General features: G+C 39.6%; 2 protein-coding genes across 10 annotated transcripts; both read left to right on the top strand.

The window, feature by feature from the left end:
- The first annotated feature begins 14710 nt into the window (after positions 1-14710).
- TTLL1 (TTL family tubulin polyglutamylase complex subunit L1) lies at positions 14711-39735 on the top strand. 7 transcript variants are annotated; one of them, XR_007508696.1, is made up of 13 exons: positions 14720-14806; positions 18646-18759; positions 20148-20280; positions 22001-22209; positions 24020-24200; positions 25289-25423; positions 25586-25694; positions 28969-29112; positions 30836-30922; positions 32085-32248; positions 33778-33933; positions 36516-36611; positions 37363-39732. XR_007508696.1 is itself a non-coding variant. In XM_049821771.1 (12 exons), the coding sequence occupies exons 3-11, from the start codon at positions 20168-20170 to the stop codon at positions 33905-33907; spliced, it is 1272 nt and encodes a 423-aa protein (XP_049677728.1). In that variant the 5' UTR covers positions 14720-14806; positions 18646-18759; positions 20148-20167; the 3' UTR covers positions 33908-33933; positions 36516-39735. The 7 variants fall into 7 exon arrangements, 6 of the variants coding, with proteins under 6 accessions (XP_049677726.1, XP_049677728.1, XP_049677729.1 ...); XM_049821771.1 differs by having other exon boundaries at positions 36516-39735; XM_049821772.1 differs by lacking the exons at positions 36516-36611; positions 37363-39732 and adding an exon at positions 35078-36228.
- Positions 39736-43596: 3861 nt separating this feature from the next.
- On the top strand, positions 43597-112824 carry PACSIN2 (protein kinase C and casein kinase substrate in neurons 2). Of its 3 annotated transcripts, none has more exons than XM_049821715.1 (11): positions 43597-43751; positions 77995-78105; positions 95915-96071; positions 96803-97038; positions 97753-97908; positions 99032-99207; positions 102035-102155; positions 104249-104373; positions 105055-105171; positions 106128-106324; positions 110695-112824. In XM_049821715.1, the coding sequence occupies exons 2-11, from the start codon at positions 78046-78048 to the stop codon at positions 110805-110807; spliced, it is 1458 nt and encodes a 485-aa protein (XP_049677672.1). In that variant the 5' UTR covers positions 43597-43751; positions 77995-78045; the 3' UTR covers positions 110808-112824. The 3 variants fall into 3 exon arrangements, with proteins under 3 accessions (XP_049677672.1, XP_049677674.1, XP_049677673.1); XM_049821716.1 differs by lacking the exon at positions 43597-43751 and adding an exon at positions 45313-45334; XM_049821717.1 differs by lacking the exon at positions 105055-105171.
- Positions 112825-114141: the final 1317 nt, after the last annotated feature.

Genomic DNA, 114141 nt, shown 5'->3' with positions numbered 1-114141 from the left:
CACGACAACCCTGTCGGCTCGCAGCAGAAAAAAGGCAATTCCAACCAGTCTAGCCACGTTTTCTTGTATGTGCATGGGTGGGTTATTTGACAGGCAGTAACACGTTAATCCTTGAAGCATCACACTTAGTAGGCTGCAGATCTCTCACCACTCAGTTGTGCTTAAAGACACTGTGTAACCTAGAAAACTACTGTGCTACTGTGAAATTTTAAATACCAAGGAACTATTTAAGTCTTTCGACTGTAAATGGCTGTAGTCTGTGGAAACTGTTTACGTTATAAAGCTCTTCCTTGTAAAACAAGCTGCAGTATCTGTTCTGGATTTTTAGGTTCTGTGTGAAGCAGTAGTAGTAGCAATACATCTTTTTACTTTGTGTACGGAAATGTTATCGTTTATCTAACAAACCGTTGCCATTTATCTATCTAACATGGCTTTTAAAAGGATCTGAAGACTGACAGTGCTGGTAAGGTAACTTACCCATGTGCCAGGTGAAGCAGTGTATCTTCAAGCTTTCTGTGGTATGTCCTGTTAAATTCGTCCCCGATCAGGGCCAGCTGATGGCCAACCTGGGTAGCTGAGCTGTAAGGCATTTGGGGTGTGCACATTAGAGGAAAATACTGCAATAATCCTCTAAAAAGCACTCTGCAAATGTCAGGCATAATTATTCACCTAACAGTTGGACTAAGCTGGGCATGTAAAAGTGAAATGTTAAGGGTTTGGGGTTTTTTTCCTTGTTATTTATGGTTTTATTGATTAGACATCTTACGCCCATATTTATATGCATACAGAAGTACTTTGATGTTTTCATAAAAAGCTGCATATTTGGCACTTTTGAAAAAACATGGTTTTTTAGGTGTCTCCTTTCTTTATACAAGGCAATGGAATTCTGGTTTGGGTTGGGTTGTTTTTTTTTTCCCCCCAAAGTCAAAATATTGAAACAGCCTTTACAGTGGACTTCTCAAAATAGTTAATCTTACACAACTGCTGGCTTTGTCATCCAACAGGTTTACTCCTATGACTTCCATGGTGCAGTGCAGGTCTGCAGCTAACAGGTGGTACCAGGATATGAACTGACTAAAACCTAAAGGCTGGGAGGGATGTCCTGGGGCATGCAGAACCTTGAACTACAACATCTGTAGAACATGTTGATGCCAAAACTGGTTATGCTTTCCTGATGAAAATTTCCAATTAGATTTAGCTTCTCTTAGACATTCATCCTTTTTTTTTTTTTTTGGTAGAAAAATAATATGACTACATTTTTATTTAACTTGTATTTCTGCTGAGATCTGTTTATGAGATCTGCTGAATAGTAAGTGGGCTTAACAGCTTAATTCTAGAGATCTGCTTAAAAAAACTTGGGCTCGGTTTGGTCAGCCCAACAACAACAAAAAAAACGCAGAAAGGAATTTTCACAGACGGGGGAAAGGCAGCCCCTGACTCTTGAACTGGAAAAAATGTATGTATGGGATTAAGAAAAACCCAAAGCAGCACCATCAGTTTGTTGTGAGAGGCGCCTAGAGAATTATGTAAAAATGGCTTCCTCAGCTGCTTGCTATAACAGGTGGGTTTCTAATGAAGAGGCACATCTGTGTCCCTGTGCAGAATAAAAACTTAGAGACATTTAATGCAGCATAATCTTGCGTGGTCAGTGTTAAGCACTAAAGGTTATCTACACTTGCATCTATTCCTTTTCCAGTAGTATCCACTATGATTATTTGGCTTAGCAAAGTCTTCTTGAAAGTCTGGGGGTTTGTATTTGGGGGGGGGGGGGGGGGCGGGGGAGGATGGGGAGGACAGAAGGAGTATTAATGCAGCATAATACCTGATATTAAACTCCATTTGCTCTGTGGTGTCTGGGATTGTTCGGAGGTTACTGTAGATTTCCTCTTCTGGTGCTCCATTAGGGTAGCTGGAGAGGACAAAGTGCCCGGGCATTCTCCTTGTTTGAGACATCTTATTCTGCAACGAGTCACGAAAGACAACCCTGTGGCTTCTTGTAACACATATCTTTTCAGTTTAGATGGAAATTGTTTAAAGCACTCTTGAAGTTACCCTTTTTACTTCTCCAGTCAGAACGCAAGCGTTGCTAAGATAACTATTTTGAGAGTAGTCAAAGGAAAGTTTCAGTGACCCCACAGATGTATAGCAATTCAAACGTGTAGCATTTAGATGGCTGCTGCTTCACGTTGGCTCAAAACAACCTAGAAATTGGAAAATCTAGATAAATATAGCTAGTGTAGATAAGTATAGTTTCTCAGTAGTTTCACTTAGCACAAGAAGCTTTCCTGTGCTGTTTGCAATGCCCTGCCTGGCATTAAATTGCTCCAACCAATGGAGGTCCCTAGGCAGCAAAGCACCTAAACCAGACAACTTGAACAGGTTTTCCTGGGTCTTTAATTTAGGTCTGAGTTCATGCATCTTCTTTAGCTGGAGTCCACCACCATGGAAATTACAAGCAGCTCACCACAGAAATAGAAAACAGTAAAGATTTAAATGGATTAATAGCTTTCCAAAGGGAAGAGCAGACAGTGGGAGCCACTAAAAATGGAGCTGCCTGCTCGTACAATGGGAAACTTATTCACAACCAGTAGCCAGGTTCTAGCACATAAGCATTATCACAGGAGGCGATCCTCTTCTCAGCAAAATAAATGGCAAAACTTAATGGGTTTCCGCATAAGTGGCGCGTCTCTAAGATTTCCAGTATTTTGGTGACACTTTCCTGAAAGCACTGAAAAGGTTCAGTTCGCTAGCAGCAAGAGCTCGGAGCTGAGCTGATGTTTTTGTAGTCTTTACAATTGTTTTTATTTGGCTTATCAAGAGAAATGACATCAGAGCTGTACAAGGAGATTATTTCAAACTACACACATGCCCTCGGGCAGGTAACACTCCTTCTGCCCCTTGGACATGTGCTGCGGCGGAAGGCTCTGCCCATTGTCTTGAGGGTGCCTGATGATGAAGTTAATGAGCGTCTTCTGGAGGTGCTCCGTTTTTATCTGGCATGGTTTTGGCCAGCTCTTTTATGATCTCTTTGCTTCCCAGCTCCATCGTTACAGAACTGCCCCCCTTTGTCGATGGAGTGATCTTAGACAGCAGTGAAGGGGGTTCCTCCCCAGCTGGATTCCTTTCTTCTTTAAAGCATGCTGTCTGCAGGTCAAATGAATAAAACTCACGTTTTATTTAGTATTCTCAGAGATGGAGCTAAACCAAGCAAAAGGTAGCTGTCATAATGCTGCTCGGTGGGGATCTGGTTTGCCACGTTTCTGCAATCCTGTAAACGCTTTTTGTTCAAGTTTTACACTTGGGATGAGGTTGGGGCCTTTGTGCCCTGAGGGAGCCTTGATCTTCTTTCAATATTTAGATGAAATTTACATTTTCCACAAAGCAAAAGTATTAATAATTAATGTGTATACATTATTGCATAAGCAAACAGACAGAAACGTGACACTAAATAATGAAAATATACTCAGTTCTGCAGAAGTGAAGGCTCCTCTTACTGATGTTTAATGCAGCTGTGGAGAAGCATGCTATGGACTAGTTTCTGCTGGGTAGATATTAACATGTGTCATACAGTTTAGTATTGTGGGGTTTTTTTTCCTTTTATTTGTAGCATTTCTGCTTTACTCGCATAGATGTTTATAATCTAGGATTTTAAATATACCCAAATTTCAGAAGAGCTGTGTAGTTTAGCAGTGACAAAGAGGAGCTGAATTTTATTGCAACCACTACCAGGGAGTTTTGTGACCTGACTCTGTTCCTGAGGGGAAATACCACCATCCTTTCTTCCAAGGGGGCACCTATGGATTTGTATGTAAGAAACAGCAGCAGAATCTGAACATATTTTACAGGTGAGTTAAAATGCTTCATTAAATAAGACCATCTTTCAAAAAAGAGAGAGGAATAGTAGTTTCAGGTACTGTATTTGCTTCAAGAGATGCCCTGTCCTGTTTTAAACACTTCCTTTATGCGTTGCTGTGTTTCTCTCCCCAGTCCAAGCAAAAATCATGAAAAAAGGGTAACGTCCATAGAGGGCCTTTGGGCATTCCAGCACCATACCCGATTTCCAGATACCCAGTCACCCCAAGGACTTTCTAGCTCTCAATCAGGTGCCAAGGCTCCACGCGTACCCCACAGTGAAGCTGTATCGCTTTAAATAAATCCATATTCACTGGAGCAGGTACTTGAACCAAGTCTTCCATTTCCCAGGGGAACATCTAGACCAGTGGGTTACTGGATGTAGTGGTAGTCAACAGCTGATCACATTCCCCCAAGTGCATCCCTGTCCATTTTTTGTGGAAGGTCCACTGCGATGCGTACACTATTGCAGTACGGACTGGAGGACCCCAGGCAGCCCCTGGTTTGAGAACTCCGCCAGAGCTCAGGCAGGAGCTCCAAGGGGTCCTGAAGATCCACAAATGGGAAACTGGGAATGGCTGAGCAAGGTTTGGAGCTGAAGTACATCCCAGGGATGCTGAAGTACTCGCTTGGACATCCAAAGTGTCAGTTCTCTGGGTGCAGCTAGTCTCAGTGGACCACACAGAGAACCAGTCAAAGCACACAGTATTGGATTTTTCAGGGTTAAACAACCCAAATGTTTGCTCACACATACAAAGTAAACATCTAGGTATGTAGTGATGTATTCCTGTAGCCTGTGCGTACCACAGGAAGATTCAAACAAATGGAAATGTGTTAATCATGTTTCTTCACAGCTTATAGAGTCATTAAACGTTTCTAGTAAAACGAGTACTATAGTGGATAAAATGTATTAAAACCCAGCATAAGAAGTCAGCTGTCTATTGCACATGTATACTAACTATTCTTGGCCTTTACAACCGTGCATTGTGGAAAAAAAAAAATCATCTAAAAAAAGGTATTTTCTTTTTCTCTCTTGGTGGTTTTGGGGTTTTTTTTTTCATTTCTAGACTAGATGCTAGTTTCACATTCACAGGGCCACACAATGGGAATGCCTGTATCTGTGAGACATGAAAACTGTGTTCTGAAAAAGACCTATAATGTCAGTGCACTACAGAACTCAGATGTGTAAACAAAGCATACAATACCATGACAAAAGCCCAAAGCGCAACATATGCTACCTCACACCTGTTATGATAATACCTTCCTCCCGCAGGCTAAAAAAGAAGCTGTCGTAGCTGTTGGGTCATGCTCTCCACAGCTCGGCTGCAGCCTGGTATGCTGGCTTTGCCCACCAGTTTGTCTCAATGTTCAAGTACGGGCAATCCAACAAATGAGGGGATTTAGAATGTATTTTATGGGACGGACGGTGTTGGGGGCAAAGGCAGTCTGGAAGGGCTACTGTCTCGAAGATGTACAAGATGGGTCTAATTTAGTTTCACGGCAAAGCTTAGCAATTGCCTTCTTGGCAAGGAAGGAACAAATTGAGGCCATTTACGGATTTCTGCCATCTTTTTTAAAATCTAGGTGTGCAGGTACATACAGACATGCAGGTGAAAACTAAATTAACATGGAGCTGTTTCGTTCCTCAAGTTTGGATCCGCACAGAGCCGGGCAAGAAGCGCCATAGGCCCTCCCGGTTCTCCAAAGCAGGACGTGCTGATGATCTTCCACCGCCCACCTTGCGCTTTCCTTCCTTCTCTCATTTATACAGAAAGAAAAGGCAAACTGAGTTTGGTTTACAGAAACCAAGAGGTCATATTTGTGCGTGAGGAATGGCTTGTCACTTAGAGCGCAGCCACCACGACCGAGTCCTCGCAGCGCCGCTCGGGAAGCGGCAGCAGGGTCCCGTGCCAGCCACAGGGATCGTTTCCAGACTAGCGACCGCACCGAAAAGCTCATCCTTCTCTGCAAGGCATGGACCGAGCACGCGAGAAGCTTAGCTTCAACGGTGAAATGCCTTCAGCAGAATAAATAATGTATTTCAAACTAAATACAGACAATGCTTTTCTGAAGAGAGGCCCAGATCCAAATTAAAAAAAAAAACAACCGTCTCAATGCCTAATTATATGATGGAAGTTACAGCTTTTTATGAAAACTGTTACGATTGAATAATGAAGCATCTTCGGTAGGAGTATGTTGATGCTGCCTTTACTTTGCATAGTCATTTTTTTTCTACTTGGGTCTTTTTTTACCTAGCAAAAGGGAACAGAAAATCTTGAAAAAGGAACATGTTGCTAAACCAAGTATGCTGGCAGGTGAGTTGGGGAAGAAAAAAAGATTCTGAAATGTACTTGTAGTCAGTTCAATTAGATTTGCTGTGGTAATATTTTTTAAAACAACAGGCACAATGATACCAGTATAATGCACTGAATGCATTAATTATAGTTTATGTATTATCTTGATGTATTTTATGACTTATCTATAGCACAATTTTTGTGCACTTTGTCTTATGCATACAGTCTTAGGTATTTTATGCAGACATGACATGGAAAAACTATTAATAATTCCAGTATGCAATTTAGTATGTTTTAAAGCTGGTTATGAAAGTAGAAAACTACTACCGATACTCTAATTCCAACGTTAGGGCTCAAAATTCCTAGCACCTACCTACATAAATATGGATTGCCAGACAGGACCCTCATCCTTTACCGCTGAGGTATGAAAGCATATCTCAAACTGTTTCAGATTCTGCCAGCTGCCCATGCAAACTAAATTTAAATGAAAAACAAATAGAGGCTTGGTTGTTTGCATATAGCCCTCCAATCCATAGCCAGCTCCTTCAAAACATGACATCATCCTCGCTGTTGCAAATACAAATCTCTATGCCATTTTACAAGGACAAGCCTTTGATAAGATGACCAACGATTAAGAGCTAGTTAAGGTTTCAGAGAAATGGGCATATTGGACGCCCAGGGTGCCGTAGCAAGGAAAAACACACTCTTCAAAATCCCAGGCGTTTTTTTGTTTTGTTTTCTTTCAGTCCCGGGCTCTCCTATGACGCCCGTCAGATTAGCAGGGGTTGCCTTCGGCTGTTGACCCTCCTCCCTTGCAAGTGAGAAGCCGTAAGCCACGGGCAGCACACGGGCAGACGTGGCTACAGGGGATCTCTGCCCCTTCCCTCATAGGGACGCCTGGGCTTCCACCTAAACCCCCACAGCTTGTGGCAAAGCATCGCAAGGTAGCCATCAGCAAGCTCAGTTTCTCCGAGAAAGATGAGAGGTTACGTCGTCGTTACTCATTTTGAATACTGCAGGTTAGTTAACCCCGGTCGCTGGATTAACTCTTAAATCAGTATCAGGTCAAGGAGCAAAGATCAATTAATTCTTTGTCTCGTACTGTGTTCCCAGTCAGCTTAACATCAATGACCTTGGAGACTGTTTACGCGTAAACACTTCTTAATATTGCCTCAAACAGCTATTAAAGGCACACGTCTGTAAATCTAAAAAATACAAGCTCTAGTTCTTACATTGTATTCCATTTAGGTTTTTATGCTCAGTAAGTCAGTATGAGAACATGCCTTCACTGGGAATTTAACACAGGCTCTCTTACCTCAAAACAGGATAGGAATGAAGTGTTCAAATATATTTAAAAATAAAAAAACTATTCCTTAAGCAAGTCCTGTGACCTCAGTAGTAAAAGAAATGCATGCAGGAGACTTCAAATGGAGGAAACCTTTTGAAGTAGCTTGCACAGGTATTTTCTACTTCAGTCTCTGCTGAAAGTGTTTAAGGTGCCCTGACTGAAATTCTGAGTCAAGACTTCAAGAATTTCTCAAGATTTTTATGCTGCATCAACATTTGCATGTTGTCTGTTAGAGCACTCAAAGAGCACCAGTCCTTACTGTGACATTTAATATGTGACTGTAGAGAACAACAAGAGGTTTCGGCGTTAAAAAGTAGGTGGCACAGTTATGTCTGCATTAAAAAGCCATGATTTGATAAGCCTACAAAGTGCCATTTTCCTTGAGGAGTCTACCAGTTCCTGCAGTGCTCACAATCCTGTTTCAACAGCTTCTAAACACTCAAGAGAAATGAGAGGGGGTCTGCTTTTATTAAAAGGAAAACATTAAATTCCCAAGAAGTTTTACGGGAAGAACTAAAAACATTGAAGAGAAAAATATGTTGATACCAAACTGAAACTAACCATTTATATTTAAAAAAAAAACAAATTTTTTTCTGCCACACTCAGGTTTTTGTTTTGTGACAGCACCATGTATCTCAGGGATGTCACCTTTGTTCTACTTGTTCACAAAGAGTTAAGGTTTAGATTAAGTCAGAAGGCTTCTGCTCTAACATTTACATTTCCTTTTCAAAACAACTTCTGCCCTTTGCACTTCTCAGTCTCACCAAAAGGTCAAGATTCTTTTATAATAAACAAGAATTTGTTTAAAATTGTTACTTGAATTGCATGGCCAAGTTATAGGAGGCAAGTACGACAATGTATATAGTTCAATAATCCATGAATGAACCATAAAGCCATGGAAAATGTTTCTTTGTTCACATTTATTCTAAGATTTTTTATCTTTGTTTTTTTATTTTTGAAAGCTCCTGAAATAAGCGATGCAGATAGAAAAGTTGTTATTGGTAGTCAGAAAAGTTCATGCAATGTTCATAATTATTAATACAGTTATATAATAAAATTGGAATACTTTAACATTAACATATGTTCAATCGAACTAAAAAAAAAAAAAAAAAAAAAAATCTGATGTACTTAGGAGACCTTGTTCTACCATCCCATCCACTTGAAGGGTGAAGTACCTGCAACGAGCCTGCTGGCATCCTCAGCAAGCAGATTACAGAATTCATGCCTTGATATTAAATTCAGGATTAAATATCCTGATCACCAAGGTCATAATTTGGAAAAATACCTAGGCAGATGCTTAGCTTCAGCGGACCAAATAATTTTAATGTTAATTTAAACATGGTCATTCATATTCTTAAAAAGCCGGCACATTTGGGCTAGCTGTGAGCTGCCGTTTCCCCTCACCTGGTCGCCCTTAGCACTGCGCAGCACGGCAGACGTGCTGTCACGTATTGCCAACTCGCACCTGCACCCTGTCCCGTTTAACAGGGGGACGTTATTGGACTTGTGGTCAGAAAACTCAGCATCTCCTGTGACCTTTGGTGGTCTTCTCCTACAGGTGCCTCTGAGATCCCACGTACTGCTACCAGGTTGGGAAGATGAGGGGAACTGTTGACTTGCAATTACAGTGAAACTAAGTCTAAGAACTCAAATTTAACTCACTATTGATGCCGCCTTTCTTGTTCTGCATGTCAGAATAAAGAATTAAAGTGCCACGCTGTTCTCAGTTTTACTTAGGCTTCCTGTATTGGTAAAATGCTGATAGTAACAGCGTTACAAACACCGCAATAAAATGACTTAGGACTTAAAATCTAGTTCAACTACAATATTTTAGTGGCATTTTTACATAATAAAATTACCAAGTTACCGCTGGTAAGGTATATTTCACACATCTTGCAGACAGTGTAACTGACAATAAAAATAGGGCATCTTATTAAATAGATCAAATGTATAAAACTGACTGTGAGGAGCAAATGAAGAAGGTTTTATGCACAGGAGTCATCCTGCCCTGATACAGCACTGTATTTTTTTCAAACGCAACGTGTTCTTCACTCATTTTCTTGTTGTAGATTTGTAGCCCTTACTCTCATAAATTTAGATTTCACTATTTGGCTTCCTAGTTTCATTTCAGATCCATACGGCATTAGGAGGAGTTTTACTACTCCCTTCGGTAACTGCAAGATCAAGCTCACAGTTAGTATCCGACTCCCACCAGCTCTTGCTTTGGCTAGCAGGCTGTCAACCTGCAGAAGCTGAGAGAACTCAGTTTTTCTTAGTCCTCTCTAAATGGTCTTACGGTCAATGGCCTGTTGATAGAAAAATCCTTAAAAAGAGCTACCACAGACACCTACCGACCAGGTGAAGCAGGCAATTTTCTTAAATTTCTCCTTTTGCGGGGACAGGGTCTCTACAGCGGTGACTTTTTGACATCAGAAGAGATCAAATGCCTTGAACAAACATTTATCTTCTTCTTCATTATACTCAGTCCTAACTCCCATTCAACTGATGTGCATTAAATGGCGGGGGGGGCAGAATAAAAATTACATACTCATCATACATTAACTCCGAATAATTTTGTCCACGTAACTGTGAGAGAAAGTGATAATGGAGACCGTTCCATCTTCTTGTCATACATCCATACGTCCTTCTGCTACGGCCTAGAGACGCAGACTCCGGCGAACGCTCACTTGGCGATTTAAGCGCCTAGAAATCTGCTTAATCACAGAACTTGCCGCGCTCCTGTAACCGCTCCTCGTGAAAGGACCTAAACGTTACTATTTGCTGCCGTTCGGGTTTCTTCACCCACCCCTGCTGCCGCACGTCGTGCCTGTGAACTGCAGCGCTGCTGTAAGCACACGCGGGTACAGCACACGGGCTGCTCGGAGCCCCTACCACCGCTCACCGGCGGCACGCTTTGCGACGGGTCTCGGACCTATTTCGAGGGCTTATTTCCTGCTCTGCCGAAGAGTGAAAGTACACGTACTCTGCTCCTCGTTTGCTTACAAGGCAGCCGCCGAGTACAAAGCGCGCCGGTCCCCGCGGCACCGTTCGGCCGGGGCTCGCCCGTCCCCCCCCGAGGCCGAGCAGCCGCCACGGGCCGCTCCCCCCCGCCGCCTCCCGCCCCGGCCGTGCCCGCCGCCCGCTCGGCTCCCGGCCTTCGCTCCCGCCCGGCGTGTTTCTGAAACCGCGTCCGTCCGTCCCCGTCCCCCCCCTTCCCCAGACCGAAGGCGTCGCGGCGCCAGACCCGGCGGAGGTGCCCGGGGGCGGGCTGCCCGTGGAAACGTGCCGGGACAACACACACACACACACACACACACACACAACCGCCGGGGTGTACCCCCGCCTCCCGCCCCCGGGCGCGCAGGTGAGGCGGGTCCCGGGACCGCAGCCCCCCGGGCTGCCCCGGGGCCGCGGTCTGGCTCTGCCCGGGACAGCCCGGCCGGCGTCCGTCGTCCCCCCCGCCCCCCACCGGAGGGAAAGGCGCCGCCGCGCCGCCCCTCTCCCGCCGGGACCGGGACCGGGACCGGGAGCGGGACCGGGACCGCGCCGCTCACCTCGGCTTGGCTGGGCTCGGCTCGGCTCGGCGGCCCGCGCTGGAAGGCACCGCCCCCCTGCGGGCACACAGGCGGCCGTCGGGAGAGGGGGGGGCCCCCGCGCCCCCGGCCCGGCCCCCACCGCGCCACCGCGCCGGCCACTCACCGCGGCGTCCCTCGCAGACCGCCCCTATCGTCCGCCCGCCGCCCCGCCCCGCCCTGCACCGCGCCCCGCACCGCGCCGCCCCGCCGGGGACACCCACCGCCCCCGCGGGGTCGGGCCCGCTGGCCCCGGGGCGGCCGCTGCCGGCGGGAGGGGGCCGGGGAGTGGGGGGGGGGCGCCGTCCGCGCACGAGGCGGAGCCCCGGTGGAGGGGCGACCCCGCGGCGGGACGGTGGCCCCCGCCGCGGCGGTGGGACTCCGGCCACCGGGACACGCGAGGCTGGCGCTCGCACCGGTGGGGGTTGCCGAGCGGCACGGCCGGGCCCCGCGGGCCCCGTGTGCCGGAGGACCCCTTTTCCGAAGGGCTTCGCTTGTCCGAAAGCGGGGCCACGTGCTTTCTTCAGCACCCGGGGTGCCCACGCTGGTTGTGGGCTTCAGCGTGGTTTTGGGTTTGGTGGCAGAGACCGGTGCCGCGGGAGAATCCCTTCGGGCTTCAATACGTACGTCGTAACTTCAAGAAGGTCTTTAAAACGTTGGAATCCCTTCGGGCTTCAATACGTACGTCGTAACTTCAAGAAGGTCTTTAAAACGTTGGAAATGTTGGGGTATTGTTCGCTTCTGAACGGGGAGGCGCAGGCTGCCCTCTGATTTTTTTCGGCTTAGCGGAAGCAACTGGGGGACGCGTACGTTCCCCACTGTCCCGAGGGCACCTGAGGAAGAAAGGTGTGGGGCAGAAAGCAGAAGCCCCGGCAGCACGGCTGGGGCAGAGTTACTGAGGGGTTAAAGAGAGGGACATCCACTGAAACCCTACTGACCTCTTGCCCAAAAGGTTTAGTGAGGTCATGGGACTTCCAGCGTTTTTCTTTTGTGCTGTTGATAACAGTGCGGTGACAGATTCGGTCAGGATCACCCATCACTAGAGAGCACAGTTTACCACCTAAGAGCTTTAAAGAACTAAACCCCTCTATTGCTCCACACTTTATTGTCATGTCAGACCGGAGACTTTACCGGCTAATGCTTGAGAGCGGACTTTGCCCTCTATTTATAGTATGATTTCACCTCTGCGGGAGCGAAGGTAAACACCAGGAGAAGCAGAACACTGGCGTAGCTACAGCACCCCGCCTGAAGCTGGGATGTCCGTAGACTTGCGCAGCTAAGTTTTGAAATGTAGAAAAGTGCTTGTGTGTGTGTGTGTGTGTGTACGTGCTTAAGGCAAACCACTTCTTTTTGTGCGATGTGCAATAATCCTCCTTGTAACATGGATGTTTTTCTCTCATCTTCTAAGCTCTGTACATGAGATTTACTCATCTGTAAAATGAATGTGACAATGCTTATCTTCCAACTCATACCAAGGACTGTGTTGCGAGGATGGTGTTTACATTTACACACGCAATACGCTAGATGAAAATTGCCTTGAAAGTACAACATAGTAAAAGGGAAATTAGCCTCAGTAGTATCACTTCTTGCCAAGACTTTGTCCTACTCACCGGTTCTGATATTTCAATTTTCGTATTTACTTTGCTTCAAATCACTAATAGTTCCCCTCCCGAAACCAGGCTTAATTTTGCACATACAGGTAATCTTGCTTAGTTCAGTGAACTGACTCAAGCTTAAAATAAAATACACGAATGTTATCGTAGGAGTGATTTCTGTCACAAAGATAGCACACCGATGCTGCTACGGTGCTTCCCAATACAATAAATTGTAAGCATTAGTGAGCTGCTCTCAGATTCTCCCCAGCTTCCCTTGTTGGGACGATAATGTTACACAGTGGAGACGCATTAATATCAAAAACCAGAGCGTCTAGTATTAGCTGTGATGCGATACTGTTGATGTAATTTTCAGAGAGACAGCAAAACAACAGCTTTTTATACCATGGAACTATAACTTTGATTAAGGACTGCTGAATTAAGTTAAAAGACTCTTAACGTAAAAAAAACTCAAACAACTGTTTCTGTCCTTAATGAATTGTTTAATAATACATTTTAAAAAGTGGTACTTTTTCAGCTTTGCCCTGAGGTATGGTGGATGCAGGGACGAAAAAAGGATTGATAGCAAGGAGAAGATTCAGGTTCACTTTACTTGCTGCCAGCTGTCACAGCAGACATACCTTCTTGGTTGAAAGAAGGCTGTGAAGGCTGCTCCATGCTCTCTTCTGCTGCCAAGAGGTATTGTGGTGCCAGGAAATTTCCACTCCATGTGACCAAAGGAAGATACGCTGCATTTTGTGGCTGCTGTCATAGTTAAACTAGAGAATGTTTAATAGCTCCGGTTATATTATTAAATTTAACTGTTTCTTCATAGTTGCACCCATGAAACTAAGCTGATTACCGTAGGATGATATGGTACATCATAGAGGATATTTATTATTTTCAGATTATTTGGGGAATTAAGGTTCTTGGGGAAGACAGATTCGTATCCGAGTTATTTGCTGTGCACCAACACACTGCAAACTGATTATTTCAGCTACTGTCTCAACAGATCCATTTTTTAATAAGTAATTTGTCTTACAGAATGAGTAATTTATTTCACCTTTATTTTTTCCTCAGCGACTCTTCGAATCTCTGGAGTTCATTATGTAATACCTTATTGTTTTGTATTGAGCCTATGACAAAATGTCAGTAACCTTAATATATGTCAGGTGCCTTAACATTCTCTCTCGTACTGGGAGGAATTTTGTATGTGTAAATCAGGCTTCTCTACACAGACACTAATACCGTAACTTCTTAGGCACTGCTTCTCTCACCCAGTTTTCACTGCAAAGTACAGTTGTTGGCAATTTGGAGGAAAATTCGTACGCTTCCTCAGAACAGTATCGATACAAAAAAAGATACTCCTACAGCCATATGGTGATGGACCTCTTACACCTGGTGTGCTCCAACAGGAACCTGAGCTTTGGTGTGAGCGCCCCGAGATTTTTTAGGTATTCTGGCAACATCTAGGCGTGTTTTGCCACGCTACAACCTTCCACAAACCTCCAATTACTCAGGATGTTTGCCAGGGACTTTTTTTTCCAGCAACGGGGCGGGCCCAGGCCACAGCAGCTTAAGACCAAAACGGCCCCGGGCACATCGGCTGATGGCGAGAGGGACGGGCAACTCTCAGGGCCCTCCTGTCAGGCTCGCAGCGTGTGAAGGGGGACGGAAAAGGGCGGGAGAGGCCACGGCCCGGCGCGGGGCCCGTAGGGAATACCACCCTTCGGGCCCTGCGCCGGGCCCCGGCCTCGCCAGGCACCTTCCGCACCACTCCTCCCTCGCAGCACGGCTACCGAGAGCCTGGGCCGCCGCGGCTGCCGGTCCCGAGCAGCGACCAACGCCCCAGCCGTCCCCGTCAGGCGGACAAGATGGCCGCCGACCCCTCCGGGCTGCGCAGACCCCCCCCCTTGACGCTCGCGGGGCGGGGCCGCCGCGCGTCTCCTTGGCAACCGAGCTCCACGCCCCCTCGCCGCTGCCTCCTCCCCGGAAGCCCCGCCCCCGGCGCGTCGCGGTTGCTAGGGAGCGGCGCCGGAAGGGGCGGGGCGCGGGGCCGGTCGCGGAGCCACCGGCGGGAGCGATGGGAGCGGCCGGCGGGGACGGCTGGGCCTGAGGGGGGGCCGCGGCCGCCCCTCCCGCCGGCAGGTGAGCGGGAGGCGCAGGTCCTGTCGTGGCCCCGTCCCCGTCCCCCCCCCCCCCACACACACGCACGCTGCGAGCTGCAACCGCCCGCCATCGGGGGAGGCGCTCGGCCCGGGGCTGTCGCGACAGCTAAAGATGCCTGCGGGATCGCGACGCTTCCCGAGAGACGGAGGGGGGAGGCGGTCGTCTCGCCCGGGCTCCCCGTGCGGGCCCGCTCTCGGAGGGTGCCTGGGACGGGCGGGGGCAAAGCCGGACGGGGTCAAGCCTATTCGTGCGGCTGTCGCGACACGGCGGGTGAGGCGTTGGTGGCGGCCCGAGCGCGGCGGCCTCCCCTGCGGTTCCCTGCGGGAGCGTGTGGCCTGCAGGCGTGTGCGTCCGGGGCCTTCGGTGACCTGCTCCCCCGGGCTCCTCGCTCCCCACAGGTCCGCGGCGCGGCTGTTGCAGTCCTCGGCTCCTCTTTTTTATCCCTGATGTTTCGGGAATTGCTCTGGCAGGCCCTCCCGGTCTCGTCTGATGGCACAGCCACATCAGCCAAACTGGATTTTCCAGTAATAAACTCAATAACGAACCACAGTTACCTTTTCCACAGTGAGAAGCAAACAGAGAGAGCTTGCTAGGTCAGGTGCCGCAGGCACCGGCGCCACTTACTTACGCTTATTTTGCAGTGTGGAAAGATGGTTTGCCATCAGCATGAGTAGCTTCTGTAGTGGCGGTAACGATGACTGGGATGCTTTCGGATCTCACCATCGCCTGGTGAATTCGTTCCCCGAGCAAGAGGCCCCCGCCTTGGATTAGGCTGCTGCCAGGATTCCTTACGCTTACTTGCTGCCCCTGGCACCAGCAAATTTTTCGGCAGTGTTTTGGGGAAGGGTCAGGCCTACTGGGCCTGTTGTCCTGGTTTCAGCTGGGATAGAGCTAGCTGTCTTCCTAGTAGCTGGTACAGTGCTATGTTTTGAGTTCAGTATGTGAAGAATGTTGACAACACTGATGGTTTCAGTTGGTGCTCAGTAGTGTTTAGACTATAGGATTTTTCAGCTTCTCATGCCCAGCCAGCGAGAAAGCTGGAGGGGCACAAGAAGTTGGCACAGGACGCAACCAGGGCACCTGACCCAAACTGGCCAACGGGGTATTCCATACCATGGGACGTCCCATCCAGTATAGGAACTGGGGAGTGGGGGGGGCAGGGAATCACCGCTCGGGGACTGGCGGGGTGTCGATCGGCGGGTGGTGAGCTATTGCCCTGCACATCATTTGTACATGCCAATCCTTTTATTACTACTGTTGTCATTTTATTAGTGTTATCATTATCATTATTAGTTTCTTCTCTTCTGTTCTATTAAACCGTTCTTATCTCAACCCAGGAGTTTTACTTTTTTCCCCGACTTCCTCCCCCATCCCACTGGATGGGGGGAAGTGAGTGAGCGGCTGTGTGGTACTTAGTTGCTGGCTGGGGTTAAACCACGACACCTGTGTGATATACTTTCTGTCTCCTGAGTAGGAGGCCTGGTGCTCTGCAAATGATTTGACTTACTGTACCGTTACCCTACTGTACGCAGGCTAGGGCTGTGCTATACAGCTCTTCTTTGACGTTTACCGAAGCAAAGAATCTCAGCTGACGAGAAGTTTGAATGCATGGCTATGTTGTGCAATCATATCGGGTTATCTAGAATACTTAATTGCAGATTAGAGGATTCCTGTAGAAAATGATATTGTATTAAAATTATATTATTGAAAACAAGAAAGTTTCTTATACAACTTAATAAAAGTTATTTTTTATGACTCCTTGTTTGTGGGTTTCAGTAATCAAATTACACAAAATCAGAAGGTTTTATTTACAGGCCAGTTAAACATCATCTGAGATGATCAAACTGTCACATAAACCAAGGACTGATTTTCAGTCTGCTGTTGTATGGCTATCCTTTCAATCCTCCTGTAGTGGGATGGATCTATAAGGCCTAAAGTTCCCAAAATATGAAAAGAATGACACTCTTGTAGTTTTTCTTTTTATTTGTGGTAAAAGTTATCTTAAATTTTTAGCTTCGGTTTAGTTTTAACTCGCCTTCCTGTGGGTGAGTCTTCGGTTGAATTGTCTCTGGCTTCTGAAATCAAACAGCGTGGTCTCTGGTAGTCAGATAGCATAACTAGTCGTGGAGCAGTCCCACCTGCTACCACAAAATTCACTTGCTGGATCAGTACATGCAATCTTTCAGGGTTCCTTGCCATAAGGTGTATAGCATGTGTTGAAATCTCTTCATGACGAGTCCTATAGAAAGGATGCTGTGACAGCTGTTGCATTCCAGGGTAGAAATGAGGTTGCAGCATCAGAAGTGTTGGCAAAGTAGCCCTGCTTGTGGCAGTGCACCCGCTCTCTTAATCTTTGCCAGGCGGCAGCTACCTGCTCCTGTAAAGACAGAGGCACAGGCACGTTTCTGGAAGAATAAGCCCTGAGGTCAGTTGTAGCTTAGGTACTAAGGCTGCTGGAGTGAGACACGCTTGGGAAGTAGAGAGCCAGATCAGGAAGTTGGGTGACAGAGAAAGGGGTATCGCGTTGGTGTTGGATGTTGGTAAACCTAATGGGGTAGCTTGGAGATGTGGAGGATATGTTTTAAGGCCCTTTGAAAATTTTACGTTGTGTTTGGTTAATGCTGTCATAGCATTTAACACATTTCCTTTTGAAGGGACAATTCTATTCCAAGTTGACTAATCCCTGAACTTTTAAAACCACAACAAGATGGTGTGCGGTACTAGTGAGTCACTGATTGTGAATCATACATGCTTCAGTACAAATAAATGAATCCCTTTGTTTCATTTATTTTTGTTTTGGTAGTGTCTGGAAGGCCCAGAGAAAGATCATGACCTTGTAGAACCTGGTGTTGTATAAGCATACACAAAAAGACAGATCCTGAGCCTTCATACACCCTTTTCTACCTGTCTATTTAAGCTTGATTTCAACTTGTTTTACCAACAGGAATAAAAATAAGTGTGTCTAAAACTCTCTAAAATCAGAGTCTAATAGTAAACATTTCTGCCTTGTGGAATTTGGTAGTTTAAATAGTCTAGGAAGGAAAAGGTGGCAGCACTATGTAATGGGCTATGCCTCCCAGGAAGAGAAACCATAGGTGTGTTAGCTTGCTGGCAAATGTACATCTCCATATCTAGTCCTGGAAACTGAAGACCCCTTGAATTCCAGTCCAATATCTTAGTTGCAGAAATTGTATTAACTACATTCATTACTTGCATTAATTACAGTACTACATTTGTAAAGGTGATTTGAAGTATTAATTGACTTTTAAATGGAAAATTATATGTAGAGGGAGCAGTAGCTGGTGTTAACATGTGTGTGTAACTCCGCTCTCTCCCACTCCCTTGTATGGCTGTTTTTGTTCTTGGGAGAGGTGTGTGCCAAAGAATCGGCTTTTGGCTTAAAGAGATTTTCTTCTGAATTAGCACTTCTCCACAGTTGATTTCTGTGAAACCTAACTATGAAAATTCACTAGGCTGCAATTGTAAAACTAATTTGCGGAATGAACTGCAGAAAGACTAAACAACAATATAGAAGCTGCTTATGAGAGCTGTCTACCCTTGACTTTATCAGTTGTCATCATTTGCTCATGAATACATGTTAGCTTGCTTAATAGTTGTATATTAATCAGGCCTAGATACTGGGAGGCTGGGCTTCATCACTTACCTAGAGACGGGTAAATACATTGTTCGTTGTGTTCTGTCCACATCAACTGGACTGTAGGCTTTTTGCTCTAGAGTATGTATGCATGAAGGACAACATGCTTCAATTAATGTTTCTTTGTCCCCATCTTCATTGGTATTACATTAATGCACGATAGGAGACACCATGTGAAGGGGATCTCACCAAACAGCCCTTGTAAAGGGGAGTGGAAGTGGGTGAGTGCCTGCTGCTGTTGGAAAACTTCAGCCTACACTTCAAAGAGGTAGTAATGGTGGGTGCTTGTCCTCACTCCTCCTTCAGTGCATTTGTTGTGCATTTCCACCTTGCTAGACATGGCTGTCTTTCTCAAACAAAAAGGGCAAGGAGGTAACACAATATATCAGAGGACTGACAAAAGTAAATTGAGCCCCCCCAGAACCAGACAGACATCCATAAGCTGGACTGCGTTGAGCAGAGGGTTACCGAGATGGTCAGCGGCCTGAAACACTTGTCTGGTGAGGAGAAGCTGGGGCAAGTGTGTTTCTTCAGCCTGGAGAAGAGGTGGCTCTGGCGTCACCTAATAGCAGCCTGCCTGTACCTATGAGGAGGTTGTCAAAAAGACAGACCCAGGCTCTTTAGCGTGGTGAAAGGTGAGAGACAACAGGCATAAGCCAAAAGAGTAGAGGTTCAGAATATATGGAAAAATACATGGAAAAAACCCTTTTTCCCATGGGGCCAGTCAAGCAGTGAGACAGGACGCCCAGAGAAGCTGTGCTGTTTCCATCTTTGGAGGTTTTCAAAACGTGGCTGGATAAAGCTCTGAGCAACCTGGTCTGACCTCACAGCTGACCCTGCATTGAGCAGGAGGCTGAACAAGAGACCTCCTGAGGTCGCTTCCAGCCAGAATGGTTGTGTGATGCTAACAGAAAAGGCTGATCTGGACAAGTGAGAGATCTAATGTAGAAAGTGACACCTAGGTGTCATGAATTGAAATGCAGCTTATAGATACTGTTGTAACAACCTTAGGTTTGGGGAAATCCTGCTGTCGAGGGTTTAAATGATATCAGCTTATCCATATCCCCCGCATCTAGAGCAGAAGGCAAAATCATGGCTGCGTGAGATATAGAGAAGACAACACAAAGCTGTTAATGTTACTTTGGTTCCCTTCCTTGCGGTATAGCAAATCATGATTCTCGATAGAGCATGTAATAGATTTCTCTTGGAATCGTTTTCTGTAGTCCCTGAGTGATCCATATGAACTCTTCTACTTCAAAATAAGGGAAAAAAGTATATGCATGTAAGTCTTGGTTAGAAATAATAAAATGTCTGTGCTCTACGCTTGGTTCTGTAAACATGAGCCAGTAAGTGTACGATAGGGATTTCTGTCATTAGTGTATTTAAGGGGAGACATGAGTTGTGTGCCCATTCATAAAAGGTGGATTGACTGGGCAGCGTGAAAGGTCCTTGTAACTGGTGTGCTTGTTTGCAGTTGTCCAGTTGACAAATGCAGGGTTTCAGTCTGAACCTAAGATGTTATTTTCCTTGATTTTTAAATTAATTTACTTCTTCTATCTCACTCACATTGAAGTGCTTTCTAGATGCCGCTTCCACTTTGGCTTTCCTAGTTTGTATTCTGCCCTGTTTTCAACTTCACATCTTTAAACTTTTCTTTACTAACAGGTTGATTCTGCATTAGGATAATGGCAGGAAAAGTAAAGTGGGTAACTGACATAGAAAAATCTGTTCTAATAAACAACTTTGAAAAAAGAGGCTGGATTCAAGTGGCAGAAAATGAAGACTGGAATTTTTATTGGTAGGTACATTAAAAATACTGATTTCTAAATTTGTGAAGCATTTTAATGTTAATACCATTAATAATATAACAAAATGCATATTGAAAAATGAAAGATGCAGAAATTATTGTTGATTTACTGCAGTGCTCCTAAGAGAGTAACATTGTTTCATTCCTTCTGTAATTTCTCAGGCTATTGCTGGTCTTCTGTTCAGATTTGCATTGGTAGATTCCTGTATCTGTGCAGGCCTGCTAAAGTCATTGGGATTCCTCAGGGTAGAAGGTCCCATCTGCATGGATCCATTCCCATGCTACTGATCACATGTATCTTTGCAGTTTGCCAAAGGTTTTGCCAGGGAGTGGAAAGTCGGTGGTTTTTGTTTTGAAATGTGATACCTGACTTTATTCAGGTTTTTTTGTATGCAGAAAGCAGAATTTTTCTCTTACTGTTGGAGGGGATTTGTGGCCTGAGGGGAATCTTTGAATGTATCTTTTCCCAAAATTTTCTGACAACACAACAAAAGCAAAATAATCCAAGAGTACACAGTTCCAATATATGATAAAATATTCTTTTATCAGTGTAATGGAGGCTTGCCCTGCTACCAGAGTCCAGGCTCCTGTAATAAAGGCCTTGAGAACCGTACTTTCCTTCTCCTTCATGATAATGATTTATATGCAGACTCATTATTCAACATTTCATTACTGAGAGTGAATGTGAAATTAAATCAAGATAATGGTGAAAGGAGAAGAGTAGATAATCTAACTTCTTATTTGGCATTTGTCTAATATAAGACCATGAAATGCTGCCCTAGAATGCAGTAATCTATTAATTGGCAGAAACAATACTCTAAGTAAGCCAAACAATTTATATTGTCCCTTTCAAATAGGACAGAATGGCAGTTTCTGCTGCCAAATGTACCCTTTGTGAACCACTTATTTAAATGGGTAGGAATCTAGTAATCTGCTCATGCTTTTGGAATGCAGTTGAGGGGGGAGTGGGGAAACAGGGCATTCATGGAAATTGTTGTGTGACTGGTTGTTTTGGTTTGGGGTTTTTTTTCTTCCTGAAATGATAATGTAGCAGATTGATGGCATTTGGGAAATTTTCTAAAATTTCCAATGTGAGACATCTAATACAGAAAATTCTTCATATCTATAGCCCTTCTCTTCTCCTCTGTGAAAAATGAAGTAGATAACTGATTTGATGACTTTGTCACTGCAGCTCTCTGATCTGGCATTTACGGGTGTTTTTAGCAAAATCTCTAAATCACTGTTTTCAATTCATATGCTTGAAGTCCTTTACAATCCAAATAGCAAGGTAGTCAGTAGGAGTTGCTTTTGTGGCTTTTTTTAAAAGGAAAGGTGAGTTGCCAGAGAGTAACAGATTTGGAAGGATGCTTCTGTAGCATTTGGGTGTGCCTCAGTCATTTTTAGGCCCTGCTGGGGGCTCACCTGACTATGAACAAGCCAGAATCCAGTAGGGCCAAGTTGTTGTCTTCCTTTACTCACTTTCTGCACCAGTTTCAGTGGTAGTAGAGGGATCAATAAAACATCTGGCAGTATTTAATTGGTTTTGCTAATAGAAGTTCAGGGTGTGTAGGATTGTCACTGCAGCAAAATATTATACTATAAAGAGGAATGAGAGAGAGAAAAGATGAAGTGAATGTAACAAAAAACTTTCAACTTTGTCCTGAATTGTGTTTCTTGGGAGAAACCATTTGGTATCTGTCTTTGCTTTCAGGATGAGCGTTCAAACAATCAGAAATGTTTTCAGTGTGGAAACTGGTTACCGCCTCTCTGATGACCAAATTGTCAATCATTTCCCAAACCATTATGAACTGACCAGAAAAGATTTGATGGTAAAGAATATCAAGCGATACAGGAAAGAACTTGAGAAAGAAGGAAGTCCTCTTGCAGAAAAGGATGAAAATGGGAAGTATATTTATTTGGGTATGTGGTTCTCATTATCAGCATTAATCTTTTTTCCTATGTAGTCAATAGCCTGGAATTGAGCCAGCTTCTCTGTGCATAAAGCACTGAACCTCTGAAGTGTTAGAACATTAAAGTGACTATCTTGAAATGCTCTCTGTCAATTAAATAAAGTGCACTTTATCCTAAAATTGTTTGCTGCATTCTGCAAACCTAACAGCCTTCTCTCTCTGTCTTCTTTTCCTTTTCCTTCCCCTCAAAGCTGCCATTAGAGCATAAGGAAACAGAAGAACAGGGAAAGTGATAAAAGCAGTAGTAGTGAATATTTCATATGAAATACTATCTTTTCAAAGCTTTGCACAAACCTTGCTTTGAAGGATAATGGCTAATATTTTACAAATTGAGAGGAATAGAGGGGATGCCACTCGTTCAGGGTCTTTGTTGAAATTAGAGGCAAAGCAGGAATAAAAGATTGAACATTTCTGTTTCCCTGTTGTATTACCACAGGAGTAAGTCCCTACTCGTTCACTGTGTACTTGCTCATATTCAGCAGTATTCAAGGAGGAGCACAAATCCAGTTTGAGTGCATGGAATTTGTATTTAGACTTAGCTTTGTAGGTAGTAAGGTCCTTAAAGAAGACTGAGCTTAACAGTGTAGCGTTAGCAGAAGCAATATTGGATGAAGTGATAATTAAATTATTATTTTTAAATGTAAGGGTACAGAAATAGATTTATAACTAGACCTTTTGTGGTTGGGGAGGGAGCCTGGGGGAGGGGTTAGTTGGTTGGAGTTTTGTTGGGTTTTTGTTTGGGGCTTTTTTAAGTTATTTTGAAGAGGGAACATTTTGGGATTAAGGTACTTTGCAATAAGATTAGTCATGAAACCAAAGGGCTCTGGAACTTCAAGAGAGGATTGGAGTTTCTTTAATTCAAAAGTGAAAAAACATTATTTGAAAATCTTATACTGGAGCAAAAACTGAAATAAAGTTTTGCAGAAAGTCTCTGGACAGAACTGAATGAATAAACTCCTCAGAGGAGAAATTTGGAGGAAGTTGGGAGCAAGTAATGACTGCTAGAAAATAAATTAAAAAAACAAACCAACAAACGTTCCCCTACGCCCCAAAACCAAACTAGCGATAGATCTGGAATGATGAGAGTAAAGTTGTTCTGGAGCTCAGAAAGCATTGGAGTGGAACAGAGGTGGGGATATGTTGAGTTGATTTACATCTTGAGAAAGTGAAATGAAAGCACTCTTCATCCATGTAAGGAAGAAGCAGTTCTGTATGGATGGAAGTGAAGATAATCTGACAAAAAGCAAGATTTTCTTTAGATTTCAGCAGGCATGGTAGTACCAATTGCGGGAGCAAATAAGAATTACTAATGGGAGTTACATGGAAATAAAAATTACCACATCCAAAGGGGAAGCAACATCAACATTCACATTTTTGCATGCACAGAGGATGATACAGTGGTTAGCGGAATGGTAAAAGCTGACATTAAGAAATTGAGAAAGTTTGCTAAAGTTAAGTTGGAATGGTGTATAATACTCTAATTTCACAGCATAAAAACAAGAAGAAAATTGATTCATGTGAATTAAAATCCATTAATCTGAAGTTAGCAGCATGCAGTATTTTGCAAGTGTTTGTTTAAGTAAAAACTAAAAACCAGAATTTAAATGAGATAAAAAGCAACATAAGTCTTGATGAAGGTGGGTCATGCCAGATTGGAAAACTGAAAAGACAGAAAGTTTTCTTAGTCTATATGTGTCAATAGCCTTATCAGATATAGTGTCCTTAATTGTGCACCTTTTTTTTTCCCCCCCTTAACTCAGATTTTGTTCCTGTTACTTTTATGCTTCCTGCCGATTATAATCTCTTTGTTGAAGAATTCAGAAAAAATCCCTCCAGCACTTGGATTATGAAACCTTGTGGCAAAGCTCAAGGAAAAGGAATATTTCTAATCAATAAACTCTCCCAAATTAAAAAATGGTCTCGAGATAGCAAAACATCTTCGTAAGTTCTTTAAACCCAAACCCTTTATTGTACTTTCTGTAATCAGGTGTACTACATCAACATGCTAATTGTCTGATGCATGGGAAAAGTATTCCATTATTATTGCTTTGTCGTTATATAGTTAGTTTTGCATTTAATCTCAGTTGTTATCTGACTTCCTCCTTCAAGCAGGTTTTATTACGATTTGTTTTGGTATGAGGAGGTACAAAGAACTGTTCAGTTAACTATTCTTTATAAAAATGCTTTCAATGTTGTTGGGGAAAAAATTGCACAAAAATAAATTGTTCTGCTTCATAGTATTAAATACCAGGAAGCAAGAGAAAAATATTTCCCTAAGCAATTTCAATCATTATTTTATTTAATATATATTAAATCACTTTTTAAATTATTAAAAAGGAAGAATGCATTTATAGGAAATAAATACATGATCTGTTTAGAGCACAAAATAATACACCTCATGTTGGCGATCTGCTTCCAAATGGATGAAACAGGTCAGCAATCTATGTTTTTCTCTGACTAGTAAAAATTTTGATCACACAACTAGTGTTAATTTTTTTCCTGTTATAATGTGACTGGCTGAATATCACTTGAGTGTTTCCCCCCCCTTCCTGTTTGACTTGGAATCTGAAGAATGTCACAATCTGAAAGTTATCTTAGCTTTTCACAGTGGTTTGCAATTGCACACAAAGCATAACTACAAATATTCTAGGAGGATAAGACCTTGACTAATGAAGGTAATGTAATACGTACTCTTGGCTTGTCTGAACCATGCCAAGCTCTAAACGCTCTCCAAGGAAGACTGGCTTGTAGAGCTGCTTTCTGAATGGCTTGGTCAGCCACCCTGTTCATTTCCAAACTGAGTTTAAATGGTTAATTGATCTTGGTCATCGTTTAGTTTAACTTTTTGGTATATAATGCCTGATGCCAAGTGTGTATTGTTAACCACTACAACTTTATACATTGTCTTGGCAAAAGATGCAAGATTTCAGTCAATCCAAAATTTATAGACTGCTTCTAAAGAAGATGACAATTTATCAGATTATATCGTTGCAATTGTCACATTCTGAAACGTGATTTGTGTTTTTCAGGTTTGTATCTCAGTCTTCCAAAGAAGCCTATGTGATTTCTCTCTATATCAACAATCCGTTACTTATTGGTGGAAAGAAATTTGATCTTCGTCTATATGTTTTAGTATCTACATATCGTCCACTGAGATGTTACATGTAAGATTGTATATATTTGTATTTTGTTTTGAGAGAATGTTTAATGTAGTGAAAATAATGTGCTTGTACAAAGAAGTTTAACATGTACATGGTATCCTAGGATGCTCTTTTCCTTATTTCTTATTGGGGTTTAACACATTTTAATGACTTTTTGCATTTAAGGTATAAACTTGGATTTTGCCGGTTTTGCACAGTAAAATATACACCAAGTACAAGTGAATTGGATAACATGTTTGTCCATCTTACAAATGTTGCCATTCAGAAACATGGGGTAAGTGTACTGAGTTCTTAGGTCCTCTTTTGTTGCAAGACTGATTTTCTTAAATTGTCCAAAAAACTTGGAATAAAAAGGTTTTATTTGTCATATTCTTTATCATCTTGCAATTAAAATACTTCAACTTGAATTTACAAGTAAATAAATTTTAGAAGACTGCAGATCAAAAGTATGCAAGATAATGAGTTGCAGCTCTGTACTAGACTGTGATATCTTCAGTATTGTCTTGCAGTAGTTGAAAGCAGGGGTTTTCTTTTTCAAGTCTCCTGTCATTCAAATGCTAATATGCTCACTTAGCAATTGATTCTGTGAGCAGTGGAATTAATGAAGCCTGGTTCCTGTGGATTTGTATTTTATAATAGCAGTTTAATATCACCTTCCTGATCTTTCCTTCCCTCTCTTTCTCTCCCATGCAGTTAATTCAGCTTTCCTATTTACAGCACTTGTTCATCACAGTACTTTCCAACTTCTTCCTATGTTTCCCTCCCCTCCCACCCCCACCTTCCTTCTCTGGGTAGGAAAGGGAATGTGCAGTTGTGAGCTTGGAGTTAAATGTTTGCTGCCTGGCCAGCTGGTGACTTCCTCTTGAGTAGACAAAGATGGAGTTCTGCCTGCAGAATGGTTCTGTCCTGTAATTTGCCATTGACATTTATAAAACATGTGGAAAATGGATAGCTTTGACAGCACTTCCCTATGTTAAAATAGGCTGAAATTCACCACTGGGACTAAAGGCTAGTGGGTCAAGGGTGACATGAGCAGATGGGCATACACAATCGTTGCCCAAGCCTTATTTCTTCAGGGAATCCACTTGATGATGATGACTGTCCCTTTTGCATTTTTAGCAGATGTCTGTGATTTATAAACCATGCCTCTGTTACAGTAATTAAAACTCTATTGTCGCACTTCCTAATTTCGTAGGTTTTATTTTAAGAGTATGGAAAATAAACGTGTATGTACATAGATACACTCACACACAAGATACATATGATGTATCTTAAATTACAACCTTGCTAAATGTGCCTTGTCTATTACTGTTCTGTAAGATGTGCAGCATAGCAGAACTGTTTTTATCTTGATATTCCTGTAACAACAATGTGGATTACAAATGTCACTTAGGGTGGTAGTTATAAACTAAGGTAAAGTGTCAAAATGTGGCATTTTTCAGTAATACAAACATTTTCTTGCTCAGCTGCTGGTTTGTGAAATGCTTCAAACACATTATGGTTTGACAGGGCACACTTGAGAATTAGTTGTGGTGAAAGCAGATCCCGTGCAACTTAGAGCACAAATCATGCTGTTGTTGCCAGTGGCAGTGGAGAGGTGAGGCATATGATATGTTGCCTATCCCATTATTATGCACCCTTTCATCTTCTCTTACCAGTTAAAGAATGGCCTTCAAGATCTCTCCCAAATAAAAGTAGAAGTAAAAATAGTGGTGAGGTCACTTTGAGAGAAGAAAGAACAACATAAATGGGTATAGAAGTAGCAGCTTAAAAATGTGGAGTCATTACTAGAGTATTTGAAAAACTTTTTATAAATTCTGAACCACTAATATCTGTTGAGTTTTGCAGAAAGAAGTGAGAGAAGTTTAATGTAAAGCCACTCTATCCATCCTATCTGTCCTTCTGTTTTAAATGTGTCTGTAAATTTGGAGGCACTTAGGCTGTACAGTTTTAGAAGAAGAACCTAATTTGAACTGTCAGGTAATTTATCCAAATTACGATGAGGTCTGGAAAAACTCTTTTAAGTTCTAGCTGTTAATCTCTATTCTAAGCCCTATGTGAACTGTAGAGTTCCAGTGTGTTTGTACCCTACAAGCTCATGGGAAAACAGCAGTAATTTGAAAAGTGTAAAAGTCAGTATCAGGGAGAGGGAAAGGGTAAAGTGAAGGAAAGTGAAGGAAGGAGGGTAAGTCAGTATACCTGTTGTAATGTTTGTGCTGGAAAATACAGTTCTAAGTCATTATTCACTGCATGTGTAATACAAACAAAACAACAGTAATTCTTCTACTTAATTATTTTCAGTTAGTGATGTTTTACGTAGCCTGCAATATTCTACTTTGTTTTCATATTTTTAATTAAACAGCTGTGATTGTGTAAAGCTCTACCCAGTTGCAATCTATTTTGATTTGAGTACTTGTTCTGAAATGCAAAGAGGGTTGAAACTTTGATCTCTGTTCCCTTGCTGGAATCTGGTCTCAAGACATTTTTTCCATGCAACAAGTCCTGAGAACCATGTTTCAGATCTTTATTTGTACAGTCCAGTTTTCCAAATTCACTAAGGGGAGAGCTGTAGAAAAAGCCTAAAAATAGATAGAGGCTTTTCTGACCTTGTCTTAGAGGATGACAGATTTTGTTCCTCTGAGGACTTTTTTCTGCTCTGTGCATTCTGTGTTTTATAATTTAGCAGGCATACAATCATTAATTCTTAGAAATGCTCTGAGAAGAACCTTTATAAAGGGACAAAGCATTTGTCCTGCGAGTTATTCAAGGGCTGAATGTGTGTCTTTCCATCAGTAAGAATACCCTCAGTTTGCTCTTGTCTTTCCGTTTAAAGAGAATATAGTGCAGAGCCTTGATAGCCTCTGAAAAGACAAATACAAGGTAACCTTTTTTCCCCCGTTCTGTTTCAGTAGCACTTAGTGTTTTTTCTATATCCAAATACTGAATTACTTGAAAAATTAACCTTTAAAAATAATTCAGGTGTCATTTCACTGGCTTCTTGAATGTAACTGTTGTCAGTAGCACCATTAAGAAGATACTGTGTTTGCCTTTTGGGAAATAGACAAGTTGCATTTTAAATGAATAAAAACACAGACAAGCACTTTCAAGTGCTGAATTTTAAAACAGTGAACTTCAGTGAAATTTAGCTATTGCTCACTTAATTATTTCTCCCTTATCCCCAGAGGAGGAAAAAGTTCAATTCTTTCCTTTCACATTTTAAAACTTGTATTTCCAAATCATAAATTACGTTTTACTATAAAACTGTCAAAGTACCAGTTGTTTTTTTCTTCTAAGAAAGATTTATTACTTGATTTGCAATGTGTGATATAAACATATACAGCTATAATAAAAACAGTTGTTTATAGAGAGGGCAGTTCAAAGTAAAGCTGAAGTCTTCATAAAGCTGTAAAATAGAGTGAAAAAAATTTGCTGAGTTTGTTTTTAGAGCAATACTTGTATCTAAGTATAAGTGGGCTTTTTGTGTGAATGAAACAAAACTGCTGAACAACTTCAAAATCTTAGACTGAATTAACTCCTTAACTCTTCAGGATGATTACAATCATATCCATGGAGGCAAGTGGACAGTGAGTAACTTACGCCTGTATCTGGAGAGCACCCGTGGAAAGGAAGTCACAAACAAATTATTTGATGAAATTCACTGGATAATTGTGCAGTCACTAAAGGCTGTTGCGGTGAGTACTGTTCCTGGAATGCTGCCAACGATAGCATTATGGCTGCAGGCTTCTCATAACCATGAAAGTGAGTTTGCCATCAAACCCCATAAAATCTATTTCCTGTTATTGAGTGATGGTGTTGATGCTGATTTCTGCAATTCTGTTCTCTCTTGATTTCTCTGAGCTGAGTGAACTTGAATCTTGAGTGGGTGAGCTATCTAGGCATATTGAAGTGAATGAATCTCTTTCCTTGAGGGCTCTGTGAACTATTTAATATGACTTTGTACTGCCCTTGTGAATAGTATTAAGCTCTGCCAAGGTGCGTGACGTCATTTCAGCAATAACAAATGTGTCAAAGAAAAAATAGCTCTGGAGGACAATTTGTCAAAGAAAAGGTAAGGCTAATAGTTCAGCAGAGTTACATAACTTACTTTCATCTCTTTTATACATGAGTCACATAGTTATCATGAACTCTTACTTAAAAAAACCCCAAACCAACCAATCCTCTGCTTGAGTGACTTTCTAGTGTTTGGGTAATATCTCATGATTACATTAGAGAGCAGGTATCACTCTGTGGGTCAGCTGGGGAAACTGAAGAGCTCACTGGCGTCAAGGCCAAGTGCGTGGTCCTGTCGTCTCTTCCAAGTTGGTCCTGGCACCATCATGAGCTGAATCAGCTCACTTGCCCAACTGACAATTACTGTCTTGCTTTATTGATGGGTTGGTATTCTGCCAGTGTAGTAAGCTGAATCACCTCACTGAAGGACCAGACGAACACCAGAATCAGCACGAGAAAGAGGGACAAGGTCATGAAGGTAGGATCAGTAGGAGGTGGGGAAGCATGGCTCAACTCGGCCGCTGCTGTGCAGTCATATTTGAAACCAGATGTGAGAAGAAAAAGGATTTGATCCAAATGTTAGCAGAACCTTAAAAGAGAAGTGAAAAAGTGTTGAGAATGATTGACCATGAAATGTTTTGGTCCTCTGTCTTTCTGACAATGGCAAATGTAATGAGAGATGCTTGTTCCTTCTTCCTCCTTTCAGTCTCTGAAGAATTGAAAAGCTTTCATTATTAGTCTAAGGGAAAATGTCTCGCTAACCTGTTACAAAGTTTTTTTTAAAAGATCTGATGAGATTTGTGTAGAAGAAGAGTCTTACCGTGCATACTGCAGATGCTGGAAAACTACTGATTCTCTAGAGGATGTGAATCCAAGCACAACTTGGTCCTTGGTCTCTCTTGGCGTTCGGGATCATAGTTGACGAGCTAATTATAATTCTAAAATGTATCTGGTAATTGTTGGACCTCAAATTTCAGCGTAGTTACAGCATAATAATAAAAGAAATGTCTTTGATTAAGTCTCTATTTTCTGAAGTTTAATGAATTCACAATTATGTGAAGCTGTGTTATGTAAATTTTAAAACTTCCTGATTTCTCCTGATGCATGGAGGCTTTAAATATTATTATTACTCTTGCAAAATATGGAAACACTTTTATTTTCACACTGGAAACATAACGGAAAATTAATGTAACTTAGTACTTGGCGTTAATGTGATCATTAATACTGAAATATTTACTTAACAGCTTGGAAAAAAGAGGCAATCCTGAACTTACTAGTTAGCAAGCTTATATTAGAGTCGCAACACTGAAAACTGTTGTTGTTCTAGCAAATGAAGTATGTAATCAGGTTACTTACTGAATTGTTGATATTAATACATATTGTTGTTTGTTTGGGTTTTTTTAGCCTGTAATGAATAATGATAAACACTGCTTTGAGTGTTATGGATATGACATTATCATTGATGACAAGCTTAAACCATGGCTAATTGAGGTAAAGTTACATAAAATAACTTCCTTCTCATTTCACAGAATAAAATTAAGTAGATTTCAATGTAGTCTTTCCTCTTTTGAAAAAATTTCTTTTGTTCCTCAGGTTAAGTGGATTAAGAAAAAATGTCGGAAAGTAAAATAGGCCATGTGATGACCAAGCTGGCATGTGCTTTTGTTTCCTATTTGTTCAGTGTTTCTGTTTGTTTGTGGCTTTCTGTTTTGTGTTTTAAATCCAGTGCATCCATACAACTGGACTTCAGAAGCAGTCTGAATGTTAGAAGCCCTATTAGATACTGTATCAGTAGCTGGTAAATTGGCATTGGCTTGATGGAGCATAACATCAAACTTAAGTTTTAAATGCTGTCATGTCCTTAATGTTGCAGGTTGAGAGGAAGGAAGAGGGGTACACAAAGGATAATTGGGATATTTGGAAGGCTTTTATTTTTCCACATAAATTTCTCTTTAGTGTATTAACTTTGAATCTGTACGTTCAACATTAATTTTATCCAGCCCTCTTCCTTCTCAATCTAATTGAAAGTAAAAGGTCAAAGATAAATGGACTTTATAAAAAACAAAAATTAAAAAATCTGTTTCTTGTTCTGATACCACTTCTCCATAATAAGTGTGGAACCCAAGAGATAAGTTAAATGAAGCCCAGTTGTAATTAAAACAAGATGCAATGTAGTGCTTTGAATAGACAGCATGTATGTGTTTCTCCAGCTCACAGTTTAACAGGGGAGAACTCGAATTAAGAACATAAATAAAAACTGTTTACTTAGAAGAAACCCACAGATTCCTGTATATAACAGCTGTTGGAGTGAACCAGGCAAATTGTAAGCACCGAAATTTATGCGGTTTGTATCCATGTAAGCTTAGAAAATTAAACAAAAATCTGTGTCTTGTCTGATTAACCCTGATGAATCTAGTCTCAACACAAATCTTCAGGCTGACGCTGCAGACACTTAGTAGTGTGGTGCTTTTGTTTTTAAGTAAAAAGAAAAATGCCCAGTGGGGGATTCCTTCCATTGTCTGAGGAACTGAAAGATGTGCTGTAAGACGCTGAGTCTTAATTTCCCAAATAGTACATATAGTCATCAGACGTGCTGTTTGGAGAACTATATACCACTCAAAAAATTGATGCTGGCTTTTTTTTTCTTTTGTAGGTTAATGCTTCCCCTTCTCTTACTTCCAGTACTGCTAATGATCGCATCTTGAAGTATAATCTTATTAATGACACACTTAACATTGCTGTGCCTAATGGGGAAATTCCGGACTGTAAATGGAATAAATCTCCACCAAAAGAGGTTCTTGGCAATTATGAAGTCTTGTAAGTTTTATCAATGTACTATATAAATGCAAATGTTTTTCAGTCACCTCACCTTTTTAATGTGTAATGTAGACCACAGAGATAAGGTGAACTTCATTCTGATGTGAAAAATGGGCAGAAAGTACCACTTCTTTCTTTTTGGAGCTGCAATAGCAATGTTGGAGGCAGGAGTGCATTAAAGCAGAGTTGCCTCACCCCATCTCCAGAAGGAATGTTACTTGTCTGATAAGCCCCTGCCTGCACCTTCTGAGATTCCAGCAGCTAGATTTGAGGGATAGAGGCAAAGAGAGTGTTTGTCTTCTACGTACTTTAATTGTACTGAGTGTAATATAGAGATGGTAGTTACATAGATATAATAGCTATTTGATACAAATTTTCTCTCACTTCATAGAAATGATGCCTCTCGACTCCTGTAATTCATGGATGTAATAATAATGAGTTGTCAGATATTTTTTAAATTCCCCAATCTGTATTAGAAATAGAGAAATGAAGGAGACAGAGATCTTTATATTGGAGTGTCTGAAGAATTTTATCTAGGATTGATTGGTCTTATGCAGAGGAACACTGATATAAATATATTGATGATACAGTTTCTTGTATTTTTTTGAGAAAATGTTCAGATAGGTTCTCTAGCACTAGTGGTACAATTGTTCAGTATGTCAGGAATGTGGTTAAGTACATAGTTGATCCACTAGTTCATACTGATCTTAAATACTCTTTCTATATACTAGTAAAGACAGTTAAATATAATATTAACTGAATTATGATTTAAGTTCTAATGAATGTTATATACATGATAGCTGCAAATACCTATACCATAGTATAACTAAATATATATTATGACTGTTGTACAAAATATTGTAGTATTATCTTTCAATAATTATAATTATGCATCTATAGCCAATTTGTGCTTGGCATTTGTAGCAGCTGAGCGGTACGTATACACTGAGGTTATCTGAGGCCATAACGGGCTTGGATATTTAAAGAACCACTTGTCACTGTGGTTAAGTGTTACAAAACATATGTCATCAAATGCATTTAATTTAAGCACACTGTTTGTTCACCTTGTTCTTTCCCTACTCGCTCTCTGATGCAACAATGGAGTTTTTTAACACTGCAGCTAACAATCCTCTGGAGCAATAACTTAAGACTTTATTAAACTGCCAGCAGTTTGATGTTCCTGCTGTGGTTACAGACCTATGTAGTGAGGAGAAATACAGAAGTACATGGGAAATTTCACAAGCACAAAATTTCACAGACTCTGGAGTTTAACCAAAGCTACCAGATGATTTCTTTCTTTCAAAAAGTAGCTGAAGATATTTTAGTTGATCTGTATTGTAACATCATGTGGTAGTATATTTCCTTGAATAATAGCTGCATATCAAACTATGCACGTGTAAACCTGTGTGTACAACAGCTTGTATTACATTTCAGTGCTAGATATTAAGCAAAATAGAATATGGGGGACCCACTCTTGTTTGTGTAGTGAATAGCAGGACAAAGCATTGAACAGGTTATCTTATTTTCAGATACGATGAAGAGATGGCACAAAGTGATGGGCCTGATCGTGACTTACGAAGTCGTTCTGGACAATCAACGGGAGTAAAAGGAAATCGTGCAAGAGATTCAGGAAAGCCTGTGCTAACCACCTGGAAGTGATAACAGAAAAAACAGCTGCACTCTTGGTAGGAAGACATCATGAACAAAAATGCAGTTTTTGAACAGATTCCTCTATTTTGCTACGTTGCATGTGGGAAATATTAAAAGAGGACAATGCAGCCTTTGAAAAGAAGTGAAACAAACACTCTAAAACCAGCAACTGTACTAGACATACACTGACTTGATGATTATTACAATAATATATGTAGTATGTATATATATATAATTTTTATATATATATATACTTTGTATAAACTAATATTCTCTTAGTAATGATTAAGAACTTTCTTTATAAAGAGGACAACTCAAAATATGCATTGTGAAAGAAACCCCTTGCTGTTCTGGATATAATTTATTTCCTATAGTAGTCTATTCCTAGACCCCTATAATAAATGAGCTGTGGATTTTGTAAAAGGGTAGTAGTGGTGAGTGTTAATATTGTCACAGTGATGGTTCAGATTCTTGCTAGTAAAAGAAGAGCAACTAGAAAAACTAGTAATACATGGACTTAAGGCTATTGTCAATTAATGCAGCTAATGATTTATAACCAGTATTAAGAAAATGAAAAGCAACTCTTCATATGTTGAGGGGTTTCAGTTGGTTTATTTCCTTTAAGTGTTTTAAGCTGCTAACTCTTTAAAGGTAGAAAGTTTCATGGACTGAAGGAGTGTTTCAAGTGGTATATTGATGCATTATTTCACTAGCCATTAATTTTTATTTCAAGATAATATATGTCTGTGGAAAAACAGACAAAACAACTACATACTGCAATATATCTCACTGCTTGAAGCCAATGATAAATCCTTATTTACATCAGAATCTCTTCATGTATTTATGCATTAATATAAGTACAATATCTATATATTTTTGTATATTTTGTGTGCACTGTAACAAAATTGTTGCACGTGGTAAGCTATTTCTGGTAGCTATGATAACAACAATTGTGATGATTAGCTACCAAAATGTGTAGACCAAAAGTTAAAAATAGGTATTTCGGTCCTCTAACAGCATAGCATATAAATAAACTAGTTGGGTCTGTGATTGGCTGTTGCTTCCACTTGCATTTCCACCAGTTATTGGGCAGTTATTTATAAATGTCAATGTGCAGTTCTGGTTGTCTTTATTCTTCTTCCCCCTTGTCGCTTTTCTTTTTCTTTTTTTTTTTGATAGTGGAGTATTGCGGAGAGAAAGCTGAAGGAGGCTGAGACTTGCAAATGTCCATGTAAACATAATACACTCTAATCTGGATGCCACTAGTGCAGTGACACTCAATCTGCCTGCCACAGCAGGCTACATGCTTTGCCCTCCTATAAAGTGCATGCAAAGTAAACTTAACCTCTCCCAAAATTTTGAGTTTCTTGAACACGTAAAACAGACTACCTGCACCGCAGAAAATGTCAGTCCTTTTCCTGCTTTTGAAGGTCCTCCTAGAAGAGGGTAGCTGCTTGCAAGCTGTGGTCTTTGGGATGGTTGGTGTTGATAACTCTCAGTCTGAACAATCCAGCTAGAGCAGTTTGGGCTGGGGAGGAAGGGCAGATGTGGGCTGGGCTGACCAATACTCTTACACATGATCTGGGATTCATCCTTGCAATAAAGAATGAAACATGTAGGCTGAATGAGTCACTTCAAGTGTAATCCTCATCTTGACTGATCTGTATATTCCATTAAAATAAAGACCAAAATCCAACTGATTCTCTGGTCATCAAACTTGAATCTTCCCATTGGTCTTTGCAAAAGCATATTCAAGTTGGCTCTTGAAATAAGGCTAAGAAAAGATGATTATGGCAGGATAGTAAAGCTCACCTGAGACATTCCAGGTCTCATAGTTTTGGGGGTTGGGGTTTTGTGATTGGTTTGGCTTTCCTTAGTTCCCAAGTGTGAGTCTTGCTTGTATATTTGAACCTTGACTGTTAAGCTACTCTTAAGTGGATGTGCGGTCAGATATTAAGTGTTGTTTTAATGATGTGATATTTAGTGGGCAGATGTTTCCGGCTTTACACCCAACAGGCAGTTGGGGGTAAAGTAGGAAGTAGTGACAGCCTTAGGAACTATGAGTAGTAAATAGTATTTGGTAGTATGGTTATATTTCTTGCAGACAGGCAACACAACAAGGATACTCTGATAAAAGCAAAATGGAGCTTTCTCTCACTTTCATTTCCAGTGCTTGTAATTAATTTCTTTATTAGCGTGGACAAAGGAGGATGTTGTTGTAGTAGTCTTGTTCTATCATAACAGTAGCACTAGCAAGGATGGCTACAATAGAATGATTACTCCTTTCCTTTATCTTCTTTCCTGTTTGTGCAGCTGACATTGGTGGGACTTTATGGAGAAGAAATATATTGAGAAATCCAGATTCTGGTAAAAAAGTCAACTTCACACTTTTTAAGGATGTAGAAGTCATAACATACTAACTGAGCTGCAGTGACTTTCAGTCTCCCTTTTGGGAAGGCTTAATGTGAAAGCAAAAACGGGTCTGGGTTATTAGGATTTATTGCTGTAGAAAGCTTTGGAGACTTAATCCAGGGGATACTTTTTAGCTGTAATTTCACAATGAACCAAAACTGATGGTAGCATCTAACCAATCTTGTTCTTCCAAACTTGTTTGTAGGTGGCACTCTGTGTTGGCAATGGTGTCTTTACAGCTGGGCAGCAAGTCGAATCAGGGCCTCCAGAACACAGACACTGACAAGACAGAATAGGAATGGTACTACGTCTAATATTACTAATATTAAATAATCCTTATTTAATTGTTTGGGGGTTTTCTAAAGGCTTGGAAAGGGTCAACTCATTTGAGCTTGCACTCTTATTCAGTATAATAATGCATCTCTTCCAGTCCTGACTTCTGAAAAGTTGCCATTATGTTAAATCAGTGGAAATCTTACTATTGCTTTCAAAGAATAAGGATTTCTGTCCCAGTCTGTAGCAGATCCATTTCATTCGCATATAGTATTTGCAGAGCTGTATTTTATATGGAAAATATTTTTGTAGCAGAGCTATCTGGAACAAGCAAATCCTTCTCTGTGGCCACTCACTGTAGTATTGAGAAAGCATATTTCAAACACTTGAGGATGAAACATCTCTGTAAAATATCTAGTAAATTATCATTAGTAACTCAAAATCAAAACATTCAAGTATTACTAATCGGGGGAAAAAGAACAAAGAAAAAAAACCTCTGATAGGAATCTTTGACTATGTAGTACTTAATCTCAGAACTAGCATTTATGATGTCATATTTTACACAGTTATATCTCCAACCAATGTATTGCTAGTAATTTATCCTGCTGACCCAAACATGAATTCAGTCATGCAATGTCCTTTTTCAGAGAGCAAAAAGTCAAAGAGACTGCAGATACAGTGACCCTCTTTTCCTGATCTCATTCCACTTTCTTTTTAAGAACAATAGACTAGTGATTAGATACATCAGATTGCTTTCTCCTCATTTCCTTTTCCAACAGGCTTTTTGCAGAGGTTGAAGTTTGAAGGCCTAACTATATTTTCACTTCTAATACCTGAAAAACCTGTGGATGCAAAGGGAGTTTTAAGTAACAAAACTGAAATAACATGAAATTCTAGATGACTTAAGATTGACTTTCTGATTATCAGTAACAAACCAACCCCCAAAAAACTGCAAGCAAGCAGGAAGTCTTCCTTTTCTATGAAGAACTTGAGGCCTCACGTACGTAAGTGAAATGTTCTTGAGAAACTCAAAATTAGGAACCTCCATTGCTACGTAATATCTATTTTTCCATGTAAGACCTGTTGAAAAATACAATGGTTCTCTGAAGGAATTTGAATAAGGAAAGGGTCATGGTCTGTGTTAGCTGGAATGAGTTTGCTCTGTGCATGAAGCAGCTTGTCTGCAGACTCAGAAACAGGAGGATGACAAGGAAACAAAAGCAGTCATACCTAATAGTTCAGGGGGAGGAGAAGGAGGGTAGTATGTGGGTATCACCCTGCGAGATGCTTGTCTGTACATGGTCTTGAAAGGTAAAGGTGAAAATCTGTTAAGGAGGAAGAGAAACTGGAAATGAAAACTTTCATTGTCTACTCAGGGATAAAATCTTTAACTTTTCACTTCTACATCCTTAACTAAATCTATTGCTGTCGTAGCACAGAACTAATGGTACAAAGTGGTGTACAAGCTGGTAACAGCCTGGGACATGCTCTGCTATCAGCTGGAACTGCGGTGATTAGGGAGCTGTGTATGCCACTTTGGGCCATGTGTCTACTATAGGAGTTAAGGGGAGTTGACTAAGGGTGTGATGCTAACATGGATAATAAAAGAAGTTAAACCTTGTGTGGATGCTCTCATTCAAAGTTAAGGTAGCTCTTTTTGCTGGAGCCCAATTCAGATTAAAAGACTGTTTTACCTCTGACTGAGAGGGCTTAAGTGGGCTTAAATCTGAGTGACTGCAAGCAGAGAAGCTCTTAGTTCTGAGTAACTAACTGTGGCCCTAGGCCAATCATCCTCCAAATGTATCTAACTGTAGGATAAAGAAACTGGTTTGGCTTTCAGTGGAGCAAAATAAATCAGAAATAACAGTTCTCAAAAGTTCTGAACGGCTAGTGTAATAACTTGCCAGGCAGAGCTAAAATAAATGTGCGTCTCAGTCCTAAAATACTGTTCTTCATATGCTCAAGTGATCACTGGCATAACGACAGTATTGTATGAAGAATTAAATAGACAAGCTCTGAACAGCTAGGGGAATTGTTATAATGACATCAGTGTAGAAGGAGCTTATTGCTAGGGTTGAATAGTGGGGCTTGCTTCCTGGGCACTAACCTTTCTCCCTATTAATTCTTTGACATGGAAGGAATTAATAAGATTCCCACAGAATAGCTTCTTTATATGGCTTTAGGAACTTAATTAGAATAAAAGAAACAGTATTATCCCTAAAGCTACTTTGTTGCTGTTGGCTTTACAATAGAACTTCTGCCTAAAATGTCCCCGTCTCCTGATTCACTTCCTGCTATAAACTTAGCAAAACAATAGACATTTCACAGAAGATATAGTCCTGCATTTCAGCAGCAGAACATGTCAGGCAGAGCTCATTTATCTGTAATAAAGGAAGGGCTTTACTTCATCATAAACCAGTGCTGCTTCTGAAGTAGTTACTGGTCAGTTTACTTAGGTGGAAAAAACAGAAGGCAACTTATGTTTTGTGCCCACTTTATTAAAATAGCTCACTGAAGCCTTCAGGTCAGTGGGAAGGACTCCGTGCCATCTGGTGCATAGGTATCAAAATGTAACACTGGTGTCCATAGCTAGTTATGGTAACCTGGATGGTTCCTTAAAAACAAACAAAAACTTTATTTCTGTATTCTCTGCAGAAAATAAATTAAATGTGTATAGCTGGGAAAAGCTGACTTTAGCCACAATTTTGTTAAAAATTTGATTAAGAGGAAATAGGAACATAAACGAGTATCTTGGAAAACTGATTGTTTTTACTGAATAGCAGGAAGTTGTTTGCGCTAGACCATATTTTTTTTCCACTTCTTTAAAGTTGCCATCAAAGCTTAGGCAAGCTTAAAGAAACTCTCCATTCTCGAAGCAGTCCATAGCCAGAACTTGCCCAACTGTTATCATGAGATAGAGATATCTTTACCATTAACAGAGAGTCTTCTATGCCTTAATTATTCTCAAATTTTGTACCTGTTAAAAGCATATCACTCACATCTGAGATAATCATAGACAACTGTTGTGAAATAGAAAAGTTTGGACAGTATGAAACTGTAATTAAAAACATTAATGTGAGAACCAAGGAGATAATAAAGAATATTTCAGACAAAGACACGTCTTACATGTGAAAAGTTCTTTCCCAGCGAAAGCTGAGCAGTGAAACAGTGAAACTGATTGACTGGAATTAAATTTAATATTCTGAAATTCTGTGTCATTGGTTGGCATACATAATCACTAATGACATTACATTTGCAATCAAAATATGGTTCGGGATTTAAATTCAGATTTAAAGTGTAAATAAGTAAATATATATAAAACCTGGGCTTTCTTAGCTAGAGAAACATTCTGAAGAGAATGCTGAAATGTTATTGCAGGAGTCAAGAAACACCAATAACATTTGCACTGAGTGAAGCCAAGAGAATTTCTTTACAGAGAAAGTATTAGTGCTTAAAAGGACACATGGAATTTCTGAGGACAGCAGAAGACACAAAAAGCATATTTAAAAATAGATTGTGTTAAAAGTAAAAATAACCGTGGGATACTTATCTAAAATGAGAGAGGATTTTTCTGGTTTTTTCCCCCCGAAACTTGCTGTCCTGTTCCTAACAGTCTAAATCAAATGCTCAGCAGCAGCGATGCATAGACTGCTAGCCTTTCTTCTAAGAAAAAAGATTGAGATAATCTTTCCCAGGATGCCATGTAGTGAATATAACTGAAAATGTTCAGAGAACAACTAAATTTTAATATTTAGGAAAAAAAATCAAAATACTAAAATCAAAATGTTTATGTTAAAGTATGATTCACTATATCAGTAAATTATTTATGGCATCATAATAGTGTCATCACGCTGGGAGGCTGCATGACTGATGAGAGATATAATTAGACCAGTAATCTCTTTTAATTCACTACAAGAAAAACTTAGTGTTTGAATATGCATAAAGATAATTTACATTTTATAAATTGAAAAAAAATAATAGTACTTTATTAACTAAGGAGGTATATTTCCCCAAGCAGTTTTTCAAGTGCATATATGTATTTATTCAGTGCACGTGGCCTCAAGCCTTTATATATTTATACATACATTAAACTGTGTTACTCTAAGTAATGAAGTCAAATTACTGCACCAGCATGTAACCCCAATGCAGACAAATTCTGCTTTCATGTATAGAGGTAATTGACAGGAAGACCAATAGTGTTGATCCAAAAAGTAGACTAAGATGACTCTAATACTGTTGCTTCTGAATTGTTTCAAATGGTACACTTGGAAAAGGGGCAAAAACTTTACAAGTAAAAAATGTATTTTTAAAATTCTGATAGCTGTTATTGTCTTACTGGCCTCCAAAGGTGTCTAAACATTTTTCATCTAAATGTAAAAAGCACAGGAAAGATCTTGCAACCAGAAGAGAATATTCAGCAGCTTGAAAATACTGTTCCCTAAAGTGGTGCCTCAAGAAACCTCCAAATAGTCAATTAAAATGTTCATAAGACGGTTGTCTTTTGGTGATCTTCCTGTTTTCCAATTAATAGTCCTGCCTTTACCTTTTTATCTTTAAAATTATAATTTCATAGCATTTATAAAGATGTTAATAGATTTATAAAGATCTTTAAGTGAAAAGTTGGAAAACACAATTGTTACTTCTCAAGTTGTATTAAAATCTGAATCCAGTTGTTAGGACAAAAATGTTGTATAAATTACTCATTTCTGATCACCCTCCATTCCCTTGGAAGGCAGAACCAGTTCAAGTTCCATATGAAGGGGACTCCCAAAACAATGCCGCTGCCTTTGCACTATGACACAAGGGCTAAATTTACCATACCTATATGTGTATATGTATTTTTTAAAATATATAGCATAGTAAATATATATGTAAATATGTATGTAAATATAGTAATAAAATATATACTGTGTATATAGAGACATTATAATGTAATATATATAATATTGTATATTTTATAGAGATATATAAAATGTATAAGCAGTCCAGAGGCCTAGCAAAGTCCATGCACAGGAGTAGCTGATTTGAAGAACAAGGCACTATTTTCCTCATTGTTAAAAGGGTATCTGACAGTTTTTGCAACCGGACTCAGGGCCTGAATATACATCTCTTGCTCCGTTTGCAGTCATTGCCCCCATACTGGCCTTATATAAAAATGTGAGCCCTGGTTTTCACAGGCAGTAGCATATATGTGACTGGCACTGGTTTTGTGCACAGTGAAGTGATTTTGGGGGCACAAGGCAGTATTCAGTCAACTCTGTGTGGAATAGTTGGGGTTTTTTGGTGTCAGTCCACCACCGGCTGCAGGTTGAACTTCTGTCCTCTACCAAAATGGAATTCCCTTTCATCACAGTATGAACTTAGTTCTACCAGGGAGCGCTATGATTTACGCTGAATTCCTGTTCTGTTTCTTCAATCTTTAAACAAGTTTGAGCATTATTTGACCATACAAAGAGATGAATGACTGTTTTGATGTTGAGGTTGAAGAAAGTCTAAGTGTTCTGGCAGGGAGGATTTCCATCTTTGACAATGCTCTAGGCAAAACGGAAGCTTGATTCGTGTCCATACAGAAAGAGCTATATTTACGATTATATGTATCACTTGTAATCTCCTGTAAAGAGAGCTGGTTTATGGAAAGCTTGATCTCCTATTTAATGAGACCGGCTGTGTGGAAAACTAAAGTGCATCTGTGGTCAGAAGCGAGAGCAGAAACGGTAAATTTCAAGATTTCTCCTCTCAAAGCTGAACTTTCAACTTTCAACACAGGAGAGAGAAGAGAAGATGAGGGAAGGGAGAGACCACGTTAAATCTTGGAAAGCTTGCCAACCCGACCAAATTTTGCAGTAACGTTAATTGCAATTAATTAAAATCCATTTTTCCAGGACATTTCTTCAGAAGGTAAAATTTACCCCCGTGCTCTGGCCTCGCAGTCCCACCGAGCTAATCTAAATTCCCAGTGAACTTAAAACTCCTTAAGTTAATGAGTCACGCGTTTAGCGAACGAGTACAGGAAGACTTGGCGTCTATGCTGATTATATGCAGACTTGCATAAGAAGCACGGCCAAGAGGAAAAGTACTCTTGGGACCGTTCTGCGGCCCTACCCAGTGATCCAGAGCTCTCGCTGTCCTCAAACCCGGCTGTCCCCTGGGACAGCGCCGGAGGCGATGAGAAGGGCAGATGGGAGGGAAACGCTGAGGCCGCCGGAGGAGAAGGCGAAGGCTGAAGGGACGAAATAAGGTCGCCGTGACGGCCGCTGCTTGGAACTCGAAGTAGCCCTCTGTCTAAAACAAGTAAGTCCCCAAGACAGGCGAGGGCTGCAGCGACCGTCCTGCCCGCGACGCCGCCCCCGTGTCGCCCACCTCCGCACGCAGAGGTTTGACCCGCTCGGCCGCCTCGTTCCAAAGGCAGCCGGCTCCGTCCTTCAGCCGCCTCAGCCTCCCGCGCCCTCTCCCCCCGCACGACGCGGCTGCGGCGGGAGCCCGGGGAGAAGCGTTAACGATCGCAGCACCAACCGCCGCCGCACCGCGGCGTGAGCGGGCACCGCGCCCCGCGGCGGGGGTCGGCAGGGACGCGGCAGCCTTCGACGCTTAGCCGGGCGCTAAAAAGGCCCCGGCGCTTCGCAGGATCTACCGGCTCGGGCAAATTCCGCTGCGGGAAACAAAACCCTCCGCTCACGCACGGTCCCCCCGCGGTGGAAACGGGACACGGACGCAACGTTTCTGTTCGCGTCGCGCCCTGCCGCGCTCCCCTCCCTCATGAGGTGCCGCCGGGCCGATGGGCGCCGACGGCCTCCCGCGGCCGCCGGGGGCCTCGCGCCGCCCGCCAACTACCTTTGCCCCCGCCGCCCCTTCAGCCATCGACTAAGGAAGCGGCGTTAATTGGCAGCCGCGGAAAGCCAATTGGGCGGCGGCGGGGCGGGAGCCGGCCCTTCGCTCTCGCCCAATGGAGAGGCGGCTGGGCGTCCGCCCAATCGGAGGGGCGGGCGGAGGCGGGCGGAGGCGGGCGGGCGCGGGGGGCGGCAGTCGGTGCGGCGGCGCGGCAGGGAGCGGAGCGTGGAGTCCCTCGCGTTCCTCTGCGTTCTCTCGCCGTCTTGTCAGCCCCCCCCGTCCCTCGCTCCCTCCTTCGGCGCCGGTGGGCACGGGAGACGGGCGGTTCCCGGCCCTTCAGGTGAGGGCGGCGCCGCCGCCGTCTTGGGCTCTGCCCTCAGGGGGAGGCTTGAGGCGGAGGCCGGGGCTTCGATCCCCGGCGGAGCCTTGGGGAGGGAGGAGGGGGCGTGGGATGGCGGGCGGTGGGTCCAACCGTCGCGCCCGTGCCCCGTGGCGGGGTCAGGCCGCGCGGGGCGGGGCGGGTGCCGCTCCGCTCCGCGAAGGCCCCGTCGGGTACCGGGGGGGGGGGGGCTCGGCGCCCTCGCGGTGGGGCGGGCGGGAGCGGGGGGGGGGGGCCGGCCGGCCCCGCGGCCGTGCGGGGCTTCGTCCCTGGCGGGCGCAGGGAAGGTAAAGCTCTCCTTGCTGGGCGGCCGGCGGGGAAGGGCAGGGCTGGGGCTTGCGAGGGATGACGACACCGGCTGCGGGGAGGCTCGGTTCCTGCAGCGGGGAAGGGCTCGCTGCGCGGGGAGGTTGAGTGGCCCGCTCGGTGGTGGCGACGGCTTTGGGGTTGGGAGGGGAGGGGGAGGGAGACCTGAGGTCGAGCCGTTGGGGTTTTCCTGCCGGCTTGGCAGTCCCGGCGTCCGGGATGATGGCAGGTAAAGGTGCCGATTCGGGGGGAGGAGGTGTTTCTCCCGCGGGGGAGAGTGAGGTTTTGAGCGGCTGACAGCCTCCCGAGTGCTGGCGGTAACCCAGCGAAGTCAGGGTTCTTGGGCTTGCCATTGCCGCCTTCTCTCTTGACTTGCCCTTTTTTGGCTCGTGGAAGGAATCTTCTCGTCTCCCAGAGTGAAACGTCGGTGTGAGAGACAGAAGTCTCCTTATGCGCATCGACGCTACCTGGTTAGAGAAAGAGCGGGCACCTACAGTGTCTGCCTGGCTCGCTCTATCCATCTTTCCCAGCTGCTCGGCTCGCTCTGGTTGTAGTGACTCAGAAGCCGATAGACTCAACCTTCTGAAGCTTCACCCTTTTGCCCTAGCAGCAAAGGAAGCCAGAAGGGTGCAAGTGACGATAGGCTGCCCTTTGTAAACTGAACGTTTGACAGCTAAATGTAATCTTTAAAGGCTCAGTTCTCTTGGTAGCCATTCTTTATTAAAACTGTAGATTACTTAAGATCATTTAAAACAAGTACACCACTGCTCACGTTTCCTGTACCTATTTCAAGTAAGTTTGACCATTTGTACGTGACCCAGACTGGAGTAAAAAATGAGCCTTCGGGTGGGCTAGACGCTTTTCCTTTCTTCTGTTGCATGCCACTATCTCATAACAGACTGCTTCAAAGGTTGCCATGAGGCTGTTTTTTCTTGCTGCAGGGGGGATTTTTCCCCTTTTGCTAACTTGGATTTAATTCCAGACTTTGTTCAACCCTTCTCTAAAGACAAAACTTCTCCACTACTTCGAAGAGGTAAAAACATTAACAGTGCATTATTATAACAGTAGTAGTAAGGACGGCATTATGTAAATAACTGAGTTTTCATTCTGGTTTTAGTGCAACAAAAAGCTCATTCTTGTACATCTGTGATGAGACCAATAGAAGAATGTTGCTTCGTTGCTTTGTTGGGCAGGGGAGGGGGTGGAAGAAGACTTGTATTTCTGCCTAAACATGAGAGGTAACTAAAACAGTTTGCCAACTATATTTCAGATGGGCAAAACTTCTTAACTGTGTTTTTAACTATTAAGGTTATTAGCACTGAGGGCTAATGTGCTTGCTCTTTCATACCTGTACCTGCCTGAAATTATATTTTGTCAAACTTGTGATTTGCCTTCAAAGATAGTAGGGTTATATTGTGCTAATTATGACTGAATGAGCTTAAGCAGTAGCATGTATTAGCACACGGGGCATGCCTAATTAGCACAATGCAGCATCACTTCAGAGGTCTCTGATCATATTATGCCACAGCTTAGGTATGGTAAGCAGGAGAGGACTGCAGGTGCTACCTCATCCTCTGTAGTGTTAGCCTTGGCATGGCTGTTCAGTGTTCAAGTGCTCCAAACTCCCCTTGGTGCATAGTTTACAGTTCTAGAATTAGTTTCTTTGGCTCAGGGTCTATGTGTTGTGCAGTGCCATACTAGAGTAAACATTAAAAACTGCCCTGGGGGTTAAACTGCATACCACACATCAAGCAAACAATATCAGTATTAAAAAGAGGATGCATAGCACAATTGTACTTGATGATGAAATAGTTTTATTGATGGTTGATAGGCAAAACTGTTTTGGAATTTTTTTTTTTACTCTTTTTTTCTCTCATTTTGAAGGGGGTGTGCTGCAAGATGCAGTAGTTAATGTTGAACTGATGTTGACAAATTAGATGGCATTTGTGATTGCTGGGCTTGATGTTAGCTGTATGCGTCTAAGTGGATGGTCTGTTAGCCGTATGCATCTTTGTGGATGGTCTTAAGTGTTCTTTAACTTTTTTTTTAATTCTCATAGTTTTATGAGAGCGTTTCTAAATTCCACAAGTCATCTCTGTAACAAAAACTTCATTTTACTTTGTAGTGTATATTTAACTGTATTCTTCTGATTTTTCTTTTTTATTCCTTTAGTATTTGAAATACCATTATAGTAACATGGCTTTCTGACTGCAGTGATATTCCGGGCACCATTTTGATCTATGAATGTTTGAAAGTAATACTTTCAGAAAATACCTAGATTATATATTTTTCTAATGGGTAGATGTCTGCTTTCTTTTGTTGTATCGGGTTCTGAAAATCAGTTTTGTGAACGTGTTATTTTTACCAGGTGGCATGTTTGGATGACTTAGTCTTAGGCATAAGAAGTTTTGTTCTCATGGTCTGTTTATGCAGCATAATAGTACCTTTTCCTTCTCTAGAGCTGAGCGAGCTACTTGCTTAAAGATGTCCTTATGTCAATTCTATACTTCCCTGATTGTGGTTAAAATGAGCCTGAAGGTTACTGTGACTCGAATTGGCAGCCTGTAAACGCAGGACAAGAGACTTCTGTGCTTGTCACAGGAATGGCAAAGGATAAAATGCTTATCAGTGCTGCTAGTCAATAATTGCCTGTGCTTCTATGAATCTATGGAAATAATACAAACTAGCTAAAAGGTAGCTTTCTGCTTCCAAGATGGTTCATGATTTTCTCAGTGTGGGAGTAGCAGGTTCTGGAAAAAGTTGCATCTTCTCATACAATGAGCCAGGAGAATGGTGGATGCAGATTGAAGGGGTTTTTAATAGATCTGTTTAAACATGCATGTGAACTAATACATTGGAGTAGTGTTTTGTTGCTTCTTGGGATCGGTGCTTTTTGAAATAAATTCTAAGATTTAGTGACTTACTCGTTGCCCGAGACCTGGAATGAAGTCTCTAATGCTTGAATTGAAGACTAGTCTATGAGGTGAACAGCTTTTTTGTAACATAGGATTAAATTCAAATTATGTCTTAATACATAAACCTTCAAGAAGTGGTGGTGTTCCTTTCAAGTAAACCTAGTTACTGATTTTTGGCTTGACTTAATGCAATGATGAATTGTTCTCAGAACATGAAAAAGAAGAAAGCAGGAAATAACAGTGAGGTAACTGTACTAAGATAAACTGAGCTAAGTATTCTGAGTCTGTGGTTGAATAGAATGGTGTACTTAATATGAACGTTACCTGGCTAGTCGGCTCACTGGGGTTGGGAAGAATAACCTGAAGTCGATAGTAAAAAGGCTATTGTATCCCAGGGCTGATTTCCAGTATACAGTCATAGTCAAATTTGTCGCAAGACTTGAATGTCATTCCTCTATGTGCTATCCTGCAAGGTACCTTGCTTGAGGGAAGGGAACAGTCAAAATTTCTCTAATGATGTTGGTCTAGAATCTGCCTTGATGTGTGTTCCTTGGAGTATGAGTGATTCTGCTTGAGCCACTGTGAACTGGTGTGCGTTGGTAGAGTCCTGTGAATCTTGGTGGACAGGATGTGTCAATATTTGAGAAGGTACCCAGCCCTACATGGTAAATAGGGATAGAGCTAGCATGGATATTGTAACACTGCACAGTAATGAGCTCTGAAGGAAAAAGAATACGTCTCTAAGACTTCAAGTGATTTGGTTTGGTTCAACTTTTTAGAATATGCAAATAGTTAAAAAATCTTCTGGTTTACACAACATATTGTAAATTTTTGACAGTGTTGGAAGCCTGTATCTTGCATTGGGGTTTTTTGGGCCAATGCATGTTACTAATCCTTTTTGCTTGTGTAGGACTCTGCTTTAAGTTAAGAATTAATTCCAAGGCATCTACAGACCAAAAATTTTAAACAAGCTTCTTTGCCTTTTATCATATACTTTAGACCACTGAATAACAAACCAGACTACAATATAACAGCAACAATGGTGATGATGAGAACAGTCTGTTAAATAATATTATCAAATATTTGTTTCAAACAGTTTTACTGAAACCAAAAAGGCTGGATTTTATGTAATCTCTTGACATAAATTTACAGATGCAACATAGTAGATGCCCTGAGAATGGGTACCATGCAGGTTTTAAGTGACACAGTGAACTTGGAGGAGTTCACAGTTATGTGTTTTAAATATCTTCTCATGCCTGTTGTGACTTATGTATCACAGAATCATGATGTACTTGCAAACTCTTAGCTTTTGATTATAAAGTAGTGGGTTGTTTACTAGTATTAACACTAGATGACTGTGGTGTTCCTGTAATCTTTGTTGTGAAGTGTCTTTTTACAGAAGGGTGATATTCTTTCTGCCTTATTGTGTCTTTGTACATGAGTAGCACAAATAGGACTCATAAATCTGATTTTTATGTATGATAATAAGTTAACCTCTCCCACGTATCAGGCTGATGCATTGCCAGCTGGTGACTGTAACAACAAAAAGCGTATATTGACTGAGTTCTGAAAGGACTAGCAGAGTTCTCGTACCTGGCATCTCAAACTCTGCTTTCTGAGCATAGCCAAGGGTTCTGGGTTCCAATACCAACTTGCACAGACCTTCTTAGCATAGTAATGGTAGGTGAATATTGAGAACAAATAAAATTCTTATTCCAACAGCAGATGCACAGCCATACTTTGCTGTTCTTTTAAGCTTATCTGTTTTGTTTTTCTTTAATTGCTGACTTAATATGTCAAATGAAGGGCTCAGGGTGAATATGCTTAATGTGTCCTTCTTCAAAGGGGTAATGTGAAGTACAGATTTCAATAAATGATCTGCCATGAGTCATAGGACAAACAGGACATCTTTTTAGTTTGACTTATGCCTCTGATCCTCTCCCTCAATAGAGGCTTTCTTGGCGAATTGACAGATACCTGGATCACTGCTGAGTGGAACAACACTGCTTTCTTGTCAGGAGAAATGATAAATTTATAACAAACAGGTCTAGGTATGTTAAAGCAACTCTTCGTATTTAATGGAACCACATGTATACAACATCAACTTGTAGGCATGCTTACTTCCACAGTCCTTGAATAACATTTTTAAAAGCATTTTTTTCCAAAGGCTTCAGGCTCTCTCTGTCCCTTAATTGTTACAGAAAAAAAGCTTCAAAACTTTTTTTTTTTGTCATTTACCTGAAATAATCTAACAATCTAAGTAATTAATATCTGGTCAGCATACAGTTGTGCTTAACTTGAAGGAGCCATTGAATAGCTTGGTTAAGCTCTAGGATGAACTTAACCAAAGAGAATTATTCCTAAATTCTTGCTGGGCTGAGGTGATGGTTCCATTCCAAAATGTGAGCCCTCTGGTTTACATGTGAGAACTGAAACTGGATAACCATTTCCTTTAAACAACTTTTCTTTAATTTTTGTTTGTTAAGAGAGAACTTCCTATAAAGAACGCTGTCGGTCTTATTCAAATACAGTGAGAAATAAATTGACTGGTTAGCTTTTCCTCTTTTGAGCAATTAAATTTCTTAGAAACTCTTATGCCCACAGCTGGGAGTATTGCCATCTCATTGATTATTTGTATTGGTCCACTATTATGGTAGGCCACTAGTGTTTCCATTGGTTTACACCAAGGTGAGTGTATTTTACTGCCATTCTGCTTTCTGCTAGCAGCCTTTTTGGCCCAGGGAACTTTTAGGACTGCAAGTCATTCTTGCTTTGAGTTGAGGTTTTTGTCGTCTTTGACAGCTGGTTCAACTGAATGTAGGAACAACCAGCACATATGGATAAAGTATGATCAGTCAATAACCTGTGATTCATAGTGTCACTTCCTAAAGCAAACTTTCATGCTGTCTTAAGCAAACAGAGTCCTAAATGGAAAGGTAAGTGAAAACAAGTTGTATACTGTTACTGTATCGTTGATGGCCTGTGGTGGGTTGACCCTGGCTGGGGACCAGGTGTCACTCAAAGCCGCTCTATCACTCTCTTTTCCTCAACTGGACAGAGGAGAGAAGATACCACAAAAGGCTCGTGGGTCAAGATAAGGACAGGGAGAGATCACTTGCCAATTGCCCTCATGGGCAAAACAGACTTGACTGGGGGGAATTAGTTTAATTTATTGTCAATCAAATCAGAGTAGGATAATAAGAACTAAAACCAAATCTTAAAACACTTTCCCCCACCCCTCCCTTCTTCCCGGGCACAACTTCACTCCCGAATTCTCTATGTCCTCTGCAGCGGTGCAGGGGGACGGGGAATGGGGGTTGGGGTCAGTTCATCACACGTTGTCTCTGCCGCTCCTTCCTTCTCAGGGGGAGGACTCCTCACTCTTCCCCTGCCCCAGCGTGGGGTCCCTCCCACGGGAGACGGTCCTCCATGAACTTCTCCAACATGGGTCCTTCCCACAGGCTGCAGTTCTTCACGACCTGCTCCAGCGTGGGTCCCTGCCATTGCCTGCAGTCCTTCAGGAGCACACTGCTCCAGTGTGGGTCCCCCGCGGGGTCACAAGTCTTGCCAGAAAACCTGCTCCGTGGGCTCCTGTCTCGACAGATCTGCAGATCCTGCCAGGAGTCTGCTCCAGCGTGGGCTTCCCATGGGGTCACAGCCTCCTTCAGGCACCTACCTGCTCCGGAGTGGGGTCCTCCATGGGCTGCAGGTGGGTATCTGCTCCACCGTGGACCTCCCTGGGCTGCAGGGGGACAGCCTGCCTCACCAGGGTCTTCCTCACCATGGGCTGCAGGGGAATCTCTGCTCCAGCACCCGCAGCACCTTCCCCCCCTCCTTCACTGACCTGGGGGTCTGCAGGGTTGTTTCTCTTGCATATTCTCACTCTTCTCTCCCAGCTGCTGTTGTGCAGCAGGGTCGTCGTCCCCGTCCCCTCCCCTGCCCCTTAAATCTGTTATCCAAGAGGCTCTACCATGGTCACTGATGGGCTCGGCCTTGGCCAGTGGTGGGTTCATCTTGGAGCCGGCTGGCATTGGCTCTGTTGGACATGGGGGAAGCTTCTAGCAGCTTCTCACAGACGCCACCCCTGCAGCCCCCCTCTACCAAACCCTTGCCACGCAAGCCCAATACATGGCCTAACAATGAATTTGACGGCAGTTGTGTTATACTGGAAGTTATGCCTTTTGGTTTAATACATGCGATGATTTGATGCAGATTTTTTTTTAAGATGTTTTAATGAGATGTACCCCACTCATGTAGTGTGCAGGATAAGTAAACTTATTTGCAAATTTACAATTAACTTCCTATTCTTCTGTTTGTTCCTTATCTTCTTTTCTTGCAATTTTGGATATATCCTCAGGAGCATGTTTTGGAAATAGCTTAAATGGATAGGCACTTTTAAATCTGGGGATCGTGCATTGATGTTCTATAGACATCTAAAGATATGATCTTTTGCATAAACAGATTTTAATTGCTGCTGTTCTTAAATGTTAAAGTAGTTTGATTATCCAGTTGCTAATAGTACAAAGTACAAATGCAAAAGAATGGTTAATAGATTATAATCTGGGAAGGAACCATTTGTTTTTAAACCATCTGGTTTTATCTGAAAAAGACAAGCCATAGGACTTCTGTGAATGAATCCCTGTTGGAATTTGATATAGCCACAAAGAAAGCTTCCTGCTTAGAAAGAATGGATGTAGAGCCCACCACAACCCTGGTAGTTGCCCAGTTGGCTAATTAGTCCTGCTGTCTGAAATGGGGTACTCTCTCTGATGTATAGTCAGATAATACATCCTTCTAGCTGCCTACCTCACAGCATTTTGTTTATATTCTACAATTCATTGAGCACATTCAATTGAGTATTCCTCTCCATTTCAGAATTCTCCCAACTTTATGCCTAAAATATTAGGCCATCTTTATGAGATAGGAAAATTAAACTTTGTCTTGGTACAGCCCAATGTGACTTCCAAATTAGTGTCTTTAGCTTGTGCTCATTTCAGCAAGCAATCCAAAGACACTTATCAGCACTGGATTCTCTGTTACTTACTGTTTCCTCAGGCTTTTTCTTAAATTGGCTGTGCAGTAGATCAGTCATGATTCCTGATCTTTTTTTGAGGTCACCAATAATAATGGTAAATAGCTTAACGGTAGTTCAGTGGACACATCCTGCTTCGTAATATTTCTTGACTCTGTATTTTGAGAGCTTAAAATAAATGTAATATCAGACTGAGCTTGTATCATTCTGTATCTTAATCTGAATACCTTGTGATAGCAAGTCGAATGCTGTGTTGAAAGTTATTGTCGTCAGTATAACCATTATCGCTCAGGATGGTGACCTCATACAAAGAGGATGCTGTTAAGAAGTTGGTTATATTGATTTTTCTTTTTACTTATAATAATTATCAACTTGTTATGCTCAAGTGGAATCTTATTTGTTCCATTTTGATTGACTTGTCTTTACTAAACTAACCATGTCCCCTTTAAAATGCTTGTGTGATATCAGTTTTTCCCTAGTCTTCTGGAACTTCCCCATTATTCAGAATTTCTTAGAAGTTCATGACTTAGAGCCTCCCAAATGATATTTTAAAATTCTTGAACAAAAGCTGATTTGAACATGCTTGTTTGGACTCCTAAGCTCTCTTGTTTTCCAATTTGAGGGCTAATAATCATATCACTCAAATGTGATTATTTGTCAGCATTCATAGATCCTCTGCCTCTGTTACAACATTAAAATGTTAATACCTTATGGATGATAGCATTGTTGCTAAGGTTGTTATATAATAAAAGAGCTTTAAGTCTATTTGAGGTCTACCCCTACAAGTATTTCAGTGTTCTTTCTGCTTTCATCATTGCTAGCTTTTTGTTACATTTGTTACCATGAATTTCTCCTCTTTTTCACTTAATGTATAGCTATTTCTGTAATTACTTTGTTTTCTTCTTCTACTGTGGTTTTGGAGACAGCTATTAAAAAATCCTGTCTGATTCCCTGTGATAAAGTAATATTATTTTATCAGATTGCCAAATCTGAGTCTTCTGAGTTGAAGCTGGAAATGGTCTGAGTCAGCTCAGGACTGGTATGCAGGTAGCCACTTCTTCTAGTTCTGTCATCCATTCTCTTTTGAGGTACGGTATACATGGAGTTCCTTCATGTTGGATGCAATGTGCTCCTTGAGTTAGGGCATTGTGACCTATAACGCATGTTAAATTCCATGCCAATTTTAGAATTGAGAAAGTGAAACATGGAACATACGTCAGTGGGACCACAGGGGCCCATGGTAATGCGGCATTCCCCTTCACACAGCAGCTCACTGCAGAAGGAGCTGGCTGTGCTGTGGTGTTTAGCATGTTTTAGTGGTCTCTGATAGATAGCTGTTAGTGGCCGTGTCATGCATGAGCGATTGGAAGACGTTCCAGAACATTTGTGGAGTGTTAGTGCTCTTTATAGTTGTCAATAATTCAAATGAGTAATGAATATTATTGCAGTGTCACCACTCCCTCCTTGACCACTTAATCCTCTCTACCTACATTATAACGACTTACAAACTGTTCAGTCGTGACTTGTACAGTGAAGCTTCAGTGATATTAAATGGCCTTGATTAATGTTCCCAAATGCAAAAATCTACTTTCTTGTATGCCTACCACTTGCACATAAAAAACGACAATACCTTTTTGCCTGTCTTTCAGGGTCTCAGACTTTCTGAAGAGTATCTTTTGAGTTGTTCGTGTACTTGCTTATTCCTTTTGTTAGCATAACATCTTGTAACTCATTCAACTAGCTCAGAAGCTTGTTGCCACTTCTGCTCACAGTGATAAGGCAAGCAACTTCAAAACCAGTGACAGTCTGTGTTGCTACTAAAACAGCAAATTGGGTTCTTTCCCTGGTGCCCATCTATTTGTTCTTGCTATGTGCTCTGTGTTGGCTCTATGTATGAGGCTGTGCTGTGACCAGACTTGGTTCCCTGCTCCAGCAAGAAACTTTTTTTTTTAATCTTTTCTCCAGAGTAATTTTCAGCTGGGTAAAGCTTAGCACCTGGCTTCCTAAATAGAATCGGCATACGTATGAGTCAGAAGGGGAGTAACTGGGGATGTGGGAGAAGACCAGATCAATCTTTGTCAGTGGAACAAATTTATACTGTAATAAAGTAATCAGGCTAGGTATTGAGATGAGCAGTACAGTGAATAATTTCTATAAAGTTGAGCTATAAAGTGATCGTTGGATGTAAACAAACTTTGTATAAGTGCTTTTATAATCCCACGTATGCCAAAGGTGGTCAGGATGTAATAAAGTAAGGAAAACAAAACAGTGTTGCTCATCCTACCAGCTGAATCTGTGCTACATGAGCTGCTGAAATACAGCTGAGAGATTTTAACACTTACTGCCTAGAGACTGTACCCTTAAACTATTTATAGTTATGGCAATTGAAGATGCGCTTCAACTTCGTTTCTTGATTTTTACCAATTTTGAATGCAGAGCTGAACAGGTCATATGTATCAAATGATCATGAATTCATAAATTTAAAAGTAAACTTGCTGTTCTTTTCTTGAATTTTTGCTTTAAATATTTTAATGTGGAAGGACCAGAAGAGAGAATTGAAATCTTTTTTTTTGAAGTTGAACAAGTTCCAAGTAGAAAGGAGCTAAAAATCTTTGGCTTTTGACTTCTGGAATACTCACTTATAAGTAACTTAGATGTTTCTAATGTGTAATGCTGATATATATTCTTATGTAATGAAATACTATATTTATTTTTGAAAAGTGAATGCTAAATAACTTTTTGAAACTCCTAGCAGAAGATTTAAATTAATCTATTAACACTTTATTGTTAAACCAGGTGTTGAAGAGCTAGCTTTGAATTCCAACTCAATATTTAATTTCCAAAATTCAGTCAATCTTGTGGAATCAAGGGTGTTTTTTTTTAGAATGTTAGCTGGTTTTGGTTTTTTTAACAGGGTAATATCTAGGTATACACAAAAACCATGCCAGCTCTCATTTCCTAGACTGGAAAAACTGCTTCCCTACTTTATTGTAACCTCTCTGTGTTTTTGTTTTGTTCTCTTTTCTTTCCTCTCACAAAAATAATTTAATAGAATTAGTTAGATCCTCCTGTTACTTTTGTTTTATGATACTGCCCAGTCTGCTTTCTTGGCTGTTCTCAGCAAATTGCTGTTCCACCTGATGTTTTTTTTTTGAAGCAGGTGCACAGATTGGCTAGCAGAGAACATCTTTCCAAGCAAGCAGGCTGAAAGTATTGCAGGACACTTTGTGCTTTTCTTTTTTTAATTGTTCTCTGCACTGGGAAAGGTGAAAGTTTGTTCACTAGATATCATTAATATCTTGTACGTTCATTGAGGTAGGACCAAATTGTTATTTATGTTTCTAAACGCAAAATCAAGGAGATTAAAGGACAATCCATATAGTTTTAAAGACTCTGTAGGTGAACCTTAAAACTGATTTGAAATAAGATTTGATCTTAAAATTGGTTTGAATTTGGATAAGAAATCCTTTGTCTAAAGTAGCATATAAGCAGCTGCTTCTGCTTTGGCTTGTAGTATCCCTGTATCAAAGAACAATATGTGGGTCTGGTCTGTATCTAATTACTGTATTTTTAGCACTTGGTGTAGATCAGGGTATTGCATAGTTTCTGGTAGAATGTAAATCCTGAGAGTTATATGGGTATCACGAGTAAAATCTGTGCTGTGCAATTTTAATCATTGTCAAATCAGTAACAAGCAGTTCAGTAACTGATACATGTGAATAGATAAAACAAATACACATGAATTCTGGATTTATTTAGGTTATGCAAGACAACTTATAGCTTCTTTGCTTTAGACTTTGATTAGTCTAATAAAATATAATGTAGTCCCACTTTCTCCAAAGATCCAGTTAGCTGGGGTATTTTACTAGCCCTGTAGAGAAACTAAAACTGCAATTGGAGATCTTTGATATTTCTGCCCTTTTTCCCTCCTCCCCTTTCTTGCAAAAGAGACTAGATAGGAAGTACCTTTGCTTCTACATATTATTAGGTATTGCAGAAACACTTTCCTTTGTGTAATTAAGGACAAACTGTGCTAAAATTAGCACAAAATGCCTGCCAATGTATTGCAGAACAAAATGACTAGTATTACAGTATAATTTTAGCAGTTTTTATGCTGTTTCCAAGAGATCTTACTGCACAGCAAGGAAATATGGAAAGAGTTGAACAGGTTTTGATGTTTTCAAGTATATCTAAAGATACTTTCATTGTGCGCATCTTATGTATTTTTTGCATTTGCTGTGTTTGTTTCACTTCTTCATACATATGGATAAAATGCTACATTTTTTGAATGAATAATGCTGTCCCATTATCATAGTTTTTTGAGATTTTTTTTTGTTGAGTTGTGAATTATGTTAGTAGTTCAACTGTGAAGTTTATAAAGTTTCTATGAGATTTTTAATTTTCAGGGATGTGTAAAGTATCTAATTTGGCTAGCATACTCACTGGAATGCAATTTATTAGGTAGGAAAAAATACTGTGAAAAGCTATTGTACAAATTGGCTCTTTAAAGCTGAAGATTTTATAAACATGCTTCTTAAAAAATGTGGTTTGAATTTGTTAAGGAAAAATATATCACATGAAACTTTCAATTTTTATTGCAGTGAATGGTTAGAGGACAAAGTTATGTAATCTCATGTCATAAAAAAAGCTTTTATAAAAATCTTCTGAAACACTCTTTATAATGCAATAGCAATTGACTTGGGCAGTGTTTAGCCCTGCAAATGGGGAGAAATATGCAATGTAAAACTTACAGCTATTGTTAAATTGCTTTGGCACTGTTGTGATGGCTCTTCCAGTTCTGGGGGTTGTTTTGTGGTATGGTTTGGTTGTTTTGTTTGGGGTGTTTTTTGTATTGGAAAATTGATGTGGGGCTTCTGATGGTTTGGGGGATATGTGTGTGAGTGAGGTTGTCATTGACTTCCTCCCCCATTTTAAGTACTGTTAAGACTGTATCCATTAATTACAAATAGCCTAAAATTTCTGAACAGGGAGCACTACCCCATATTAGTTGAGGGTTAGTTGCTGCCTGTCCTATTAATTTATGTAATAAGTAAGAGGATGCGTGTGTCTGAATTTGTTTTAAAATTAATTACAGTCCTCCAGGAGTGTCTGCATTGTTCTTCAGAGCATGGGTCTGTCTTCCAGAATGAATTAAATTTGAGCTACTTTCTCTAGTTACGCAGCTGTGTTGGCTTATGAGAATTATTGGAATGTGCAAAGAATAGCATATTGCACCTAGGCATGTACATCAGAGTCAGCATGCATGTTTAAATTTGGACTACTGTGAAAAATCTCAATCTGGCTATAGTATCTGCCCTAAAAGAGGAAGGAATGCAAGTCATGTCTTCCATGTATTTCACCATTGCCCAATTTCAAGTGCTTAACTGCTTTATGTAGCTGTGAATACTAAAAGGGATGCTGGAAATCTAACTACGTAAGCTTAAAAAGACATTTTAAAATCTTGTTCCTCAGTTGGCTAACTTTTATGAATGTTTTTCTCTTACACAAGAAAATCATCATCTTGGGTGAAAGACAAGTACAAGTAGGGATTTGGCATACATATGTCAAATGCATAAAATGGCAATGGAACAACTTAAAGCTTTGTCTAAAGCTAGGCTACTGAAACCTAAATATTGAAGTAATTGAGAAGTTACCTACTTGAAAATCCACGGAACAATTTGTTATTGGATTTCTTCTGATTTTGTCTACAATTGAAAACTTGATATAGAATTACTGGTTATCTGGGTTAAGCTGAATGAATTCAGATGGTAGCTTGCATCCAGACCTGAAGTTGTTGAATAAATTCTTGGAACATTACTGTTGAAATACCCTAACTAGGGGATTGTAAAAGATGAGTGCAGAGATTTTAAGAATTTGGATAAGCTTTCAGTGCTTTTATCTTATAGGCAAAGGTGCTGGATTTGTACTTGTGTATCTTGGACCATGAGCCAGAAGGTTTTTGCATAGCTAAAAGAACCCTTTCTATAGCATTGTATTCCAATTTACTTTGTGTCAGTGACATTACTAAGACTTTTTTTTTCCTTCTTTTTTCTGATCCTTCTTACATTGGTGCTAGCCTGTGTTGACTTTCACGTTTCACAGACACTAGAAAATGGACAGTTGTGTTGTATTTTTATTTACCTCTGTCGATTGGAACCATGTGGAATTAGTAAAACTAATTTCAATGTTAATTTTGCTAGAACTTAGTCAAAGCTGTGAGTTGGCACTAAACCTGTTCAAATGGCCTTTGATGCTGCGCTAGTTTTAGGTTGAAAAGGCTATCTTTAGAAACTTCTTTATTTGATGAATACTGTGGGTATATAGTTCATATAATCTCATACGAGCAACGAGGGAGAACTTAGAAAAACCCTTAGGACTCTTCTGGTATCACATAACACTTCTTATGCTGCAATTCTAAATTGTTGCAGTTAGTACCAGGCATTGTTATTCAAAGCCTCAGAATGAAGACCGACAGATTTGTGCCAACTACTGTTTCTTCTTTTACAAAAAGTTCTCAAATCTGAACTACAGGTGGATGCTATATTCTAACAAAATGTTGGCTAGACTTAGGCTGGTTTGATGTCATTAGAATTCTTCAATTTGTGTAAAAATAAGAACAAACACAAACATTTCTGAAAGAATAGTTGCCTTCCTTTGAAAGGAGTTTTTGGTGCTAGTGGTAGAAATGCAAGACTGAAATAATTTGAGTTCAGAGTTTTATCTTTTTTTGGGAATGTAGTTGGGCATTGATCATTACTGAGTCTCTTCATATTCTTGTGATTTGCATTGAGAATTCTAATATTGGATTGCCTATGGTCTCAAAGCAGCATTAAGCCCAAGATCAGATAATTTAATGTTTAATAATTGTGTGAGGGTAATATGAGATAATGCAAATACTGTGGGGGAGGGGGGTAATAAAGAGGACAAACCTCATGCCAATGGATGTTACAATAAAAGGATATTCACATGATAAGAAACAGATTGTTATACCAGGATGTAACAAGCCCAGGACAAAGACTATTTTGTTGAGTATGTGTGTACCAAATGAGTGTTCTTTTAAGATGTTAGTTGCGTATTTCCAGTTTACATTATGCAAAGTGGACCATAATGGAAATCCTATATCATTATATGAATTAGGTATAGCTTAAATTTTCTGTGTTGTACCAGAAAAATGTTATGTTACCATGAAATTTTTCTTAAGGTATTGGAATTCGTAGTTAAAGGATTACTTAATGGCTTTGCAAGATTCAGCTGTGTAGCCTTCTCCTTTAGCATAAGGAAAAAAGAAAAATGTACTACAATTGTGTGCAGGAGGTGAACAAGCAAATGAAATGTAACTGGTTGTGAGACTGGTGCTCTTGTGATTGTGATCTAGTTCTTGTCTTTTGCAAGTTGAATGATTGAAGATATCTCGTGAATTGATGGATACCATAGATAGAGTCCCCCTCACTGGAGGTTTTCAAGATGTGACTGGACAGGGTTCTAGATAATCTCTTCTAGGCTCCCTTTCCCATGAAAGGTTGGACTAGATGATCTTTAGAGGGCCCTTCCAATCTGGGCTTTTCTGTGATTCTGTGATCATTAGAAATTGAAAAATACTCAGTTGAAGTATTTCTTATGGGATCTGATTACTGTAGCAATGTGTGGCTATTGAACATTTCTTCTGAAGACCTACTTGAGGTATTGAGTAGTCCAGCCTCATCAACTCCACTGACTTGATCTTGTTTTCAGGATTCCTGTGACCTTCACTATAATACTCATCTTTTGCCATTCTAATCAATTATTGCACTGACTTCCCATAAAATCTAGTGTTAAAAATGTAAATAGATCTTACCTTTATTTTCTGAGAGGCTGAAAGGAAAGGGATTTCTTTCCTGTTGCAAACAAAGATCTGGTAGACTGTCCTCTGTCACAGTTAACTAGCTCATTGATTGTCTGAGTCAAATGGAGCAAAATGTTTCCAACGCTAAAGTGTTACAAGTCTGTGAAGGGATTAATAAACATTAGCTTTCTTTGCTTTCAAATTGGAATTATGGCTACAGGCTTTTTAAGATAGTGTGGCAAATGTGAACTAGGTAATAAAACTGTTTCTTTCCCTGTGAAACATAGTGAATATTCAAATTATTTGTAGCAGTTATGGGGGGAAAAAGGTAGGCAATTTGTTCGAACGTGTTAGAATTGGACATAATTTCATTTTCAGTTTCATAAATTGCAAGGTACAGAATAAATACACATTGTCTAAGGAACCAACTTAAGGTTATTGAGCTCTTGAATACTCTACATAGCACACTTTTCTAATGCTGTTTTTTTAGATGTGGTAAAATACAATTAAGTTTTAAGTATAATACCTGTTTTTCTGGGTGGCTCTGCATCAGATACACAGATATTCTGCCTCAGTGAAGCAGCTGCTATTTTATCTTTCAGATGTGGACAGTTGTACCAGTTCTTTTGGTATAAACTGAATTTCAAGTTTAACAGAGATATTAGTATTCCTACTTCTGTTGTGATGATAGCCTCCTTGTTACAAAAGGGAAGAAAGAAACTTTGCTACAGGAGTATGTATGTGTGGATGCTTTGGATAGTTGTACCAGAGGTTAATAATACTCAATGGCAAAAAACCCCTTACAGCTAGACTCTTCTCTTTCATGCTTTTAGGGTTTTTTGGTTTTTTTTGGTTTTTTTTAATTGTACATATGTCTGAAACACTTCTTTGCATGCTCTGAAATAACCTTAGTAAATCAAAATATACATCCCCAAAGTATATTTGTAAAATATATTTTAAATTACTTTTGTTCTTTTGAGTTCTTTGTAGCCTTAAGCTTAGGAGTTTGTTGGTTTTGGCTGGGATAGAGTTCATTTTCTTCATAGTAGCTGGTATGGTACTCTGTTTTGGATTTGTGCTGAAAACAGTGTTGATAATACAGAGATGTTTTAATTACAACTGAGCAGTGCTTACACACAGTCAAGGCCTTTTCTGCTTCTCAGCCCACCCCACCAGCGAGGAGGCTGGGGGCGCATAAGAAGTTGGGAGGGGACACAGCCGGGACAGCTGACCCCAACTGACCAAAGGGATATTCCAGACCATAGGATGTCATGCTCAGTGTATAAAGCTGGGGGAAGGAGAAGGAAGCGGGGGATGTCTGGAGCGATGGCGTTTTGTCTTCCCAAGTAACTGTTACGCATGATGGAGCCCTGCTTTCCTGGAGATGGCTGAACGCCTGCCTGCTGATGGGAAGTGGTGAATTAATTCCTTGTTTTCCTTTGCTTGCATGCTCGGCATTTGCTTTACCTATTAAACTGTTCTTATCTCAACCCATGAGTTTTACTTTTTTTCCTGATTCTCTCCCTCATTCTACTGGGTGGGTGGGAAGTGAGTAAGCAGCTGCATGGTGCCTAGTTGCTGGCTGGGGTTACACCATGACCGTACTTCTTGGTGTCCCTGGATGGGGCTCGAAGGGTTTGCGATAACAACAGATTTGATTGGAATGTGCTAGATCAAATTTATAGCTTTTATTGCTGTTCAGCTTTTAATTGGCAGGCTCCTGTGCTTGCCATGGGGCTTGCTTCCCTTACTGTATATTAGAGTCTGGTGCTCATTAGTGGCTGCTTTTTGCTTTCACTGTTTGCTGTACTGCTTATAAGGAGTAAGGACAGTTGATCACTCTTTAAGACAATGGTCTGAGACCTGGCTTGATTGCGTGAAGGTTACTTGTGATGATGACTCTTTAGCTATTGAGCTGTCTCTATTAAAAACAAATGTTACTGAGGTAATAGCTGTAGTTACTGGAGGGATTCTCTTAGTGGGTTAGAGAAACTTCTGGCCTTCCCAAGAAAGCTTACAATGAATAACTTAAGAGTTACTGTGTGTACTATTTATTACTAGAGCTGACATTACCTTTGTGGGTGTAGTTGGGCTTTTATCAGTCTAAAGCCTCCTGGATTTGGTATGCTTTGCTATTTGGGCAGATCACAGTTTGCCTCTGATTTATGCTAGGAACTAAAGGGAGAATGCCTTCCCCCTCCAGTAAAGCCATTGTATTTTGAAGTAATGAAAATTGAAAAATGGTGTGCAGAAACAAGAAATGAAGAGGTTTTAGGAGACTTTCTAGGTGCAGGCTTACTTTTTCTAATGTTGTTTTTATCAGATGATTACATTAAGGCTTTTAAGACTTCAGAACCAGAAGTGGAAAATGCCTGTACATAAGTTTCACAGGTGTTCTCAGCTGAAAAATTCTTGACTTGACCTGTGACATTAAAGAGTATGATTTTGAAAAAGATCATTATATGTTACTTGTAAATATTTATTTGTAATATATTTTATATATCAGGTTTTGTCACACTTTCTTCATTGCCTTTATTTGTCTAAGCTTTTTTCTGCAGTATTTTACAATCTTACATACCTCTCTTGTTCTTCCCACTACCATATGGTAAAGACAGTTAAATGTGAAGTTTATTATTCATTGAGTAAGCACATGGCTTGGTGTTCTTATTCTTGGGCAATATTTGGTCAAATAGAAATCTTATTTTCAGTGATGCCTTTAAGGCATTTCTGCATAATTGAAGCTTTCAACTTGCAGCTGTTTCAGCTGCTGAACCATTCAGACTTTTTCTTTTTTGATCCCTTTGCTGCTCAACCTCTTAACTGACGAGCCATATGGAGGTACAGCTTTCTAACCGTAGTCATATGTAGTCAGGTGACTCATTTCAGTAACCACAAACTATTCTAGAACACTGGCTGAGATATTAGTGTGACCAGCAACACGGAGCCCTGCCTTTATAGTGTCATGGTGCAGTTCTGTCTATATGTCATTGTCCCGACCCCCCTACCTGGAAATTAGCATGGTGTTACCATCCTAGCTGTCGGCTCGAATACAGTGCATTCAAATCCTGGAAGACAAATTCAGCACTTCACAGGGAAATATGGTGTGTAATCTTTTCAGACGTTCAAGCTGAATTCACAAGCACAAGATTGCTAGCTAGTTTGTAAAATCTTGAGTTGAAGGGGGACTCTGGTAGCACCTTTTGTAAGATTGCTGAAAATTACCAATGTGTTAAACATAGCTTTAGACTAATGGCACAAAAACTCTGTAGTACTGAGCAGAATTATTATCCATTCCTAGCTGGTTTTATATGTGTGTGCATATAAGCCATATATATATGGTTTATACACAAAAGTACATTTTAGAAATCTGGCTTAAGCCATTCCTTTTGAGTGTGTGCAAGTTTGGTATTTTGATTCCAGAATGATTTTATTCCATGATACTAGCCTTTTCTATTCTGATTACTTCATGTTACTATGCATCATGCAAAAATAAAAATTGAATTCTATTTTAATTTAAAATGGGATGTTGCATTTGAATGTAATGACTCCAGACTTTCTGGAGTCTAATGTTATACAGTTTTTCAGTTTGATTACAATGTGTAGAATGATTTACAGTTAACTAAATAGCTTATGAAATTTGATCACTTTATTCTGAAGCTATTTGTGCCTGCTATTTCTCAACTGTTATGACTATCATACTGCTAGTTTTTGAGTGTAGAGGTTACTGTCATTGAATTTAGATTAAGTTAGTTCATAAAGCAAAAAAGGTGTATAATTCTACCTTTAGCAGCAATTGATTCTGTTTTTGAGAATCATTGTGGAACTATTTAAAATGCTGAAGTTACTCAGCAGCATGTATGACAAGAAAAGTTGTGTATTATGTGCTTTTACTAAGACTTTGCTTCAACAGTTTGACCCACTGGATCTGGACCATATATATTTGAAAAAGTAGTCTTGCATACTTGAATTTTCATCACTACTGTTTCTCAGACTCTAATCTTGAGAGAGCACTAAATTGAACTTTGTATTATTTACCTCTCTCCTTTCTGTCTTTTAATTGTTGCTGAGATGCAGGTTAAAGGCTGCTGTTTAAATGCTTCATAGTCAGTGATGGCACAGCCTTATTAAATGGAAAAAACACAATGGTAATTGCAATGGTAAGAACTGGTAGCTAATGGGGCCTCTTGTCCCAGTTTCCTTGAACTTAAGTCCAATTTAGATTGTAGAGTAGATGGCTGACCTACTTGTACTTCAGTCAAGCATTAATTGAAAATAGCATAAAAAGCTTTCCTTTTCCTGAAAAGCAGGAGAAGAGTAGAAAAGACTAGTCTTTCTGAGATTAGTTGACCAAATTAAGCATTCATTTCACATTGTTGCATTTAGAGATTGTACATTTGAGTGATTTGTGTGTTTGAGAGCTATATAAGGTCAAGTAATGTGTAACCAGATCTCTGAAAATCATAAGGAGGACTGGCTACTCTGTTGTGTTTGGTTTGGGTTTTTTTTCTAAACCCTTAATAAGATTACTGAAACCTTGAGAACCAAAGAAAAACTTCCACCTTTTTTTGCCTAACCTTGATCTCATATGCCTGTTGTAAAGCAGCACCTTGTTTTGCACGCTGAAAACTTTAGATTTTCAGTTGCATTAGGGTTAAAGTAGGTTTGAGTGTACTGTATGTGACTATAAAAAAAAAAGAAAACCCACCACACACACACACAAAAAAATTAACTTCTAGCTTAGCTTGTCAAATCATGTGTACAAGGAAGGCCATAAAATGAGATCTGTGACCTTAATATTTGAGTGATACTTCCAGGTAGCTTAGAGTTAGTACATGGTAAAGAGCCAGTTTGTTACACTTATTTAAAAGAAAAATTAAGTGGGCTTAGGGAATATTTAATTCTACTAGGTCAGCAGCCCATGTTGTGCAGATTACTAAATGGTAAGTAAAGGTCTTCTGTCCTTGTTGCAGTAATTACCATTTCAGGACCAGAAAATTGAATTGACTAGAAACATAAGAAGTCCTGGCTAAAGTTTACCTCAGATTGACTGAGCTGAAAATCTGTTTAAATGGAATTTGAGGTTTTTTTCCAGTGGCCATGTTAATGAAACTAAATATTAAGCAACCTTCTCCCCCACCTTAACACAAGAAAACAATTTAAATGCTCCTAACTGTTCTTTAGAAGCTGGATTCAGTTTGCCTTAAAATCTGAATTAATCTTATTTAGTCTGAAATATGAAATACTGTCACATGGTCTTTTGTACTGTTACAGTATAGCATTGATTTTGAAACACTTGAACAGATCTTTTACTGTTCGTGAAAGAATAATTGGTTATTTAACTTACGGGAAAGGATAGTTGAGGCTAAGTGTGCCTGTTGTTTTCTTTCTACATTTATGAATTGCATTCTGCAGAGGTCTATAAATTCTGTGTCAGTTCCAGAAACTACACTGCTGAAGTGATGTATAGAGTTTGTCTGACAGTGATCACAGCTGGAAAGGTTGCTTTTAAGTTGTAAGGCTATCTTCAATATTAATTTTTACATTGGTAGTGTTGTCCCCAAATACAAAATTACTCTTGAGTGTATCTTGAGAATTGAGGAATGTTGCATGATGGTTTGACCCGCTTTTTGTCAGCAGGGGTAGTGAGGGGATAATGGCTGCAGAAAGAATTGGTAATAATTGAAGCTACTGTTTAGAGCTGTTTCACAGCGCTGAACTAAGCTGACAATTATGGGGTGGTTATTTCATTTCTGCTTTAGCAAGGGTCCTAGAGTACAGTTCTTTACTAGCTTACGCTGGTCCCTTGAACAAAAAGCTATACTTGAAAAACATTTCTGATGTTATAGGATATTTCTGGTACTGTCTGTGTATTGAGTCCTAGAAAGCTGGTGTTTTTGTCTAGTAGAGAATACTCTGTTCAGCCCCAAGGAGTTCTGTGTGGAAATGTGATGACTCTGCACTGTTTTAAATTAAGTATAATATGAGTTCATTGTGGTCTGAGAAAATGAGTTATTTTACTAGGTCTGGGAGTATTTTCCTCTATCATCTTCAGTAATGTCCTTCTGAGACACTATTTATGAAGGCCTGTTTTAGTTTGTGCTTTCCCTTACCTTCACCGTGGTAAGAAAACCATCACTTCCCATTTTCCTTTTTTCTTGGATTTTACTTACATCTCAAAAAAGTGACAGGATAATTAACTAATACTTGAAGAGTGCACAGGTTTGTCTAGGTCCACCCGTGCCACTAGTTTCCCCTGCCCCAGTCAGTCTTACTAATTTCTACCAAGCATAATCATATGTATCTCCCTAAGAATAACAGAGGGTAGAGTATGCTGACATGTTGTTAATGCACATTTTTACAGTTTTTAACAGTGTGTTAGTCTTTGGAAACAAATACCTGTTAGAGACAAATCTCAGGGCTAGATTTGGTTCAAATGAGGTCTCTGAATTGGTTCTCTCCTGAAGTGAAGAGTGGTAGGTCTTTAATGTAACCTTCAGATTCAGGAAGACTGGCTTGCTTCACCTTAATTTAAGTGTTTAGATATGCTTCTATTCAATGCACGTCAGTATTTAATTAATATTACAGTCCCCTATTTCCTGAGATGGAAAATACAGCTTTTGACTGTGAAACACCAAAACAACACAGCTGCTTCCTAAGTGACACATCTGCAAAATGTGCCTACATGTTTCACTGAGGTATTTAAAAACACTCTTCTCCACCAAAGCCAGTTGTATCATTAAAAGTACCTCACTTTAGCATGGGCTACCTGTGGTCTTCCCTAAAAATTATAGTAAACCCGAATACTCAAATTCATGGCTATACAGAACCATTAGAAATGTGTGTGAGTGAAAACCCTGTGTTCGTTTGAGTGCTGCAGTGTGTGTCTGTGTGGGGAAATTACCTTAGCTTGAGTTACAAGGTTTTCATCAGCCCACAGGAAATAATGAAGTACGCTTTGATGAGAGAATTCTGTTTGTGGAAACGGAGGTCAGGCAAAGCCGTCCAAGTACTGCAGCTATACATGCAGTTGAACTCTGTGTTTGGAAAAAATGCAAGTGAATTAAGGCATGTCTTTTAAGGTAGGTATTTTGCAAACAGTATATTGAATGACTTGCCAAACAACTCTTACAGTTGCTTTTTTCCTACCAAAAGTTTACTATCTGTGCCATAGCTGATAAAGTATTTTTGGCCAAGTGAATGTGATATTTTGCAATGTTCGTTTGCTTGTAAGAGTGTGTTTGATCACGTTTGAAATGGTGGTTCTGGGCTCAGTTTGCTGTCTAAAACACACATCTCTTTCTAGAATGGTTATTGTATTACTTTTTAATTATGTAATTCTGTGGGATTTTCTATTTTCAAGTATAGCAGTGTTAATTTTTTGTGGTACTTGCGTGGTCAGAGAAGTACCATGGTACCTTTTATCTTCAGAAAGTCTTGATGTCTGAGGCAGTGCTTCCTGTAATGTTCTATTTTGCTTCTTAATTATGTGCCATTTTAGAACAGTTGTATACATGTCACTTTTCTCTGCAGCTACTTTCAGTGCAGCTATAAATGCTGTTTCATGTTTTCTCTGCTGGGGAATACATCAGTACTACTCCTCTGCACTATTCTTATTTTTGCACTGTTGTAAAATTCTACTTAAAGTAAATATTAAGCATGTATGCTTTAGGTATTTGCCTTAAGATTTTGCTAAAATAAGTTTTCATTATGAATGCATATAACTAGCCATCTAATTCCACTAACTAAAGATTTATTTATTTATTTATTTTTAAAGTATCTGGGCACTTTAAAGATTTCTTGTTAACTAAATGCTAACCAAGTCTAATTTGCAAGTTGAATGCATGTGGTCTTGTGCCCCCTTCTTGCTTCTTTGAAACAAACCCAAAGGCATATTTATCGTAATTTTATTTATTTGGGGAGGATGCCAAAATATTAAGGTTAATTTCATTTTAGGAGACGTTGATAGGACATGTGAATTAGTGGGTGATGTCCCACCCACTACAAAAGTGAACATTAGAAAATGGTGAACAATCCTAATTAAAAATTGAAGGTTTTTTGCACTTTAACATTTTAATCACTCAAACCTAAACAATGGAAACATCTGATTTAAAAAAAAATCTTTGATCTTTCAAGTTATTTTCATTGCCAAACAGTCCTGAGTTCTTCAGGTGGTTTTCTGGCAAAATTTACTCAAAGCCAATTTTGATGTGCTTTTTTTCTGCAGTGAAGAAAATGTTAATGTGGATTTTCCCTTGATCAGAAACACCCGAGGGTCTTAAAGAAAAAAGTTTTAAAGATTCTTTATTTAGCAGATGACGACTTAGCATAATACCTAGGTCTTATGGCTTACAGTCCTTACAGTCCTTTCCTGGATCTAAAATTCAAGAAGTATGTCTTTAGAATGGGAAATTTCTTCCATAATAAACAACAGTGTTGCAAGGTTTTAAGTCTAAACCACAAGTGTTTTGTGACCAGAAAGTCTACTGTGAAATTGTGTCTCGAGATGCACAAAAAAGAAGCAACAACAGAAACAGGAGGACATTTTACTTGTTTCAATGTTTTATGGTTAGGTTCTGTACCTAATGTCAGTGAAGGATATTATTCAAGTGTACTTTATGTGTTTTCCCTTGTTCCCTGAAGAATCTGCAGGTAGCACTCAGTACTCAACAAGACAGCAGACCTCCAAAGTTTGTTTCAAAAATTAAATACTGATTAAAGCCGGGATCTGTTAGTCTGTGTGTAAAACAATTTAATACAATCTTCATTTTACTCATTATGAAACAGTCTTCTGAGATGCTTTTTTTAAAAATTGGTTTTTAGCCTAATTACAGGACTTTAAATTTAAATTCCATTATTTTGCAATGTCTCCTTTTATGCTTATAAGAACAGTCAATATAGAAATCAGTCTGAAAATTTGGAGAGAGAATTTGGGGATCAGTTGTCTCCCTTCAGTGGTTGCAGATTAATATACAATGAGTTTGTGCTAAGATACATATTCTACAACTTACAGAAGTAATGACATAATACTTATGATTTAGGGCTTTTCATGTGATTTAGCAACTACTTTTTTTTTTTTTTCATGTATCAAGGTCACCTTGATTTCAGCTTCAGATATGTTACTAAGTTGTCTTTTTCTTCTACAGAAGAATCCTGAAGGAAATGTTGCTAATAATGGTTTCAACTGGGAGAATTAATTTGCCAATAAGTCCTGTTGATCCAGGAACAAGATACAACTCTGTATAGTGTATCAAAACTACTCTAAATTGAAGATACTAATTTTTAAAGCATAGTGTACAAACAGATGACGTGTTTATATCCTCCAGTGGGATGAAATGAAATAGCTGAGCCTTTGGCTCCATCTAATTCCTGTAGTGAGTTCAGATTTCTCCTAATCTTAAGAATTTAAAAAAAATTTAGTGGTAATGCAAGAGTTTAGAAGCCTATGTTGAATACTTTAGCCTAAAAAACAAGTGCTAAATAAGGGTTAAATCAAATCCTTTATCAAACAAATTATAATGTCTGTTTAATACATATTAATTGCACGGTTCCTTTTATGCCATATATGCATAAGGACTTTGTGTCCTTAGCTGGTATAGCTATGTCATTTAAAGCTTGTAGTTTGCAGTGTTAATAATTTCCTGTGGTCAGTGGCCATTTATCTTAAAATCAGAAACCTCTGCAAAGCCTCTGAAGGCGATTAATAACTTTACTGGTTAAAACAAAAAAATGCACAATTAAAACAACGCATCTACACAGAGTAGCTTGTCAGGCAAAGAATAAAAAAAATATTTTTCCCCAAAGTTAGTATTTTGCTATTTAAGGCATCTCCTGGTTAGTTGGAAAAATGCAGTGTGAGGTATGCTGGCAGCATGTAGGAGCTCGTAAGGTCTTGAATCTGCAAAAAACCGGCATGTCTAATAGCAAATTAAGGTGAAGAAGGGTAGGAGAGCTAGTTCTCTGACAACTACATTGCTCTGCCACTGCTGCTCATGCCTGCAGCAAAGACATGCAATTCCAAGTGAGAATTCCCGAGAGGCTTGAAGGGTTCGGTTATATTGTCTTTGAATATAAAACCGGACAGAAACAGTGGCTCATAACTTGGGCCTATCTTCGCTAGAGTGTGCGAGTGAGATAATACTTGTACATATATGAAACATAACGTGCAGGCTAAGAGTCTGATAATGTTTGGGTCATTGTCTCGCATTTCAGAGATGCATTTCTGTGCTGTGTATGTTATTCAAAATGATTGAGCTTAATCAGTAATTTTAAGTTTCATTAATAAAATATTCAAACTGCGCTTAATAAAATGTAAAGACTAAAATAGCTGTTCTTGTTCCTTATAATTATGCATTGTGAAATTTGTACGTTGTAAAATTTCAGTCACACAGTGTTGATATGCCTGGAGAGTTTAATTTGAGATACCGCCTTCTCACTATAGTTGTGTGGGTGGTTTTTATTACATGTGGTAAAAGGAAATTTTAACTGCTTTAGTGATCTTCTGATGTGTGCTAGAACTATGGCTTGAATGTGTGTTTGTTGCTTGCATATTTAGGCAGTGAATTAATGCTACTTTCAGTGGTTTTCTATTGCATGTTACACGTACAGCATTTAGCAAACATGGGCATGGGTGAACATAATCCAGCAGCAAGGAAGCTGTTGGGGAACCAAGCAGCCTTGACTCAGGGAATTTAATTGGCATTTAGCACCAGCTTTTGATTTCTGACTGGATCGTGGGGAGGGGGCATGACCCAGAAGCAATCACACACCTGTGGAAGCCTTTTCTCTCTGCTGTCCTCCCCACCCCCACCACTGTCCCTCTTACCCTGGTGGCTCATACGCTGTCCCTCCCAGTTTCTCCCAGCTTCTGGCTGCTTCTTGCTCCTTTTCCCAGCACCTGCGGGCCACAGAGTGCGATGAATCTGTTACTCTTACAGTTATGAATGGCTAGTACAAACTAGTAGCTTCTTAATGTAAAATTACATTAAATAGAATTTGCTAACTGAAAAATGTCCAGGTGGCAAAATACTTGGGTATTCAAACTAGAAAATATAGTTCGCAGTCTCAGAGGAGCATGCATAATAGGAAATATGCTTACACAGTTTGTGATAGTGTGCATTTCCTAGATTCCTTCCTTTAGTGCTCAGGATATAGGGTTCACCAAATGGGTTGGTGTCAACTTCTTTCAAAAAATCATTTGGTGTGTGGCTCTGGTAACTTTGACATGCTGAATTCCCCAGGAAGTAGTGATTCAGCTTCCTTTTATGGACTTCTCTCTCGTGTTTGTTGCTGTAATTGTTTTCTTGGCAGAGACTAAGGGGTTTTCTTAAATCTCTGTGAAAGAGGGTGCTGTTCTCCCTATTTTATAGACTGAAGAGTAAGAATTAGGCCAAAGTCATTGATTTGAGGATCTACCTTTGAAAGTCTAAGGCCCGACTTCTATTGATAGAACATGCACTCATATCTACTGATTGCAATTAGAAGAGTTCACAGCACTGAACAGTAGTGATTAATCGTGTTTTGATGCATTTGTTCCCTGCATCCAGGGGCTAGAATTTCTTGGTGTCACCTGAATGTGTAAACCAAAGCAACCTTTTTTCCTATAGTTACTTGTCCTGTTAATTTATGGACTTTCAGTATCAATAGCTGTGATTCTAAACAGGTTTTTGTATGTGATTTCACAAGATTGCTAAAGAAGTTATGTCACTTTTTTTCTCTCCATGTAAACAGTAAACAAATTGCAACCCTGAAGAAACTGGGAACTCTTACAGAGCAAGTTATTTAGAATAGAAAAGGAAGCAATGTCTAAATTGCTTTATTTAATCAGGAAATATGAGACACAGCATATTCATGGTAGCTACGCTTGGTAGTGAGCCACAATAGTTTGCACTTAAAGCATAGGATATGTTTGTTTCTGTACAATGAAGTCCCATTTCCTTCCTATTCTGTGTGGAACAAAACCTGAGACTTCAGTGAGTAATAAGGAAAAATACTATAGCTGAAAGTTTTTTATGAGCAGCTAATCCAAGTTGAATGGTGTCCTTATACATCTGTCTTTCATTCCCTAGTCATGAAACTTGGAATCCTGCTGAGTCAGATCCATAGTGACAAGTCCTGTCATTCTAAATATAAGTTTAAAAGGTAATGTGACCAGGTGCTTTTCTCTTCTAGAGGCTAGTGGACTGTCTTTGAGCTTGCATCTGTAGAGTCCTTAGAGACAACAGAAGGTTAATATTAATAGCTGAAGAGATCGTTTGGTTTTCTAAATATGGATTAATTTATTTTCTTCTGTCTCACATCTTGAGGACAGCTAAACACTGAAATAGGTTGCACAGAGAAGTTGTGCCATCTCCATCCCTGCAGGTTTTCAAGATCTGACTGTATAAAGCCCTGAGCAACCTGGGCTGACCCTGCTTGATTCTGTCGTTCTGTGATTCTGAGATTTTTCTCTGTTGGGGACCAGTTTGTCACCTAGAGCCATAGTACTAGCAATTGCCTTGCTTTAAAGCAGCCTATCATACATGAGAGAATAATTGAAGAGATACGTATTATGTCGTGTTGGCACTGAGAACTTCTGTTAGTTCTTTCTGTTCTAGAAACTGTGAAGTTCTGGAAGTAAGGCACAAGAAGTCACATCTGTTTGTCATCTGGATTGTACATATTGGGAAATGTTGATCAGGTCTGCAGGACAAGGCTGTGTGGTATTGCCTTCAGGTTTCAAGTATTTGAAATAATGTTTTGTCTGCAGACATTCTTTGTGTCAGAATATCAGACTCAAAATCTATTCTTTCTCATCATAGGATTCAGTAAGTAGCACTGAGACCTTAAATAGATTTTTTTTTTCTTTTTAATACTATCTTTTTGAGTTATAGTGAAGTATCTAATCAAAATAAACATCTTCCAAGGGGGTTCAGAACGTTAAAACCTATCTTCCAACAAACAACCCTACCAGTTTCACAGTAAGAGTTCATAAAACAAATTAATCTGTTATTGGTGGCTGGGGGGGCTAAACTGAAGGGTTTCTTTAAATGTTTCTTTCCCTCTTCCTGTTGGAAAGCACCTTAAGAGAAGCTTTGGGATTCACTGGATTATTTTGGCATCTTAAAAGTCTGCATTTGTTGCACAGATCTTTTGCAAGTTGTGTGTTGTGCTAATCTCTGCCACCTGACACAGGAAGAAAAAGGGAGTAAAAAAACAAACAAACCCAAAGTATTTCAACATGAACGAAGCAAGGATTTTTGTAACTTGCTTTCAGGATAACAGCATCAAACCCAACTTCTTAAGAGCAGAGGCAGCATATTCTATTCAGATGTTCTCGTGCACAGTGTCTGAAGGTCTGCTTGCTCATTATTAGTTAATATTTTCTAAAATCCTCATGTGCTAAGCCTTCAGGATATTTATAGCAGTTCTCTTCACATTGTAGGGCACTAGCAGTAGAGAAGAAATTCAAGGTCTTTAGCATATAGTATTGCTAGAATGTTCCCTAAGAGGAAGCTTTAAAAAAACTCTCACTTACTGGCCAGTTTCCTTATGTCTAAGATCAGTGTATACTAATTTAGAGGAATTGCTTAAAAATCACTGTCAGGAAACTTGAGCCTTGCTTGTTTGCACCATTTCTGTAGCTATTAGAGTATGTACTATTCAGTATATAGTTACTTTTTTTAGTTGGAATTCATGGTTTATTTTTAGCCTGTATAAGTTCTCTTACCTAATGTGTGCTGGGACTTTTTATGACAAAAGGCAACAAGGGCTCTGAACTGGTATGGCTTTCTCTGTGCTGCTTCATGTTTGGTGGTTTACGTGACTGTGGTGACATGGGTAAAAACTTGTTTAAAGACCTTTGGACTTGATGATTAATAAAATGTTGAGATTTTGTTTTTTAATGGAAATGCCAAAGTTCTTTGGCACAGGGGAAGAAAATATCCTTAGAAGCATGAAAGTTACGAGATTTAATTTGTGTTGGCCGAGAGCATGCTGAGGAAGAGGCACAGAGCGTGATCCAGAGTTGGTTTCTATTCAGTGAAGATCTTTAATCTGCCTTCTGAGGTAAATGAGGCTTATACCTATGCCTTCTCTAACTTTCTGCCTCCATAATTTTTTAATCGATTGGTCAGTTTCAGACAGATGTTAAAGATGAACAGAGATAAAAATACACATTTCTTATCAGTTTCATGAAAATTGGCAGCAGGATGGGAGAAATCTAAACCTGATGCACCCACGTAAGAAAATCTTAGTGTGAGCTCAGTAATAATCTGTCCTGTTTGGCGAGCTGGTTTACCAATCAGTGTGAATGTGGGTGGAAACTACTAGAGCACTGTGCTACTGCTTGCTCGGGGAGTAGCAGAGCGACAAGAAAAAGGCAGTGTAGGTATTCCTAAAGAGTTTGGCCTGGAGTCATGGAATGAGAAGATAAAGGCCAGAGTGGATGAAGCCAAGCTGTTGCGGGAATGTAGGAACTGGGTGTGTGCACCGTGCTTTCCTATGGAGTTACTGGTTCTGTTGCAATCTAGCTGACCAAAGAACCCCAACTTTGAGATGTAGGTGATCATTTGTGGAGAATCTGTGCAGAACTCATCTCTTTTGTTGTCTTGATCTAAATTTCCCAGATATTATACTGACAGCCTTAGTTGTTCATAGGTTTACTTTTTACAGTGAAATGGAAGACCCTGCAAATCAAAGTGCAATGAACTTTCATGGTGAAACCTCTGCAAATTCACTTGAAGGATGGGAGAACCAAACCCTAACAAAAAATGTGCTAAAAGACTGGCTGCTGTAATAATTCTGTTTCATGAGGGTAGCATGACTCATACTGCTTAATGTTCCTATCTCAGTATTCACTTTATTTTTAAGTAGCGCTGTACAAATAGTGTTTTTCTGTGCCAGTTGTTGCTATGACTTCATAATATTTCCCTAAATACGCTTGATCATACTTTCTCACAGCATAGAATTTGGCATATAAAAACCTTAAATCCATCAGAATTTCCGGAGTGCTGATCATTTTCATGCTTTTATGGAAAAAAAAGGATAGCTCTGTGTATTATGTAGTTTTAGTTGAGGAGGAATAAAAGTTAAAAAGGAAAAAAAAGTCTCCACAACCTGTTCCCTCATTTAAGAAAATGTTCCTCTGCTTCAGCTTTTCCAATTTTTCCATGTAGCTTTTCAGATTAAATTTCCAGCACTGGCATAGTTTAGGCTATTTTGTTAAAGGTAAGTGGACACTGTATTACTACTTCAGAACGCTATCACTGTTTTTTCTTTTTGTAACCGGAGGGGACAAAATACTTCTCGTGCGGGTTGGGGGGGTGGGATGATGGATGACTTGTTGAAATTTTCTCTTAGGTTTATATTTTTGCGTAAGGGTTTCTTTTTCCAAGATGCTGAACTCTACAGTTGTCTGCCTGATCTCTTCCAAATGGCAGTAAACACTTTGGTTGAAAGATCTTTGTGTGCTATAGAAAAACAACTATAACCCTTCCTGAGAACCTTTGGAATCTTGTTCCTTCCCTTGTTTTGCATGGCATGCCTGGGTCACACGCTTGCTTCAATCGCTTACTTGGTTTCAGAATAATGCAAGTGTTAGTGTTGCTTTAATGGGAAAAGGGCAAGAGGACGCAAACAGCTAAGAGAATCTAGCTAGCAGTGTTTATCAATCTAACAAGTTGTCGTTAAACTCTAGGTCTCCTTTTGATCAGATAAAATAATACCAGAAATTATTGTTAAAGATACCACTTCATATTTTTGTGAAAAATTTTAAACAAACTTCTTAGAAAAAGCTGTTTAATGTCAAACTATTCTTTTGAGTATGTCCAACTAGTTGCAAGTTATTGCGCTTTTGTTTCCTCCTCGTGCTGCTTATGGCTATCTAAGAAAGGCTATCAGAAAATATAAAAGCTGACAAATGTGATCTTTGCTTATCTTGATGTATTGTAAGAACTGCAAGGGCCAAAACTTATCTGGAAAGAACACATTAAATGTACAGGTGTGCTGCTAAGAAACTGACAATTGAACAGTGTTTTAATGCACTTTTCCCTCTTGATTCAATAAAAGCACAGGTGGAAAAACAGGTTTTTGGTAATTACTAATAACATAATCAAGTTGAAGATTGTTACACTAACACGTAAAAATACTTTGTCTCAATGTATCATCTTCCTTTCTAATTGTTGCCATTTTACAGAAACCTTCCTGTATTTTTGGCTCCCTTTTCAAAATAAAAATCTAACAACTGATGTTTCTGTTGTAGGTTTCAGTTCTGTATTGAGTGTTATGGTTATTTAAGCTTTCTGTGAATTGGATTATGGAGATGAGTTGGATGAAAACTGTTCAGGAGAAGCAGCTTGCCTTCCCAGCCACAGCAGTTTTGTTCTGTTTGTGCTGTAACTGTCCAAACTGGTTTGTTTCAGTAGCTCATTTTTGTTGCAAACAAGTGCTGTATGCCTACCCTTATGGCATGGTTATTTTCAGAATATCCAAGAAATGCAAAGTTAGTGTTGAATTTTCCTTGGCGTTGGAGGCTTTCAATTCTGTTTCTCTCAGCAGCATGTCATAACCACTAGGTTGCAAGATAGGCCAGTTTTGTAGGCATTTTCTGCTCTTCCCTTTGAAGTGGCCCTGTTGCATTAAGGGAAGCAAGATACATAGGGCAAAAGAGAGAGGGAGCTTTACCTTGTAGTCTGCTAATAAAGGTATTCATCCCAGAAGGGGTGGTGAAATCTGTTTACCCATAAGTAGCCCTGGCTGTAGTTGTAGGGAAACTTGATAGGAGAAATCTGAACAGAACTTGATGAACTATCTATAGAGATCAGGCAGGGATTTGCATGTGTGTGTTGTGTGAGGGAGCTGTTTCCTTCCTCTCCTACCTCTTGGTCTCCACCCTGCAAAGCACATTTGTGGATGTGAATTTTTGCCTGAATTCTTGCCTCAGTACTGTTTTTGATACTTACATTAAATGTTAGCTTATTGTAACCCTCAGTTTTTTTATACACAGTGCTTTATAAAGAGCCCTCTCCTTCGATGAGGATAGAGCATGTTTTTCTTCCATGCAGCTGTGTCTATATAAGTGAGAATGCCTGAACTGTTAAAGTAATGACTTGATTTTAATAAAGTTGATTTTTTTGTTTGTTTGTTTTGCTAAAAGAAAAAAATGAAATGGTATGGTAACATGTCACAAATGAAATACAGTAAAACTAGGTGCAGGAGTTTCAACTTCTAGGGAAAGTAATTGTCAGCTTCAAGGTGACATTCTGCCATGGAGCCTGTAGCTTTTTACTTGGTACATGTAGAACAATAGATATGTGCATCATACCATCATTTAGAATCTATTATCTGCTTTAAAATGCACAAGAGTAGTGGCAAGAAAGTAACAAAAGTAGCTCAGGTAGTTACTAGCCCAGTAAGAGATCTAGTCACAGCTGGCTGAGCGAGCTCTCTGAATATCATAAACTGTACAAAGACTTCGGGGAAGGAGGCTGGTGTTGTCTCCTGCATTTGACTTACATAGCTGCAATGCCCTTCACGTTGTTTTTGCTTTACATTGCTTCTGAGGAAGATCTGTTTTGCATTCTTGGATGCCTTTAGCTTTCAAGCAGATGATTTGAATCTAAAATTCTTACAGAAATAAAACTTTTTCCTTCTGAAAAGATTTATTTCTTTTTCTTTAAATCAGGAAGTGGTTTTGGCCTTAAATATTTCCAGTGGGTTTCATTATATAATATAGATTTCCAGTGAAAAAGGAGTAGGAAGCAATGCAGGTTATTGTGTCAGTAGCAAAGGTCAGTTGATTGTCTTGTGGAATGCTTTGAAGCAGAATACTTGCTGAGTAAGCATCACACTGCTCCATCTTTTCTTTTGGTTGTAATAGGAAATTTTATGATAAAATAAATTCAAGAGTTCGGTGAAATTGATATAGGCAGATTTTCTGGATGACCTATGTCATAAAAGCCAAGAACTTTGTGTGGTAGAGTAGTGTTCTGTTGTGAAACCCACTTATTTACATGCCCTGTGTTATTACCTCTTGTTTTTATTTGGCATCCCTAGATATCAAAGAATTGAAGGATGCTACCTAACTTCATTTCTCTTTTGATAACTGTTTTTCATTAATAATGCTCATAAATTATTTTTTGTATCTCTTTACAGATTCTGAAGGTGTTTAAGCTCTGAATACTTACAAGCTCTTCGTACCTAGAAATGTCTGGCTCATACGATGATTCCGTTGGAGTAGAAGTTTCTAGTGATAGCTTCTGGGAGGTAATCCAAATGTTTTATCACAATATTTTAATTTTATTTCTTACTCTTACTATAGAAAATCTGATTTTTTTACATTATAAACTGTGGAGAGAGCTGCAGTACAAGATGCCTTTGGTTATTGTGATCTGCAGAAATAGCCTTCAGTGTAGAAATGACCTTTCAGATTTTGGCCTAATTCTGTCAAGGGTTTTTAACTGGCAGAAAACTTGAGGATCATCCATTTGGGTAGGATATGAAATTCAGAATTAAACCTTTGTCAGTTTTTATTGCTGAAGAGGGGTGTGAGTGGATAGCTTTTAAAAATTACCAAGGGGGTCGAGTGATCAATGTTAAATCTAAAGTAACTGGTTAAAGGCTACTGTAAGTGTACATAAATTACAGTTGCAAGATAGTGTGTGAAAGTACTGTATGCCTCCTGTTTTTGTCTAGATACAAGTATAAACTTTTTTGAGAGAAATTATCTTATGTTTATCTCAATATAAGAGCATACATGCAGAAAGATAATACAAAGCATATTGTAGTATCAATAATTTGTGCTGCCCAAATCTGAAGAAGGCTTTCGGATGTTATGATAATTTGATTAAGATGTAAAGAGAGCAAACTTCATAAAGCAGAAAGCATTTTACAAAAAAAAACCAACCCCCAAACCAAAAAACTTCTTGCAAGATAAAGGAAAGGTTTGACAGTGTCAATATCGACATAATTGGAGGTAAGTATGTTGTCCAGATGAACTGTATTCAGTGGGGCAAATTTCTACTATGTGCCTCGGAGCTCTTTTGAGTTTGAACTACAGCAAAGATGAAAATGGCTAGGGGGAAAATGTCTGAATATTTCTGTTACCAGAGTCTATGTAAGACAGCTTGGTTTTGGTGACCTAACGCTGTGCTTCCTTTTAAATGAAAGCTTTTCTAGACCACTAACCTGTGGTGGTGGTGGTGGCATACTGCATTTTGATGCAGATCTCCCATTATTTTTTGATAGATTATCTAAAAGACCTAATGCCAGGAGGTTCTTGTTTAGTAGACAGCTATCGTTTTTTGAGGAGACATATTTACTATTATGTTAAATATGTCTATCCTATTTATAAAGAGGTGGTTTTAAAATTACTGGGTTCTAAGTCTTAACCCCTTTTGTTGTATGGGTACTCTGTGGTATGACTGCAGAGAGGATGTGGGACCTCTACTCTTGGAGGTGTCTAAGACTCAACTGGACATGGTCCTGAGCAATCTCGTCTATCAGACATGCTTTGAGCAGGGCATTGGACTAGATGATCTCCATAGGTTCCTTCCAACCTCAATTATTCTGTGTTTTTTATTTTATGCTGAGGCAACTTTCTGGGCAGGCTTCCTTGGTAGAAGTCTTTCAAAACAAAATAAGGAGGCAGTCAGTCAGGAAAAAAGAATCCTGGATCAAAAGGGATTTTTTTGGATGTGTGTTGGGCATCCTGTACTTGGCAGGAAAACACGACTTCTGGCTGGTTATTCTGTACCAAGCTGCTGTCTTCCATCAAGTAATCGTGTCTGGAAGCATAAAAGATGAATGAATGAGAATGGGAATTCTGTAAACTAGTATGATTGTTTGGACAAATGTGAACTCTAAACATTCAGTATTAAAGAATGATAGATGATCAGAAATAGCAATTAGCCTAAGCTAGGACCTTTATGAAGCATAGCTTAAATGTATTTGATGCTTATTATAGGTGGGCTAAAGATGTTTGTGCCATTGGTGACTTATTTTATATCATTTTGTAAACAGTACTTCTTAATGTGTTTGGACTTTTCTATGTATTCCTTCCAAAAGATCAGAACTGCAGTCTGTTTCATAAGCAATGTCAGTAGGGTAATGTGTAATGCATGAGTACATCTTTATTTATCCTTGGATAAAAAAGTTTGACTTCAGTATTGCAATCAGTTTCTTTCCTTATAGGTTTAATTATTTTCTCTGTTCTTTCTCTTTTTTTTGATGTATAACCACAAAGGATGTTAAATTAAAATGGTCAAAAGGAAAAATTACAGATTGAATAATTAGTTTATTATTTTCTGAAACTTTGAGTACATCAGGCCGGAAAAGTAATATGTTCTGAGAGTTGACAAATGCTGACTAGAGCAGGTATGCAAGTTGTTCAAAGGGGAAAACTAGCATTGCTTAGATCATATTAACTAATAATATGCTAAAATCAGTTAAAAGTAATCTCCAAAATTGAAGATGCAATTATATTCTCAGAGAATGGGTTCAGTTCATTAAAAATTCTAGAGACCTTCTTCACACTCATTCTTCAGGGAGTGAAACAAAGGTTTGGCTGCAGTAAAAAAAAAAAAATCAATCCCAATGATAAGTGAGTGGCTTTGTTACTGAAGTGACGTTAAGGATGTTAAAAGTATTAACAGTATTTCTGAAAGCAGAATTGGACTTTCCATGAAATTGATGCCCTCAGTAAAAAAAAAAAATTAAAAAAATCCTGTATTTCCTTATACTAAGCTTTTGATAGTTTAGCAATATAAAAGGAAATATTTAACTGAATTTTGGAGTTTTGAGTATTGAATTATGTAGGAAATGCTACTTGTTTTACTGTTCATTTGCTTTGTGGTGTTTGATTCTTAGGACAGACAAGTTTGGAAGTTTTGTGGCTACCAATGCCAATTCTTTAAAAAAACGTTAATAGAGATGGTTGTGTTCTTACTATGGATTTAAAGGCTTTGTCATTATTTTAGCAAAGTGACTAAAGGCTTGAATTTTCAATATGTTGAAATTAAGTGGTATTTCAGTGAAACAGGGGAGGCTGTGAAAGTCTTATAGTTGGTTAGTGCTTAAAATATCAACTCTGACATTTGTGTAGTGTTTAAAAAAAGAAAAGCAAAAAAACCCAAAGAATAGGTTAGCAAGTTCAAAAGATACAGCACGTTATCAGAAAGTGCTGTCTGTATAGCTGAAAGACTGTAGTAGGTATGCCTAAATGTTTATGTAACTGCATGGAGAGTTGAAAAATGTGTGGTATGACATCCCTGGCATTCTGTGGAGATGGAGCTTTTATGGATACACTAAGATACTTTGAACTAAACATGAAAAAGTGTACTCATAAATGATAAATTATTTTATATTAATGTTGAACTATTAACAGGAAGGATTGACATGGTAGTGAATTTTGACATTCATGCATGCTGTGCTTGGTAAATTTACAAAGTCTGTGCAGTTTGAGAGCATTAACATGTTTTCAAAGCTGTCTTAAGAAAATCATGTATATAAACTTTTCTCTCAGTGGAAACTGCTGTTTCTTTGCACTTTTACACTTATAGGATGACTCCTTATTACTGGGTATTAAACTGTTCAGAAGACCAGTAGTCTTGGCAATACCCTGTTATAGTGAGAAATGTGAATAATGTGGAACTTGCGTGTTCATTGACAGCCTTTATAGTTGCATGTAGCATCCTATGGCAGGGAATGTGGTGTTTTGTCCCACACTGAACAAAATGCTTGGACTAAAGCACACAACATAAGGGAAAGTGGTAAAGTACTTAAAGCTGTGCTGTCTGCTGCAGTGTAGCCTTTATATAGGATATTTTGAGTGATTACTTTTGTCCAGGAGTAGTTTTCTTGTGACCTCTGCACTCTACTTCTGTGCATTTATGTGAGGAAACTGCATTTTGACATGCATGCCTGATACTAGCCTGGAATGTATTTTGGTTTGTATATACTTCTGATTATTTGAGTGAATTATTAAGGTATCCAGCAGTTTGCTTAGGTCAAGTAATGCCTTGGCAGAATGTACCATTTGACTTTAAACCTTACCTTTCTACAGAGAAGCCTGACAAAACAGTAAGACCTGAATTACCCTTCAGATCAAGAGTTAAGAGGGGGGAGGTTTGCCAGGCTTCTGTGTTGGTAGAACACAAACCTAAAGTAAAGGAAGTCCTGTGCGAGTCTTAATAAATTTAACTTAAGAATAATTATTCAGTGTTAAGTGACATGCAGAAACTAACAGCAAGCTTGTCAAACTTAATTACCAAACACTTGTTTAAGTACTTCTGGCTTGGAGCCATCTTTCCAAACTAAATTTGGCTGAATTTTAGTCTAAAACTTGTCCTTTTTCCATATTTTCTGAATCAGTTATTTTGTTTTTGAAGATTGCAACTTTGAATTCTAGTCTTAATCTTTCTCAAAATGGATAACTAAACTGCTTTGATTAATGCGATTAGAAAAGATGCAGTGTCTCTGGAATGCCAGCCTCAGTACTTCATGTCTCAGGTAACAAGAAGTAAAGAACTCTTAATCGATGTGGAAGTTGTATCATCACTGCAGATTTTGTCACTTGCACTCTTTCATTAGAGGTTTTTAAGATATTTGACGCAACAGATTTTTTTCTTTGTTTTTTAAGACAGCCTGCACTTTGTTAAAAGCTACCTTGCTATGTTTTACTGCCACAGCTGAAAGCAGTGAAAGTATTTAAATTTGGCCATGGCACAGAAGACACAGTCTGGCAGGATGAGCTTTTGAGTTTGTTGCCTCACACTCCAAAATAACTCAAATTTATTTACCTTTGGAGTGTGCTGCAAAGCCTATCTTTTTCTTGAAAGACATTTAGGAAAGAGTGAGGTGGCTGGGTGTGGGACCTATCTGAAGAACTTACTGTGAAACCTGTTTTTTGCTCACTGCATATCATTGAAACTAAACCACTTTTTATTTCTTGAATGGTGATGTTCTGTTGAGCTGACAATAAGAGCTACACTTAATAAAATGCTGATAAACCAATTTGAAAGTTTTTGCCATTGCTGTTGACAGAAATTTCATACAATATTTTCTTTAGGGAATAAAACACTTAGTTTTTAATCAGTTTTCTGGCTCTAGAAGTGTTTGCTTTCTTTTGGAGTTGTCGCTGCCTTTGCTAGGGTTCCTTATTACAAAGGTAATTACTAGCAGTCTGATCACATTTAAAAATGTGAATCTGTAGTATATGGTTGCATGGTACTAAACTTACTGCTCTAACTTTGTCTGGTTGCATAGGCTGAGACTGTCCATGGAGCAATTCAATGCAGATTAATTCATCTATGAAGCTTTTTTTTATTAGGTTGCTATTTCAATACTGATCATGGAAACTTCAAGTTCTGGCATTGAGAGTCAAGCTCAATGCTTGAAATCCAATACGAATAGTAATTTGTTTCCTTTAAAGACTAGTATTTTTTTTATTACTACATAGATATTGTTATCAGGTTCAGATTTGTGGTTGGGAAATTGTTGTCTTATTGAAAGGGAACTGGAGAAGTTGCTGTTTGGACTTGTGTTCTTGGTGTTGACTTACTGTAGATGTATCAGTCAAAAAATGTAGGTAGGATAAGGTTTCAGCATAGGTAGGATCTTGTATCAGAACAGCTGATGTAACTGAAAAAATTAGGGGCTCAGAAATATGTATCTATTTTTAGCATGCAATAGAAATAGCAGCTTTCACAATTAATTTGTGGAATTTTCTCAGTATTTAGTGAATCCAAGCTACTACTAAAAGTTTTTTCTCTCTAGCAGGATGATAAATCCTTTATTTTTTCCTCTGATATAAAAAAATCTTTATTTTTTCCTCTGATATGTCCAGGTGTTTACTAAGTAGAAGTACTTTAGGAAACAGATAATTTTGTAGATGTTTTCATCCAAGCTTGCTTCAAGAGCAAGGAATTGCAAAATAGTAAGAAAAGACATTCTGAAAGATATTGCCACAATAACAGTGGAGAATTTCATCAAAGTTTCAGTTGCAGTAATGCCTTAATTTACTTAAGAAATGGAAGCTTCTCTTTCATTCTTCATCTTTCTAACAAGCCTTAGTATACCTTGATGTATCTGGTTAAGCTTATGGCTCTCTCGGGGCCCAGAAATTTTTTAAGACCAAGGAATCTTGTTGATATGCTCTAAGAAGGAATTCCTTCATCTCTGTTATCTAGCTGACAAGGGTGGCATGCTTTGGGTAATCAAAGGTTATTGCTGATAACCTGGAGCAGGATGGCATTAACTTTTCCAAGAGAAAGTGGAAAATTTGGAACCCAAAATGCAATTTGAAACCCTTTGTATTTCTTTCTCATCTGTCACATAGACTCTCAGCATTTGCATGACTGCTGTATATACATCTCAGTGTCATAATCATTCATGCCACTTTCTTGCATCCAAAAATAGACTGGCAAAGCTGGTTGGTTCCAACATTGTACTGCTATAGTAGAAGACAAGACATGGACAACCCTATTGCCTTTGTTCTACTGAAGAAGTTTTGAAATGCACGTGAAAGAATTTGGTATGTTAATAATGAATGGAAGGCCAATTTTTGTGATGTGATTTGTTAATTAAGGTCTGGCCTTATGCTTGCTAATCACTGTTATGGTCACAATAAAAGAAAAATGCCTTAAGCAAGCTGAGACCAATGCTATTGTTCACTTAGATACCTGGGAAGGTAAGAAAGGAGATCAAAGTAGAAGTGTATGCATATCTTGCAAGGTAAGACATCAAAAGGAAGAGCTACCCTGCCTATGGAAGCACTTATTTTAAATGAGCCATGGGTACCTGTCGTGGTTTCAGCCCGGCCGGTAACAAAGGACCACGCAGCCGCTCGCTCACTCCTCCGCCCCCCTCCGGTGGGATGGGGAGGAGACGGAGGAGAGAAAAGGAAAAGAAACTGGAACCTCGAGGGTTGAGATAAAGGCAGTTTACTGGGACAAACACAAAAGAGATTACAACAACAACAACGGCACTAATGAAAAAAAAGTATACAAAAAGAGTGATGCACAGTGCAACTGCTCACCACCCGGGACCCGACGCTCCGCCACTTCCCCCACCGAAAAAAACAGGGGCCACCCCCCGGCCCGCTCCCCATTTATATACTGGGCAGGATGTCACATGGTATGGAATAGCTCCTTGGCTAGTTCAGGTCAGCTGCCCCGGCTATGCCCCCACCTCCCAGGTTCCTGTAAAAATTAACTCTATCCCAGCTGAACCCAGGACATTATCCACCCCTTATTCTATACCATCTACATCATGCCCAGATCTTACCTTTTTTTATTTTTTTCCAATCAACCACTACAACTTTCCTTGTCTTATATATAAGTATATGGACTCCACCCCCTGACCTCGCACACACACACGGTGTTCCTTTAGCCTATGGGCTATCCCTCTAATGTGTCCATCAATTTTGGGGCTCTATCTGTTGTAACAGTTCTTCAGGATAAGAGAGAGATGGTGTGAGATGTTGGGTTGTTGTACGCTGCCTCTGGAACTTGTGGCTAGTACATTTGGTGCAACTCATGCCCCTGGTCTGCAGGTCGAAGATGTTGATCTTGAGGAAATTGGTGGGTGCCAGTTCAAGTTCTATCGCTGTTGTACTTGGCTCAGTTTCAAAAGTCCATCCTGTAGTCATTTGGATAATTCTCACAATAATACCCTTGATATGGCATATAGACACTATAGATACAATGACATGCATTGGCAGGTTATTTAGCAGTTAAATATCATACAGCCCAATTCACTGGCTATTCTCTCCCAAAATCAAATCTCCCTGAGGTACACATCGAACCTCCCCATCCTTCTGCATCACCCACCAGGTGTACCCAGGTCCTTGAGCAAAAACAACCCCTTGAATGGGTTTGCTTCTGCTTGAGGGAGGACTAACCCAGACTGTCTTTCCTAACATACTCCTCATGCGCACTACAGGGACTTTATCCCCTTCTACAGTATGTGGATCTCTTGGTTGGGCGGGGCCAGCCCGATTGGCGGATCCTCTAGTATTAACTAACCAGGTGGCTTTTGTTAAATGTGTATCCCAATGCTTGAAAGTTCCACCCCCCATCGCTCTCAATGTAGTTTTCAGCAGTCCATTGTACCGTTCAATTTTTCCGGAGGCTGGTGCGTGATAAGGGATGTGATACACCCACTCAATGCCATGTTCTTTGGCCCAGGTGTCTACGAGGTTGTTTCGGAAGTGAGTCCCGTTGTCCGACTCGATTCTTTCTGGGGTGCCGTGTTGCCATAAAATTTTCTCTTCAAGGCCCAGGATAGTGTTCTGGGCAGTGGCATGGGACACAGGGTATGTTTCCAGCCACCCAGTGGTTGCTTCCACCATTGTAAGCACATGGCACTTGCCTTGGCGTGTTCGTGGGAGTGTGATATAGTCAATCTGCCAGGCCTCCCACTGTTTATATTTCAGCCATCGTCCTCCATGCGACAGGGGTTTTTGCCGCTTGGCTTGCTTAATTGCAGCACATGTTTCACATTCATGGATGACCTGTGAGATATTGTCCATGGTCAAGTCCACCCCTCGATCTCGAGCCCATCTATATGTTGCATCTCTTCCCTGATGGCCTGAGGTATCGTGGGCCCACTGAGCCATAAATAGCTCACCTCTACGTTGCCAGTCCAGGTCCACCTGAGACACTTCAATCTTGGCGGCCTGATCTGCCTGGTGGTTGTTTTGATGTTCTTCAGTGGCTCGACTCTTGGGTACATGAGCATCTACGTGACGTACTTTTACCACTAGCTTCTCTATCCGAACAGCGATATCTTGCCACAGTGCGGCAGCCCAGATGGGTTTACCTCTGCGCTGCCAATTGCCCTTCTTCCATTGCTGTAGCCACCCCCATAGGGCATTTGCCACCATCCACGAGTCAGTATAGAGATAGAGCACTGGCCACTTTTTCAGCAATGTCTAACGCTAGCTGGATGGCTTTCACCTCTGCAAACTGACTCGATTCACCTTCTCCTTCAGCAGTTTCTGCGACTAGTCGTGTAGGACTCCATACAGCAGCCTTCCACCTTCGATGTTTTCCCACAATGCGACAGGACCCATCAGTGAACAGGGCATATTGCCTCTCATTTTCTGGCAGTTTATTATACAGCGGGGCTTCTTCGGCCCGTGTCACCTCTTTCTCTGGCGACATTCCAAAATCTTTGCCTTCTGGCCAGTCCGTGATCACTTCTAACATTCCTGGGCGACCGGGGTTTCCTATGCGAGCTCGCTGTGTGATCAGTGCGATCCACTTACTCCACGTGGCGTCAGTCGCGTGATGCGTAGAGGAAACTTTCCCTTTGAACATCCAGCCCAGCACTGGCAGTCGAGGTGCTAAGAAGAGCTGTGTTTCAGTACCAACCACTTCTGAGGCGGCTCGAACTCCTTCATATGCTGCCAAGATCTCTTTTTCAGTTGGAGTATAGCGAGCCTCGGATCCTCGATATCCCCGACTCCAAAACCCCAGAGGTCGGCCACGGGTCTCCCCAGGTGCTTTCTGCCAAAGGCTCCAGGTAGGGCCATTCTCCCCAGCTGCAGTGTAGAGCATATTTTTAATATCTTGTCCTGTCCGGACTGGCCCAAGAGCTACTGCGTGAACAATCTCCTGCTTAATCTGTTCAAAGGCTTGTCGTTGCTCAGGCCCCCATTTAAAATCGTTCTTCTTCCGAGTAACTTGGTAGAGAGGGCTTACAATTTGACTGTAATTTGGAATATGCATTCTCCAAAAACCCACAACACCTAAGAAAGCCTGTGTTTCCTTTTTATTAGTCGGTGAGGACATAGCTGCTATTTTGTTGATGACGTCCACAGGGATCTGACGACGCCCATCTTGCCATTTTACTCCTAAGAACTGGATCTCCTGCGCAGGTCCCTTGACCTTACTTTCTTTTATGGCAAAACCAGCCTTCAAAAGGATTTGGATTATTTTCTTCCCTTTCTCAAAAACTTCTTCTGCCGTGTTGCCCCATACGATGATGTCATCAATATATTGCAGGTGCTCTGGAGCTTCACCTTTTTCTAGTGCAGCCTGGATCAGTCCATGACAAATGGTGGGGCTGTGTTTCCACCCCTGGGGCAGTCGATTCCAGGTGTACTGGACGCCCCTCCAAGTGAAAGCAAACTGAGGCCTGCACTCCGCTGCCAAGGGAATGGAGAAAAATGCATTAGCAATGTCAATTGTGGCATACCACTTAGCTGCCTTTGATTCCAGTTCATATTGAAGCTCTAACATATCTGGCACAGCAGCGCTTAGCGGTGGCGTGACTTCATTCAGCCCACGATAATCTACTGTTAGTCGCCATTCCCCATTGGATTTCTGCACGGGCCATATGGGACTATTAAAGGGTGAGTGAGTCTTGCTGATCACTCCTTGGCTCTCCAGTTGGCAAATCAGCTTATGGATTGGGATCAGGGAGTCTCGGTTGGTGCGATATTGTCGCCGGTGCACCGTCGTGGTAGCAATTGGCACCTGTTGTTCTTCAACCTTCAGCAACCCCACAACCGAAGGGTCTTGGGAGAGACCCGGCAGGGTAGACAGCTGTTCAATCTCCTCCGTCTCCAATGCAGCTATACCAAAGGCCCAACGGTACCCTTTTGGGTCCTTGAAATACCCCCTCCTGAGATAATCTATACCAAGGATGCACGGGGCCTCTGGGCCAGTCACAATGGGGTGTTTATGCCACTCATTCCCGGTTAGACTCATTTCAGCTTCCAATACGGTTAGCTCTTGGGATCCCCCTGTCACACCAGAGATACAGATGGGTTCTGCCCCTTTATAACTAGACGGCATTAGGGTACATTGTGCACCAGTGTCCACTAGAGCCTTATATTCCTGTGGGTCTGATGTGCCAGGCCATCGAATCCACACTGTCCAGTAGACTCGGTTGTCCCTCTCCTCCACCTGGCTGGAGGCAGGGCCCCTCTAATCCTGGTTAGAACATCCGTTACTCACTTTCTGCACACGTAAATCGGAAGTCCCTTCAAGGGGATCAGAAATGAGATCAGCCCATCTACTGCGTCTGGGGGACTGCTCACGGGAAACTGGAGCAGCAGTTTTCCAAGAATTCTCTTTTCTGGTTGCTTTTTCTGTACAGGGGCGACTGATACTGGCACAGGCTGGTTCTCTGGTTCAGCTGCAGTGTCTGTCACCGGGGTAGGGGTAGTCATGGTACCTGTTGTCGTGGTAGGGGCAGCCACGGTGCTTGTTGTCGGGGTAGGGGCAGCCACGGTGTCTGTTGTCAGGGTTTGGGTAGCCACGGTACATGTTGTCCTGTTTTCCATCTTTTCCCCCTTTTCCCCCCGAGGGTGCTGCATAATATCAAGCAGTGTTTGGTAGATATTGGCCAGAGCCCAGCACAGTGCAGCGAGTTGTATGTCTTTGGAATAGCCACAGCATTTTTCTTTCAAATATTCTGTCACTTCATAAGGGTTCTGTAGTTGTTCGGGAGTGAACTTCCAAGTCACTGGCGGTGAGAAGTTCTCTAGATACTTGCCCATATGCTCCCACATGCCGTGCCACCCATGAGTATCCAGCTTTGGGGGAGATCTCTGAGTGGTACTCTTAAAGAGCGTTTTTGTAGCCCTAAACAAGACCTGAAACATATTCAGGAGGCATAGCACTAACAGCACACTGGCTTGCGCATCCCAAGGATATTCAAAATTCTCAAAAGCTGTTGTAATTAGTCGGAAGGAGAAGAGGGAGGTGAACGGACGGGGGGAGGTATCCCCCCCTAATTTCCCCATGGATTGGGTGTAATTACCAATAAAATCCGACAGAAGGCGCCCAAAGTATGGAAATGATATCACTGCCTCATACAGATACCAGCTTAACCTCATGACCAGTGATGTAATCATTTCATAAGTCGACATTGCCCAGTACAGCAAAATGATAATCCCAATCACTCTCCCAGAGATGAGATACGCAACTACAGGCAATACATAGAGCATATAAGAGCTTACAAAACGCCACCATGTAAACAAATGAAACAACATTGTGACTAACATCTATATATCTAAGAAATGCGTTTGGCAAATTTGTTTCAACACGCTCTGGCCAGATCTGTCGTTATCTCAACCCTTCTGCCCCACGTTGGGCGCCAAAAAGGACTGTCGTGGTTTCAGCCCGGCCGGTAACAAAGGACCACGCAGCCGCTCGCTCACTCCTCCGCCCCCCTCCGGTGGGATGGGGAGGAGACGGAGGAGAGAAAAGGAAAAGAAACTGGAACCTCGAGGGTTGAGATAAAGGCAGTTTACTGGGACAAACACAAAAGAGATTACAACAACAACAACGGCACTAATGAAAAAAAAGTATACAAAAAGAGTGATGCACAGTGCAACTGCTCACCACCCGGGACCCGACGCTCCGCCACTTCCCCCACCGAAAAAAACAGGGGCCACCCCCCGGCCCGCTCCCCATTTATATACTGGGCAGGATGTCACATGGTATGGAATAGCTCCTTGGCTAGTTCAGGTCAGCTGCCCCGGCTATGCCCCCACCTCCCAGGTTCCTGTAAAAATTAACTCTATCCCAGCTGAACCCAGGACAGTACCTCATAGACTGTGTGCCCCTCATACCCTAGGTGTGAGTCCTTACTCCGTTATTTTCTGCTGGCATCAGCAATATGGAGCCCTCTCCATTTATTGCAAAGGTGTTTAACTGCCCTGTGAAAATACCTACTTATACAAACAAAAATAGGCATTCTGAACAGCTGCTAAACCAGCAGCTGGCATTAGCACTGTGAACTTAGGCCTGTGGCTGATTCCCTTGGAGGGCAGGACCTGGTGTGCATTTTGAGGTACTGAGCATGTGGTTTTCATTGCATTCTGAAGTATGTGTGAAGGTATACATTAGCAAGATAATTCATTCAGAAGGGGGAAGTTGGTCCCCTGTGTAGTAGGAATGAATCAAATTTGGCCACCATATGCATTCCCATTCCCCCCCAAGCAAGCCCAAACCCAACACTCTGGATAGCAGAGGCAGCCGATCTGGGACATGCTTCCCACGAACTGCATTATAAGCTGTCTGCTCAGATGGTCTTGGTCCTGCTCATTTGGTACTCTTGATACCTGTGTTTCTTGCCTACTACTATCAGCCAACATCTACGTGAGGTTATCTGTTGAGAGGGTGTATGTTGAATGCAGGGAATTTAAGAGGGAGAAGCTCCCAAAACTCACTCTTGAATAATGAAAAGTTGTTCCTATGTTGAGGGATTTCAGTTACTTGTCAATGAATGCTTTTTGCTGATGAAGCAGACTGGACTGTTTAGCTTTTTCATTTTAAAAATATTTGGACTCTGCAATAGTAGATTCCTGTTGTATCTCCTATATGCTTTTTTTTTTTTCTCCTTATAATATTGAGCAACATAATGTTCTCCATTTATATTGCCAGGTGTTTGTTTACTGGTGCATTTGGCTTTAGATTTTGTGGGTTTAAGAGCTTCCTCAGGATTTTTCTTGCAACCAGTGGTGAATTTATATGGGTAAACTTACAAAACTTACACAGAGCTAGTGCTCATAGGTACTTGGACTGTGTATGTGCTAATTATGCACCAAGAGAATTATTTTTATTTACAAAACCCCCACAGTATTATAGATGTTAATGCTGGTTGAAATGTGTGGAAACTTCCTGTTTGACGTAACTGGAAAGAAATTGTACTCATGGTTAAATGGAATGCTGGAAATAGTAAGTGTGTCCCCACATTGGCCATCGGTATGCATGGGTTTGACTACGAGCCTTCAAAGCTCATTATTGTGTTTCCTCCCTATGAATATTTGCCCATAAAAAAAACCCTTGTTGTATTCTATGGTGACTGACTTTCAGATGGTTCCAGTTCATAAAGGCTGACTAGTTATGAATAAGTCAGGCAAACTTGGAAAAAGAGTTGACATCAAATCTTACTTGAGGCATTTGAAACTCCTGAAATATTTGTGGTTAGAACAATTATCATGATATACTAGAATTAACTGACTGGAGTTAAGCAATAGCTGAATGTTTGCCACCTTCTGGGCTGCTAACAAATTAAAATACCCTTATTTTTCATTCAGTGTACCAGAAAAACCTGCTAAGTGTGTTTAACTCTTTATAGGCTTTTATCCTGCTCTATGAATATGCTTAAAAAGAAAAAGTCTATTTGAGGTAAAGGAGCCTAGTTAAGTTAAGACTCTCCCATTGTGTTTAGTGCTGTGAAATTGTAAAATAATGAGGTTGTAAGCTCTTAAATATTCCTGCTAAAGATCATATTGGTGCTTGGCTACGTTAGTACACTGGCAGTCACAAAGGCAAGATGATTGGACTGCTAACTATACAATACGAAATGCCCCATCACAGTGGGCTTGTGTGTTTTTTCTCTGGTTATTACAGATTCCCTAAATCTTATATTTGACAAAGAATTTGAGGTGACATTGCTGTGTTCATGCATGAGAGGAAATATCAAAATGAGAAGGAAAGTTTTATTGACTTAAGCAAAATGGAGATCTGAAGGCATCTATAATGCCTGTAAGAGATAAATGGGGCAAAATGGGATCAGCTGAGCCTTATTAGTAGCAAAGCTCAGTATTTTTTGCAGTGGAAAAGGGGAAATTGGTGGATAACTCAACTTAGAAAAAAGGGGTTTGGGGGGGGTGACACAAACCTGAATCACAATTTTCACAGAATTGCATCATGAAAGTGACGATTATAGTGGTATTTTGCAGAAATAAACTCTTGGAGTTACTTCCTTTTGAAGTGTTTCTGGCAACTAAGGGTAAACAGCAACTGAATTTGGTACTGTGTAATAAAATGTCTCTTTCAGATGGGTGAAGTGTTGATGCTAAAATTAAAGCAGGATAAAGTTTTTAAATATTCTTCTTGAAACTGTAAGAAAGTTTATAATCTTACTATTTGCCTTTCTGAAACAAATTTTCAATTATAGGACAAGGGAACTAATAACTTCATGTCTTTGTTGTCTGCTGTCTGTTTAACAGGCAATAGCCCAATGCTCAATCATCAGAAAGTTATTCTAACTAGTAAAATCATATGTTCATGTACTGAACAGTGCTAATCGAGAAATCTGAAAATTGCAAGGTGTTATGTAAATGTGGCTCTGACTGAAACAAAGAAACACAGGATTATTTCCCCCACCCCCCCCACCCCCACCCGGTTAGTTCCTACAAATAAAGGAATCTGTCATTTTTGTTTTAGCTCAAATACTTCTTGTGAAGGGGAAGGGGGAAGTGTTGCAGAATGTTTGTAGTCTACCTTGGGAATTGGAGAAAATAGTATTGAATAAAACAATGTATTAAGTCATGTTTTTCTTCTCCAGAATTCAGTGTGTCTTTAGTGTGTTTATAGGTTTTTAATTTAATTGTTCTAACTTACCTACAGTTAACCTAGTAGTTCCTTGGCTGCATAAAGACTAGAGTTCTTTTCCCTTTACTTGGCTCTGTGGTCTAAATACCCTGTGCTCTTGTACCTCTGAGTCTGCCACCTACAATGGCAGGCTGCACATTCCATTTCTCAAAAAAAAATTGTCGTTGCAGTGTCCATAACTTAAAATGAATTTATTTTTTTTAATAAACCACTGGCGTTTTGAAAATGTTAAATGCCACATATATAACTTAAGTTCTGTGTCATGAAACACAGGAAAATACTGTATTTCCAAAATTCTAGCATTCCTCATAGGGCACGAAATTTGATGTCTAACATATTGTAAACTACTGCTTCATAAATCAAGTGAATTTTTCCTCAAAAATATTAGTATAAAAAGCTCTCTTTGGAATACTAGGTTGTTATTTTCTAGTATTGTAGGCCTGATTCTTCTTTATACTGGTTCTAAACTGTGATGCTAGTTCCTTCAGCCCTCCTGTGGAGAAGGAGGTAGCTTGGGTCAATTATCTGCAGTCTGCATGCAGTTCTTTTAAGGTGGCCTTATGTGACAATAGTGAGTGGACCATAATAGGTAAACTAATTCAGTTCTCTGAATACCTGCCTGAGATTTGGCAACTGCTAGATATTACCATGAGGTTAGAATTTGCTCAGACAACACAAAATGAAAGCATTAAAAATACCATGAGGCAGCCAGCTCCAATTCAATATTAGCATTTAAAATGCTAATTTAATAGTGAAAATTTATGAAAGGAAGTGTTCGTGCTAGAGACATAAATCCCTGGGCATATAACTGGAGACACAAATTGATGCTAATGTAAGGCTTCAGTAGTTGTGCCAAGCTAGCATAACCTGTTTTAAGTCTGCTTGGCTGTGAACCTACAGCTGGAGTAATTCTGAGCAGATGAATGATTTGCCCTTCCAATACAAAGGGTTTAGAAAGTATTCTTTGAGATACTTAATTTTCTTAATGCTTTGATTATGTATGTATATTATATTTGTTAGTGTACAGTGTTAGTTTGAAACTGCCTACTTCTCAATTTCTATTTCTCCTGAAAATGAGAGGTTATTTTTCATACTTTCTTGTTAATAGATGAAATCTGTTTTGACATGGATGCATTGACTATCTTGATTTTTGATGTAGTTTCTTTGTGATGGTGGTAGCTTCTTATCTTCAATTATATTGTGACTTAAGTTTAAAGGTGGTGGTGGGGTGCGTGTACTTTTTTTTTACACAATTTAGACAAATCAGTGACTGCTAACTAATGCTTTTCGCAGATGCTACCTAAATTTCTTTGATCTGTTGAAACAGATCTAGTCCAAAACCATGCCCAAATGAATGCTTTGAGGCTACTAAAGGAATTGGTTTTGTCCTTGTCACTGATGATTTTGATCCCCCCTGCTTTGATGAGGAGTCCTAACCTATGTCTATATTTATCAGCAGTCACCTATTTTTCCATTTTTGCAGCACTTAATAGAGGTTTTTCCCTTTTTAAGAGTATTTCCCTACATACTTTGAGGAGTTTTTCCTCAAGCAGATGGTTTGCATGTCCATCTGCTGACAAAATTCCAAATAAATGCAAACCTAAAAGTTGGATGGTTTAATGTATTTAAGATGTGAATCAGATATGATTCAAATGTAAAAAATACAAACATGCTTTAAGTATTTGAATGTTTAATCTACTCCCTTACTGCTAATCTTTATTTTTCAGTCAGGTGGTTAGGGCAGATAAGAAACCGTGATATTTAATAGGCTGTGCAAATTCTGTTATCCAAGTTCTTATGTCTTGTTTAATGTTTACAAAAGCCAACCTCAGTGACCTTGAAATTGGTGGAAATATTACTCTGGGAGCAGTATCAGGCTTTTTTTTTTTCCCCTTCAGTCATCTAGATTGGTGATTCCATATTGGTGTGTACACAAAAGTGAAAGGATTCATTATATAATGGACTTTCATTATATAGTGTGCATTTTTCTCTGTCCTCATCCTTGTGTAGCTTGTACACTGAGCAACTATGGGTTTTTTTCTTTAGCATTCACAAGTTAATTCTAGGTATGGGAACTCCATGTCATTGCTGTCAGTATCTTCCCACATGAAATTCTACCGTATACTTTCAAAATAGTTGCTATCTAGTTTGTCAGCAGTGAAGCACAGCTGTAACAAAGGGCACATCTGGTCTCTGCTGTATATATAGTGGTTGTGCTTTCTCTGTACTGCATTCTAAAACAAAAACTATTATTATCCTTGATAGAGGTGTTGCAATACTCTTTTGCATGTCTTTACAGTTTTATTAATCCTGAAAGATTAAACACAGCATAAAATTAAGACATTAGGTACTTAATAATCATGGAAGAGGGAAATACTGTATTTGTTTTAAATATCTTGATTATCCAAAACATTACCAAGTAATAATAATGCAGAACAATTGTGATGACTGTCCATAATTATATTGTGGGACTAATAAAATATAATAAAGCTTTCACTTTTAAAATTAATAACTTTTTTTACAGGAGAACTTGTGGCCTTTGTGGTGTTGTTGCAGTTAGGTGTTAAGATTAATTGGAAAAATACCTTATGCTATAATTGATTAATTCCTGCTAGTAGATGATCTTGCTCCTAAGTAACAGTATTTTTGTTAATTAGAGATTTTTATTGTTTTCAGAACTTTAAAGCAGGAATTGTTAAGTATTTGTCTCTTTATAGGTTGGAAATTACAAGCGGACAGTAAAACGAATTGATGATGGTCACAGACTTTGCAATGATCTCATGAACTGTATTCATGAACGGGCACGAATAGAGAAGGTCTATGCTCAGCAGCTGACAGAATGGGCGAAAAGGTGGAAACAGCTTGTGGAAAAAGGTAATGTATTCTGATTTTGAACTCCGAAAACATGGAAAGAAATGTTTCTGTATATCTTTGTTTTGGTAAGTACAAAGTAGAATTTTTGTACTCTTTAGCCTATAATGGAGCCTTTGCAAAAGGCTCAGTAATGTAACAAATTATCAAGCTTTTCTTGATTAAAAACAAACAAAGAAAGCCCTGCTTCTTTGCTAGTTTGCTTGTTTCTTACTGAAGCAGTAAGTGTTGGGGTATCCAAATAGATTCAGTTCTAGAGAACTGGCTGTTTCTAGGTAACTAATGGCACAGAACACAGTTTGAGAAGTATATCTGAGCAATAAGGGGCAGTGGTTGTGGGGGAAAGACTAGTAATAAGAGCTAGGCATTGTTCTAATGGAAGACTAACCTGATACCATTTTAATATATTCTGAAACAGTTTGTCCTTTCCTGGTTATCATGCTTCAAAAAGTGTGTTGAGAAATTGAAGGCAGCTCAAAGAGGAGCCAATAGGTGAAATAAGGAGAATCATAGTACAGGGAGAAGGAGGCCAGACTAAATGAGTATTATTTCTTCTGGTGTAAAAATTTGTAATGTTCTAAATTTCTCTGAAAAGAAACTGTTCCCTTTTCTAGGTTTGCGTCAATATTGCTGTTTACAAGTGAATATAAGTCAATAGCTTCAGGAAGTTTCTTGGGAATATAAGTTCCATGTGGGTGATGGTTACTGAGAATGACACTTTCTGTTGTGTTTAGGCCCACAGTATGGAACAGTAGAAAGGGCTTGGTGTGCTTTTATGTCAGAAGCTGAAAAAGTGAGTGAACTACATCTAGAAGTAAAAGGTTCACTGATGAATGAAGACTTTGAAAAAATCAAGAACTGGCAGAAGGAAGCCTTTCATAAGCAAATGATGGGAGGATTTAAGGAAACCAAAGAAGCAGAAGATGGATTTAGGAAAGCTCAGAAACCCTGGGCAAAAAAGCTGAAAGAGGTACAGCAGTAGATTATGTATTAGATATCCTGTGTTACAATATATTAATGTCTCAAATCTCTATAAGGGAGTAAACTCCCTATTCTCTCTGCTGGACCCTCCTTTCTCAAAAAGATCTCTTGCTTTCTGTCCTCTTCTGAAAATAAGTATTTTTCTCTTGGTCTCTACTAATCTTGATGACTTAAGTGAAAATCTGGAAAAAGTGGAATTTAAGCTATCATTTTAACAGTATCTGATTTCATGCATTTGAAAGTTATGAATTGCTCAAAGGAATGAGCAGGGGAAAAGTATTTGTGGGTTTTTTTCCTTGTCATACAACATTATTCTTAAATAAGAGGCTTGTAGAAGAAGGGGAGCAGGAGAACATGGGCATGAAGAAAAAGCGTTCTATTGGGCACTTTCTGTAAACCTTTTCTTGAGTCTGTTCCACGCTTCTTTAAGCTGTATGAGTGACATTTCTTGTATGGTGAGAGAATGATGATTCATAAGTACTACAATAATTTCCTTACTTTCATTCTTGTGTATTGTTCATTCCTTGGCCTAAATGAAAAAAAAAAAAAAAAAAATTTTTTTTTTTCTTCAAAAAAAAGAAAGAACATCCTGAATCAAACCCTGACACTTTCTTCATTGCAACACAATTATAAGGCTAAACAATTCAGTTGATGGTTGTTTTATAAACTGTCGCAGATGCAAAGATTCAAATCTACTTTGTAGGTGGAAGCTGCAAAGAAAGCATACCATGCGGCCTGCAAAGAGGAGAAACTGGCTGTATCCAGAGAAACAAATAGCAAAGCTGATCCAGCACTAAATCCTGAACAACTTAAGAAATTACAAGACAAAGTGGAGAGAAGCAAACAAGATGTACTAAAGGTATACTGTATACTAACATACTGTTCATATGCAGTATTTTTAACCTATAGCTTGTGCATATTTAAGCTTTTTTTTTTCTTCTTCCTTAATGTGCTCTGGACTGCAGTGCAGCTCACTTTCAGTTACGGTCCTATACCAAAACTTAGAGTTTTCTTCAAAACATATGTGATTGCCAAGTTGTTCTTCTGTGAAGAATAGATTATGAATTGTCTCTATTTCATGTAGGTACTTTCAGCAGGGAAGGAAGCAGAATAAGACAGTGAAGTTCTAGGACAGATTTCTACTCATTTAGTAGTGAGGGTTGAGTTATTTCACTTGAGAGGCTGTGAGATAGGTGCTTAAAGCTTGCTGACAACATCTAAACTTATAGTCATTCTTGACTGCAGAATGCATTTTTTAAAAAAGTAAACTGATATAATCTATTTAAATAAAAGTAAATACAATTGCGGAAATGCCATTCTATTGTCCAGTTTGATTTCTCTCTTCAGTGGGCTGCTACCAAAAGGCTTTTCTTGTGTGACTTTGAATCTTCAAAGACATATTTTCCCTCTGAGAATGTTGTTCTGTGATCTGGAAGGCTGATGTTAAGTGGAGTGGGATGTTTAAATTCCTGTCTGCGGACTACTTCTGTAAATTAGTGTAGACTCTGAGGTTCTATCTGTTAACTGAGCTCACAGTGTACGCAACTTATATTCACAGGGATGCATACAATATTTGGGTTTTTTTGGTCATAACTCACAGCTGACTATGTAAATTACTGAATGGGAAAAGACAACACTTTGAAATTATTTGGAGATCTTTAAATAAGGGACCTGTAACTTGAAAGACTGCCTGGTCTGATTTACTCTGTGGCTCCTTTGGTTTTTATCTTTAGTATTACGTTAACATTTGTCATGGCTTCTGTTAAAAAGTCAGGTAAGAGGCTTAGAACTTTATTGTAACTGTTCTGCAGTTTTGTTGGATAACTCTCATCGTGACCTAAATTAGGTACTGTGGTCATGAAAAGAGAATGCATTTTGGGAACTTCTGGTCTAAATCTTGGCCATTACTACATTGATAAGTCTGTTATGTAGGGTAGTAATAAAATACTTTACTAATTGGTGTTTTTTTTTCCCACCCCCAGACAAAAGAAAAGTATGAAAAATCACTGAAAGAATTAGATAATGCCACTCCTCAATACATGGAAAACATGGAGCAGGTATTTGAACAGTGTCAGCAGTTTGAGGAAAAACGCTTACGTTTCTTTCGAGAAGTGTTGCTGGAAGTTCAAAAACACCTTGACTTGTCTAATGTTGCAAGGTAAAACTGTGTAAGACTTCAAAAACTAATGCTTAATACTCTTCAATGAAAAGTAATCCATAGTTCCAAGTAGATTAGAGTTTAGAATCTGATTTGTTTCTAATATGTTGCTTCAATTTGTTTAAAGTGTAAGTGAAAGAGCTTAATTCGTTTTGTCTAAGATCAGATTAGCATCTATCTTTAACGTTTACTAGTTTTATTTAACACAGTGTTAAATTAACCAAGAAACCCTCATTCTTGTTTTATTTTTATAATCAAATGTGTGCCAATTAGAAAGGATTCAGAGCCTAGGATCAAAGATTGGGAAAGGAGGGGTTTGGTGTACTATGCATCTTGCATGTTTATTGGAGAACAAGCTAGAATTTACTAGTGTAAGACACATGAACTTCACAGCATAAAAACATCTCTTGTTAAAATATGAGAGCTCAGTCTCAAGTAATTACCTTAACTAGGGGATAAATGTTGGTTGATAAATTGGTTGACTGTCGCTGAAATCTTGTCCATCTTAATTTTAAAGTCTGCTCTTTATACTGTGGTATGGATAAAGCATGTCTTTTATTTTACTTTGTTCTTTCTGCCTGGATCCTCCTCGCTACTTTCCAAGAAATCTAAACTTCTGCTAGTGAACTAAAACCAGAGCTCATACAGCTTATTTTGTCAGACCGTGTGGCATGTCATCACTACTACAGGCCATTTTGATGCTAAGCTACTTCAGTATGTCAGCAAGCCAGTGGTTATAATGTTTTTGTTTTCTCTTGCATTTGAGAAGACAGACATTGGAATACCTGCAGCAAATGCTGTAACACTAGTGGAATTTTACATCCCACTTGCAACAGCAGAGTTTCTTGTGCACTCTGGTTGGCACTTCAATTAAAAGGAGACAAGTGTGTTCCTGGCCAGCTGCTCATTTCTGTTCCCTCTTCTGCTAGTGTCAAAACTCTTATGGTAGTCCAACCAGTGGAATTAAGGAGCTGATCAAGGTAACCTAGGGCAAGAAGAATCTAATTTGGTTTTAACCCTGATTAGTGTTCCAAATTGACTTGCTGTGCAGTCACACGAATGTTAGCGCTGGCATAAGTGAAGGGGGTGACATAGGGGCAAGAACAAATACAGAGCAAGCAATAGGTAAGGGCAAGATCACTTATTTCAGCATCATTATCATTCTGGGTTGCTTCAAAGTTCTTATGGAACTGCTGTGGAAGGCAGTTTCTTTTTACACTCAGAGTAGATAGATAGGAGTGCTGCCCATTTGAATTCGGTTTAATCAGGTTGAAAGAAACTACAGAACAGAAATAAATGAGAAATAGTTGATTTAAAGGGCAGGGGTGGGGGAAGACTACAGAAGATGACCAAGTGGAGAGGCAATGATTTCCTCTTAAGATACGCAAGAGGTTCAGGATTAGTGTCTTATGGTATGTTAATAAGGTGTGAACAAAGAAAAGAACTATTAGGATAAAACTAGGGATAAAGCAATTGTAACTGTTCGTCTATTTCCTAATCTCTGCCTCTTTGAATACACAGAGATTAAAAGTGTAGAATAAACTCCCAAAAGGAAGTCTGATTTTTTAACTTTCTTAAGACTAATAATGCTGAAGAGCACAGTCCAGAAAATAGCCCGGCCTGGTTTTCTACAGATGCAGACCTCCAGTTTATCGTTATTTAACTGATGGCTAGTGAGTCATCTGAAATTATTTATTCCATTTCTCAAAATACGTGCCTTTCTATTGCTTAAATGCTTTCAAAGAACCACTGATGTAAAACAAACTAACAAACAAAAACCAAAAAAAAAACCCACAAAAAAAACCCCAAACATACCACATACATGTTAGTCAAGTAATATATAGAAATTGAAAAATTTGGAAGTATATTGAGAAAGTTTGATTCCTTGACAATGTAGCACTAATGAATTCTAGTTCTAAATTTTGTGTGACTTGGTCTGGAAGGATTTCCCCAAATTCTCTCTAGCTTGAATACAGACTAGCAGTTCTGCATCTCTTATTTTTAGCCTTGTGGGTGTTGTGTTAAGACCTCTTTATACTCCTTTTTTTTGTATAAAACAATTGTATTTGTATTCACAGCCTGTAGAGCAAATACATCATGTGTATGGCCTAGAATCAGGGGATCAAAGTTGTATCTGCACCATGACTTCTATTCTGTAAAATGTTATACTTATGAGAAGTCAACTTTAATGAAAACCAGACTAAGAGTTAAGTAAAAGTAGTAAGGTTCTTTTTTATAGTATTTGATATTTTGTATAAATAGTATAGTTAGCAATATCATAGAGTACCTCAAACAATAAAAGCAGCTAGCAGATATTATACCTGCACAGGAAAATGTTTAATCCATTTAACTCCGCTTCAGGCTTGAGATTTTTATAATTATTTATAATTCCCATTGGATTAAGACAGGAGTTTTCATAGAATGCTATGGATTTATCACAAAACCAGTTTCTACTGTTTTGTGGGCAAGCTTTTAAATTCAAGAAACTTCAGGATTGGCATTCAGTAATTTAAATACATTTGTATGTAAATCCTACATTTAATGACAGCCCATTAAGTTACTTTACACAAGAGTCAGAATTCTAAAAGCTTGGCAAATAAGGATTTTATGTTTTTGTGAACTTCCAGCAAGTAAGCTTGCTGGACTACTATTCTTCGTTGACAGGCAATGAATAGGTCTGTCATAAAGTTTTAAAAAGTCTGTCTTGATGTAAGGGGTTTTTTCAATACTGTTGTGAACTTTGAAAAATTTTTTTTTTTAATTTGACTAGGGGATTTGCCATGTTTCTGAATGTTATACTAAATTCAAAGGCAAATCTGTTTTGCAGTTACAAAAATATCTACCGTGAACTGGAACAGAATATCAAAACAGCAGATGCTGTGGAAGACTTGCGGTGGTTTAGAGCTAATCAAGGTCCAGGGATGTCAATGAATTGGCCTCAGTTTGAGGTAAGGTCAGAGTACTTAAAACCCAGTTTTGTTTTGTCTATTTTTTCCTCTTTGCTTTTTGTCATATTCCTTTCTGGGTGTAACTCTTAAATTCGGGCTTCTAGCAGTGATTTTTTTTGTTGTTGTTGTTTTTACAAGTCATAGTAGTTTTCTTTTCTTGATTTCCATTGGGTCTCCTCATCCTCCAACTTTTGGAGGTGATTGTATCAGGCACCTATTTAAAGAGAAAAGGGGTAAAACAGGAAACTATAGTGATTTTTCTTTTTTAAGTTAAAGTCATTACTGAGCTCATTAGTAAGCCATGGTTTAGTTGATACACCTGTATATGTTATCCTATATGTTTTTACTTCTCCCCTTTGGTGTCAGACTTCAATTTGAATCTCCTCGCTGTTAGCATGTAATTATAGCGTAGGCAGCAAAGACTTTGAAAAAGTTTGAACTAAATACTTCAGTCAGTTCTGAAAATTGGTATTTATAAGTCTTAACTAGTTTTTTTGAGTAAAAAAAGTTCCACCTTTAACCAGTTGGTAATTTTACTGCTGAATGCCATCTTCAAAAGAAAGGAGATTTTTGAAGTAGTGTTCTGCTAACATAGCTTACAAGAAACAAGTACCAGAATGTATCAGTGCAGATCATACTATCAAAGTATCAAATATCTGGAACTGAGATGAGTTTGTGTGACCAGAATCAGGGATTTAGTTGATATAATTTCTAGGCATTAAATTAATGGAGTGGAAGCATCAACTCTGGAGTGTTCACTGTTCCCTTATTAACCATAATGGAAAATATCACTTGTTTTTAAAATATTGAGTAACTTTTGATTAGAAGGTTTGAGGAAGAAAGCTCGTAACAGTACTGCAGAATTTCTTTGCCGAAACACTGAACTACAGTTACTTCTGCATGGGGAAATTATCATCGTTTTCCATAAGCATTATAATTAACAGATTAAATACTGTTGCTACTATTTTTCTAATCAAGTTTTTTCTCATTTACATGCTACAAGGATGATGTAAGTAAAAAAAAAAGTCATGATCAAATGAATATGAAATTGCATTATAAACTGCAAATATGCTTAGGTCAGTGGTCTATATACTATGGTAACTCAGAAATCCAATATGTATCTGTACAAAGTTAAAATGATGAACTATCTCTGAAAAGTTGGCCAGAAATCACTGAAGACTGACTGACTGTTCTACATGTATAAAGCAGTAGTAATAGCAACTCGCAAAATCTTCTTTTCCTGTTAAAAATACTTATCTCAAACGCTACCTTTTGTATAGCAAACTATCTTCTGACTTCTTTTTACCTTTAACTCTTCTGAGATGAAAAATGCCTCAGCATAGGATATTTGCTGGCATCCAGCTTGTTCTCTGTTGGTTCCTGCTTTATATCAGTATGCAGCTTAGTTTGACTTGATAGGGAGAAGTTGTGTTTAGGTCTCATCATTCCTGTCTGTCTGCCTTCTAAAAACATCTGAATTGTTGTGTTGATTTGAGCCTTAACTTTTATGGATGGCTTTTAAGGACAATAAATTTCACTAAATCTAGAGGTGAAGTACCTTAGGGGCTCAAATCTTAGGGACAGGAGAAGTATTATACAAGTAGTTTAAAAATTAGCTGCTTCGTAGGTTATACTTGGACGACTTCTTGAGAAGTAAGCCCTGTCTTAAATTAGATTATAATAACCTTTTTAAATCAAATGTAAGGTTTACCTTTTAAAGCCAGATGTCTTGGCGTTATTTGAAACAGTAAGCCCTCTCAATACAACTTAAAGATCTGCACTGGCCAGCTCCTTTGATTTCTCCAGTTATATGCCAGATATCTGGTATTTTAAGTCTTTTCAAGGTATTCAGAATACTATGCAGGCAAGTACAGGTAACCTTGGGATTTTGCAAGTAGCACAGGTATCTGCATAGCTAGGGTAGGAACTAGATCCAGAACTATAACTGAAACATTTAGAGTAACTTATCTTTTTTAATAATTATTTGTACTGTTGTATGTATAAATGTGTGTTCCATTACTCAGCCTGCAAATTAAATGTGATAATTGCTTGTTCAATTAAATTTCTCAATCACATTTTGCATTCATTGATAGGAGTGGTCTGCAGATCTGAATCGCACTCTCAGTAGAAGAGAGAAGAAGAAGGCTTCTGATGGAGTGACTCTGACTGGTATTAATCAGACGGGAGATCAAGTTTCACAGCCTAACAAACATAGCAGGTATTTTGTTTTTCATGCCTAAAAAGACTATTTGGAAAGGATTGTTAACTTCAAGAACACCAAGCTCTACAGGATCAAAAAGTTGCTGTCCAACCAAATGTTAATTATCTGTGAGCATTTTTAGCGATTGTGCAGCTCACAAAATATTTTGAGAATTATTCTCCATTTTACAGTTCTCTTTCTATTGGGAATTAAAAGAAACCAAACTTCATGAGAAACTGCACTTTCTGTAGCTAATCTGGTAGTTAGTCTGTTGCTACCTTCCCATTTCTAGAAATGACAATTATACTTTGAAATTGTAGCTTGCAAAACGTTTAGTCACTTTAGAATTCTGGATGTGATTAATACAAAACTGTTAACATAAGCTGCTTTAGAAAGGAATGAAACTGGCTAGAAAAATCATACTGCCTTTTATTGCAGGCAGTAAGAAAAAGAAATTATGGTACACGAAGGATATTCTAATTCTGGACAAATGTATTGTATGAGAGACTTTCTGAACTTTCTTGGGTCTTATGCTACACTTGATAGATGTTTGGTTTTTCATTTGGTGGTTTTTGGGTTTGTTTGGGGTTTTTTTGGCTGGAGAAGGGGTCTGCTAAGAAACTACTTAGTGGGACACCAATGACTGTTTTACTTTTAAACAGATAGGGTCGCCATAATGCTCTTTCTTTTCCAAATTAGCAGTCTTAGTGTCCAGAGTAACACAGTGCAGTCAGTACAATCAAGTTACAATCCCTTTGAAGATGAAGAAGATACTGGGAGTACTGTCAGTGAAAAGGAGGACAATAAGATCAAAAAGTTGGTGAAATGTTGTTTTTTAATTGTTTTCACACTTGCACTTTCTCTATCCAGGGTTTTCTGGTTTTGGTTTCTATAACACTATGCCGGTCAGTGCATGAAGTCCTTTTGAGTGGTTATGTAAGCAACACTGTAACCTAACTTGTCTTTCCTAACAGATGCCATATCTGTTGCCCTGATCTTTGGTTTGAAACAACTGGTGTTATTGGCAGTTGCTAACAGAACTGCTGTTGCTTTTTTCCTTCCTATAGCAGTCCTATAAAAATGTTAAAACCAACGGGTTTTTCTAGTGAAACTACTTCTGGAGCTTTACTGCTCTGTGTGTTCTCACTGAATAAATCTGCTTTTACGATTGCTTTCTTTTTATTTAGGACCTTCTCAAACAGCTGCCTGTTGCTTCAGTATGCACACCTAGGGTTGTCATAGCACTCTCTTAAATGGCATGTGCATGCTCAACAGTGAACTTTTCTTTAAGTGATCAAGTTGTTGCAGTATAATGAAGCTTCGTTACTGGTGGATTGCAACATACAAAAAGTGTTGAAAGCTATTGTAGAGGTGCATAGAGGTTTGGGAGGAAGGTTGCGCTAAACAATGTAAATGTCCTATCCTAAACCAGATCGTTCCTCTCATCTACTGCCTGCCCACCTTTTACCTTTCTAAAGTAAATAATCGCATGGATTATATAGATTTCTTGATAGAGAAGTTTTGGAGTTTGTGGGGAGCTTATCTTTAATATCTTTTTTCTTTTGCCTTTTTCTAACTTTGTAAATGTATTGCAAGAAAATTTTTTTTTAATGAGGCATTGTCTGCTAAAGATAGAGAAGATACCAGCAATGAAGTTTCAAAACTGGGCCTTAGAGTGGACTTTAAGCTTAATTAGAGGAACTGGTATCTTAGTGGTATTTCCAGTGTCCTATTTTAAGAGCAGAAAAGAATAATTTAAAAATTGTTTTCAGTGTTAGCAGCTATGAAAAAAACCAAAGCTACCCCATAGATTGGTCTGATGAAGAGTCCAATAATCCCTTCTCTTCCACTGATGCAAATGGAGACACCAATCCATTTGATGAAGATACCTCTCCTGCAATGGAGGTGAGAGTACGTGCACTCTATGACTATGAGGGCCAAGAGCAAGATGAACTCAGCTTTAAAGCTGGTAAGTTTACAGCATTCACTTTAACATATTTATCAAAAGGAGAAAGGGGGGGGGGGGGGAGGTGTTTTTCTCTTCAGGTTTTATTTTCTGAAGTCCCCTGTTTCTCTGAATGTACAACTCCACTTAGAGGATCCTATCTAACCCTCACCCCTCCTGATAGTGCTTCTTAGTATCCCCTGTTTGGAAGCACTGGCTTCTAATCTGTTTGGAATGTGTTTGGGTTGCATCTGTTTGGGTTATTCCTTTCTTACCATCTTGTGTTAAACAAAATGAGCTGCAGAATTGATAATCCTATCTCCTCCTTCTCTTAGTTGGTTACAGTAACAGCTGCTGCTTTTAGCTTTCCAGAAATGCCAACGCTACAAAGTTTGTTTTTTAAAAGGAAAAGACCGCAGCAGCTAATCTTAAAACAATATCTAATCAACTGATACTTCTTCTGTTTAAATTGGAAGCATCCCTTTTTTGGCCTCCAATTTCCTACAAGTGCTAACTTTTTAAGGTTGAAAACTTTAGTCATGGACACGTAATTTCTTCTCTCTTTCCATCCCCCTTCAGTGTATGTTAAGCACAGTAATTGTCTTGACCTGTGTTTTTTTTAATCTTACATTATGTTACAGTACACTGACTATACATCTGCCTTCTTAGGATGTGGTGGTTTTTTCCTTTTTTTTTTACATTTTATCTTGCTGCTATGGGAGTTGAGAGAACACAATTGAGGCTACTGACAGCAGAAACCCATGCACAGTATGTTTGTACACATGTGAAGCTGGCACAGGGGTATGATGGCAGCATGCCGTGGACGTTGTGGCCTTCAGTTTGTCTGGGCTAGTTCTACGAGTTGTTGTGTGCTGAGCAAGTGCCTGGGCATCATACTCAGCCCCCAAACCAGGAGACTTCCAAGTTTTTAATAATCTGGCCAGCCTGGAGGCAGCACCCTCTAGTGATGAAAGGTGAAAGCTACACCTTGTCCATGCTTTCGAACCCTGATTTCAGCCAATTATTCTACTCTTTCCCAGAATTGCACATGAAAAGTTTACTAACCAGGAATTCCAGAACAAGATTGCACAAGTAGTTTAGCAAAAGCAAACAGAACTTCAGTTTGTGAAAATGAGATAGGCAGTCTCATTGATCTTGTCTCTTCCCGTTTGCTTGTCATTTATTCCCTTCTCCTGTAATAGCTTAGTTGTAGAGGAAGAACAGGATTCAAGTGTTGAAAAAAAGTTTGAGAACTTTTGGTTCTACTTCCCTTTCAGCTGGGGTATCTAAGTAGTATGCTACTTCTACACCATCTATTATGGGTCTTAGATGGATGTTACAGCTGAAAGTTAATAATGTAGCTAGTCAGAGAACTGCTAGACTTCCATTCTGCTTATAGAGAAAGGTGCTGCTCAGAACAGTGTATTTCTAGGTCATATCCTAAATGCAGTTTGTGGTTTTTAAACTAAAAAGCCCCAAAACTCAGGTGGTAGTGCTCCTGCCTTTCACTCGCCTTGCTCCTTTCTCAGTAGTGAAACTCTATACATCTCACTTTTCTTCTTTGTAGAAAAGTATTATAGGCTTCTGGAGAGGAGGAATGGGTTGGTTTCTCTATTAACTTTGCTGGTTTGTGCCCTGACAGAAGGACAGTACTAACAAAATATGTGGAGCTTTCTCTGGAATGCACAGCAGCTAAAATTATTCTTCATTCTGTAGACTTTAACTGCTCCTTTTTTCTCAGCAGGGGATGCAAGTATGCTAATCCTCTTGAAATATATATGTTGTGCCTGTGAAGCAACAGGGTGGCATTCCAAGGGGTTACAGTAACGGGCCTTTCAGTGGCAAAACTATGCAATGTTTATACGCACAGATGTTAAATACAAAGTTTGGTATTCTGTGCTTCAGTAGCAGCTGTGTGACTTGCATTAAACTATTTGAACCAGGTGGTTCTCAGTGTGAGGTCTGTAGAAATAAAGTACAGGAAGTATGAACTGAGATGTACGTACACTTAACTTAAAAATAGCTTAATACCTTTGAAGGAAGAGCATTAAAGTACATTATAACACCAAATGACATGATTTTATCAATCATAGGAAAAGGATGACATGCTAGGCTATGAATCTCCTTACAGAAGCCGAATTATCGTATGGCTATAGTCAAACTTAGTTTTTAGGTAGAAGTATTAGTGTGACTAGGTTTACACTGAACATACAAAAGACTAAGGGAAAAAAATCACCAGGTTGTGCAGGAGCCCATTTAAAAAGTACTCACTTCTGTGCTCCTACATAGACTATGCCTAGACTCCTAAGCAGCTATCAACAGAGGATTAATGCATTTTAGGGATCAGTTTAAATGTACTCAGATATTCTCAGATAGGATTTCCTTGGGTATTCAAAGAATTTGGCTACAAAGCTTTTGCGATCACTTCTAGGTACATGCTGTAGAATATATGCTCTGCACAGTGTCCATCAAACGTACTTTAATACATGAAACTCCTTTTTATTAGTGGAATACTTTATACATCTGGTGGGTTTTTTCTTGGTAAACAACTGTGGGAGTCTTCCAAAGAGGAAGAATAACTTTGTTTATTCATATCTTGTGAGAGGTTTTATAATTGTGTAACAGGATAGGACATAACCATCTACCATATGTATCTCTCACCCTACTGTCTCTCTGCTGTGGCTGAGAATAAATAGCTACGGTAAATGTAGACCATGCAATGTTATCAAAATGTGTTATTGTATATGCTATCTTTATCACAGTTGTTAGACTGTTTTCATTGTAACTGTTGTGCAGATGACATTAAAAGTGGTAATATTTTCAAAGATCACCAAGATCACTGAGTTTCCAAGTCCTAGCTTTTAATACAAGTACAACATTGGGGCTTACTGTTAATGCAGTGTGGCTTTTTGATAGTCATTGTTTTCACTGTTTATTAGCATACACTGCATAGAAGTAGTAGAAAAGCTTGAAATTGTATACTGTCTCATTCTGCAGCACTAGAAACGGTGGAAAAAATTGTAAATTGTCTCCATAAGCCAAGTACAGTCTGCAATACCAGACATTTGTTCATAATGTTCTTTCATTAGTTATCTGGTAAACTTACAAACTAGAGGAGATGAGGCTTTAATCTTTTTTATCTAACAGAGGAGCCATTGAAGCTAGATATTTTGTGGAGATTTAATATGAAGCTTGTCCATTTCTACCAAAGAATTTATAGTCCCCAGGCTAGTTCAGGTTCTCCTAAATGATACCAAGACTCTGGATATTCATAGCCATTTGGGACTGTATTAAGTGGTTAATATCTTCAGCATGTATTTCCTATTGCTAACTAAGATGAAACACAAATCAATTTTATCTAGGGAAATAATTTGACACAAACAAGTTGTACAAGGAAATAATTGTTACTTAATGTAGCCTTTTTTGCTTGGCTGAGGTGGACGTTCATTTGCTTATATACAGCATCTTGGAGTCTGCAGACTTTCTAATGCCACAGTATTTCCTGAGGATGTAGAAGATTAGATGTGCATGATAATCAAAATGAGGTTATGTTATAGTTCCTAAGTGCCTGAATGGATAATCAGCGTCAGCTTTTGCTGTGTAAGTTAGGAAGCAAATTCTGAGTTCTTTTTTTCTGGAGCTACAACTGTATATCAACTTCCAACAACATAAAGCTAGAACAGTAAAAGGGGAAATTAAATCCCAATGCTTGTATTTCTTAAAAAGACGAGGAAAAGAGAGAGAGAGAGAGAAATGTAACAAAGTTTAAGGTAGAAGATTCCTTTAATCTTTCTGCATCACAACCTAGTATACACTGAAAAGCTGCTAGTATAATTTAAGGCATGGCAGTAAAATTCTCTTGATTTTATTTTTTTTTTTGTAGCATTTTCCTCCTTATGTTCCACAAATTCTTAGAGGCATATATACCGACAGTAAGCCTAACAAAACATTTATTTCACTTGCACTGACATTTTGCTGAGGGTCATAAATGTTGTTTAGCGGTAGTTGTACTATCTGCAACTATCTTCGACTATTCACGCCCTTTAGATATATGGGTGTCTTTGATCTTATAGTGAAATAACACTGCATATAGTTTCAAAAGTTTGCATTCTTTATTGTGCTTTAAAAAATGCTATGACCTTTTTGAAACGTAATCAATGTAATGTTTTAGTTTCAAAGTAGCTTGCTGCTTCTCATTTTCTTGAAATTGGGGGGCCTTTCATCCCATATGCAGATCTGGAGTGGTATTCTTGGTATCAAAAGCATGAAGAGCAAAGAAGGGAGGGTTTCTACTGGGGCCTGGGGTGGGCAGGGGAAGAAAAGGGGACGTGTCATATCTTCCTGGTATTACTTCAAAGGTTACAGTTCATTAACAATGTTCATTCTTTGTTCAGGGGATGAGTTAACTAAAATGGAGAATGAAGATGAGCAGGGTTGGTGCAAAGGACGTCTGGACAACGGACAAGTTGGTTTATACCCAGCAAACTATGTAGAACCGATCCAGTGACAAAGGACAAAGTTAATAAAGAAGTGTTACAAAAGCTCTGTAGGCCTGTACAGTATATATTTAAAGTTGAGAGGAAGCTGAATGATGTATAGAGTGTATATATTTTAATGAAAAGGTGAGAGCTTGATACTGAAATCATGGTGATTTAAAGACAAAAGTTTGAACTAATAATTTGACATTGTTTTCACAACTTGTGCACAATGTAAAGGAAGGGGGTTAGGTTGAAAAAAATAGTATGATAGGAAAAATACTTTTTAAGCTTTTTCTTCCCACATGGTCTGTTAATTGTGAATCCTAAACATTTTTGCATTTTCTATGCTTGTGCCTCACCCTACCCTAGGTATGTGGCTTATGCTCACTTTTGTTTAATCAGTTATTTTAAGTGACCTTCAGTAACTTGCAACTTGAATTTTAAAGATTATAGTTGATTTTCTATTTGTTCTTAGCGATGTCTGAAAGATGCAGTATTTTTTTATTTAAATGCTACATAGTTAAGCACCTTTTTGTATGCTTGGATTTATCTTTACTTAAATTATGTCATAGATTTAGTCACCAGTTGACTGAATGTAAACTCTTTCCATGTTGTAGTAATCTTTCTATGTTGTCAGCATGGCTTGAAGTTGTAAAACAAATACTGTATTTAATAAATATCTGTTACAGGAGGTTTTTTGTAGCAGAGATATCTGCAGGTGTCATGGGTTGGGATTCTATTATGAATGTTGTTTATGTGGTTTGACACTTAAACTAAGAGTTTTCCATCTAGATCTTAAATGGCACTCAAAGATGAATTATGCATAAATCCCAGAATACTAGCTATTTCCAGCACGTTTGCAGGGAAACAAAATAATCTCCTTTAAACCGCTAATGACTTTTGGGTGGTTTGAAATGTTAAATCTGTGAAGGCTAATTTTTTTGAACAGAGAAGACTGTAAAATAGACTAAATGCTTTTTATTAAGAGCATATCTATGTTGTGTATATGTACATATAATTTGATATTCCAAAATATAAAGAGCATGGCTATTAGTTATCAAGCCTTTCAATGTCAATAAGATTCAGACTATTTTAAGAGTTTAAATTATAGGTATATTTAAATCTGCTTTCCTGCCATATTTGTTACTATACCATAGACAAAGTATTCTGTGATTAGATTTTCAGAAGTACAGTAAATACAGTAACATACTCAAAATCAGTATTTGTGCATAAATCTGTGGGTTAAAATATAAACTAGCTTTAGTCCTTACCTGGATTATTGTAGCAGAACACTGTAAAATCTACATTTGTTTGCAGTTACAACTCGGCCATCTGTAATCATGTCAAATAATATGCATTTGTGACACTTAAAACTGGGTTGTAAAATTACAGCAGATTTGTGTTTAAAAAAACCTTAAATATCAGGTAAGTAGATATACTTATGTTAGGAAGCTACACTGTAATGAAGCTAACAAACCTGTTTTGAGGTAACTATAGAACACCGTTGGTAGTCTTGGACTTTATCATTTGCTTTTTGAGCTTATAGATTTAGTCATCGTTTTCAATGAATCAAAATGTACAAGCTTAGAAAGTGGATGTATATATATGTCTGTCACGGAAAACTTACCAACATAATTGTTCATCCACAAGACGGTTACTAAAATTGTCAGGAATTACTGGTTTGGGTCTCTGTATTGTAAAATACTTTAGAAAACAATAAAATCTGTTAATCTCTTAAATACACAGAATGTACCTTTTACTATTTCAGTGTATGTGAAAACAGTCCTATGAAGCAAATAATCTGTGCATTTCATTGCAATTCAAGGTGACAAAATCTGCACTGTCTAAAAGAGCCATAAAGAGAATTAGGACATTAGTGGCATTGTGCTGTTAACAAAAAAGGGGAGGTGCAGTGCGTAGCAGCTCTTGGCAAGACATTCTAGCAAAATCTTTATGGAAGAAGAGGAGACTATGTCTTTTTGGGTATGCAGAATCTACTGTGATGCTGCTGTGATGTAGTCAAGTCTGATATAACTTGGGTGAACAGCTAGGGGTTTGGTTTTTTTTTTTTAATAATATCTGAATCTCTTCTGCCTTTGAGTTTTCTGGTTGACTGACAGTGATTAATGTAGTAGTGTTTGTGATGGCTAGCTGAAAGTTTATCTTGTCTCCCCCATCCATACTGCATCTTTTAATCTAAATAAAGTACTAGGTCTTTATGCTGGCTGTCCAATTCAGTGAAGGCACCATGGAATCCAAGTGGGTCTCTAATTCAATGGAATCCTAGAGATCTTTAGTCCAGTGTCCTATTTAAAGCGCAGTCAACTCTGCATTCAGACCAGGTTGCTCAGGCCTTTGAGCTCGTCTGAAAAACTTCCAAACCTCTCTGTTCCAATTCTTACAATGTTTAATTATATTTTTTCCCCATTTTATTTGTGATTAGAACCTGCCCTATTGCAATTTATGACTGTTGAGTGTCATTCTGCTGGGCTTGGATGGAGCCTGGCTCTGTCAGTTTGGTAGCCTCCTCATAGGTGCTGGAAGGCTGCTCTTGGGAGCCCTAGACTAATCTCTTCTCCAGGCTGAACAAGCCCCATTCCCTTAGCCTCTCCTCACAGTGCTCCAGCCCCCTCACATCCCTCCACTGTACTTGCTCAAGTTTATCAGGATCTTATACTAAATGTGGGTGGGGAGGGTGTCCAAAACCAGACAAAGTCTTCCATAATACTGAGTAGCAGAAGCTAATGGCAAACTTACTTATAAAACATTTTAAAAGTAATAAAGTATTTTTATTTGACTGCTAAAAAGTATAAACAATAGGCTATTTTAAGTGCTTGAAGCTCTTAGCAGATTTAATTTCAATGAGAATTTTGGTTAACAGACTTGGATTTGGTCAAATGAAAACTGTTAGTTGCATCCTCATTTTGAATGGACAGCTGTTTACCTTGCACAGATGAATTCAGTTGAGAATTTTGCTTTAAGAACATGGATCTTGCCTCATTATCTAGTATATAAAGTTTGCATATACTCATCATAACCAAATTTAGAATGAGAATGCAAAGGTGGTTACCTAGCCCAGCCAGGGAACCTCAAAGCAGGTCCAGTTAGAGCAGGTTGTTCAGGCCTTGTCCAAATGAGTCTTGAACATCTGCAAGGATGAAGAGTCCACCGCCTTTCTGAGCAGCCCGTTTTAGTGGTTCATCACTTTCACCATGAGGAATTTTTTTCCTTATGTGTATCAGAATTTCTCATGTTTCCTCTTGCACTTCGCTTGTGTATCTTTAAGAGTCTAGCACCAGCTTTCTCTATGCTTTTCCATTAGGTAGCTTTAGCCTGCTAGCTACACTTGTACTAATACAGCCT

Source organism: Accipiter gentilis, chromosome 18 (genome assembly GCF_929443795.1).
Source record: "Accipiter gentilis chromosome 18, bAccGen1.1, whole genome shotgun sequence".
Taxonomy (NCBI): domain Eukaryota; kingdom Metazoa; phylum Chordata; class Aves; order Accipitriformes; family Accipitridae; genus Astur; species Astur gentilis.
This window is presented reverse-complemented; position numbering and strand designations above follow the sequence as displayed.

Coding starts and splice junctions, on each gene's coding strand:
- TTLL1 (XM_049821771.1), top strand. CDS start 20,168: ATGGCAGGAAAAGTAAAGTGGGTAACTGACATAGAAAAATCTGTTCTA. Junction 20,281..22,000: donor GAAGACTGGAATTTTTATTG/GTAGGTACATTA, acceptor CTTTGCTTTCAG/GATGAGCGTTCAAACAATCA. Junction 24,201..25,288: donor CGAGATAGCAAAACATCTTC/GTAAGTTCTTTA, acceptor TGTGTTTTTCAG/GTTTGTATCTCAGTCTTCCA.
- PACSIN2 (XM_049821715.1), top strand. CDS start 78,046: ATGTCTGGCTCATACGATGATTCCGTTGGAGTAGAAGTTTCTAGTGAT. Junction 97,039..97,752: donor GGGCAAAAAAGCTGAAAGAG/GTACAGCAGTAG, acceptor TCTACTTTGTAG/GTGGAAGCTGCAAAGAAAGC. Junction 104,374..105,054: donor CAGCCTAACAAACATAGCAG/GTATTTTGTTTT, acceptor TTTCCAAATTAG/CAGTCTTAGTGTCCAGAGTA.